This window comes from Candoia aspera, chromosome 5 (assembly GCF_035149785.1).
Source record: "Candoia aspera isolate rCanAsp1 chromosome 5, rCanAsp1.hap2, whole genome shotgun sequence".
NCBI classification, from domain to species: domain Eukaryota; kingdom Metazoa; phylum Chordata; class Lepidosauria; order Squamata; family Boidae; genus Candoia; species Candoia aspera.
Window position 1 is genome coordinate 1,098,023 of NC_086157.1, and position 141,485 is coordinate 1,239,507.

A 141,485-nucleotide genomic window follows, 5' to 3' on the forward strand; every position below is an offset into this window, starting at 1 on the left:
AAACTCTGCAAGTTATGTCATATAGTCTTAAATTGATGATCCCAGGCGTAAGACAGAGAAAGGAAGCCTTACCCGCTTTTATCAGGACCATCTGGTAAAGCCACTTTCACACTCATAAAAGCAAATAAAAACATTTACTACAGTTATTTGGCAACTGAAAAAGGACTGCAAAAACATGAGGGAATCATAGAGCTTATTCTCACTTCCTCCTCTCCAGTTGAAGGATTAGGGTCTGGGCTGTGGAGCAGGAGCACATGGCCGAATGCAGACCTGGGAGGAGGGTCCTCAGGACCCCAGGGGAGCAGGCCTCTCTCCCCACAGACGCAGGCATGCTGGCCCTCCAAGCCAATGGAAAGCCACCTCCTGCTTTATTTCGCATTGAGCAGCCTGGGATTCTCAGAGAAGCCCATCCGAAAGAAGTGGCCTTCTTGAGAAAGCACTGTAGGACGTCCGTCTCTTCCTCCTGACACGCCAAGGCAAAACAGACAGTCCGTTTTTAAAAAGAGGGTCTGTCACCAATCCACGCCATCTGGCCTGAGTATGGTAAGCTCAGAATAGAGAAAGAAGTTTTCTTCCCTGGCATTTTCGTTCTTCAGGCTCCAAAGATGGCACTTCCAGGTTGAAACTACCCCTGAGCCCGTTTCAGACCATGCAGTGGGCTGCGCCAGGGGTCCTGGAGTGTGCCCAGATTTAACAGCAGTGATTCTGTTGTTAAAGACCCAGCACTAAGGCCAGGCTGTGGACCATGGGCTGCACCTCAAGAAACACATTTAAATAACGCAGGTCCCAAAAGTGAGACAACAGCAGGTCATTTGGATGCATCGTCAGCCATGCATGACGAGATCCTTAACCAGATTTTGTTCTGAGTCTAATTTCAGGGGAATATTGTACACTGCCCAGCCAAGAGACTAGAAAATAACACTGTGTTCAGCCTGGAAAAAAAAAATTTTGGTTTTACCCGTTAGATCTATCATGTTTCTTTTTTATTTCTCTTCTCTGCCTAACAGAGGCATACCCGTGCATCTGGGTGGGTGCATGCATGCCCATGAGAGAGAGTGTCTTCTAGTTGGGTATGGAAACAGAACTGAGTGATTACTGTATGTTCAAAAAGGAGGACAGGCTATTAACAATTGCCCGATGGTTACCCACACATTTACGTTGAGCTAGACCAACATTCACCCCATCCTGTCCTTAAAACGCCACCTTTGGGGTGGCAACAGCATTAGGCCCACCTTTTTCACTTCTAAAGTTTAACTAAGATTTAGTCTGGCAAAAAGTGCTGAAGCTTATAGGCCCATTCAGAGTTTCATGACCCTTTGGTTGGCACTGGCAACATTTTTAGCACTTGGATCTGGGTTTTTTGGATCTACATTGCTACCTACAATGCGACTACTCAAAAAACTTGGAAGGACCATTTGCTTTAAAACAAGAGCTCAGGAAATAAAGTTCCAACTGGCAAAGAAAAGTTTTAAAATTAGTCCCACTTACGGAGATGCTAAGCAAATATTGGAAAGCGTCAGTTGCAACGCTGGAGCCAGATGTGTGCACACAAGCATCTTTCAGAAGTGGCTGTGTTTACAGCTAGGAATCATCTTCCTTATCAGGCATCAAATACCTTGAACTGAAGCTTGCTTAATCCCTCTGGGGCAGCAAGTGACATTCCTTCAGGAGATATATTCGGCATTTAATTAAAAACAAAATTTTGTCAGTTGTAAGAACTGAAAAAATTCTCGGAGCTGGCACAACCACGTCTATGTGAAGCCAACAACAGCAATGGTTAACTACTGAATTCTTGGCAGCCATTTCATCCCCCAGACAGAAAGGGGTTGGCAAAGACTCCTGCCTCCGCAAGGCCCCCAGGAGACTTAAGAAAGCTGGGGACCTCCAAGAGAAAGAAAGAGGGAATCCTGATTCTGACATAGGCAGTGATTCAATTGTGGGCCCAACAGAACCCCGTGCGCGTGCATACGGTCGTAAAAGAAAGGAAGCATTTACTGGGGGGGGGGGTCCCTTGCAACCTGAATGCATTTGTATTTTCTGCTCAAGATCAGAACAGGTTGGCCCCAGCTGCAAGCCAAGAAGCCAGACCACCTTCCAGAGCTGCCCAAGAGGGTGAAGCACTGTTCTGTGTTTCTCTCTCATGTCCCACATTGGTGCCTTTTCTTGAGTTGGGTCCATCCTGCCTCAGATCAAAAGAACTCTGCCAAAGAAATACGGTCAGCCCGAACAGACAACACTCAAAATGCACAAGTCAAGCCTTTAATTGCCAAGGGAGGGAGGGATGCAAGTGTCTTTAAAATGCACCCAGCTGCTGCCTATAGACATCTATTCACAGGGAAGGAAAGCCAGAATGTATTTTAAAGAAAATTATCTTGGGTTCACGTGATAGCAACTTTTTGAGATTAACTACTATTTCTGAAGACTGCTTGTTCTGGAGCGAGAGAGATATAAGCACACTACCACTTTGGTCCTGAAAATAAGGGGTGGCCTGTCCAACAAGGAATCCACATTTATGCTGACCACTCTACATAGCGGCTACTGCCGGGATGAGGATCTTAAGTTCTTCAGCCCCCTTTAGCCCTTATCTTTTCTAAGGTCAGCCCCTTTCACTCCTTTGCACAGGACCAGGGCGGTGTCAGAAAAGTACCAGATGGGCCTGATACCTCTTTTCCGCCTTCTCTGCACACCTCCAGAAACTACTTCAAGCAAGTCACTTCAGACTTTGAGAGAAGACCTGTTCATTTTCAAAATCTGCAATCAGGTGTCGTGGCTTCCCTGCCCGTGCTCAGTGGATCCGGCTGCCCCTTCCTTCGTAAGGTGAGAAGCGATGGGCAGAGAAGTACATCTCAGGGGAGGGAAGTGTGAGATAACAGACGGGGGAACACTCCTGCAGCGGGCCCAGGAGCCCCAACTAGCTCGTCTGCAACTCCTTTGAACTGGGCCACGGGACACCCCGCAGACGACTGAGGGGAAGGAAGCAGAAGTTCCACCAAGCACTGTCAAAAAAGGCAGAAGGACCAAGATTTCAAAACTAGCCCATCAACCCCAGGCAGTACTTAAATTCACACCTGCATTTAGCTCATGAATTCAAGAATTTCACTCATAAAAGCCTCCTGCAATGTTTATCTCAATTTCGCAAAGCTATTTAACAGCTGCAGGATATATACAGGTAATCCTTGACTTACGACCTGTTCATTTAGCAACTGCTTGAAATTACAGTGGTGCTGGAAAAAGCTACTTGCAACCGGTCCTCACACTTACGACCGTTGCAGTGTCCCTGCAGTCATGTGATCAAAATTCAGGAGTTTGGCGACCGGTATGTATTTATGACAGTTGCAGGGTCCTGGGATCACATGCTTGTCATTTGCAACCTTCGCAGCCAGCTTCCGACAAGCAAAGTCAATGCGGGAGGCCGGATCTGCTTAATGACCATAGCAAAAAAAGGTCGTAAAATCAGGTGTGGTTCACTTAACAACACCTCACTTAGCAACAGAAGTTCCAGTCCCAATTGCAGTCCTAAGTCAAGAACCACCAGTAAACCTTTTGAAGCCCACAACAAGCTTGGACTGAAAATGAACCAATGTTATGGCTTAACTGAACAGCCCCGGGACTTGGATAGCTCAATCTCGGAGGACCAAGAGAGAGAAAAGCGTCCACCTCCTGGAGCTATTTTTAAAGTCAGCTAATAAACCAGAATTTGGCCGCACCATTTCTGTTCAAGGTCCACTAGAGTTTCCTTTGAAGGGTGCCAGCACCCCCCAAAAAACCAACACTGGTGCACGGATCAGAGACACTTTACGTCTTCCGGCTTACTACGGAACCACAGGCCATCACTTCAGGATGGCTCGCATCTTGTCTCAGTGGATGCTGCATCTCTCAGAAGTCTTTGAGGCTTCAGTTTCCCCAGTGATGGCCACAGATAGACAGAAGACCATCTCCCACCCTAATACTAACTGGGTCCAGCCTTCGAGATCAGGGCTGTCCCCTGCTGGGTGCTCCGCTGTGCAGAAGTTAACTTTAAATGCCCTCCCCGCCAACACGAAGAGCCTGCTTTGCATGGCTTCTGGCAAGGAAGCCGACATCGGGTCTCCTGCAGATAATGCCACGGTCTAAAGCGTTTACGGTGCAAGAGGAATTTTTGCAGCAGGCGTTTATCAGGACTCAGGATTGCCACTGACCATGCTGGTTCTTCTCAGATCAACCAGAGGGAAAAAATAAAGCCCTCTCAATTCTTTTAAAAAGGCAGCCCATTTTACATGTGAGGATAAGATGTTCAGGAAGGGTAACACATTAGCCACAGTTCCATTACACCGTAAGATGGCTTGTTTCAATGTAGTGAACCAGCTTCTGCTGACTGTAGGCTTAAGTTCAACTTGACTGGGCCAAAAGAGTCCCAACCCACATTTTCCAAACTGCACTGGCTTTGGGGGGGGGGCAGCTGGATGCCCCATAACTTGCAAGTCTGAAGACCGGTTAAAAAGCAGCACTCGAAATGGAGCTTTAGCAGGTGTGAGGAACACAACAGAAGAACATACAAACAGCCTTCCCCTCTTGCCAATGCATTTCGCTGGGATTCAGGTGGCCTATAAATTTAAATCATACTCATAATTTCAGATGGAGATACTGGCTCTTCTTTGTTCATGGCCACCCTAGGCACCAAGTAGCTCTGGATTAATTGTATTGTTAAAGTCTCTTTTCAGCTGACCTTCTTTAGCAGCTCAAGACCCTGAATGTAAGGCTGCTGCTTGAACAGGAGCACCCGATCCTTGCACTGTTTTCTTGTTGGGCCCAGTGGGGCTTCATGGCTTTTATTTAAACCCTCAAGCCCAAGAGCCATGCAAAAGTTACACAACAGCCGGTGTACACAACATGCTAAGCCCTCATAGGATTTATCTTAGCTTGGTCTAGCAAGTGACTCGAATTGAGTGTGACTTCAAACCAGAGTTAAACAAATCACAGCTCTGGGTGACTTCTGAATCTGGCCAAGCCCTGCCATTTCTGAAGTCGTAGCTCTTACACCCATTGCCTTAGGTATGGCTGCAATCTTGGGCAAAGAGAACCGTTTTATGACAAGAAAGCAATTATTTGCTCCAGTGACTAACTTGGACATACTTTTGGAAATACACAGTAATTTCCAAACAGCCCCGCTCAGGATGCTGCCAAAATCCAACTTCTTTCCTGCAGCCTGACTCCGAAAGGGGGATTCCCACCCAGCCATTCCCAACCTGGAGCCCTTCAGGGATGCTGATGGATGTCCCTCACCCTCCAGGCACCTCAACTCTGCTGGCTGAGAATGCGGGGAGATGCAGTTCCTTCTCCTAGTGGGCCAAAGAATCAGAGCGAAGTTTTTCAGGGTCTGAAGATGAGACACCGGTTGCTGCTCCCTGGAGCTTTGTATGGCTCTTGAGGGACAGAGACAGAAGCCAGTTGAAAACATTTGCCATCCCAGTGCCTCTACACAGGACATGGCCATCCCACAAGCCCGTCCCTGCCTCTTCCCCAGGCCAAGCAAGCTGCCAAACTGTAGGGTCCCAATGCTCTGTGCTCCCCTAATCCTGCGCGCCTGCTCCAAGCTAAGTGAAGGCGCGGCCCACGGCCCACATTCCGCCTCTTGGCACGTGGCGTTTGCTCTGGAAGGAATGCCACCAAACTCACTGAAAGCTACTCAGCGGGAGAGAGGCCACTCAGCAAAGACTACGAGAAGGCACAGGGTTTCTAATGCAAAGAAGGCAGCACACTTTCTGTTTCGACTTCTAAAAATGTCGACCTCTGCTGCGGGCTTAATCGTTTTCTCTAAAAAAACCTGAAATGACAGCTTGCGAGGAAGGGTGGATAGCAGTAGGTTTAACAGGAATTGTCTGGAGACCGAAAACCACCAGTGGACCTCCACAGATACTACAGAACAGGTTGAGCCAGATAAGCAGGTCTGCTAAAGCCCTCGGGAGACTGGAGAGAGTATCACACAAAACTTCAACAACCTGCACAGCATTTCACGGCCTACATTTGTTAAAGCTTCCAAGTTACAGTGTTCATTAAGAACCCCTTTTTTTCCTCTGCAAGAAAAAAAAAAGTTAAGCCAAGCAAGTATGCTGAACACATTGGCATTTGGTAGAAACAACTATATCAAGTTTTAGTCTAAGAGTTCATATTATCTCCTGGAAAACATCCTTTCTGCACAATGCTTCCCCGTTCATGATATAACCCACGGGTACCTGGGGAGTTGCAGCCCACTTGGACAAACAGGTATCATTCACAGTCAAAAGCCCAAGCCGGGGAGCGCAGGACTACACAAATCACCTTTACCACGACCACACCCTTAAAACAAAAATGGTATTGCAGAGAGGCAGGATTCACACACCGCTAATCTATAATGCAGTTGGATTTGGGTGTAGCGTCAACACAGCCATAATAATTTGCAAATCAAAGTTTATGGCTCACTGTGCTAGAGGCAGAAAAAAAAAAAAAAAGACACCGTGGCTTACTTTAAAAATCCAAGCTTGAACTAAATAGCCTTTTACACAATGTGTCAGCTCAATCATAGCTTTTTTTCTGGAGCATTCCTGTTTTCTGCACGTATTGGGTTACTTCAAATCAATGCATGATCAAACACAATTGGGGGAAAATAAGGCATTTTAACATTCCAACGATTAGTCTACCGGGCTGCTAGTACACCCAACCCATCACGCTTATTTATTTTTAGCCAACTCTTTAAGCAAGTTTTTTCAGAACACATTACACAACTTCCAAGTTGAGAAAAATGTTACTACATTTTGCACCCAAGTATTTATAGTAACCACGGGCAAGGAAAAGCTTGTAGCACTTTTTATTTAATACCATGCATATTATGAAGTTGCTCCTGCCCCAACAACGTGGCCATTGGTGAGGGATGATGGGAGCTGCAGTCCAGCAAAAATGGGAGTCGTTTCCCACGCCTAACGCTGGGACCGGGGCTAGAGTCTCACTGTGGACCATGGGGCCAAACACTGAAGTTTCAGCCCCTGTAACTGCCATGGAGGGATGGGAAAAGTCTCTCCCCAACTTCTAGGAGCCCTCAGTAAGCCAAGTGGCCCTGGAGGAGCTCCTGCTCGAACAAGGCAGGTCCAACTGAAGCCGGAGGCACACTCCGCTCTCCCACTTTTTCCAGAGACGCCCATTCCTGAACTTTTACAGAAGTTGTTCATTTGGGCATAACAGGAGGAAACAGACCCCTCTCTGACAATTCATGGAAGGCAAGAATGGATGGCCCACCCAGATCAGTGAGACTGGGATTTTTAAACCATGGTTTATTGAATGCATTCAGAGTGGCCTCCTCTGCAGGTCACGCTAAGCTCAAGTAAGTAAGATAGTGCATCTTGCTGTGCAAGGAAACAAAAAGATGCCATTATGGTCTGCTGGGTGTCCCCAGAGGTCTAGGCCAAGGAGGCACGTTCACCTGAGGATGAATAATCTTAAATTTTCAACAGCAACTGAAACAACAGCAACCCCACCAAAACTACTCAGCAAAGCAAGCCCAGATTAACGAACTCCACTGTCCCGGGAAGAATCGTAAGGCAACCTTTTACGGCCCTTTGGAAAACTTGCTTTACGGCAGTTGCTTTTAACCTTTTCTCTCCCCCCACCCTGCCCCCTTTATGGTTCCTTTGAGAGATAACTGCTCTGTTTATCCAAACTTCATTTCCATAGTAACTCTTTTTGCCTGGAGATATTTCAGTCATTCAACAATGAGCAAACACTGAATGCAAGCCCTTGTTCCATGGATGGAGCAAGGCTCAGATCTTCCCCCAGTTTAAAAACCAGATTCATCTCTTTACAAGCAGGGAGAAGGGAGGCAATTTCAGCTGCAAGTCCAGCATTTATCAGCTGCAGCAACAGAGCTTTTCTGATAACTCAATATGTTTCGCCTCAGAAACAAAGATTCAATGTTATCGCTCAAATGTTTTAAAGCACTTTAAATGGTAACTTTAGGTTAAGGCCCTCAAAGCAGTTTTATATCAAGTCTGTGCCGTCATTAGCTTACGCTGGGCAGAAGTCTTCTCCTGGCTGATCTAACCCACGTTCCAGAGACTGCATCTGGTCTGTTTTCTGTGCAAAGGCATGGCCCCACAAAGCACCAGCTAAAAGCAGTCTGTTTTGAAAAGTGTTTTATGCTACAGACTGACTCAACCACCTGTGAACATATTCAGAATCGACTGGTCACATTTCCTGACATTTTGGCACAACAGGCATCTATTCTTCTACCTCCGCCAAATGAGAGCCATCCCAAGAAGGGAGCTGCGGAGCCTCCAAATCGTGTTCACAACCAGTGGGTGACGATACACTGACCGTGCATGTAATCTCAGAACAGGCTTATCAAGTTGATCACATACAAAGTGTGGTCACTCAACTTAAGAAAGAAAGCAGGGTTTATCACGAAACCCAACTTAAAGGAACGTTTATCACTTAATTTGATGCATGCCTTACCGCTGAGCAGAAAGCAGGCTGCTGGGCAGGAAAAAGCTGCTCCAAAATATATTGTTATGAAGTGACTGAGGAGAGGGGCCTTTAAGATTTGCAGCATGACCCTAAGCAGGTGTCCTCAAAAGTTCTACTATCATTCAAGTTCACAGTACAGGATCATGGCTTTAATGGAGTTAAACCAAGGTTTGATGCATGGAAGCAGATGACAGCCGCCATTAAATGACAGCATAATTCAGCTGGAAAGGGTTTGGGGGTGGGTGGGAAGGAATAGGGCTTCAAAGAGGGCATTTATTCCCTGTTCAAATTAAGCCTCTTTACTTTCCGAAGCTTAAAAGTGTCCCTTTTCATTTTATTAACAAGTGTGGCTGATTCATAACTCTCACTTTGAAGCAAACCAAGTTCAACCTTTCAAACAAAGCAGAGAAACAGGATGGCTAACTTATATTTATAGGAAATTCATAACCACCATAAAAACCACGTACCAGTGTGAGTTCGCAGGTGTGCTTTTAAATGGGAAGATTTCGTGTAGACTTTAGTGCAACCTAAGATAGAAAATCAAAAAGAGACGTAAGTGTCAAGTGAATCTACGTCTAGGAAACATTAACACTCAGCATAAAACTGAAATGCTACCGGCAGTTCTAACTGGTGGTACTAATTTATTTAAGAAAGTTATTCCAATTTCCAGTGTCTGCACAGAGCAAAAGGATAGCTACTAGTGATACACACACATCACAATCTACCACACCTAAATTTTCCGCTCAGTGTGCTCACCTTCCTAAGCATCTGAGTTGAATTAATCAATCAAGAATATATTTTCCACATTTATGCCTCCCACATTTTATCCACCTCTTCTATACGCTGTGTGTTCAACAACAGAATCAGTTATTAACAGATCAGAGAATCTGTTATCTATCTGGGAAGACACTCATTCTCTATTTTAACCTATTTCTAGTTGAAGTGCGGAAAACAGACATCAATGAGCAAAAACGCTGCCTGCAGGCAAGATGCCCTTGCTCCAAAATGTGAAGAAAAGGGTAAATGCCCTTCTCTTCGAGCAGCTGTCACAGCTAGTCTTCTCCACCTGGGTGAGTGAACTACATTTCCCATCATTCTCAGCCAACAAGCTCATGGGGACATACACGGGCTTGGATGTGGAATGCCAGCCTACACCACTGGCATAAATTTATATTTACCCCTTGCATGTGCTTAAGGTGTAATTATTTTATTAAACTTCTTTTTCGTTTTAAACATACATAAAATGCCACATTGTAGCAGATCAGATGATGTCTCCCTATATTTGTTGCACAGAAGCAGAGAAAAGAGAAAACACTTGGAAGGGTTTCCAGAGAGGCGCTCACTGCAAATGGGTCTGTTTGTCTGTCTGAGAGAAAGACAAAGTTTCTGGAGGACGGCAACCCGCTTGCTTTTCTTTTCTCAAGCTTACCGGGGTAGTCACAGTAATGAATCCGCCTCTTCTCCAAGTCTGGGTTACTCCTCCGGTTGTACCTGACCGTCGGGATGCTTGGCGAATTCACGGGGATGCTGGGGGCCAACGCCGGATTGTGCATGGCCAGCTTGGACGCGATCGTAGCGGCATACGATGGAGGAGGGGTTAAATTCTGCATCATTTCCGCCTGCCGGTCGGGGCTCCCGGGCTCCGAACTTGGGGGGGAAGGGGGGAAGTAAGTGGCCTGCTGCTGCAGAAACTGGCCGGGCATCGCATAGGTGCAGGGAGGCCCCCCGTGGAACTGCTTCATGGGCGTCTGCGGCACGGCGGACAGGCTGTTCAGGCCTGCCATGGGGGAAGACAGGGGGGCGGCGTTCAGGGAGTCCATCCCCACGGCCTGGGGGGCCGCGTTCGGCAGGTCTAAATCTGGGGCGCTGAGGAGCTGGTACAGCTGGCCCTGCTGGGGGGGTGCAGGGAGCGGGAGGCTCAGCTCCGGGGCAGAGAGCTCCTGCTTGATGAAGAGGCTGTTCACATCCGGCGGCGTCTGGTGGGGGCTGAAGATGCTCGTGAACTCGGGGAGCGCCTGGGCAGCTCCGGGGGCCGGGTCGCTCTGGTGGCTGAAGGCGGCCACTGGCTCCGTCTTGATGTGGGCCATGGGGGGTCGGTGCACCTTGTACAGGCCTGTCCGCAGCTGGGTCAGGTCCGGCAGGTAGAGGTTCATGTTGACGCTGTAAGGCACCCCATCGCCATTGGTGAAGAACTGGTCCACCACCGAGGCACTGTCCCGGCGGTATGTCTTGTGCTCTGTGCGTGGGGGCACGGAAGGGAGCTGGGGGGCCAGGTATTTCTCCATCTCACATCGGGTCTGAGTGGGAACAAAATCAGCCAACAAGAGAGACAGAGAGAGAGAGAGAGATAAGCTTACAGATGGGAACTGTTATGAACCCCAACATACTGTACTACAAATGTCGTGCCCAGGATGAGATTTCTTACAAATTATACCCTGCTCTGGAAGGGCCACCCTCAAAATTCAATCTGGGAGGCCATCTTCGTAATCCAGAGAGGCAAAGGCTCTCTGTTTGCTCAAGAATGGGGGAAATGCACCCCGACGCGAGCCAAAGACGCCCCAGTCCACTCCTCGGTTAGAAGCAGCAACACCGATTCACGTCCCCAACAGAATTCACCCGCGGGACTGGCTTTCAGGAATTGCTCAGCTCTCGAGTCCGATTTGCCAAGAATGGTCCCAAGAAAAGCAGGCTCATCATCCAGTCAAAAGGGAAAGTCTTCCTGTGGGTTATTTCAAGAAGAGTCAGCTGAGATGGAGGTAAGGGGGGCTTCCTGTTGACAAACATGCACTTTACCTCCCCACCTTAAAAATGAGTAGCACCAACAGGATGAATTATAAGAATAACCAATTAAAGCTTTTTGATGCAAGAACCTAAAGTGAAAATTAAAATACTGGATATGTTATCTTTGAAGCCTAATTATAGCAAGTGATACAACTGGGTGGCAAAGCATTTAGCTCTAAAAAAGTACAGCGTGCCATTTTATGCATTTCATCAGGGGGAATTTTAACAAGGCTTCCAAGAATGCAGACACCAGGCTGGCTCAGTCGGTTAGGCATCTTCAGGCATTCAGGGTTGGGGTTTGTTCTGTTTTTTTCAATAAATAAATAAACAGAAAATAAATCTTTATATCTGGGAAGGAAATAAAGGCAACTAGGAAACTGTAGGACTACTTTTGTGGAACTTTGGGGCGCGGGGGGTGGGGGCTTCTTGTAGAGCAGGTAGAAGCAACTTTCCTACATGGAGGATGCAAACAGCCAGGTGTGAAAATACCCGGAAACAAGTTAGTTATGACTTTCCCAACATGTTCGTTCCCTAGAACTAGAACTTAGCCCGATCTGTGCCGGAGCCAGGTTTCACTTTCAGCTTTTCACTTCCCCCAGGCTGGCCCCGGGTGCCCGGGCAAGCCCGCCGCAGCCCGCGGCCCGAACGGGTCCTCCAGCCGAAGGGGTTTCCCAGCCGCGCCACGGAAGGCACCGGCGGGACCGTCTTCCCAGGCGGCCCCCCGTCTGGCAGCGGGCCAGGCCGGCCGACCGGCCGGGGGCCAGCTTCAAAACAGGGCAGGAGCAGCCGGCGCGCGAGGTTCTGAACGCGCGGCCGATCAGCGCCCTCCCGCCAGTCGTTTCGAGGAGGGCGCAGCAAACGGAGGGCTCGAGGGCCGCTGCCGCCCGCCGCCCGCCCCAGCCACACCCTGCCCGTGGCGGAGACCCCGGCACGACCCGGAGGGAAGGGCGCTGCGCGGGGCCGGGGATTCCGGGCCGGCGGCGGGACCCATGCCCCGCACCCGGTCCCGTCGCCCGCAGCCGAGATCTTCGCCTCCGGGCAGAAGCCCCGCAGCCCCGCCGGCCGGGCGGGCTTCCTCGCGGGCCGCCAGACCAGCCCCGCCCCGCCCGCTCTCCCGCCCGCCGCGGGGAGGAGACCTGCCGCAACTTGCCGCGGACCTTCCACCGCGCTTGTTTATCGCCAGCGGAGCTGCCGCTTTTTTGGCGGGGCGGGGCGGGGCGGGGCGGGGCGGGGCGAAATCTCGCCGAACGCGGCCGGGCACCTGCCCCCCTCCGCGCGCCCCGCCCCGTGCCTTCATCTGGGGGGGGGCGGTCCCACACAAGCCGCGCGCGGACGCCCCGCTCGCTGCCCGGCCCGGGCGCCGCTCCCAGGGCCCACCTGCCTCTCCGCCGCCCGGTCCCGGCCGCTCAGTGAGGGGCGCAGGCGGCCGTCGCCCACCCGGGCAGCGCCAGCGGAGACCCCCCGGGCCAGGAGGGCCGGCGGGGCTGCCCTGCCTGCTGGCGGACCCGCCGTCCCCCGCGGGGCGCTGCCCGCCTCAGCCTCGCCAGCTGTCGCGGATCCGCTTGCAAAGGGCAGCCGCGCAGCCCCCGAGCGCGCCCCTCCGGCCCGTCTAGAATGACGGCGTGGGCGCGCGGGCCAGCGCGGCCGCTCCGCCTCCGCCCGGCCGGACAGAACACAAGGTGGCAGCTGCCGCCCGCCCGCCGCCCGCCGCCGGGAGGAGCAGCGCGCCGGGGAAGCCCTGCCCGGCCCGGCGGCGACCGCTCCCCGCGCGCCCGGCCACGTGCGGAAGAGGAGCCGGCGGCGGGCAGCCTGCAGGTCCGAAAGCGGTGGGGCGGGGGCCGGCGCCGGGGATCGCGGCTCCTCAGCCCGCCAGAGCCTTCCCGGGAGGCGAGCCGGGGAAAGGAGCGGCGCTCCCGTTCAGGCTGAAGCCCCCCTGCGCGCGCGCCTGCCCGACTTCCCGCTCCCCCCCCGCCGCCGCCGCCCCTCGCCCGCCCGGCCGGAGCGCGGCCGAGCCGGGACACGCCCAAGCCCGGCGCCGGGGCCGGAGCTGGAGCCCGCCCGAGCCGCCGCGGGGCCCCGCGCGCCGCCCCTGCCCACGCTCCCAGCCGCCCCGCCCGACCCCGCCGCCGCCGCCGCCGCCGCCTCACCTGCGCCATCTCCTCGCCGGGGATCCGGGCCGCGGCGCTGGGCTGCGGCTTGAGCTCCTCGGGAGCCGGCCCGGCGAAGAGCGGCCCTTCCCGGCCGCCCAGCACCGGCTTGAGCTGCGCGAAGACGGGCTCCTCGGGCCCAAGGCGAGCGCCCGTGCTCCGCACCCGGGTGGCCATGGGCAGCGGCACCGCTCCGCGCGAGAAAGCCGCCCGCCGTCTGCCCGCCGCGGCTCACGCCCTCCGCCGCCGCCTGCCGCCGCCGCGCATCGGGCTGCGCTACCTGGCCGAGACCTGCCTCCCCCTGGCGGACCCGGCGCGTGCCCGCCCGCCTCTATTTCAGCGCCTCCACCCCGGGGGCGGCCCGCCCGGCGCCCCGCCCCGCCCCGCCGCCGCCGCCCCGCGCCGCCGCCCTGCCCCGCGCGGGGGGCGGGATGGCGGGCGGGGCGGGGCCGGGCCCCTCCTGGCGGGCGGGCGCCCAGCGCTGGGCAGCCGCTCCTCCCTTCGGGCCGGCAGCACCGCGCGTCCGGGGACCGGCCGCCCGATCCCGGCGGGCCGGGAGCTGCGCTGGCCTCCGCCTTGGCCTGCGCGCGAGGGGAGAAGCGGGGCGGGCGGCCCCCTCCGCCCCCCCCAACCCCGCGGAGACGGCCGGGCGGTGCCGGGCAGGAGGCGGCTCGATCCCGCCGGCGGCTCCCCTCTGCCCCGCGGGCGCTCCGCCGGGGGCCTGGGTCGGGGGACGCGCTGGCCCCGCGCCGCCGCCCGGGCTCCCCCTCGGCGGCGCGGGTGCGGGACCCCTCCGCCGGGAGAGCCCCGGCCGCGGGCTGGGGCCGGAGAGAAAGAAGCCCCGCGCCCGCGGCTGAGCCGGCTGCTGCTGAGGACGGGGCTCGCGCTGCGGGGCCGAACCCGTGTACCCGTGCCCGGCATCGGGAGCTCGACCGGTGCCGGTCCGGACCCCGCGAAGCGGGTAGCGCGACCGATCGCTCTGCACAAGCTACCCTCCGAATCTGGCCCGCTAGCCATGTTTCGTGGCCTGTTCTTGGAGGAACTTGGTGTCCTCTGTCGCCCCGCGGTCTCAGTAGCTGGCAAGTACGAGTTAACTCAGTCGATATTCTTCCCCATCTGAAACAGTCTGCTCCATTATTGTTTGTGTTATTTTAATGAAACATTTTAAAAGACAGAAAAATGATGCAAAATGATACATAAAACCAAAAGTAATAATAACACATTTAAAAAGCACATTTCAGAGTGGATACCTAACAGCAGCTCCATTTCTAAGGACTGCGTTACAGAAGGGAAGAATACTCTATGCAGTCTATGCAGGGAGGGAACACCGTCCTCACTCCCAGTCTCAATTCCAGAGGGGCTGAGTGTTTCCATCCAAGCAGAACCACCTTTTCCAAAGTTCTGCATCGTTTACCCAGGCAGTTGATAGAGAAGCGGGGAGCAGACGACATTTTCCGCATTTTGTAATCCTTCAAATTGCAACAAAGACAAGACCATCCGTAGGAGAGCAGGTTTATGAGCCTAGTCAGGACACTGTGCATTCAGTAAACCATGTTATGCAAACAAGACAACAAAATGACATGGATCCAACCCAGAACCACGCGAGGGTGTTTTTTCTGGACCAGAGAAGCCACGTCTGACCCTGAGTTGGCTGGCATGTCTATTTCTGGCCAGAATGGGCCCCTGAAATTGAGTTTGTGTCTCTCCTATGCAAAGCTGAAACACACTAGCAGTAATTAATTATTAGGGGTTTGTTATGCTAATTTAACTGCTGTCTTTATGATGCTAATGTCCTCTTTTTCCTGCAAGGCCCTGGAGAGATGCAGTTAAGCATCTTGATGGTCTTATTTGGCAAGGTTGTGCCGCTGTCTGGCTTTGAACTTTCTTCCTTGAGAAACTGAAGCCTGGAGAAGTTGAGATGTTCTCCCCCCTTTGTGAATGTTTCCATTTCTGGCCTCTGATGGGCATCCAGTCCCACTTTCATGTAGAACCAGGTCTCTTTCCCCTGTCTGAACCACAGAAGGCTATTCTTTTTGTTACTGATACTGCTACTGAAGATGTTGATGAAGATTCTCAGTCATCCAGGTGGAATTGTCTGTAGGCTGAGTCATGGCAACTGGATTTCTTTCCTTTTGGTAGAACCAAAGAGAACGAAATTGTTATGGAATGTTTCAGCCCAGGGGGACGGCCAAGGCAGCTAAAAAATGGAAGAGGAAATAGCACAAAACCAGTGGCCTGCCCGGAGTGAAAAAGGCACGGCTGCAGAGAGAAGGCTCCAGTCTTCGCTCTTCCCCTCAGTGGGGGTGGGAGGGGGGGAAGTGGGTGCAACTCCCAGGAGACCACTGCCTGTTTTGGGAGCAAGTAAGAAGGGGGATCTTTCCCCTGCAGTCAACAATGGGATCCCAAGATTCCCCTGTGGTGTGGCTGAGGTGCTTGGTAGGTGCCAGGCTTTTGCCAAGTCAATACTGGGAGAGCGATGGCATCCATTATGGAGAGAGAGGAGCACCTCTGCGCTGCCTCTCTCAGATGCTCAATGTTCCCCAGCAGAGGTGTGGCTGCCACCAAACGCTGCTGCAATGCAAAGGGTGCACGGTGCTCTTGTTCAGAGTTGTGGCCAGCCACGCACTCCTGCAGTGGATGGTCTTTCTCTCCCGGCCCATCCCCCAGCAGTTGGAGGGCCTCTGGTCGGCGCCCCACCCTGCCAAGGAATGGATTTTATTATGCCCAATTCAAGCTAGAAAATCTGAACGCCCTTCCAAAACTGGCATTGGGGGATTGAAAGTTCTGGCATGAGTGGATGGAGATTCACTGGGATTGTGGTCACCACAAAGCACCTAAGTCCAGAACACAAGCAGGGAAGGGTTTGCCAGCTCTGAACAGCGCAGGGCCTGATCCTGCGAAGACACTGACCCAAGTTCAGAGTTGCCAGTGGTGTGACAAAAGGTTCCCCAGGATGCGGGAGGAGAGAGGATCGTTACCAAAGACGGATGAAACCAGACGCCCAGTTTTAAACCCTCTAACAGCTAAGTAGGAACACTGACATTTCTGACGGCATCGTTCCCCGACTGCCCAAAGTCGTTCCATTGGGCAAGACCCCCCAATCTCAGAGAAACGCCATCTCTCTCAGTCTGCACATTGGGAATTAAACGGTTTGCTACACAGAGGTGGTTTTGTACTCGGAGACGTGGTGGGAGCTGCGTGTTCGCAGCTCACAATTCACCTCCGTTGTGACTCCAGGCCTCCATCCCGAACTGCCAGGCATTGGATCTCCTTGGCAGAATGGCTGAAGGGATGACTGATGCAGCCAGCTATGTAAATTCCAGTCATTATTTTTGCGATATAAAGAAATGTCCGTTCTAAAGCATTAGCAGGGGGCTTTGCCCAAACTCTAACCAAGGAGACCAGCCATATGTGAAGGAGCCTGACGGGGCAGGATGCCTGCTCAGAGCTAGAAGTGAGTCCTATTCAGTTCAGTGGCTCTTCCTTCTAGGTAAAATAGGTATCTGGATTAATCTTAAGAGAGAGCCCTACACATACCTAGTCAACATTAACTTCTGCTGTACTTGATGAGACTAGTTTGTAAGGCAACATGTTTAAATTTATCAGTGATTTAACGACACCATGCTAGATCTAGTTTGGTGATCGGCTGAAGCCCAATTAACGTCAAGAGTAACTGATTTATTTTCATAATCTACCGAGACAGACAATCTAAAATAATTGATTAATAGGGTTGGGCAAAGCTTTCCAAAGGTGCTGTGTCATCACATCACCCTGTGAGACTTGCAACAAATGCAGGATGCCGGGTACCTCCCCTGCTCTAGGAGGGCAGAGATAGCCATGCCAGGAAGGTCTAAAACCATTTATGTTCCAGAGAGTGAATCTGAGATGCCAGCTACGTACCGTGTGACTCACTGTTTCCTTTGGGATCTTACTTACCAGAGTTCCTCCTTGTACTTGAATAATAACAGGCAATTTTAGAAGATGCTGTAATAAGAATATTCAATATGGCCTTTCTTCTATTGAGGAATGGTTTATTAAATTTGGTAATATTGTATAACTATGTCAATATTTTCAGAGCATCCATATTGAGTATTTGGAAACCTGCCTGTAGATTTAAATTAATATGGGAGACCTTGAACTACCAGTATTTTAAAGAAAAGGTCTGTCATTGGTCATTCTATGAACATAATCCCCCCCCCCAACATTTTAAAGTTCAGAACTCAGTTTCAAGACAGTCAACATATTTATGTTCTCAAACACAGATGATTTAACCCTGTTGAACTTCTTGGATCCAAAGGAGTGAAAACACGAATGACTCCCTTTTGCAAAATCAGTTATTGGTTGGCACTTGTACTGAACATCTGTGGAGGAGAATGGAAGCAGGGGAGCAAAAAATGATCCAAAGAGATTACAAAAATTGATTGTAGGGATATACAGATGTGCATCTGGAGCAGCCTTTGCAAGACAGCACCACTGGGAGAGTCATTCACAGATCACAGGCATTGAAAAGTCCAAAAGAGGCATCAGGCCAACCCAAAACTACATTTTCCTTCATCAGCGCTATGCAATGAAAGTTGTGTGTGGTACCGTTAGTTTCTATCAACAGCAAACTGTTCGAGGGGGAATGGTGAAAGGGGGAAGCAGAACCATACAGCAAGCTCCTTTAATTGGAAAACTCGCAGGCGTCCTCACGCACACGCTTTTCCTAACCAATGTTTCCCTCCATGGGTATGTCTGGTTCCTTCTGAGAGAGATCCAAGTTGTACCCATTTCACACCATTCTTTTTCTGGACCCCAAATTTCTCCCTGTCCAGCTACATGGATTTTAATACATTGAAACTCTCTCTGTCAACTGTCTCCTTGCAGGCATAATTTAAAAGCTGGCTGTATATCCCTTACTCACAGTTTTTCTGAGTTCAAAAGCTCCCAGCGTCTATTACTTTTTCCTTGATCTTTTCCTGCTCTAGAATATCCTCTCTGAGATGCAATGAGACGCTGTTCCAAGCAAGGTCACCCCATTCATCTGTAGACAAATATTATGAGGTTGGCAGTTTTTATTTCACGTACCTTCTACCACGAACTGTGGTGTTGAAGGAAAATTCTGAGAGTGCCTTGGACTGCAAGAAGATCCAACCAGTCCATCCTCCAGGAAATAAAGCCAGACTGCTCACGTGAGGGAATGGTATTAAAGGCAAAACTGAAATACTTTGGCCACATCATGAGAAGGCAGGACACCCCGGAGAAGATGCTGATGCTAGGGAGAGTGGAGGGCACAAGGAAGAGGGGCCGCCCAAGGGCAAGGTGGATGGATGATATTCTAGAGGTGATGGACTCGTCCCTGGGGGAGCTGGGGGTGTTGACGACCGACAGGAAGCTCTGGCATGGGCTTGTCCATGAAGTCACGAAGAGTCGGAAACGACTAAATGAATAACAACAACAACAACCTTCTCCCACATGGAAGTTGCATTTTTTTTTTCCTGTTCCCCAGATTGGGGGGGGGGGGGCGCAATGTTTTCACAGTTATCTGCCATGCTTCAGGGCCATTTTATAGCCAGTCTCCACAAGCAAAGCCCCTATCAGAACATTGATCCAATGTTCCTCATCTCAATCATTTTTTATATTGAGCTTCTTTTCCCATTTTAATGCCAATTTATTCAGTTTGGAGAGGCCCAGACAAAGGTCTTTGCTGTCTTCTTTTTTAGAATCTACTGAATAACCTGTCATCCTCCAACTTAGCCAACTCACACAAGATCAGTTTTGAACAGCTTAAAAGTGTAGTTTCAAATGCTTCCAATTTTCCCAACAAGTCCTCCCTGTTGAGACCAATCAATTTATTCCTCTTCCCGGTTTTGTGTTGAAAAGATCAGGACAAATCCAACCACCAGTTCTGTCCCAACATCTACTGAAATGCTATTAAAAGCAAAAAAGGCACAGTATCAGAGGCTCAGGCTTTTGCTGGTCTGTAAATATGGCACCTGCTCTCATCTGCTACGATAGATACCATCTTGCATTTTCCCTAAAATGAACAGGCAGGAGAGGATGAATGCAGGAAAACTTACAGTACATGAGCATTCAGAAGCGAAGAGGACAACTTTTCAAGCAATCAGTTCCATCTAGGATGGATCTTAAGTGGCCAATTAAAGCAAACTCTAGAGCAGTGATTCTCAACCTTGGCAACTTTAAGATGTGTGGACTTCAACTCCCAGAATTCCCCAGCCAGCCATGAAGTCCACACATCTTAAAGTTGCCAAGGTTGAGAATCACTGCTCTGGGCATCAGTCTGGGGAAGCTGCAGATTATCAAGATACTCAGTTGCATTCATGTGGGTCTGAATGGAAACAATGTTTGACTATCCCACCCCTCTTTCTTCCTAATCTTCCCAGTTTTCCCATTTTACATCCAGGTTACAGAGAAGACATGGGCTAAGAGGTCCTGCTTTTAATCAAAACACAAGCCACACATAGGATCTGGGCTCCCAGGGGAAGGCGCAGGATTTTCAAATTAGGTACCTCTCATGCTTTGAAAAGGAAAATATAGGGACCCCATTTTCTTCCCGTTCTTAAAAAGAAGCTCACACATACAGCGGCATGTCTGAACTGTCTGAGCACCAGGTGATGATGGTCAACAAACAGATCCTCTGTTCCTGCACAGGGTCAGACAGTTCATTCTGTGTTCTATGATCAGCCCTTATCAGCCCAATTCTGACCACATTTGTCCAAGACCCATCAAACTTGCAATGAGTGAGCAGGTGATCCGCATGAACATGTGAGTCGGGTCTGACCAATTTCGCTTTCAGAAGATCTTTTGTTTTCACTCCTGTGGCAAACCAATTTGTCTTACATAAATGGTCCTTTCCCGAAGCACCACCCAAACCCAGCTGGATGCCAGTTACGAAGTGCAAAACAGAATGTGGTTCTCATACACAAGCAACTTCTTAATATTCCTTTTCAGAAGCAGGTAAAAATTGGCCTGACTCAAGCCAAAAAATCCTCAAAGGGTACAGCTTGCACTGTACTTGACCCAGTTATAGACTATTTGCAAAAACTTGCCTTTGCAGAGGTCTCTGCATGTATTTTCTGTCATAAATTCAAGTTGAGTTTGAGAGCACAGCCCCACATAGTTCTTCCCCCTTTTCTGTGACTCAAAGGCAGTAGGTGGGATGATTCAATCACACTTCCAGCTTATCCCAAAAGTTCACCCATATTCAGACCTTGGCACTGGTTTGGACAGACTAAATTCCACATTCTGGAGGTCTAAGCAACTTTGGTCAAGTCAATTTGAATGCGTTGTTCTGCGGTCCTTCCAGCTGGATTCCCTGACCTGGGACTGTCCTTTAGATTTCTGGGTTATAACTCCAGTGGTTTCCCAACTGGTATTTTCTGTGGGAGTTTTGGTTTTGGTCGTGATCTAACCCATTAGGAGCACATCAGCCTGGAGCAGAATTCCTTTTCTGGAAAATATTAAAGAAAAGGAGAAGAGGTGAACATTACTCAGATGTGGTCAAGACAGCATCAATGGGGATTTTTATGCCTGAAAAAGGGCTACTGCCAAGACAAATGCTGAAGTCTTGGAAATCTATAGACCAGGAAGGAGAAGGGGAAAAAAACCTCTACATGTACAGTATACTGACATTGACCAGATTAGATAATAAAATAAGAAAAGAAAAGAAAAAAGAAAAGAAGGATGGGGGGGGGGGAGGTGAAGAACCCCAGTCAGATTCACTTGGCATCTGTCCTGACTTGCTCCTCACCACTTTTCCAACAGTTTCTTCTGGTCAAGCTTGACTCCCGGTGATGACATTAAAACATCCATGTAGTTTTTTTGGCTGCAGTAGGAAAGTGGTTTGCCATTGTCTTCTTCTGAGCTTTGTTAAGGGCACAATTGTTTCCCACTCTGCCTTACTCCCTTGGGAATTCTTGGTGGTCTGCCATCTAAGGACTAACCAGGTTTGATTCTGCTGAGCTTGGGATCATCCAAGGTTGTCCAGGGGCCTCCCCCTCACCTGGTGAAAAGAGGCTGCCACCCCTTCGCCTAACATTTCCTTCTGCTTCCCTTCTCGTCAAGAAATAGTTTGGGCCACACGGCTCATTCCTTTGCAGGCTTCCAAAGAACAAAGTAATCATTGCTCCCAAATGCCACCCCTGACATTCCAGATGCATTAATCCCCTGGAATTATCAGCATGGAAGAAGTTAATGCTTGAATTTATGAGCTGCCTCACTGTCGGTCCGCCGGACGATCCGTTCGCATGTTTCTCGCAAAGGACAAAAATAGCGTAAGGTTATCGGCTCACGCAGGGCAGCGTCCTAGCAAGTCCGTCTGCAAAATCCATTTTTCTCTGGACCACCCTGGCTTTCCTCTGGAGTGAAGCTGATTAAACCAGAAGCTCCCGGTAGCCAAATTTAACTAATTGCTCTCATCCTTTGCAAAAATGAGCCAAGGTGACCCAAGGTGATGAGGAAGGAGCCGTTTTTCTACAAAGCTTCTCTGCCTGGGTGCAGGATAATGTCCGGGCAACAAGGAGAGAGAGAGCTTTTGTTTTTTTTGGGGGGGGGGCAATGAATTATGTTGACTCCTGGTGATGAGAGTAAACCATCCATGTGGTTTTCTTGGCTGCAATAGGAAAGTGGTACTTTCACCAGGAGGTAACGGCATTTGTTGCAAGGAAGCAGTTTGTTAGAAACAGTTAGAGCGTCATTTCCAGAATCTGGTAGGAGGAGATGAAGCTGTTTAAAAGTGGGAAGTAGCAGCTGGATGGAAATTTTACTAGATACTAATAAAATGTGTGGGGTGATGGGTGAGGAGAAAGAACTTTGTCTTTAACCAGCGCAGCATTGTTTCCCCGAAAGATGACAAATGGCTATTACAAAGCAGACTTTTGGTCTGCTCAAGGGGGGAAACCGGGTTCAGTCCCTGCATTTTAATAGGAATAACCAGCCCTCCCTAACAGAAGAAAGCAGTATTCGTTACATCTGATTTTCTTTCCACTGCTGAGTCTCTTGGTGTGGTAGACGCAAGAAGAGCTGGCCTTGCAGATTACAGTAAAGGGTTAGCAGTAACTCAAGACACTCGTCAAATTTTACCCACATTAATGAAAAACCACATTAATGGCAATTTGCAACTGAATATGATTTTCACACACTGATAAATAAGAGCATCCAGCCTTCTAAAGCGATTTAGGGCCTTGGCCCAATATCTTAGGCATCTGTAGGTAATCCTGAAGAAGAAATGATGACACGTGTGCAGTGATTTCACATCACAAATCTCACCTTTCTGGAGTTGCATCCAAATGGGGTTTGTGCTGGGATGTCACTCCCCGCTGCCCTCTTTCTCTCCCTACAAGGAAGCCATGGCACAACATGAACGTGCCCAGGGACCCTTTTTTTCAGCCATGTCATCATGATGTTGTAGTTCCAACCCAGTCCTGAGGGAGCCTTCAGTCCTCCTGAGGTGTGCCGGTGGCAAGGTCCTGTTTGCCCTTAATCCTGGCCCAAGGGTTGCTACGAGTACTGTTAGTCTGTATGACACTTGCATAAGACTGCAACAGACGGGATATCCCAGAGCCAGGATAGTGCACCTCCTGGGGGAGAAATAGGCCCTGTGATAAGTAAAAAGTAGTAAGACCCCATGATTTGGATGCTGACTGTTGTAAGGCTTCTAGATCTAACCTGCAAAATTGCAGAAAACCCCGAGATGTTAGCAAAGGTTTTAATTTCCTGCATTTCTCTGCTGCCATGTTTTTGCCACCTGAAATTTGCAGCCCAGATATGGTAGCCCCAGGTATTCCTGCAGTGAACATGCTATCGAGAAACAGGAGTTGCCATTCTTCTGTGAGGACCAGCCAAAAAGGAGGGGCCAGGATCAGTCCTCCTTGAATGCAAAATGGGTCCTCTGTTCCAGATGATGTATCCTGAGGCACCACAAGTCTCACCAGACTAAGAATGAGGTCTTCATTCAACGTGACCTAGCTTGACATCCTGAGGTGTGATGATGAGCCTTGCCTATGTTAAAAAAAAAACAAAAAAAAAAACATTGCTTAACCCTGATGGATCGGCTTCTTCTGGTGGGATAGAAGATGGACCATCTTCTCCTCTGCTTCAGACCATCAAAGTCTGGGGCTGCCTGCATCTGAAGCAGGCTGGTCAGGTGTCAAGATCTCACAGCTGCCTGTCACCATCTCCTGAAGCGACTCGGGATCTCTTGGGCCCAGCCTTCTCACCCAGGAGGCGAGATTAGGGAGCTGTAATGGTTGCCAAGGTCTCCCAGCAGCTCCCTCCCAACAGCAACATGCGTCGGCGCTGTGGCATGTGAAACGTTACGATGTACAGTGCACGTTGAAACAGTAAACATGACAGGAGCCTTCTGATCTCTGGGTGAGCAAAGAGGTAGGAAGTGGAAAGTGGAAGAATCAAAGAAGTGGTAGCTGTTAGAAAACTGACAAGGGAAGGCAGGATCCCCATCAGTTGTTGAACAGTTGATGTGCTACAGTATTGTAATGATTTCCAGCTCACAAGATGGAAGAAGAAACATCTGGGATCTGTTTTGCTTCAAATAGCCCCCAATTTTCTGTTCTGTCTTCTGCAGCTAATGTGTCATATGCAGGTATTAACAACACCTCTGTCAGTAAAGATTATAAATATCTGCAGAGAAGCATACATTTCCATACAACAAGGTTTCCCAACTTTGGTGACTTTAAGATGTGTGGACTTCAACTTGGGGTATTTCCTCCTGACACACCCAAGGGCATGAAGTCTGTTTCCTTGGAGGGGAGTTGAGGAAGAATCAGTCCCCAATGTCCCTCCAAGCCAACCCAGCAAAGAATCAATAATCAATCAATCAATCAATCACTCTTTCTACTGACTCAAGTGATGGAGTTTTTAAAGGTCAATAAAAGAACTCCAAGCAGCTAACAGCAATCTTGCAGAGTAGAAGCGTGAACCGAAAGAGAACTTGCACATTAAGCTTAATTATGTTCAGAAATAAATTCAGTCTTCACACTGTCGTTAAATGAAGAAAAATAGAGTTAGCTTACTTTTATTCAATAGATCTGGATACAAGTAGATTCATAGTAGAAAGCACTTAATCATCACTGGTTCTTTGTAGACACTTTCTATGTGGAATAGAAAGTCTGTGAGCAGGCGAGATGGTAGTGGGAGGAGCTGCACGCAGCATCTCCTGCTTGCAGGTCTGCCAGAAAGGTAATGGAAATTGTTAATCCCCAAGCCCAAGAAGAAGGAGGAAGTGGAAATCGGGTGACCCATGTGACATCCCACAAGCACAATAGAGATGTGTTTACTAAAGAGACCTGCATATGCTTATGAGACAATGCTGAGTTGACCCCTGATAATTCCAACATCAAGGAGGGGTGGAGAGCATTTCAGTTCAGCCGTGGAGAAAGGACCTCAGTTTCCCCTGTCTCATGCCATGGGGGAAGGGGGCTGATGCAACTCTCCCAATAAGTGAATCAGAAATCTCCAACCAGTATGTAAGATGTCTCTCAGTGAGAATGCTCAGGAGATGTGCCAGAATTTATTTTTTATTTTTTTATTTCTTTTGAGGGGGATTGTCAATAACAGTACTATAATTCTGGATCATTAAGCACCTAGCCAAACTTGACTGATCTTGAAAAACTAAGCAGGGTGGGGCCTGGTTAGTAGTTGCATGGGAGACCACCAGAAATGCCAGGGTTCTAGGTTGGAATGTGGCAGTGGGAAGTCATGTCCATATGGTAGCCACAAAAACAACGTGGATGGACCATGAAGCTCCTGAGGGAATTCAGCTCAAAGGAGATGTCCCTCTTGAGCAACATCTACAGCTGTGCATGTCTGTAGACCAGGATGTCTCCCAACCTCACCCGCCACCCTGTGCGTTCTGATGTCAACTCCCTTGGCGAGACTTACCCAAGGTTGTGTCTTTAGACACTCCATGGAGTACTGGAAGGATTCATCTCCATTGAACAAACTATGCAGCAACTATCCCAGTTGCTGGAAAACAAGGGGCACCCTGTTGGCCTGTGTTTTTAGTAGCTTCCTTCCCGCAAGGAATGACCTGATGCCGAAATTCACAGGCTGCTGCTGCTGCTAAACAAAAGAAGATAAAAGCTTGGCTTGGAAAGGAAGATTGCTTTGTGCATATGGAGAAACAAGGGGAGGGGGGAATTCTTGAGCGAGTCCAACAAACTTGTTTCTCTACATGCACAAAGTTATCAAAACAGGGAGTGAATGTTGTTAATTTTTTCTTTTGTTTTTTTAAATTCATTCGCTAAAATCATCTCCGTTACTCACCCTTGGGTTTCCAATGGCAGGGACTGCCCATCCTTCAGGCAGGCGCTTCATTCTCCTAAACTGGTGTTTCTCAACCTTGGCAAGTTGAAGACTTGCAGCCTTCAACTCCCAGAATTTACCAGCCAGCCCAGTTGCTGAGGCTGAGAAACACTGTCCTAAACAGAGCAATCTTTTGTGCAATGAAAGCCAACTTTGGAATTCATTTTCTCCTAGTCTTTTGAACCAAGCGGGTCTTGAAATGATGTAGACTTGGGCTGCGGTGGGTTTGTCAGCAAGCCATTCTTAAACCACCAAAGCCATATACAACTGAGCTCTCCTCTGGAAGATGGATGGATGTTTGGAGGGCAAGACAAGGCCTTTCTGGTGGTGGCTCCCTACCCATGGCTTATCCGCTCCTGATACTCCACTGTCAGGCACCTTTGTAGCTGCCAAGTGGGTTGGGTTGGCTTCTTCCCTACTGCTGGAAATTGTAGAACAGCCTGGCCGATGTTTTAATCTGTTGTGTACTAATCCCTTTTTGATTCTTGGACGCTTGCTTGAAGAACTCTTTAGAAAGGAGGGTGCTGGGCAAGGTGGAATTTAAGGGTGTGAAACCTGGGGCATTATAAGCGCCTCACTAATGAACAAAATAGGTCTCCCCAACCTGGTGCCCTCCAGTTGTGTTAAAAAGGGAAGCCAGGATGAAAAGCAATTCCCCTTGGCTGGAATTCTGCGAGTGCTCTCAAAACATCTGGAGGGCAACCGGTGGAGGAAGGCTGCTGGAGACAGCAAGTTGCATGCTTTGAAAGTACTCTAGTCCTGGAGCAACCCAACAGTTGCATCCATTGCCCTGAGTACTGGGGAAGGAAGTAGTTATGCCTATGGATTGCCCTGTGGGGCAGAAGGCCGAATTAGATGCTCTTTGGCCCGTCTTGCAGTATCTTAAAAGCGGCCAGGCTTTGGGATGCTTTTGAACAGGGAACCCTTGAGGTTGACTGGGACTTTATGCGTACGGGTGTCTTTTAACTCTCATGAATTTACCATGCCAGCTAGTTCCCTTGCAGTGGAAAGTACGCTGCTACCAGGAAAACAACGTGGTATAAAAGCATAGCAAGTAAACGCTGATAGGATTTGGGATGGAGAACTGGTTACAGCTGCAGCACGGAAGGATTTCAGATGAATTCCTTCTTGTCTAGTGCACGGGGAAGTAAAATGAAATGCGTCCCAGATTCTGTCCCAGACTATTGCTGCCATCACGTCCTGTTCCCTGATCCAGCAAGTCTTGGAGCAAAGCGTAGATGCAGTGTTCGATTATTCCCACCCAAAACAGATTCTTCAGTTTGAAAATCAAAGCATCCTCCTTACAGGGGCCCTTGTGAGCTCCAGTGGTCTGGTTTCTCTCTGTTCAAGCATGTGTTCAACGTTTATAGTGCATGTTTGCATGTTTATTCTGAAGAAACTCCTGCTGAATTCCATGATCCTGACTGCTGGATAGCTGGATACAGGATTGCAGCCATCCTAAATGTTTCTTTTCACCTCCCCTATTTTATTTTCTGCCACGTAATAGTTTTAAACTGTGTACACTCAGCTTTACCCTTCCTCCTGTACTGGCCTTCAGTGCTTGTTGGAACACTTGATTCTGGCCCTACATGCAAAATTAGTTCAGCAACTCAAAGATCAGAGCCTTTGCCATGATCTAAGGAGCCGAGAAACTGATTCCATAAGTCCGTCTGACCTCGAGACTAGTTCCACATTGGGCGGCATCGCCCATATCCGGGATAGCGGCTTCCGCTAGAAATTCGGTGGTGATATTGATGCTTTCAAAAGGACTTTGGGATTTGGGAGTTCTACTCTTCAGAGAAAAAAATTCCACTGGTTTAGCCAGGCCACGAAGAGATTAAGGAGCTATGTGATAGCACTGTCAAGCTTTAGGACTAAGAACCACGCTGAGATCAGATGCTTAGCTTAGTGTTCATTGTTCTGCCCTATAGTACAGAATCCTGCTAAACTGAGGAAGTATCAGCGATTCCTACCAGAGAAGCTCAGAAAATTAAGGCGTTTCTCTTCGGGATTTCTTGGAAGGAAGCTGAAGAGAATCAGAACTACGCATGTGCTTCTCCCCCTGGAGTGGGGCCCCTCCCTCTCCATCAGCAGGGTCCATAACAAGCACACTGCAAATGCACAAACAGCTATCACACAGAAGAAGGAAAAGACAGTTGAAGGAACGTTGACCTCAGCTGAGCATTACAATGTCTCCTTGAAAAGGACACACGTAGGGCGGCATTGGAAGCCATCTTGCTGAGACACAGAAAGGCCGGCTGGACCTGCCTTGGCCAGTGTCCTCTCTGGGCTTTCTGGAATAAAGCCAGGGACCCCTCCCGCTTCAGGAACCCTGGCCTCTTGCATTGACCAGAGCAATGCTCTGGACTCTGGTTTCTACACTCTGAAGTTCCATTTCTTTCCTCACTACATGACGGGGGGATCCATTTTCAAGGGGGAGACATTATGCAACATGGCATGAACAAGGGGATTGGTGAGTGATACCTGTGCAAGGGTGGGGGTGGGGGAGGGCTCCAGTTAGTCTTCATCTTCGGGTGGCGTTAAAAAAGAAGACACAGAAGGAACAGTCCCTCAGCAGATCTGCTTTTCTAACTGCTGTCCCGCATTTTGCATGATCTGTTGTGGCATCATCCAGAGATTAGAAGATTGCCAATACTAGGTGCTAAGGTGACCTTAGAGCTAAGAGCAAGTTAATAATTAGCCTGCAATTTTCTGACTGCATGGCTAACGGCATAAACTCATAGCTTGTTTCCAAACCTACTGCTTCTTCCCAAATGAGTTTTAATATCTGAGATACCATTTTTAATGGTAATAGTTTCGGGTTCATGTTAGTGCTACCAATGTTCTATTCCTTTTATGGAGGGCCCTTCAGGGCATTACCCTTAAAGGTGGCTTACAAACGTTTTCAATAAACAGCTAACACTCTGGAGAGCATTGGGAGATTGTGTTTGTTGCGCAAGCTCGCTATGTGTTGCCAGATCCTTCCGGAGGCTCTCTCAGAAACAGGGAGAAACGTGGTTGACAGCAAACAGCCTATCACCCACTGCAGTGCTCTGTAGATTGTCCCTATGCTCAGCATAACTTCTTTGCATATTCTGCGGTAAAGACCCTCAATCCAGCATTTTATTTTCTTTCCTTTTAGCAAAAGAAGGATTCTGTCTTGCCTTAAAAATGTGGAATGAGAGCAGTGAGCTAAGCAGCATGTGAATTTGGTATGCGTTATCTGTGCCTTCAGAGGTTGGGCGTTGATGCTCCCAACTGCTTTGATAGAGAGAAACTGATCAGCATACGGCTTTATAATGTAAATCAGGTTAGCAGATGGAGGTATGCAAACTGGGCTCCTGAAAACAACATTGCCAATAAGGTGAGATGGAAGGGAGACCAGACCGCTCAGGAGTAGTTGGTCATTTCCTTTGTTCTCAGGGGGATGGTGAAGTCAAGAATGGTGCTGGGTGACCTTAAACACTATGGAAGTTATGTGGTTTAATCTCCAGAGATATGGGGCCATTGTTTTGTTGTTGACAAATTCCTCTGCTTTCCAGAGCGGGATAGTTACCTATTGGGAAGAAGGCTCTGCCAAATTTAGAAGTCCTGACTTAACTGTGTAGGATAAAGCAAAGTCAGATTCAAATTTTACTTAGCCGTGGATACAAATCCTTCAGGCCTGGCTGCTGGAAACGTTGTTGCTTTCAGGGCAACGGGACAATGTCTGGTCTGCCATTCCTTCCTTCTGGAACCTTTTCAGCTTCCTAGGCTAGCCATAAATGTCCGGCATTGGGATAATTAGTAAATAGCCATCTTGTGCAAAATTAAGCCACTGACCAATCAAGTCCTGCAGCTCTGTTCTTTGGGGGTCACTTTTAGTCCATTCTGATAATTGTGCTATGAACTGATTCCGGAGTCAGAATAACTTTTTCAGCAGCAATTAAGAGTGAAAGTAACATAAACCTCCATCACACCTCTTCTTTTCAATTAATTAAAAGATACAGAAGAGAGCCTGATTGGTCTAGTGGTGAAGGCACCAGGCTAGAGACTGGGAGACTGTGAGTTCTAGTCCTGCCTTGGGCACAAAGCCAGCTGGGCGACCTTGGGCCAGTCACTCTCTCTCAGCCCCAGGAAGGAGGCAGTGGCAAACCACTTCTGAAAAAACCTTGCCAAGAAGACTGCAGGGACTTGTCCAGGCTGCCTCTGAGAATCAGACATGATTGAATGGATTAAAAGAAAAAGAAAAAGATACAGCCCCCCAGCCCCAAGTGCTGCTGTGCTGTCTCATTGTGATGAATAGTGAAATTCAAGTTTCAATTCTTCATTTGTGTTCCAAAAGCAGGCAATTGTAACCAATCATTATAAAACATTGACAAAGGCACCTGGTATGCAGCAAGCTTTTTGTGCTGATCTATGACTGTAATAAGCCATTCCAAAATCAAATTTACTGAGCTTTTATTGTTGATTTATCAACTGCATTTTTAGAGGATTGGAAATTGATTTCACATTGTTCAGAATGACCCTTCATTGGTTTAGCAGGGCAGGAACATTCAAAAGTGTTGTTCCAGAAGAATCAATAACTAGTATCAATGTTATCTACTTGTTTCAGCATGCTAAAATGACTGAAAGCAATAATACCGCAGACAGCCTTGTTTACTCAAAAGCTAAGTTTAGAGGCAACTTTAAGCTAGGGTTCTGTCCTAACATACTGTAAGCATTTTGTGGATCAAAATGTCTATGTGTGACCAAATTTTTGCCACGTGTGTCTTGCAGCATGAAGTCAGACATGGAAAATGGATCTTGCATGGAGGTCCCAATTTAATTTTTCTTTAGAATTAAATTAATCTTAATCACACTTATCTTACCCCCAAAGACTCAAAGGGATTTTAGACCACCTGTTTAGATTTTCATTTGCATCAACGCAGGAAGTAGGTTCAAATTTACCCTGTGATGTAACAGTTCCAAAAAACGGTTATATCAAGAGATGCAAAGACTCCTGGACAAAACTTAAGATGCAGCCGTTTCATTTTGCTAGATTTCTCCATTCTTAAGAATCCTCTCATCTGCAAACACCAGGAAGATGAAAAACAGAGAAAAAAATGTGCCACCCTATAGAAATGGTGAGGTGGCTGCTGCCTTAGGCAGTTGACTTTGGGTGCTGTCAGTGAAGAAGAATTGAGCTGATCACCTTTTGGAAAATTATCTTATGCAAATGGATGTGCTCTGAAGTTCTCCTGCCCAACACCCTGTTCTATGCAAGCCTGTCTTGCATAGAATTGTCTAGTTGATTGTGCTCCATTTTTGGAGGTGGGAAAATGCCATTTGGATCTCCAGCCTGAGGTCCTAAATGTCTTGGGATGCCTTTGAAGATGATCAAAAGGAACAGGATGAGGGCTGACCTGGAGTCCCCTAGATGGGCCAGGATTACATCGCCCAGAACCTACAACCCGTAGGGTCAGCTAATACATTTGAAAGGCAAGATGCAGAAGGACTTTACTGAGGAACATGCTTGGGGTTGACCTGTAGTTGAACAACCCTGAGTAGACTGTCTGGCCCACATAGTCTCCCACTTTCTCTGTGTTGTTCACCAAGTAGAGATTGGTTATTCTTTTAGCAAACCACCTCAACACATTACAGCTTTCTTATTGCAATAAGTGAGCTCGAAAGACTCTCTAACCATGAAGGAAACTTAGAAATATTTTCATTTTTCAAAGGAAGTTCTATTTCCACATCACTGTTGAATTTGCCTTATTCGCCTAATTATTGTGAAGGCGCCTATAGCCAGGCACTAATGAATTGTCAGGGTCTATAAAATATTATCTATATCCTCTGATGGCTGGAAATCTTTTCCCTTTGTCTCTAAACACAATGTTTTTCAGTAGTATAGTGGTTATACTGAGGTACAATATATTTGGATCAATGCCTTTGCTATCTACCTTGCATTTTAATAAAAAAGGTGTTACATGCTCATCTTAAAGACCCTTATAGAAAGGGCATCACAGTCATTTATGTTCCCCAGGATGAATTTCTCCAGCTTCTCACAAATGCATTCAGAATTAGGGGTGTTGCTTATTTTTTTTCCAGGAATGCGAAGTAAAACTTTTAAATGTTTCAAAGACCAAAAAACAAACAAACAAACCAACCACCTTCTGTGGTTTGTGTGAAAAATATCAAACAACAAATTGGCCAGAACAGTCCCTCAACTTGGGACTGGTGGGAGGCAAGCTACTTTTAAAAAATTGATTTAAAAACCGATTTCCATTTTTCTCCTGTACTTCTAGCTCTCTCGCATGCCATAGAAATCAGCACCGATGGTGGTCATCTTCTAGTTTTCTTCCAGGATGACTTAAAGCTATCCTACATGCATAATCATTTGTATGAAGAATTCAGACATTAATTTGAGACCCCAGCTGAGGAGATAAATTCATGCTTGAGCCTCAAAGTGCTAGAAATATTCTGGGCAACCAGGAAATGACCCTTTGATCATCTGGATCGGCTGCCCTCAAAGATCAACCATCTTGATAAGCACAAATCTGTATTGGAATATTTAGGCAGTGACCTCAGCTTTCCGTTCAGCTCTCTCAGCTACTGATTTGAGGTGGGTATGCTGTGCACCAGGCAAATATCAATGCAGAATATGGGCCTCATTAAAGCACTTATTATTTTCCAGTTAGTCAGAGGACTCCATTGACAACAGTGTAGTTGGGCTCGTCAGAGGTCTGGAGAATGCTACGAAGAGGAAAAGTATGTTAATTAACTGCAAAAACTGTGAAACTGAATTAGAATATAATTTGCAGTACGACCATAAAGCATCCGTGTTAAAATTCAACCAGAATAAATCTCCTTAATTGGCAGAACCCACCAACATCTCCTCAGCAGCCTCAGAGATTCTTTTTTTTTTATAAGAACTTTATTCAATTTCAAAATACATAGTTAAAATACAATATAAGAAATATAGGAAAGCAAGAAAATAGAGCCAAAGATGAGGATCGAGGCCAAATCACCTGATGTGAATGTTGCAGGCGCTGTGCCTAAATCGGCTGCAGCAGGGATGTGCCCGGCACACGTTTTCAAACTGGCGATTTAGGCCCGATTCCACCAGACCAGGGCTGTGGAAGGAAGTCTGCCCACCTCTCCACACACACCCCGCCCCCACCCCCCGGTCTTTTCGATGCCGAACAGGGTTTTGCCTTTCCCTAGACTTTTTCATCTTAAATCCTCCTTTTATTGTTCCTTTGGATCCTGCCATTTCACAGATCTTACAATTATTTTTGGTAACTTTGTTTAGTTCTTGGTGTTCCATTGCTGCTTACTGTTTTCTTTAGGTTTCAAGGCGTAATTTTTGTGTTCGATTCAGATTCTCAGTCCACTGGAATGGAGAATCTGATCTGATGTGATCTATGGGACATCAGCCATGGCTCGGTGGCCGTTCTGAACTAAATCCACTGTTCCTGTGGATTTTTTACTTACAACTCAGCTATTAAAAATGTTCATGAGACGTGTTCAAATGTGATGGTTCTTTTCATTTCTTATAACTGTTATGCTGCAAGGCTATTTCTCCATTCCCAGAAACTGTGCCCACACTGTTCAGCATGTTTCCTGCCATGCTGAAGGAGGCCTTTCAGGACAGTGATGCTGGAATCAGCCTCAAGTTCAGAGTGGATGGGAAGCTCTTCAACCTGAGGAGACTTCAAGCTATTACCAAAGTGAAGGAGACTGTTCTGAGGGACTTCCTCTTTGCTAATGAGTGGTCCCTGAATGCTGGCTGAGCCAGAGATGCAAGTCAGGATGGACCAGTTCCCTACAGCCTGTGACTCACCATCAATAGTCAAAAGACCAAAGTCATGCACCAGCCTGCTCCTCATGCATCGTACGCAGAATTCAAAACCGCAATCAGAAGGCAGAAACCACAGGCAGTGGACCAGTTCAATTACCTTGGCACCACCCTCTCCTGAGTAGCGACTATTGACATAGAAGTTAACGGCAGAGTAACAAAGGCAAGTTCTGCTTTCAGCAGACTGCACTCCACTGTATGAGAATGTTGAGGAATTAGTCCTGCAACAGAATTGAAGGTCTACAGAGCCGTGGCACTCACCACCCTTCTGCATGCCTGTGAAACGTGGACTGCGTATCGAAGGCATGCAAGACAGACCAACCATTTCCCCATGACTTGTCTTCATGGACTCTTAGGCATCGGATGGCTAGATAAAGTACCAGACACTGAAGTGCTCTCTAGAGCAAGTCTACCATCAATCCACCCACTGCTGGTTGAGAGCACAGACCTGGTGGGCAGGTCACGTCATCCATGTGCCAGACGAGCGCATCCCCAAGCAGTTCCTGCTGGAAAACGCTTGCAAGGAGGGCAGAAGAAATGTTACAAAGATGCATTAAAGCCTCCCTGAAGTCGCTCGACATAGACATGACCTCCTGGGAAATGCTGGCACAAAATAGCTCTGCCTGGCATGGCCTCATCTGCCAAGCTTACAAAGTAAGGCACACTGCGGAAGCACAACGTAAGTGCGAGTGTCCAAATCTCCTGCAGTGTCTACACGTTTGCCCATGTGCCAGGACATTTTCTGTCCGAATTGACTTGACCGGTCATCTCTGGACACACCACATCTAGTTTTAGTGTGACTCACGGTCTTGAGGTCTTTATCGACGACAATGGACAAACAACAGTTCCTGTAACCATTATTATTTCTCCATTCCCAGAAATCAGAAAAACCAGAGAAAAGCTTGAATTTTGCTACTTCAAAATGAATTTCTCAATAAACATCAATCTCAGCTTAATATAGTCAAAGGTCTTTATTAGCAGCATTTAAGATAACAGACTAGTGGCATGTATCACAAGGGTCCTTTTTGGTGTAACAGTGATATTAAAATAAAGGGAGTTCAAATGTGGTTATGAAAATAGAGTTAATTAAGACTTTTAGAACATGATTGTGATCATTCTTCCTTAGAACAAAACTCTAGGATGCTTTGGTCTGTTTCCCCTTCTTCCGTCCTTGTGCTGGAGCATCATTTGTCTAGTAAAAGAAAAGACAAGACGTGAACACAGAGTGAGGCGACGTGATGGTTTGCTTACAACCATGTCACCAACACTTCACGGTCAACATGACTGAGGCAAACCATCCACGGCAAACATCCAGAAAGGAAATCCAAGATCTGTCCCAGGAAAGTGTGTTTCTGCAACCCATATAAATTATGCAACTGCAGCACATTTGAATGTATTTGCTCAATCTGTTTGATACGCTTTTGTCCAATCGACTTTGGGAAGAGCCACAGAACTATGCCAAGCAATGAGGGCCTCGCCCAGAGCCAGGTAGAGACGTTGCCTGTATGTGCCCATGCCTGTCTTTACAGTTCTTACGGTGTTTTGACTATGCCTGGTAGGAAGTTGGCCCATGGAGTAAAACTGCTGATAATCTAGGCGTCATGGATTCAAGAGGGCAGGGGGGTATCTACTCATCTTCTGACCATTAGAAGTTCACTTACACAAACAGGAAAGTGATCGGTAAGAGGGACAGTTCAGAACCTTTGCAACGAGATGTGCCTGGCTCTGCTAGCCTCCCTCTGGAAGTCAGAATACACCTTGGCTGCAATTCCATGATTCCTAGGAAGATGTGCCAAGGAAGCTGCTCTCTGTTATCTTTAAAGCTTTCAAAGTGGTTCAGCACAGGGGACAATCTGAGAGAATCGTCTGTTGGCTTATCCTGCTGTCAGGGTGTCCATTTGGCTAGTTAAATGGACGTTTGCTTCAAACAAGCTTAGGAGGTTTCTTAATTGAGAGATCCTCTGTCTTCAAGGCACTCTTGTTACACAATTATTCCTTCCCAAGCTGAACACCAGAAAACAATCCCAGTCAGTAGCATTTCTAGATTAGGGAGGGGGGGCGTCACCTGTATGATAAGGACATATTCTGCAGGCTGCCTGCTTCTTACTGGTAGGATGAAATCAATGGGTGTGAACTTACTTCATGGTTAGGAATCTGAAAATCCCCTATGCTGGGATACCAATAGTGTGGTCCCAAGGAGGCACCCCTTCTGGGGTCAGCACCCTTCTGTGCAGACTCCGGAGTGAGTGGGACCAAAATATTGCATTTCTGAGGAGTTTTAGAAATCTTGAGGAGCAAAATGGATGTCTTGAGCCTTAAAAGATGCCCAAGGCCTGAGAAACCATCCCCAGCTGGCTCTTGGTCTTGCCCACTCTGGAAGAGCCCCTTGACACGCCAACTCCGAAGGGTGCGGCCTTGAGCCCACAGAAATGGTGCAGCCCTGCTTTGTATCTTGGCATCAGCACATGCCATCTTCAAACCTATGTTTCTGTAACCGCAGGCCTGTGGTGAAAGAACACACATCTCTTTCTATTCCGCTCTTTCCTTGAGGTGCCCAGGCTTCTTCTCTACCCTCTGATGGGGGTGGATACAACTGACAAAAGCTGATGGCAAAGCTCCTAACTGAGGTGGGATCGCACACCTCCCCATTTAAAGCTCAACACTGGCATGCCGCAGTCGAAACAAGATGTGTGGATATCAAAACACTACTGAACTTACAAAGACAGTTGGTTTGGGTGCAAACGTATTTCCATCCTCAGGTGGGAAATGGAGCTGAATGGATGGACTCAAGACAGGTTTTTCTGGTGAAGTTCTTCTCTGTTTTTGAGGCAAGCTGTCCCCTTGAGGTTGACCATGAAGAGTAATCAACATCTGCTTCATCGCAGCTAGTTCCTAAAAAAACCAAAGTGCAAGATCAAATTGCTGGGCGTGAAACGGGGATGTCCTGCTGACATCTCATCTGGGCGTGCAACCAGAGCTGCTGTGGCCAACCAGAATGGCTATCTTCCCTTTCTGCTCCCTTCATTTATTTGAAGCCACCCCGTCATGGAAACAATATACGGAAAAGGTGAGTAAGAATTCTTAAAGAGTTCATCTTCTCTGAAGTACTGCCACAGAAAAAGATTACAGAGGCTACTAAGCATCCCACTGCTGCCATATCTTCTAAAACAAGAAGGGCTCGCTTGGCAAAGAAAGAGCATTGCTAAATCCACTCTACATGCTTACAAATAACAGCTGATAATCAAGAGTGATAAGATGCATGCTTTACAAAAGGCACATATTAAAAAGAAAATCCTTTATCTCTCTGAAGAAAGAAGAAAAAAAAGGGAAAGAACATATGGGGGAAAAAAAAGTACCCTTAAAAAAACTACCGGAGAAACACCAGAGGGTTGAAGCAGTCGTTCTCGAGCTTGGCACCTTTCAGACACATGGACTTCAACTGGCTGGGGAATTCTGGGAGTTGAAGTCCACCTGTCTTAAAGTTGCCAAGGTTGAGAAACACTGGGTTAGAGGGTTAAAGGATAGGAGAACTCCTATTTTGGAAACAGAACCACAGGATGGGAAGAATACAGTGCAACAGATTTCACCCGCATGGAACGGATTATAAAATCAAGAAATAGAAACTTCCATGGCTTCCTTAGCCACTGTGGCCCTTCACGGAGGGAGACAGGCAGCTTCGCCATCCATGTTTCAAGCAGCAGGACTCACTGGCTTCCTGCGAAGTTAATTTGCCCTCGTCCTTTACTGCCCACTCCAATTTTCCCAGACTGCACAAAAGGGCCCTTCAGAAGGTTTCTTGTAGCTCTATGCCTCGGGGAAAGCAGAGGTCCTCGGGCAAAGACACTGCCGAGGTGATGGGCTTGCCCAGTTCACGGTGCGTTCCTAGCTGACCTGGGCAAAACAGTGCAGTGCTTGAAGAGGAGTTGAATGTTAAAGCATCTTTAGATGCGCATGCGTGTGTAATGCCAAGTCTCCCGTGGGCATAACAGAAGGTGCCCTGCTTGGTATCCAAGCAGCATCTGAGGAAAGACGGGACCTTCATTAATCGGACAGGATGAATTCACCATCCCTCCCAGAATCACTGCGCAAGCTTGGCCTGTCTCTTTCAATTGGGGAAGTGTGCCAAAAGTGATTTGGGGAAAAAGAGGTAGGAAATCGGTTTTGTGTAAGATAGATAATGCAAACTCTTTCATCCTTGAAAAAGTGAAAAAAATTATGCCTTACATCTCCAGTGTCAGCTCAGAAAAAAATTAGCTCTTTCTTCCCAGAACTTTCCCCAAAAACAAGTTAATCAAACACTTTAAGCACAAGGGCTCTCGTGGGGGGGGAGGGGTGGTTAAGGCCAATACGCCATTTTTCTTGATAGGGCCCATTTCCCATCAGCTTGGGAGGCCAGGACGTGTTTTCAATGCTGTTGCCTAAACTAACTGTTTAAGTCTGAAGACTGCAAGCCAAGATCTCTCTGTTGGAGAAAAATATAAATTAGGAACGTATTTCTTAACTTCAACATGACTATCACATGATTCACATCATGTTACGGCTTTAATAATGAACAAGCGCCTGGAAGGGCGGAAACTACAATTCCTCATGTACTTCTGCTTAGAAGCAGTTCTAGGGTAGAAGGCAGTATGTGTCATGGTTGTTAGGACAGTATGAATTCTTTTGCTTAAAAGGTAAAAACAGGCAGGCTTTCCTAGAGCCACGACGAAATTGACTCAGTTAATGCCCCATGTTCCAGTAGGAGTCTCCCGTGCTGCAATCCCAACCCTGGAGCACTCAGAGCAGCCTTCCCATTGCTCCATTGCTTAATATCGTAGCTATTGGCATAAGGCAACCATGTGCAGTGGCATGTCAAAACAGTTCAACTGCAGAGCAGCTGTTTCCAAGGGCTGCTGCACAACTGATACGAACATGTTGCTGAAAGTTGTAAACTCTGCAAAGACGTTGCCAGAGCAATGCATAGACAACATTTCTCGAGGAAAATAACGTGGACAATTATATTACAAGTACGTGCTTCACCTTTAGCAGACTGTGATTACAGTCCAATCATAGCTACTACTTGTAAACTATGGAAGTTAGAGAACTTACAAAGACCTTTTGGACTAGGATGTAAGCAATGCTTCCATGCTAGCCAAATATGTAATGAAGATAATTTAGCTGAATCCTCTGTTGGATTCAGAACCAACTGCCCCAAACAGCTCCCCCAAAACAGCATCAAGCAATCCCTGCAGACAAAGAGTTTGTGTTACAGAGATGTTATTTGGCCATCGTATCTCCTGGAGAGAGGCCAGCCCCTGGCAGAGCATGGAGACAATGCCCTATCAGAAAATCAGGGCAAACTTCCCAGCTCTCTGCAAACCAGTAGAGTCTTGCAGGATGAGAGAGATCCAGAATCTGATGATAGAGGAGAGGTTTTCCTAGTTTTTTTTTCTCCAGTATTTCTATTAAAATATTGAAGACTGTAACCTGATCTTGCATAAAGCTTTTTAAGAGTTTCGTGCCAAGTAAAGTCCCAGCCTATGTCTAAGTGTTAACGTGATTCTAACAACAGTTGGGTGACAGAGCCAAATCATCTGAACTGGGGGTTTCTCATTAGCACCTTGTCACTCACAATGGACATGACAGATTGGAACATGAAACGAAACAAATGAAGAAAGAAAACAAGCCCACTTGTTACATACTCCAAGGATATGAAGCCCTTCAGAAGAAAAAGAGATCATCTGTAAGAAATAATACTTGTTGGTTATCTGGTTGTGAGCAGGAAGAAGGGGAAAAATTGAACGTGTTTATTTCCTTCTCACAAGTCTTATACCAGGGGAGGTTTCAGTGAAGCCTAATTCTATCAAGTTCTGCAAAGCCCAGAACTTAATCCAGTCACTCATGTGGATTCAGTCCAGAAAGGTTAGGATAGTCAAGCCACTGATCAACAAAAATACAAGGGATTGTCTCAGCAGGCAACATCTGTGTAAAGCAAAGTGCCAAGCTCCACACTGTAAGGATCCAAGCAGTCCAACTCCAAGGTTAATCAATAACTGGAGTGGTTTAAGAAACCATATTCAAGTCCTAAAATTGATCAATCGATCAAGCAAGCAAGCTTCTCAATTATTTTTAATTTGGCTATTTCAAACAGTCTCTTTTTAAAAATCTTCCTTGTTAATAAACAACTTTTAACAGAACACAAGAACAATGAAATAATTCAGTACTTTTTTCCCTGAATATTTATGATAGCAGGTCTGTGTCTACTTCCTTATTTTTGCCTAGAGATGGACTAGATTATCCTAACCTTTCTGGACAAGAGTGATTGGATTAAGTTCTGGGCTTCGCAGAACCTGATAAAATTAGGCTTCACTGAAACCTCCCCTGGTATAAGACTTGTGAGAAGGAAATATTATTGCTCAGGTTGGTTTGGACTTTGTATTACCGATGATACACTGCAATGGGTTTAACTGAGAACTTTCGTTGACAAGAGGACTTGTCTGTTGCTTATTTCTGAGGCCGGGCTTGTGAATCTATCTTTTCATTTCATGAAGAAAGAGGGAGAAGATACAGAAGTCGAAGAAGAAAGATCTCATCCACAGCCACAAAGCAGCTTTGTATGAATGGAAGAAACATGGCAGTCTAAGAAAGGCAATTCAAAATCCAGATACAGGCACAGAGCAAAACCTCTCTTCTCTGAGATGTAGCTCAGATGTCAGAGGGAGGTGAAAAAGATATCTACGTCTGGCAGGTTCATTTGGGAGAAAACAACCTTTCGGCATCACTATAAGTCGCAAGCAATTCATGGGTTTAAAGATCCAAGCTGGCGCTTCGACCTGGGCACAGAAAGACACTAGCAGCCAGGAAACAATTGCAGTAATTGAGTCACCAAGTGGCCACATGCTCCCAATGACCTGCCAGTAGCCTCTTTCCTTCTGAAGGCTCTTCAACAGCAGTCCATGCAGAATGTGGTGTGGGAGTCATCCAACTGGGATTCAACTACGGTGTGTGTCACCCCAGCCAGATCTGACATCTTCAGGGATGAGCACAGCTGTCAAACCAACCTAAAAGGGCCAAAGCCACTCCTGCTTACAGTGACCGCCTCTACAGCCAGTATCAAATCTGCATCCTGGAGCTACAAGCAGTGCTAGGTGGGGACAGCGGTGGTGGTTGTAGATGGACACATCTCAGAAATACCCTTGTGAAGAGGCTGTCAGAGGCCACTGACTGCCACAGCCCTAGGCTCTTTAATTGTCCTCTTGGAAAGGACAGCCCAAAACAATGGTATGACATCCAATGTTTGCAAGGTCCTTGAAGATGCCCTGGTTGATGGGACTGAGTTTCCGAGAGCTCCTGCAGAACCCAGAGGGATTATGAAGAAATGACACTCTTCAGCCATTCTGTGGTTATTCTGTGTTACCAAATGTTTGTTTTTGGTCAGATACAGGGCTGTCTGAGTTTGGAGACTGTCAGCCCAGGGATGTAAAGAGCAGAAATGCGTTGGGTGCATTCAGTTCCAGGCTCAATGCATGGGTTGGATCAAGCCCCCGAGACCCATGGATCTGAAAAAAACAAGTAAGATGTAGGCGGAACAGAGTTCATGGACTTACTGTGTGAAAGCCAGCCCCAGCCTTAAAAACGGTCTGGTGCCTCTGGCTCCTTCTTCCCCCCCGCCTTTTTAAGCAGGTGGTCTCACCAGAACAATCTACTGCAGCTTTGCTGTTGGACTCTCAGCACCCCTCAGACAACACAATTCGTGGACAAAACAAAATGCTCTGTTCTGCAGGTTGGGAGCAGGGACCCTACTGCAGCACTTTCGGAAAGAGCGGACAAGTCAGGTCTTGGACCGATCAAGCAGGCGCATCCTAACTTCTGGGGCGCCTTAGTGCTTTTTAGAGCAGTGATGGGGAGACCAGAGACATACAACTGATTTCTCAGGGCAACGGACATTTCTGGGACTGCCAGAGGACAAAGTGCTGCTGCAAATGAAGGACTGGACCTGCTTTACAGGGACAAAAAGCAGACACCCGTGGTCTTCTGGAATCCCAGACACTGAATACGTCCCAACGGACGTGTGTGAAGCTCCTTTCGTATCTTTCCTACAGTGAAATAGGTAATAAAAACATAAACGTCTTTCCTATCCCAAAAGGTACTGAACAAAACTCAAAAGCTTACTAATGCTTTTTAAAAAAGAAAATATCACTGGAACTCACTGGACTTTATCTGAATAGAAGAAATAGTCAGGATAAAATATTTGGTAACTATCTGTAATAAAATCACTTTCCCCACAGCTTTAATTTCTCAGCTATTAAATGTATGCCTTTCGAATGAAAGTACGTAAGAAAAGATTAAAAAAAACTGCCTCAAATTTTTCTATGTGTCTCAAGTTCAGTTAATTATCTCCTGCTGCTTTTTTTTGGGGGGGGGGTCTATAAATGTGTTTTATGAGTACTTTACTCCTTTAACTTGGGGAAAATAAAAGGCTTACATACCTGCATTGCTACAGCAGTAGGACTGAAAGAATCACCAGTAATAAATCAATCAATAAACAAATCAATAAATACATCCTACTATTTAGACGATCTTGCCAGCCGTTTTGATAAAACACACATCTCAAATAAACAAATAAATGCAGCTTGGCTCTATTCAAAATGCAGCTCTTATAATATAATTTCCAGTTCAATCTTGCAATTCAAACAAAACAACAAATTTTGCCCGTATTTCCTAGAACTTTTCCCTTATAAATCAAAATGTGAGATGCTTGCAATGCTTCTCTATAAATCTACATTACAATAAACCCTGATTATTATTGTAGCATATGCAAATTGAGTTCCCTGAAAACAGAATTATATTCTGTATGTGTTTATATAATACAATAAATATAAATATATGAGGGTTTTTTGGGGGGGAGATACTTTGAGGGACCCAGGAAATGATTCAAACCTGTCACTTCCCATCTACAAAATGTGTGCAAGAATGAGTCTATTTGTTAAAGGTTCCAGGTGTTAAAAATTCTATTGCCTTCTATACAGTATTTATGTTTAACCCTAACCAGCATTTCTGTAGATAAGAAACAATAAAAAAAGGAGAGAAAGCTGATAAAGCAGGGCAGTAGGAAGCTTAAATGTCTTGACTATCACTTAACAGTGTAATTGTGGCCTGTTGCTGATGAGAATCGCTCCAGGACGTACTTGTGGTACCAAAAAAAAAAAAGTCCCTGTAATCTCGGGTTGGGGGTTGTCCACACGGAACATTAATAGCAACCAGGAACCTGGAACATTAACGTACCAAAGAAAAATGATAACTACATCGTGGCTGGATGTTTAAAAGGACAAAGCATTATTCATCAGCAATTTTGTTTTTAGAAGACCGAAAGAGGTTTTAACACATGTGCAAAAAGAAAGAAGACTTTCTTAAGCACAGAGACACATGTACAGAAAGAGAAGAGGGAGGGAGGGAGGGACTTACTTGGTTTAACTAAGGAGCCATTTCTCAACCTTTTCTTCTGTTCCACAGAAATACATTTTCTGTTCAAGCAAAACCCAATCCTAATACTGCAATCATTTCAGGGGAGCTGCAGACAAAGCTCAGGGGAGATATGGAAGCAGAACACGATGTACACAGGAGAAAGACAGAGAAGTCACCCAAGGCAGCCTGGAATTGTGGAGATGAAGTCAGAAAGGCTGAAGTTGAAAATGAGCTGAGCTGGATGAAAGATGCTAGCAACACTACAAGCAGAGCTTCTTCAAAGACGTTTAACATAAGAAGAAGATAAGAGACACAATATGGCAGTGGCTGAATGAGGATGGCCATCTGCCGGCTGCTCAGCAACCAAAGACAGAGAGACTTGACTGTTCTGGTTTGGTCTCTCCCAAGAAGAGGACAAGGTTCCACAGGAAATAGTGAAGATCAGGACAAGGGGGCAGGGGGGAATGTAGACAGATCAACATGGAGCCAAGGATGCGTTCAAAATCCCAGGGTCACCTGGTTTCCATCCTCAGTTACTTAAGGAACTTGAACTCTGGCCTAACCCATATGCATTTTGTTTGAGAAATTTTGGAGAGGAGGAGGGCAATTTCTGCCCCTATCTTCAAAAAGAGGAGAAATAAAGATCAGGTCACCCACCATGGGAAGATTCTAGAGCAGACCATAAAGCTATTGGTCTCTGAGCAGACTGAAGACAACATGGATTTTTCAAGAACAAATTTTGCCAGACTGATCTTTTATCTTTTTTTGATCAGGTGACTGACTTTTCAAGTAAACTGCAGGAATGATGAAAATGCAAAATAGGAAGCATTTACAAGCTACTCCGTGATACTCTGATTAGCACTTAGGTGGATACCCTCCTGCACTGAAAACTGTACTCAAATCACACTCCTCAATGAAGCCTCACTCAGTTGGAATAAATTGATATGTAGGGTGCCACAAAGTTACATTCTCTCCATGATCTGCGTTGATAACTTGCATGGGGAGGTGGAGAGAATGCTTATCAAATTTGCAGATGACACCAAAATGGGTAGGGTAGCAAATAGAAGCCAGGATAAGATTCAAAATAAACTTGGTTAACTGGAAAAATTGGACAAGAATAACAGAATGAAATTTAAGAGGAGCCAATGAATGGTTATCCATTCAGGAAACAGAAATCAAGGACAGACTTGGGATGCCTGGCCTGGCAGGAGAACCTGTGAAGAGGTCTGCGAAGCAGTTGCTGATGACTGACAGCAGGAGCCAGCAGCAAGACGTGGTTGCCAAAAAGGCAGGCATGCTTCTGGAGGCATCAAGGGGTACCTTTCCAAAACAGGGGAAGCCACCTACCACCTCGTTCTGTGCTGGTCTGACCTGGCCCCTGGTCCTGTATCAGTTCTGGTCACTGAAGAGGAAGCAGGACAGGTTAGTAAGGACAACAGACGGAACGTTCCGCCTTGGGAGAAGCTGGCCGGAGGAAGTCACGGCACCACTCTTCGATACCTGGAAGGAGAATGCACAGAAGAGGACTAGAGGTGCTCTCTCGTGTTTCAGAGTGTGGAAGACAGAATGATGGGTTTAAAGGAAGGCCGACTCCTCCTGAATGTTAGAAAAAACCTTTGCAACGTAGGAGCAGTTTCACAGTGAAACCAATGAGCCAAAGCAGTGATGATGGCTTTCTTTTTCAAGATGTGCTCAAGAACAGCTCTCTGTTGGGGACCATTTAATTTGGATCCCTGCCCTGAGAGTTGGACTCCTGTCCCAAAGGTTGGCCTGAATGGTCCCTCCCAGCAGCAGAATTCTAAGATAGGAATTTTCCTTCCAACAAAACATGATTCTTGTTTTGCACGTGTGCACGTGCGCGCACACACACACACACACACAGGATCAGGATGGCCTTTTCCCAATCTTGGGAAAGGATCAGCCAGTGACATACGAAAGAGGGATGAATGCTCAAGAGTGCAGGGGAAAACCTTTGAGTTCTTGGGCTCCTTCAGAAAAAAGCCAAGGATTCAGAGCATCCCAGGCCCAGAAGCAGCTCCCCAACCCCAGGCCAACTTTGCTAACTGAACATACAGCACCGAGAAACCTGAAAGCTGCATAATGGCTCTGGACATGACTTGGCCCTCCGAGAACACATCGTCATCACGCTTTCTTTGTGTTCTTTCGAGGATTTAATAAAGGGGAAATATTTGCCTGGAAATCTATTGTAGATAGATAGAGGGAGAGGGCAAGAGCAAGAGAGAGCATGCGCAGTCTTGCATCTCACAGGCAGATGTATTTAAACTGAATTGTAATCCAACCTGAAAACTTTCTGGGAAAACAAAATGTGGCACAAGGAATCTGCCAAGCCTTCTGGGCCACGGGAGGATCTGCTGCACAGCCAGGCAGACCAGAGTTGGAAGACAGAATCGCTCTAATGGGCAGAAGGCAAAAAGGCAGCCGGGGTTTTGGAGCAGTGTTTCTCAACCGTGGCAATTTTAAACTGTGTGGACTTCAGCTCCCAGGATTCCCCAGCCAGCTAGGCTGGCTGGGAAATTCTAGAAGTTGAAGTCCACACAGCTTAAAGTTGCCAAGGTTGAGAAACACTGGTTTAGAGCTTGAGTCAGAAGATAAGGCTTTAAAAGATGGTTTAATTTGTATTTTGTACAAAGACACATTTATCTGCACCAAGTGTCTTTTTCTCTGCTTCAGCTCTTGAGCTGGTGTTCCCCAGGAAATCTAAACTACCCCAAAGGGGGCTGTCTCCAATAAAGCAAGGACTGCCCATCCAACAGTGGCCCCAAAGGGCTTCTGAGGTTGCTCCTGCTTCCCTCGCCCTTAGAACCCACCCGCCTTCCTCTCCTGACCCTTCCAAACAGAGATCTCATTGGTCCAGTTGCGACTTCTCCATCTTTCAGTGCTGCTGTGATCACACTGGGTAGGAGGAGAAGCAAGAGCCCCGTAAATGCCTGAAATTCCCTCGCTTGATGCTGGCAAAAAACTAGCAACCACAGGAACGTGGGCTCCAGGGAGGAAGAAGTGACACAGGGGAAAGACAGTCAGATCTGAACCTCCCATCTGCCAACCAGATTAATGACGTGGGGCAAGACCTATCACGCACAGTTCCCTCATCCATCAGTTTGACTCACGGAACCATATAAAAAGCATGACCTGCCACTTCATTCCTCCTACGCCTACCTGATGGAGCAGGCTCATCTGGGATCGAGGTCGAGTTGACCCAAATCAGTTCCATTTCTTGGGGTTGCTCTTATTTGTTTTGCGATTATGACAGGGCTTTAATGTGAAAAGTTAGATTGGTTTTGGCAGTTCAAGGGTTCAGCTATGCAGAACACAGATCTGGAGTCTGTAATTCCCCTGAAAATCTATGGACCAACGTACACCTTTTTCGTAGCTTAAGCTTTTCCGGTATATGTAGGAGTAGAAAAGCATATTTAAGGATTAAATTAAAAATTCACAACCTAGCTGGTGTCAATGAAATTCAGTCCCATCAATTCACTTTAATTGCAATCTTTAATGCCATTATAATGAAATCCTGAAGACCCAGAAATGAAGCTGGAGACCAATTATTCACCAGCAGGGTGCCCTTCACCCTTCAAGCATGGCCAATGCTGAGAATTCTGGGAGTTGACCTCCACACTTCTGAAGGCCCCCCATTTGCAAGTCCCATGGGCCACTGAAGAGGGTGGCTGGCAGAGTCATGCCTTAGCAGTGAAGGATTTTCACAAGTGTGGGGGCTGACCTCACTCCCTGCTCCACCGTTCCTTGTATGTTTTGCATGTAAAAACTCCTCACCGAAACCGTTTCGTGGGTGTGATGTGGCAGGGGTGGAGTAGCAACTTCCAAATGGCAGCCTCCAAGTCCTTTCTGCAAATGCAGCATGATGGTGATATCCAATCATGGCCAGCAGGAAAACTCATCAGATGGTTCAGGAGAGACAAAGAGGGGCACTGGGCTCAACCCTCGTAAGAGCTGAGGTTGCAAAGTGATTTGGAAACAAAATCCAACCAACTAAACCAACAATCCCTTCCTACTCCCAAATAATTGTACCGCAATAGTTTCCCAAGGTTATAGTGCTCCTGTTGTGGAAACCTACTTGCTTACTTATTCAATTTATATAGCCGCCCATCTCAGACCAGTGACTCTAGGTGGCTAACAATAATAAAAACAATCAAACAATTAAAACGATACAAAAAATTAAATATAAATACAGCTGTGAGATCTTAAAAACCATTGGTGTCAGTACAACCATGAAACGGGGCCTTTCCCACACTCGGGGTGCCAGGCCTGGGCACAAAGCCAGGTCTTCAAGGCCTTCTGGAAAGCCAACAGGGCCGGGGCCATCCTAATCTCAGGAGGGAGGATGTCCCAGAGGGCAGGTGCCACAGCAGAAAAGGCATGTCTCCTGGTCCCAGCCAGTCAACATTTCTTGGCTGACAGGACCCGGAGCATGCCCATCCTGCCGGACTGGGAAAGACGGTCCCTCAGGTAACCCAGTCCCATGCCACAAAGGGCTTTAAAGGTGACAACCAGCACCCTGAACTGCACCCGGAAGCACACTGGCAGCCAATGCAGCTCCTGAAGCAGCGGTGTTGTGTGTGCTGAGTAGCCGACACTATTTACAACCTGGGCAGCTGCATTCTGTACCAGCTGAAGCCTCTGAATGCTCTTCAAGGGCAGCCCCACGTAGGGCACGTTGCAGTAGTCCAAACGGGAGGTCACGAGGGACAGTGAGTAGAGCCTTCCTGTTAGCACATCAGTTAGGATAGGATCACTCTATGTGGGCTGGAAAAATGGCAGCAAAGTGTTAGGGGGCTCTCTCTCTCTCAACTGCCATGGAGTTCTCAACTGGAGTTTTGTAACCCAGACACGGTAAGCCCACCTCATGGTTAATGGAGTGCAAATATGCAGCTTGCTTGTTTATTTAGCTGATGAGTTATGAGACCGCCCAACTCGCAAATTCCGACTACCGCCCTCCCTCCCTCTTGGTACGTGGAGGGGGGGGGACTTCAACACCCCAGCCAGTACCAGCCCCTCAGTGCCCAGCCCCGAGGTCCTCCCTTCAGGCTTCCATGCCCTGCCCTAGTCAACAGCCAATGCTTCAGAGCAGGAGAAGGAAGAACTCTGGGGCGGCCAAAAGGAGATACTCTGAGTCCCACTGCAGCATGTGGAGGGCGGAATGGAGAAAGCATGGTGGCTTTACGGTGTTGCCGAGAGGTGCAACGTTTGTGCTCCTGGGTGCTCTTGAACTTCAGGAAACAGACTCCGAAGAGCGACAGAGCAGTAGCGTCTCAGAAGTATGAGAACTGAACTAATGCAGGAAACAGATTCTGAGCGTATCTCCTATCTCAGATTAATAACCAATAATTGCAGTATTAGAAAGCAGTTCCTGATGTGTAAGGTAGCAATTTTCTCTTTCCAATACAAGTCCTATATGAATAGCTGCGGAAAGGGATTTTACAATCTAACAGGAAAAAAAAATCCATCCAATAAATGAGGCATATGCCAAACAATGTTACTAATGATTTGGAAGCTATATTTGGAAAACACTTGTGGAAGTTGCGAACACCCAGAGGAGGCTACCTGCAAAATCTTATGTTTATTTTATTTTGTTAATACAAAGCTAGTGAGCTTTGAAACGTTTTGCCTTGGGAAGCAATTATTTCACAGAGGGTGAAATGAACAAGGCTCCTGTTAATGTTACATGACACCATATATTAAGGACATAATAAAAAGGAATAACCTGTCTATATTATACTTTTTAAACAGGCCATATATCACAATGCCAACTATTCATTACACACCCAGGACAATGGCATCCAATAAATGGATTAGGAGACAGTGATGGTGCTAAACGGGAATTAAGGTGCAAAGGGTTCTTGACAAGAAATCCTTTGGAATTTAACAGAGCTTTTCACTTGAGCATCTGAAAATGCCAACAATTAAAGCTAGAACATACTTGGAAAATAGGATAAAGAACAACAAAACAACGTAAAGGAAGAAATGAACTATACGTATCTTAACTGAATTGTTGAAACGTATTGTGAAATGTAAAATGTCAAATTCTATGTTTATAACAGAGGCGAAGCTCATCCCTCTAGGTTCTACCACTCAACCATGATCAAGAAAGAGGGAAAACTGTGGTGAGAAGAGCAGGGCAGGAATCCCGTGGTCTTCCAGGTGTTGTGAGACCACAGCTCCCAGCTCCCTCACTACAGCTGGGCAGGATGCCCGGAGCAGCTGAGGATGGTCTCAGGCAGTGAGAGACACCTGGTGGCCTCCTACTCCCACCCTTTCCTCCCGAGAATCGGCAGAGCCTGGTGTGGCTGCATGTGCTTGCTGGGATGGGAAGGAAGCCCTTTTTCTGCTTGGCCAACCTCGGGGCACTGGCATTTGGAAAAGGAGGGAACTGATGGAGCAGGAGCTCAGGCCCTTTGCTCCCTTCTGCTGCTTGGCAAAGAGCCTGGTTTCTGCCTGGACATGCGGGGGCAGTGGTGGGGAGCAATTCAGGGAGACTGGTTTTCCAAGTAGAAGATGAACCTTCCGCAGTAGCCTGGCCATGGGATTAACAGGGCTGGGATTAAGGAGGTTCTGAGGCTGATGGAAGCTGGTGGCCGGGAGATGGTCTGAGCTTGAGTTTAAAGTGGAGGGTTTGGGGCAGCAGTTCACAGCAGCCATGGGGAGGACTGCAAGGAAAGAGGGTGGACACGCGGGGCAAGCAGAGCTGTGCTGGGCGTTTGAAGAATTATTCTGGAAAAACTAGGAACGTGGAAACAAAACACCCTATGAGTAGCACGAAGAGGGCGGTGAGGGGAAACCATTTATGGTAATAGCCAGGCTAAAACAAGACGATTACCTCACGGTGATTTAGAAGCCTTTCCAAATCTGCTGCCATCTGATTCTTGACCCGCAGCAAAGCTTTCTTCTCTTGATTTAAAAGACTGGTGGGGAGAAGGAAATGGGTTATGAAATGTAGCAATACTGTATTCTAGTTGCAATGTGAGCTTTTAAAATAAATTGCTGGGACTTAAGCACACACAGATCCTTTTTGAAAAGGAAAACATGAGTATCCTCTTCAGGCTATGAACCATACAGACAACTCAACATAGCACCCACAGCCTCTAAGCAGTAGCACAAGGACTGTGTAGGTGTTTAACATATTGGCCCAAGCAGTCCACACTATGTTGTGTCTTCCAAACCGGAGGCGGTCCACCGAGCAGAGGCCCAGAATCCCCTATGCTACGACGAGACTGCTCATGATCAGTGTTGAGTGCTTTGCCGTGACAAGGATCAGGCAAGAAGCCAACAGGGGCCATACCCAATAGGTGCATAGTGAAGCGCTGCTCTGTCGATGTACGCTAACTGTGGTTGTAACATTAAATTTGGGGGATTAAACCACAGCTTTGTCCATATCAGTGATGGAGGTTTTCTGTGGCTGCAGAAGGTGTTGCTTCAATTCGCAACAGCTGCTTTGAGAGAGATGTGAAGTAAAACAGAGACAGTGTAAGCTCTTGCGTACATCACGCGATCCCAGAGAGACACCAGGAAGGCCCATCCGTTTGAGGCACTAGTTCCTAAGTGAATGCCCCAATGCCTCTCCCTCGCGCTCACTGGGGAAAAGGCAGAGTGCCTGGCACGAGACACGGAGCTTGTTACCCAGAGGCACCAGCGCCCTGAGCAGGGAGATCCAAGCGCCACGTGGGCTGGCACCGTCGCAAAGGGGTAACACAAATTATACAGGCTCTTGGCTTTCAGGACGAGGAAGAAGCCATGTATGCAATTAAGGTGACAGTCCTGCTTTCAAATGACTGAGCTCTGAAATGGCTATTCAGCCGAGAACGGCAGTGCTTTGGGAAAAAAGCTTGCTGAACAGGAAAAGTAAAGTTGTGGAATTCATGGTGTGCAATCAACCAACAGAATGCAGTGAGGTGCAAACAAAGAAACAACAACAAAGAATGTTATCCTGGGAGACAATAAAAACATTCAGCTAAATCTTCCAGTGTGAAAGAGGTCTGCTTGCAAGATGTTCATTCAGCTCGCTACAGAACAGAACCGTACAATAAAGAAAAAAGGATTCTAGAGTCCAGGTGAAACTCAAAATCGCATTTGGAATCTTTACCTAATATCCTTTTCATATTGTGCAATACGTTCTTTCTGCGCCAGGATCTGAGAATCTCTCTGCTGCACAGACTCAATAAGGTACTTGTAGGGTTGCTGCACTTGGTTCAACAGGGAATTGGCTTTGTCTCGCTGGAAAAAAGAGAGGAAAAATCTGTGAACATTTAAAATATGGAGGGCAGCTCCATACCTGTGTGTTCTTTCTGCCTCCTCCCCTCTCTTGCAATGTCACTGTGATACCCTGTGTAAAGACCATTTTAAAAAGCTGTAGGGTGGAGCTAAATGCTCATTAAATATTATTTGCAACTGACTGTAAGGGAATCTCAGTTGTTTTGTCTTTTCAGTTTTTCTTGCATTACAGCAGCACTTCAAAATTATATAACTGCACATCACTTCAAAGAAATTGCAAGCAGATACAGATTTAGGGCAACTGATCCTAACCCAGAAGTTTTAAATGCAAGTGTTGCTTTCAAAGAAAGAATTATAGAGAAAAGTATGTTCTATTGGACTGCACCCTTTCCAGAGGAGATAGCCCAGGCAAACATATACTTCTACTTCATACTTTCACTGTGCAGAGGACAGCAGAGGACAATGCCTTCTGACAGTTCACAAGGGGTCAGGGAGAACATTTAAGACTGTTCTGAAAATCTGTTTGCGCTTGCTGGGGACTCCAATGGATTCTCAGTATAGCTAAAGGGATGTAATCAAGCTTTACCTTGGAAAATTTGCCAAAGTCATCTGTCCCCATTTTGTTACTCACAACCCAGATTAGAAGTTTTATCTTCTGATTGAAAAACTTTATTTGAAAACCTTGTTACAATTCGGAATATGCCAGTAATCAATTCCATCAAACATTTTAAAAGCAATGGGTGGTTGATACTCATGGCCAGCTTTTAGATAGGTTAAACCATGGTTTTATTTGCAGAAGCAAGGCATTTAATTTGGTCTGTTTAAAGCTTAAGCTTCAAAGAAAAATGCAGTCAAATAAAAAAATCAACCGGACTTACTTCTACCTGGTGTCTCTAAGTTGTTAGTGACATTTTTGTACTTGGGAAAGTGGTTATTAAAGGGCATTTACTGGGAAGTGAATGACAATTCTGCTTCATCCTTCTGGAATTCCAACAGCTCCAGTACAAAATAAAATAAAAGACACTAGCTATTTATTTGCTCAGATAATGACTTATAACCACGAGGAATTTTCAAATTCTCAGTATCTTCAAAGAATCACAGCATTTATTCTGGGAAAGTACTGCCATTAAGGGGAAATTGTGCATTTTCCTCATCCTCCAGTTGCAAGGCTTTGTTTCCATCTTGTTTCTGCTCATAAGGATTTCTGGGTGAGAATGTGATGTGTTCAGTTGCCACAGGTGAGGGATATGGGGCTGAGGAAGACAGCTCAGCAAAATCATCTGCACAATGAGTGGCTGCTGTGGAAAAGATTATTCCATGTTGGGAATCATTAGGAAAGGAACTAAAAATACATCACCCTGCCTTTATTCAAATCTACGGCATGAGCCTCCTGGCAGAATGGCTAAGGGTCTCCTCCATCTTCAAATACCGACAGCTGAGGAATGTATCAGAAGACAGTTACTGGCATCTGGCTGGACCTTGTGTGAACCAGCCCAGGTCCCGATTGAGTTCAAAGGTAGAACCCTTCAGGAAAAGCAGCCAGCTGAAGGTGAGCACAGGCCAGCCGATCCAGAATCCGAAAGCACGATATACCATAGATGAGTTGGGAAAGGAGAGCGGGGGCCCCTGGTTGTGTGCGATGGTGTCCATTCAGGGATGGATGGGGGTTGTTTCACTTTTCTGCACTATTGCCGTTGGCTGCCCGAGGTTATATTGTCTGAGGTGGGCAGCCATATGGCACGCATGCATAAATAAATGAATAGATAGATAGATAGATAGATAGATAGATAGATAGATAGATAGATAGATAGATAGGTATTGCATTAAAAAAAAACCCTTAAGAAAGCTAAACCAGTTTTCCTCGTTTTTCCCTGCTCAGAGAAGAGGCTTATCTGTCTAGTCTGTGTTTTGTTTAGTCTGCAGAGTAATCTGTCTTTTCATCTCTGCTTTAATGCAACATATATTGAACTGAAAAGGACTAGATTGTGTGCATTGTCCACAACTGTCCACACGTTCAAAATTGTTTTATTTTGAAATTCTAGTTCAATATATAGTGGTCTCTCTCAGTGTGTATGAATGAATGAATGAATGAATGAATGAATACACACACACACACACACACACATACACACTCACACTGTATATATGTATACGCAGACACACACATGAATTGTACCTCTTGTGAAATGTGGGCAACCTCTTCCTTCCGGTGCTCCAAGTCTCTTGTAAGCAGCGTGTTTTGCTTCTCTAGCTGCAGCAACCTTCTTGCCAAATGCACGCTGTGCCAAGACAAAAAAAAAAAGTTTTTTAAACTGGATGTCTTTTGAAGTAGAATTTATACTTACTTTTCCTCAGCACATTAACACATACACGAGTTTATAAACTGTGATGGACAGGGGAGCTTTATTAAAGTTATTCTGGAGCCACTACGGATGCAACGTCCAATCTTTCCATGCGTGCCTTCCCGTAAGATCACAACTGCTGTTTTTGCAAAATGTGTGATTTATCCTGTTCTTAGGCGAGTAGCTTGTGGAAGCAGACCAGTTCAAAGACATGTTTTCTGGCTAATAATTTTGATGGATTTTTCTTTAATGGTGTTAGGGTTTATTTTTTTGCAAACCCATTCCAAAGGAAAAATAACAGATTTTGATATCTTTTTTCATATGGTTTGGGAAAATATATTATTTGCAGTATATCTTTCAGGCACTGTACAATGTGTAACATATGAAACGTGTTTATCATCCTACTTTGTCCCTTGATGCATAAATATACGTAATTTGTCAGTGCAGTCAGTTATCTTGGGACCATGTAATTGAGTCTGGTTTTGGAGACATAGCATCCTGGATTCGTCTACCATGTGGTTGGGAGCCTCCCTCCCTCCCTCCTATACAAATTCAGAGTGTATTAGATCTTTGGGCTTGCCCTGGACAACAAAGTTCCTACTTTCCAGAAGGCGCCTGTCCAAAGGATGGACTGTTTCGAGACTTCTGAAAGACAGGCTAGCAGTACAAATACAGTTGTTGTGTAGGGGCTGAATTGTATCGTTTCCTAATGCTACAGTCTGAAGCCCAAAGCCAGCACCTGCAGCGTTAACTGGATTGGAACAATATCCCCCTCACTCTCACTCCGTAATTAAACGGCCCGGTTTATGGCAGTGACCGGCTCTAGAGGTTGCGTTTCAGATGGCTATCAAAAGGCATTCAAGCACCATAAAATTACCTTTAGGTAGGCATTACAGAGAATCCTCTTTCTTTCTCTTATCTAAATTCAAATAAATTATAACGTCACTGGAGGAAATATATGAAGCAATTTATTTTTATTAAAAAAAAAATAACTCAAAGCAAAACATTCAACAATGCAAACTGCATTCACTCAGGGCCACGTGGGCTTTGGAGAGGTGAGGGGAGGGAGAAGGGAGCATCCACAACCATGTAATTGTGGTAGGAAGGTGCAATCTTTCTGACTCTGTCAGGCTTGTACCCGGGACTTTGGTGCCCGGGCGGATTCCTGTGCAAGAAGGTTCGCTCTTCTCTTCCCAGGAAAGCCCTTTTGCTGGCTCCTGAGGAAAAGGTCTCTCAGCAGAGGCACCTTTTCCCTCCCCTTCCTGCAACCCAGCGCCCAGCCTGAGCAGGGCAAACCCCTCCCGGTACGGGGATGGAAAGGGAACGCTCTCAGACCAGGAACGCCCGGACGGCATTTAGGAGTAAGACCCTGGCAAGGCTAGGGTCGGTTTTAACTTTTATTTTATAAAAGGGCTGGGGCTTCTATAGCTTAAGGTTCAGCTTCATTTTCACAAATGCAGGATTAACTAACGACAATAAAAAGGAAAACCTGTAATGTCTAAAAATAATTTACAGGTACTCAACTTACAACCATTTGTTTAACGATGGTCCAAAGTTATGATGGCCTCAGAATGGGTGCTTTGCGGCACCTCCACCCCGTGGTCACACGATCACATTGGGGCGCTTGGCAACTGGCTTGTGTTTATGACCAGTTGCAGCATCCCATGGTCATGTGATTGCCTTTTGTGGCTTTTTTGCTGTTTTCCGGCAAAAATGCCCCTTGGGGAAGCTGGATTTGCTTAAAGACTGCTGTAAAAATGGTCTTAAAATTGGGTCCAGTCACATGGTGACTCAACTTACGAGTAGAATGACTTACATTGGAAATTCGGGTCCCAACTGTGATTGTAATTCGAGGACTGCCCCTGTATTATCCAATAACGTGGTTTTAAAAATAATAGGCTTCTGAAGCTGTCTTTCTACAGTAGCACCAAGTAAAACTTCAGTTCTGTCACAATGCCATCTTATTTGGTATACTGAACCCTCCTTTTGGATGTATTTAATGTGAACCTCGCATTCCGCACAAAAGACAACGAGAAAGGGTCCTGAAAAAAACCCACGCCAGGTTTCCAACTTTTTTCCCCCTCATGCTGACTCAGATGCTGTAAACTCCATTTTAAATGCAAACGGGTAAGAAGAGGGGTTTTTTTGCTTTCTTTAGCTGTAAGTTACACACAAAACAACCACAATGCACAGCCAGAAAAATTCCTGCTGTTTTCAGACCAAATTTCATAAAATGAACTCATTATATGCTCAAGTTCAGTCAAGCAGAGGTAAATGGTTTTCTGTTTTCAATAAGTCCCTTGGAATGGGCACAATGCTCAAGTGTGTTCAGGAAAAAGAGCATTTATACCAGCATTTATACCGCTTTGGGATCTGTTTACTTGTACTTAGAGCAAAAAAGGCCCAACACAAGGAAGTCATGGGCTTGTACTGCAGCACGGCCCAGAAGTGAAGTGTTCTGTGTGAGACACGAAAGAAAAAAATAGACAACTGACTGTAGACAAACATGAGGGAAAGTGTGTTACTGGTTTCATTTTCCCTGGACAAGCAGAGCTTTCAACAGTTTGAAAAATGTGATTTGTCAGAGTGGCACAGATATGGTTTTATTTTTCTGCACTGAATCCAGTACAGGAAAAAATAAATGCCGGACACATCCAGCCAAATAAATCAACTTGCCATATGCCAGATTTATTTTCTATCAAACTTAATTAATTAGAATGACAAGATTGCTTATACACTTGGGGAATTAAAAGCAATCCCCCCCCCCTTTTAAAGTTAATCCTAAATTAGGTCTAATTGGAATTCTACCTTATAACATGATGTGAGTGAGGATAAATCTTGCTGGGTGGGAAGTCTGAGAAAGGGCTGTTGGGAGGAGAACAAACCCTAAGGCTAACAGCAGGAACTACAAACCAGGTACCAAATTCACTGCAGGCCAGGAGGGGGTAGATTTTCAAATGGAAAAGTTGGGGGAATCTGGACTATGGGCTAATGCATCCATGTCCCTCCTAGCTGATAAGAAATGGGCAATATTATGCTGACTTGCTAGTCAGTCTTAGATCAGATATATTACCTTACCAAGAATAGTGTGAACATCCTAAGATAAAACTGGGTTGTGGTTGTGTATCTGGCATTCTGGCCAAAATGCTGCCCTGACTTTAACAGGGAAAGTTGCATATGGCATGGGTATGACTCAGACTGAAGTCTTCGCTCACTCTTTCTACAAAGGGTTGTGTGAAAGCCTTGATTGACCAAAGCTAGGATGGGCAGTGCAGCTCTATGGGCCTATCTGGTCACCCCAATGACATACGCAAGGCCACAACCTGGACTGCAGGAGGCATAAACGGGAAAAGGCATGAATTAGAGGAGGAGATGGAAGGAAAACAGATCCATCCTATGTCTGTGGAAATAACAGAAAGGTGAAACATGAAACAGATCTGAGTGAAGGAGGACTGATCTTCTGGAGCGATGCTGATGAATACGTGCAGGGAAGTGAACACGTAGGTTTAATTATGAATGGAAAATGTATGCCAGAAAATATAAATTGGGTGGTGACAAGAGAATTCAAAAAAGCAACTGGGCTGTTTGGAGACCCATAAATGAACAAGGCTAATGACTTGTTATTATATTGTATGTGCTTAGAAGGATGCCTGTTTGTTTTCAATACTTGGTTGATGCATAAATCTATTTATACATCCATATTGCAAACCAAAAAGGGTGACCAGTTAGACTGTTTATGATGAAAGGCTGAGATAATCTGAAAGATAAAGGGTGATGAGAGGTTCTGTGTGAGACAAACCACTATTTGCAGTGTCAAGCCTGGATTTTTAGAGAAAAATGAATGTGGAAGGAAAGAAGTGGAAAAAATATGAAAGTAAAATGACTGCAGGAAGAGAAAGCACATGTTCTCTAGGAAAAAGTCTTAGAAGACAGATTAGTTTTCAAAATAATGAGTAGTCATAAGGATAGAGGAAGCTGCTTAATAGAGTGAAAAGAATTATGTTATAATGTGCCGTAGAGGTGGAGATATATGAGCGAGAAGTATGAAAAAGGATACTTGGAAGAAGTAAAAACAGCTTTGTATAAGGCTGTGCTTCTGCTCATTTTATTCTGTGGGAATTGGGTGGGTCAGGAGAGACATAAAAATAAGTTGCATGCAGCATGGATGGGACCTTCAGGAAAGCTGTGCGGTAAAACATGAAGAGATCAGGTAAAAAATGATAAACGAAGATGGACTGAAGAAAGAAATTACCCATATGAAAGAAGTACGTCAGGGTGGTTTGTTCATATTGAGAGAATAAATGAGTGGATCCCAAAACAATTGTAAAGGAAGAGTGAATGGGTTGAGAGCAAGGGGAAGTTGAAGAAAGTCTGGTTGGACGGAGATGATGAGATGCTTAAAAGAGAGAAGTGACAAGAACAAAAGGCAAAACATGAATCAGAAGCAAGGAGTTTGCGAGGATGAAAAGATACCGTGTGGAGGTATGGAGAATCATGTTGGTGTAGGTTAGACTTAGTCCTGATCACTTCCCCACCCATCCCCTTATCTCTTGCCTTTTAATTTCTTTCACTTCCTATTTCTTACTCATTTTCTACATTCTGCATAACCCTGATTATCCAAAAAGGAATAGTCTGACAGGTAATTATGCAAGAAAAAACCAGAGGATGCAAAAATGTTGGCCAGGAACGCCCCATTAGCTGAAGCACAAACACTTGAGCATCTCCCTCACCTCCTGTCTGTGTGAACATTCATTCCTGTTTCATTCCACAACTACAGGCCAGGTGGGGCTGATGGGATCTGTAGTCCAATACATATGAATTTGTCCAATCAGGAAGGCTGGGAGCACCGACAGCTACATAATCAACGTCACTATCATCACCCTAACCTCTGAAAGTACCTACCAAGCTCTGGAACACACAATTGTAAAGAGCAGGGCAAAGTTCATCCTGCAGCTCTGAACACAGACTTTAACGTCCCATCTCTGGCATGAGGCTTAGATTGCGCATAATGCCAGCCACTGTTCCAGAAAAGAGAAGGGAGGAATAATTTACAGGAAAAAAGGAACATGCAAATCCAGTGGGGACTTCGTGTACTCACTGGGATGCCAGGTGGTTTCACTTGAGCACCAGGCTGGTGTGTTAAAGCTTAGAGGGAACCGTAGCAGGGTATCCATATAAGATAAGGCAAGCCGTTTGCTGTGATACAAACTGATCTTCTGCTGCTCTACGGAAAGACAATTGCAGCCGAAATAAGAGACACAATTCCTTTACTTTTAAAATGGCTCTTTAACGCCGTCGCTTCGTTCGACAGGCAGGGGTAGGGATGCGTACCTGAAGCGTGGCGCTCAAACCAAATTGTCCAACTCACACAGAAATTCTGGATTTTATGCGAGCTACATAAGGAAGGGGTGACATCTAGATTGTATTCTACTGCGGTGATTTACTGTGTCACCTATACTGCATATTTTCGGATTTAAAAACTATTTATTTTAAAAATAAAAATATTTTCTGCATATTTTCAGATTTTTAATGATTACTTTGAAGCTCCAAAAATTTACATTTTTAGAATGTGTCTTTAAGCCTGACATTTCCCCATCAGGCCATCTTATTTTCTGTTTTTTTTCCCTGTTCCTTTTCTTTCCCATAGCTTGTCCAACCATATATAATGCACCTGCTGAATTGTTGTTGTTGTTTTTAACAAAGATTTTAAACTATGGTACTGATTTTTTTTAAATAAATATTTTCTTGCAGTAACCAGTTCTGGCAGTAACTTTTACACTGATGCTTAACAAACATAGTTGAGACACGGAGTTCAAGGTGAGAAAATGGGAATGAGAACCGGGAGTCTGGGATGGAAGGGAGTTGTGAAGCGCCCATTCTTCGTGCTGAGGATGCCTGCACTCGGCTTCCTGCTGCCGTGGAAGGTCCCCGCTGGCGGCTTTTTGCGACGCTGCAGGAAGAACCGAAAGCGCCCACAGATGGCCCGCTGAATCCTCACCGACGCAGAGACCGCACAGAGAGGAAGAGAATTTAGGAAGCATCGTGCTGGGCGAACTGCATCCAATTAAAAGATGAATCTAACCCTATCCTAAAACTCCTCCTCCGGTGGAGTAGGAGCTTCCTCAGGCCCTCCACAACCACTGCAGCATCCCGCACAGACTGTTCTCCCCCCCACGGGGTAGCTGCAGACCTGGCAAGCGACGTAAGCACATTGCAGCAAACCCCTGAAGGCCGGGAAAAGGGTTAAAGGCCCCACTGATCCTCTTCCAAATCGTAGGAGATCAGCGGAGTTTTGTGCACGTGTTTACCTAATTCAGCTTTAGGGTTCCATTATTCTTCCAAAAAGGCAGCAGCGCTCGCTTTACCTGCAATCAGCGTTATATAAACGAACTGCTACAGATTTTCAGAGGCTGGACGCTCCGGCATGCAGACCTCCTCGTAATCAGCGGAAGTCAGCATGGCCCCGCATTAGTCAGACTAGCGCTTCTCATCTGTTTGTTGATCAGCACCTTTCGTGACAGAACGCTGAGGCTGCAGACAAACCGCGCTGGGTCTTCAGCAAAGCATTTGACCAAGTGCCCCGTGACACGCTTATCAGAAAGCCAGTTAAGTGTGGGCTGGACAACATTAATGTGCACGCACAGCTGGCTCCAAAGTGGTACTCAAAGAGAGCTCATCAAGGGCTCCTCATCGAACCAGGGAGGGGCATCAAGGCTGCCACAAAACTCACTTCTGGGCCATCTTTTCTTCAATTTTTGCATTAACGTCTTGGATGAAGAAGCGGAAAGAAGGCTTATGAGATTTAAGAAGACTCCAAATTTGGATAGGACAGCTAATGCCCTAGGAGACAGAAATGCAATTCCAAATGAGGTAAGAGAAATGGGCTGAAATTGACAGAATGAAATTTAACTTCCTCACTTAGAAAGCAAAATTCAAAAGCACAGTGGAAGGATGGGGGATACCTGACTTAGCAACAGTGAAAAAAAACTTGGAATAGTTTTTGATTGCAAACCAAGTACCAGCCAACAGTGAGATGTGCACAAATGGAAATATAGTTCCAGTTTCTGCATCAACAGAAATACAATTTCCAAATCCCTGGAAGTATTCATTCCGCTTTATTGTGTTTCGGTCGTATCTTTCCTCAACATTACTCTTTAAGAAGGATGCAGAGAAACTGGAAGATGTTCATAAAAGGGCAACAGGGATGACCCAGGAATAAGAAATGTAGTCCCATGGACAGAAATGGAAGACACTGGATATGCTTAGCCCAGAAGACAGGAGTGGGACTGGAAGGCCCTCTTCAAAGATCTGGAAGGAGATCACACAGCAGGTGAAGACTCAAGACTCGCTACTTCCAGGGTGCAGGGCCTGAGCAACTCCTCCTCGCTGGATGGCCACTGGTTTGGGGTGCCTATTTCAGATTCCTGCGCAGAGCAGGAGGCTGGACTCTTTGCCCCAAAGACCCTTCTATCGCTAGGATTCACAGATTCCAGTTCACACAAAACCTATGCCATAATGTGGCTTCTGCAGACTCTTTGGAAGGCCACAAAAGGGAATATGGCATTTTCAGACAGGAAAACACAAATAATTTCATATTCTAAAAACACTAACATTATCCATAAACTGTGAAGCAATGTTTTTGCTACAAAGGGAATAAACTTTTGTATTTGGGAACAGAACAAACTGCGTTCTATTTAGAAAAATATAAACAATGTAACCCTTTCACCTTAATTAAAATCAGGGAATCATTCCTGACTTTTAGAACGGAAGAAGCAGTTTAATAGGTTCTTTTATGGTAACTGAACCACAGCCTAGACAAAAACAGCATACCGGTAATGAGAGAAAAACAATTCCTTCTTCCTAGTGTCTCAGTGTGCACCTCCCTTCAGATCTCAATCTCACAGCCACATTTTGTGTTTAATTTTGAGTGGGCAGGGAGATGGCTTTGGGACTGATGAATTATTGAGGTAGTTGTTTCAGAATATGCACCACAACTTCAGGTGTGGACGACCACATATTCCCTGCACTACTACTGCACCATCTGGAAACGTACAGTTTCACACCTAAGTTAGTTTTCCACTGGTGGAAACACCACCACAAGGAAAAAACAGCACACTGCTAGTATAGAAACACAAGTCAGACAGGCTTTCCACTGAAAGTAGAAAAATATTTATTCTTCAATATTTGTAATAGGGATAGAAGTACTGAAGAATAAAGGAATGACAAATACTTCTGACTTTTGTTGAAAATGCTATCATACAGATTGCACTGTGTAACGTTCTCTCTAGCTCCGTCTCTCAGTTTCTCTTGCATGCCTCCTTCGTCCTCTTGTTTTTCCCATCTTGTCACGCCTAAGCCCCAACTCACAGTGCCAGGATGATTCTGAAAGGGCAGGATATGTTTTGTAACTTAGGTTTCTTCCCTTGTTGAAAAGGAGGTAGATATTGAGTTCATCTGCTTTAAGTGTCAAGGTAACTTGACTATGGGTGGTCACAGGATGCACCTTGATTTCAGGGGGGGCATGCAAGGGAAGAAAGGCATACCCCGCCCTTTAAAACAATCTCCAAATCCCTTGGTTTGGAGGAAAACTGGTGTGAAAGCTGACACTGTCTTTACCTTTGCTTCAACCGTCTCTTGGCTGTGGTAGGAACGTTTGCGCCGTATCCATAGGAAAACAGAACTCTTTCTGCCTCCTCTTCATTCTCAACTAGAAAAATACAAAATAGGCCATCAAAAAACAATCTAAGAACAAGGACTCTAGCATCTCTGGATAATGTTATAATATGAGAGGGCTGTGTAGATCAACAGACTTCATTTAACATCAGTGGAACTGATTAGCTACGACGATCAGTTTGCTTAGTTTTATTTTCATATGAGACTCTAAGCAGTGGCTAGAAAGGGAAGTTAAAGAATATCAAAGCAGTAAAAGGAACTCAGTAAAAGGAGGAAGACCTGGAACAAAGACAATATTGAATCAAGTCTTACTATTGGCAGCCCACCAATCCATAATCAATAGGAAGTCATTGAGGTATGATGGTTTGATTGCCCTCTCTTCATACCTTAATTACCTCCTTGAGGCATTTTTATAAACCACTTGTCCTTCATGAATTTCACGATGGCTTAGAATGAGCAATAAAAGGCACAAAACCTGCGTTGCTCCTGTTCCCTCATTCTCTGTTATACTCACTTCGCTGGACCTAGTTCACCCTCCTTAGAAATTCTTCAAGCTACAACTCCAGCTTTACTTTGTGAAAACAACAGACACACTGAACAGTAACACAAGGACTTCCATGCCAATGAAAAATGTTGTGCCTCTTCCTCGTCCCACTTCATATTTATTTAGGGAACCTCATGCGCCCAGAGACAGACACACACTCTTAAGCACAGACGTATGTGAACCAGAGGGCCAGAGCAGGCCGGGAAAGGATCTAGATTTATTTGTTCTTCCAGGATGGATAGATGGTTTGGGTGCCATACAGATCTCAGTGTTCCTCATTCAGCAGCAGCTTCTTTCCTTGAAATAAGTTCCTCAAGGGAGGATTCTGCAACTAGCGAAGTGTGTTCTTCGAAGGCAGTTAGCGTGAGGGAAATCTGGCTCACCCCCAAGGTACTGAAGAGTGAACTACCGAGAAGGATCCGGGACCAGAAGAAAAGCTGGAGGAATCAGTGTTGATTCAGGGGAACGTCTGGAAGGAAAGGGTGACTTTCTCAGCCTACAGGTAAGAAGTCAACTTATCCCCTAAAATAATCGCCTGAATGAATCGTAAAGCAACTATTTGTGGTTGGAATCGTGGGCTCGTTAATCAGTTTTTGTCATGCATCACTCTCATGTCCTTCCACTGCATCCGGCCTCTTTTTGTCAAAGGCTGCTTTGCTTTCCAGGCAAAATAATGACACCCCCCTGCCCCCGCCTTGGAACTGAAGCCGCAGCAAAGATCAGTCTGTTGGATGGCTCTTCCAGGCCAGAGCAATGTGAAGAAGACAGAGCATTTCTTTTAGGCTTTGATATCCCTGCTTATACGTTTTACACGGAGAGGGGCATATTTGCCTGTTAACTATATTAAGCCAGGATCTGAGCTATGTGCTCACCCGTTCTAACGACGGGCTTCTTTGCCCTCCAGATGTGGGAACACAAAGCACAAAGCCATCCATACGTGGCCTCTCTCTCAACTGAAGTCCACGTTTTGGGCAGAGGAAACCCGAGGATGTCAGAAGCTGAGAGAAGGCAGGGGCAGCTCAGAGAAAATTGGGAGAGGGGCACCAGCCTTGCCCCACTTGCCCCATCCCAATTTTGTTTCACCCAAAGTGTGCAAAAACCACAGCATTCTGGGTTTCAGTTCTGCTAAACTGTGGCTGATCCCAAACCAGGCTGAATCTCTGGAACATGGTGGTTTATTCCTGTTTCACACACATCTTTAGTTAATAATAATGTACTGAAAATGTAACAATAAAGTAAACATTTTGCATATGTACTCTGATATATGGAGATTTATTTTAAATGTGGGATATTCATTGCAAATAAAAAGGTTGGCCTAAAACCCAATCACACCGTTTTTATTACCAGATGTGCCCCTGCCTCCTGGCAAATGCCCTGTCCCCTGTCCCCAACAGGGCAGGTGGGAGGGCAGCCTCTCTGCCAGGGAGCAGGATGCCATGCCCAGTCAGTTTCCACATTCTGCTCTCCAGTGGAGGCTCATCATGCCTTTACAGCAGAATGTGAAAGATGAACAGGCTGAATTAATGTGTGGTTTCAGAAGATGGTGAGCACTGTTCATCGGTGTGCGTGACAGAGAGATGCATTACGATGGCGCAGACCAGCATCATTTTGCCCTGGAAGTGAGTGTTCTTTTTCTTCCTGGCAGCGTATGCAATAGCATAATTATACCCAGTAAAGAGGGTAATCATCACAAGTACAAAATGTACAGGACAAAATATTTTTGGCAGCAGCCTCTCCGATTTGAAGGCATGCATAGAAATATGGGACCCATATAGAAGAACATAAATACAGCTGATTCTGATAAGCTTTTTGATAAATAAAAAAGCCAGTAGTATGAATATTGAACACATTTACCTATTATTTAGGAATATTTTCAATCTGAAACGTTGTTATTCTCACACAGGCACACACAGTAATCCAACATGTGCTGTAATAATATGAAAAGAAATGACTGCCTTGGTGGAGTCTAATCTTGCAGAGTGGAGGAAGTAAATAGACGTTTTGAAGCAATTAAGGAGCCTCTTGGTACTGGACCGCATTCAAACAATTGCCCAGTGAGATTAATTAGTTTCCCCATTTTATAAACGAGGGCTGGGCCTGTTGAAGTGATTTTCCCAAAGCCAGACAGTTAAGTCACAGTTTTGTCAGAACCTTTGTTTAGACATTTTATGTCCAGCTGCTGTGCTCTAGTCACTGAAGTGTCTACATTTTCGGAGAGTTCGCTGGAATTAAAATAAAATTTAATTGCTGGTTTGAAATCCAAGCAGGGCTGCTGACTGGGAAGAGCCAAACATGGCCCAGCACAAGCGTTGCCTACAAGAGGTCTCATGTTCAGTTCTGTGGGTCTCTACCTGAAGCCCCCAAGAGCTGCTGCTGCCTGTCTGAGGACCAGATCAGGGATGGGCAAAGTTTGCCTTCTGGGGAGCTACAACTGGGCTTCCTGGCCTCCCGGAGGTCTCTGAGGTCACCAGATGTGGGTGGGCCAGACCTTGGCAGTCCACTTTGGAACAGTGGTGGAGGCATTCTCTGGCTCAGAATGTCTGGGACACTTCCCTCCAAATGCCTTACACAGCCTCAATATTTAAAAGTAACGCTAAAAACAGAAATTTATCTTAAAAACTGGCCATTTTGCATTTTATGGCAGGATAATTTCTTCATTTTTTGTCAAAGCTCATGGTATGCAATTTCCCCCCCCCAAGTTACATTATATATTTTCTTCGTAGATTTACTTTTAAAAGAGCTTTTCTTCACACAAATTTTTCACCTGGTGTTTAAGCGAATTTGTTAAAGTTCTAGAAGGTAAAAATGAAGGATAAGACATGAGTGTGGAAATTCAGGATGGGAAAATTGGAGAGAGACTGTAAACAACCCAAGTTATTTTGTTGTAAATAGTAACAACAATCACAGGTGAGGTCTAATGGTGGCAAGGTAATCTGACAGGCACCCTGGTCCCACGTTGTTTAGGATCTTGAATGCGTAACTGGAACCTTAACCTGCCTCTCTACCCAGTACTAAAACTTGTGTAGGCAAAGGTTTATGTTTGTCACTTTTGCTGATTTAGTTTATATTACTATTATTATTCCTTTATCAGTGACCCCAAAGAAAATACAGCAATTATGAAAAGTTTCCTAAAAAGCCAGGCACATGCCCAAAACTAAATGCTTGAGAATACTGTATAAAAAAGCCTCTTAAAACAAGAAAACTGACATACACATCAATTTTAGGGTTTTCTGTTTGTTGACTATGCAGATAGCACAGGAACCTTCCATTAGCTGACTGCAGAAATGGTGAAAGAATTACAAGTATGCAATCTGAATTTTACATTCCATGAATACCCTTTCCATGATTTATTTGTTGGCAAGCAAACAATCCCTATGGATGATCAGGGAGAATACACAATGCAGCCACCGAGTGCCATTAAGACAGAGGCCTCTGTCATCAATCCCTGCAGCAGGTAAGATGCTGCTTGGAACCACCTACTTCCGGGCATGACCAAAGGCTGGCAGGCAACTGAGGCTTGCTCATTTTCCCAGTTCTGCAGGCCCATATGAGAAAACTCAGGGCTGAGCTTAGTACCAAGTGCACCCAAGAAAAAATAATGCACCCAAGGCAGGCTGAAACCTTCTAGCCACCAGGCATTGTTCCTGGTACTGAGAGGCACTGTAGGTAGCTAGGGTGGATCCTATTCGAATTCCAGGTGGTTGAAATGAATCATTTGGAAACTCAGTAGAGAAGTCATTCTCAAATCCAGATGGTCTGGAAATGGAATCCCAAACTGGGAGTCTTTCAGGACATCTGGTCAACTAGACATGATCAAAACCAGACGGGCCCCACTCGAGGAGTCCCTCTACGAGCCCTTCGATTTGACACTGGACAGATAAAACTAGATTTGGGCTGGCCAACACTGTCATTCTGAAGGACACAGACAGGCGTCCCTGGTCTTCCAGGTTCTTTGGGGTGCCTTTCTGATGTGCCCATAACTCCCTCCCCCTTTCCCAGGATCTGCCAAGTCTTACCCGTGAAAGACGAATGATGTTCATGTCAATGACCATATCCAAAAAAAGCGTATATCACCTTGTATCTAACTTTGAGATAACTAAGAAGGATGGCTCAATCTTTATGCCTTCCTTCTTTGCTCTCTCTTTTTATTCTAGGTAATGAAACAACATGGCTGCTGCTTCGTTGGTTGAAGCAGAACTGAGTGAGAAGGTAGAAATTAAATCTTTTTAGACATGTTCGTGGAATTTGAGGTGAAGTTCCTGCCAAAGTTCCAGCTTAGGTTTAGGTAGCTTCTCGAGCAAAACCCTGTGCAGAGGCAGGACACATATATCAGTCTGCGCTGAGGCAACCAAAATTGCGAGTTTCTGGAAGGAATTTGAGTATTTAAATGTCCGACCAATTATGTTGTACCTAGATTTCAATCACAGAAAGGCTTGAAGTAAAAGGCAAAACCATGAATGTGTATATTAGAACAGAAGGGAGAGAAGATAGAATGAAATGTTTACTTTTGTCTAATCTTATTAGTAACCATTATAACCTGCTTCGAGTTTATGGAATTCATTCGAAAACATCCATCCATCCATCCTTATTGATCTCTTGCTGCCATTTTAGAACAACCTGAGACTTTAGAATAAATTATCAGAACCTCAGAGTTCTGATAAGTCTAAGAACCAGACAGCAGAAGGGAAACAAAGTTGGTGCCTAGACCAAAAGTGAAGATTCCCCAGAATATCTATCTTTCTATCCTATTCAAGTGGGGCTGTGAGGAATTCCATGCGTAACACACACACACACTCACACACACCCCAGTCCGTGCCGGCTCTGCTCTCAGCAACAGGCATTTCTGCTGCTGATAGAGAAAATCCTTTAGCCAAAATTTACTGCCATCAGAAACACTGTTGTAGAATTCAGGCACTTCTTGTTTTTTACTGCAACAACTTTCACAGTAAACTTTGCAAAAGATGTCATGGAGAAAGATAAACTGAATAAAAGAGCAAGATCTGACATGCCTGAGGGATCAGTTTTTTAAAATGCGAGAGAGAGAGAGAGAAAAAAAACACTGAGTAATTTTAGGAGATATTCAGAAGGCGACAGATATTCAGGCTGCTAATTAAGGTGTAATAAAATACATATTTATGTTAATTCATATTATACTGCTGTATGTTGAACATGTATTAAACATTCCTGGATTTATAATGATACAAATCTCATTAACAGCCATTAGATTGTAAATATATTCCAAGACAGAATCATAAAGGGTAATTTAGAAGGACTTACATTCTGCAGTCTGCATTATCATCTCATCCAGTTCTTTTTCCAGTTTCTCATAAGTGTCAAGCCTTGCCTGGTACTCAGAATTTTGTGCCTGAAGTTCTGAGATCCTTTTCTCGCTCAGTGTTTGAAGACTATAAAATTCTTTCGTTAATACCTACAAAAATTAAAAAGAAAGTTAGCTAAGAGAGCTATAAATAAATATATGTGCAATTCAAATATTTGTAAGCTTAGTTCAACTCCCATTTAACTTTAGATTAAGTGTCTTAGGCTCTGTTAAAAAGCATTATTAAGGATGAATCCCAGCTCTCTGTGAACATAGTAAAGTTGAACAAGTGGTCTACTTTCTCCCCTACAACCCCCCCCCCCCGTTTATTTCCTAGGGCTGCAAAAGTAAAATGTGCTAGAAATAAGAAAGCGGCCATTCATGTTATGGGTGCAGGGTCCAAATGTGGCATGAAAAACAATCACACGAAGATCTAGATAGGTAAAGAGACCAAGATCTGACCCAGAAAGATGGGTGGCTTTATTAACTGAATTAGCAACCCCGTGGAGAGATGGAGAGATGCAAGCAAATGTTCTGAAGTGGCTTATTGTTCCACAGAGGCCTGTTCGACTATGCCAGGGAAAAGAGAAGTTTCATAAAAGATGGAATATCCTGTTTGGTGTTCAAGTGAAGTATCTGTGTGGGATGTTGGCTCATCAGAGCTGCTACCGGCTGCAATGTAACTGTTACAAAGTTCAGACTAAAAGCGCGTCCAAACTTTTGCACCTGTCATATTTACGTTCACATCTCAGGCATCTCAAGGTACCCCTACGCAGTGTTTCTCAGCCTTGGCAACTCTCAGACATGTGGACTTTAAGGCTGGCAGGGGAATTCTGGGCGTGGAAGTCCACACATCTTCAAGTGGCCAAGACTGGGAAACACTGCCCTAGAGGTTCAGTGGCCACGCACGCTGACCAGGAGTGCCCAATCTTCTGCATGCCGTTGTGACTCCTTTGAGCTAATGCCTACAAGCAAAATCTAGAGTCCCTCATCGGATTTTTCATCTATTGCTAGCAATTGCCCCCCCGCATCATGTTATTTAGGAATCTCCCACCTACTTTACAAGCCGGAAGACAAAGCACACCCTTGGTCCTGTCCACCTAATGGCATGACCAGGTGACCTGTGGGATAGTCCACCAAAACCACTTTCTCACATACTTCTAGTTTCCGCTGGTGTTTTTCACACTCCAGCTGACACTGCGAAAGGTTCCTGGAGGTCTCCTCTTGAATCAGCTGCACTCGTTCACTTTCAAAAGATTTCAGCTTACTCTGGTGGAGGAGTTCAGCCACTTTGTTTTCCGTGCTGAGCTGCAGTTGCCTGTATCTAAAAGCAAAGCAAAGCACAGCACAGCAAAGCACAGCAGACAAAACCCAAACCCAAAGGTCAAGACATTTCTCCCGTGCTGTTAGATGATCTTCAGCACAGAAAAAGTGGTAGAAGCCACCAGGCCGTTTATGCCTGCCTTCCTGCTCGCGAGGTTTCCGCAGTGGTGCGTATTTCTGAATAAAGTTGCAAATGGCCAGTTCCTTGCTGAAGGACTCTAAGAAGAAATCATCACCATGGACATCATCATCATACAAGCACAGAGTACAGTTGATATACAGGCAGTCCTTGACTTACGACTGTTTAATGGCAGTTCAAAGTTACAGCGGCCCCTGAAAAAGTGCTTTATGACCCGCACTTACAACTGTTGCACCACCCCCGTGGTCACGTGGTTGCAATTCGGGTGCTTGGCAACCGGCTTGCATTTATGACCGGTTGCAGCGTCCTGAGGTCATGCGATCATGATTTACGACCTGTTGTGCTGGTTTCCAGCAAAAAAAGGTCCATTACGGAAGCTGGATTTGCTTAACAACTGTGGTGATTCGCTTAATGACCGCCATAAAAATGGTCATAAAATCGGATCCAGTCACATGGTGACTGCAATGACTTATGACAGAAATTCTGATCCCAATTGTGTTTGTAAGTCGAGGACTACCTGTACTTCTTAAAAGAGGGAAATAGATACCTGTGCCTAAATCTGTATATGTGTAAACACCGTACAATTGTTAAATAAAGTTTAAAAATAAAGTCAAAGAAAAAAAGAAAGCATATACCAGTGAATATAGGCACCCATCGGGCAACTGTTTATAGTACCCAACAAGCTACTGGGTCATATCTACTTAGCATAAGAACAGTCTCTTAGTAACTGAACTCTGTACTGGAGATTCTGGTACAACATTGGTTCCTGTGTAAGTCACAGCTTTCCAAACTTTTCTGTTGGTGACACGCTTTTTAGACATGCATCATTTCGTGACACAGTAATTCAGTTTTACTAGCAAACCGGAGGTTAAGCTAACCCCTTATAAGAGATACAGACACATACATAAACCAGCGGTTAGAAGCCAATTGGGCCTCCCGTTGTTCGGCCCGCCTTCCTGCTCTTTGATCTCTCGTGCTGATTGGTGGCGGTGATGGCAACTCACGCCCCTGACCAATCAGCTGCTTTTCTTCTTCCCACGCTAGGCTCTTCTCAATTTTTGCGCCTTCCCCATCGCTTCCCGTCAATTGATCTAACGGTCCTAACGGACCTTCTTTGTCTTCCTCTGACAGCCTCCATCCTAACACACTGCAGGTGTGGCCGCGTCACCAGAAGTCACGCGGAATCAGCTGTTTCGACCCGATCACGCATACTGTGTGTGCGCAGCACCTATATTAAAATTCAACTGCGCGACACACCTACACACTGCAGCCAACACACTAGCGTGTCACGACACACAGTTCGGAAAGTTCTGGTATAAGTGGTTGCAATGGCACAGTGATTTCCGTGTGAGTGTACAAGTGATAACAGAGGACTCCAATACTCCCTGCTCTTCCCCTGGCAACTTTTCCCAAATGATGGCCAACCCTTAATGCTTGTTATTTTCTTTTAAGCAGTATTTCTGCCGGACAAAACAGGGAAAGTGACTGAAGTTCTTGCCAGATGTTTTATTTGCTTTCTGTCTAGTAATGAGGCATATGCAGCATTTTGCATCTGGCCTTAGTGGAATCTCTTTTTCTGAGTGATGCAAAGCTTACAGCTCTGTTTGAAGCTGCTTACTTTGAAGGAGATTTTTCCTCTACTCTGCAGCAATATTTTATTCATGGCAATCACTGCTACCCTGAAAAAAATGCTCCTTTCCAATATATTCTGCTAATTTAGCAACACCACCAATATTTAAAACTGAAAGAGCAGCCAAAGTAGAAACTAACTCATTTCCATCAAAATGGCAAAAGAGGAATGTAATTTGAAATCCTATTAACAGAGCGACTCCTAATCTATAATAGTGCAAGCCCCACTGAAAGAAATGCAAATAATTTAGAGTGTGCAAAATTGCAGTCATAAACTAAAATATTATTATGGTTCATTAAAATAAAAACAGAATATTGATTAAAATCAGTAAAATACAATTCGTTAATGTTTGGCAGGGGCAAAATATATCTAGAGAGTCCACCAACAAACAGGAGCAAAAATAACGCAACTTCTTTTTCTTAAGGAATGCCTTGTTTTCTGGGGCACTCCCCCACAGACCCAGGAAGTTTTCTGCTGGCTGTTGAGCACACGTGGATGGGGTCCTGGGGTGGTAGTGGTGGTTTAAGGAATGAATTAGTGCATTAAGGCCCAAACGGGTGTCTTTAACTTATTTCTACTCCTGCCCCAGGATTTAGGTGCAAAAGAAAGATCAACCAGTAAGATGAGAGATCCAGGCTGTTAGAAATATAGAAGCTAAATATTAAAATGCACAATAAAAAGTAAGTTTCTCTCTAAAATAGAATATTCCGACAGAGTAGATAACTGTATTTTAATCTACACATTTCATAGATCTACTTGCTATTTATGAACGGTATTTCTCTTTACAGGTTGTACTTCACATCTGCTGAAAAGGGATCCCCCCCCACCACCACCACTGGTACCAAAGATTACAACAGAGGCATGAGACTTCTGGGAAACTGGCCAATTTACTTGAAACCTCCCGAGGGACTGGAAACGCTTCTCTGCCACCGTTTGGTCCCCATTTGACAACAGGCGCTTGCTTGCTTAGATGGATGGAAGGATGTTGCAGGAGGAGGAAGGTGGGAAATACGGGAGGATAAATACAGAAATACAGAACTTATTAACAGATATAGAAGCGCTCACACCTCTTAAGAGCGACAATGGACAGTATGTCCCCCAGTGAACGGACCTCTTTTAAAGCAAGGACAAAATCTTACAGGAGCTGAAGCTGATATGGGTTCCTGGGGGGAGGGAAGGGGAAAGAGCAGTAAGTAACTGAGTTCCCTGCCTTGTGATCACCCTGTGGCAGCTCTCCCACCAGCACCAGCACCAGCACCAGCACCAGCACCAGCACCAGCACCAGCACCAGCACCAGCACCAGCACCAGCACCTTTCAGTTCTTCTCATCCCAGGACAGCATCAGCTACAACCAGGAAAAAACTGATCTTATTTCTTGCTCCGTATAAAATCTGCATGGTGGGTAGGAGTCTCCTTGGCTTATAAGTACGGGAAAAGCCACCAAAAAAAGAAAGGGGAAGGGACCCCTTCCCCAAGATGAAGAAAGCTGAATTTCTCTTGCCGAAATTAAGGACCTCTTATTATGATTTTCACTGTAACAGTCTCTGGTGAGCTTTGGCTGGGAAACTAATTGCTGAATTAAGATTTTTATTTTTCAGCTAGGCTGAAGATATCTTACACGCTCAGCAATTCTACCAGAGCTCTGCAGGAATCCCAAATATGCATTTCAAGAAATTCAGTTCAGCTCTCCCATTATTCTAACAATGGAATGCAACGTGAGCAGTAAAATAAATGGGTATAGCTTAGCAATTAGTCATTTATTAAGACAAAAGCAAATAAAGCACCACTGCTACTATATAAAGCTTATGTGAATATGTACTTTATATATATTTATGGGTTTCATAAAATATATTTAAGCGTTTCAGCTTATTGCATTTCAGAGGCTGCGTACAGAAAGAGGAGTTTCAAAAAAATCACACCCACTTTGTCAAAGGATTTACAGCTACCTAGGCAAAAGCCATCATCACCCCAGATCTTCATCTTCTTCCTAGAAAAGCCCACCCAGGTGCTGTATATCCCATATTCCTTCCTTAAAGACACCTATCGTTTCATTGTCAAGGCTTCCTCCGTGGCAGACATCACTTTCCCTCTGATGCCTCGATCAGCAACTCCCATCGCACTCAGAGGACAGTGGGTGGCTGACATGCCTGGTCAACATGCAAGCCATGATTGCATGTATGCCTAAGAGCTGGGAAGGCTCAGGACCAGCTCCCTACAACTCATCGTCTCCACCTAGTTCTACTGCTAGGTATCACAGGAGAACCACTATTCAAGGAATGCAAATCCTCACGTGCACGAGGAACTCCCTACACAATCCTAGCTCTGGCTTTTCTTCAATTCTGTTAATTTATTTGAGTAAGAATCCTTGATCCCTCTTGACAGACAAGAAGATGGAGGGAGCTGGCCAGCTATACAACTACTCAGGTAAGTTCTCTGCAGCAACAACCCCCCTAGTAAGGTCTGAGGCCACCTATATTACAGGCAGTGGTTCAAGCAGACAAAAGGGACTACCCTGATCATGAAAATGCCTCCCATCAACTGTCCCTCCTTCCAAAATGTCCAGTAAAGTTCATAGATGAAGATTTCAGTGTAATCCCAGACCTGAGTGGAAGGAAGGAAGGAAGGAAGGAAGGAAGGAAGGAAGGAAGGAAGGAAGGAAGGAAGGAAGGAAGGAAGGAAGGAAGATCCCACCTGAAGATGGAAGGCTATGTGTGGTCTCAACTGTTCACTTCACAGTTTGGATACAGCAAGAAGCAGTGGGTGATTCTACATCTGCCCTTCCCTGGAGTCCACACCCCCACAAGAACCAGAGACCTTAGACAGGTCGGAAGCATCAGAGAACACAAAGGTGGCTCATGGCTTCATAAAAAGTGGCCCGGGAGACAGGCTTCCCCTGCCAAAGACAACGGTGGAGGACAACGGCTGTCGAGAAAGCAGGTCTAAAGCGTGTAGGTTCTTGTCTATCCCCGAGTAGATGTGGAAGAGTTCTGTACATTCAACACTGATAGCTATGAACAGCAGAATGCAAGTTTTCATGTGTATAGCGAACTTCTAATTGACCAAGAAAAGACATACAAGTTACATCTAGCCTTATAATTTTAACTAGTTAATCACTGGTGATGGAAGTCTGACCAACAGAAGAACCATCCAGCTTTTGTCGTCAGAGTCCCATGTTTCGCAGTCTTTATCTGACAGAGTAAAATTCAATTGTTGCTGAGACTCTTTGATTCCAGGCTGCACAAGGCGGTTACTCAACACAATGGACGCTGCTGGATGCCCCAAATGCCTCCCACCATGAACCCAGATCCCGACTGCCCTGAGCAGCGACCACTGCAACCCTCACATCTGCAATGGTTTTGCTCAACCTTGCATGTACCAAGCCTCGTGTTGCTTTTCTCCTGGAGTTCCTTTGGATGTGTCCTTTCTTTTTAAGCAAAGCCCCTCCTGCTCAGAGATGAGATAAAGACCAACTTTTGGTAGCCCTGTAGGAACATATCCTGGCCTAGAAACCTAAAGTAACCTGGGAAGATAGTGAAAAAGGACGAACGAATTAGGCAGCCTAAGTACACATATATCCATATCTAAGAGTTGCATCTCTGCTACTCCAGTAACTGGGAATCTGACTCAGCGCCTAGGTATCCCTGAATCCAAGCCATGTGCAAGTGGTAGCTGTGATTCATTCCTTTAATATGTGGGCAGAAAACCTGATGACCGTCCAATGTTTGAACCACAATTCCCTTAATGGGCTACAGTGAATGGTTCAAATACCTGGAGGACACTGTGCTGCCTCCTCTTGGATTTGAGGCTGCTGATTGTATTTGGAGCATGATAAGCCTGGAGCACATGCTAGATGACGGAGAGTCATTTAGAAAGTAAATAGAAAATACTTTTTGTGAAAACCCCTTAAACTCACATGAACTGAGTATCAGTAATCAGAAGTGGTATTCACTGGCAATTCCTAATAAAAACCAAGAGTTGCTTAAACATGTTGATGGCGCCCAGATGTTGGAGCACACTGCGGGCAATAGAACAGAACATCTGGATCATGACTGTATCTACAGTACATCAATCAATAAAAGAATGCAGAATTCTGAAACCTGAACAGAACGTACCGCGCATTTCCATTTAATGAGAGCAGTGTTGCAGTTAAAGCCAGTAAGGCTCGGCCGCGTCCATTCCATAAAAATGGTTGTATTTAATCCTCATCCAATTTTTAAGTTTAGCTGCACCTTTTTAAACTGGGTGTGGATTGGAAGGATAAAAAATAATTTCCGAAGGAAGTTCTGTGCTGCGTAAGTCAGTTGGGACAGAAAACGCACTGCACAAGCCCTCTCATGTTCTTTCCTACTGATTAAGATCATTTCCAGTCTTTTACATGAAATGACCGTGTTTCGGCATATTCCTCCCCTTTCCTTAAGGAACCCTCACAGCCAAACTCGCCAGCTACTACAGTTCGGACTGCAACCCCAGGACGGGCTTTCCCGTTAACGCTGCTTCGAGCCCCCCAGAACCCAGCGCAGGGTTAAGGCGCACCGAGAGCCGCTGTTAAGACAGCAACGGGTTCTGGGGTGGGCGGTGGCATGAGGAAGATGTGGGTTAAGCCTTCCTGGAAGAAGCATCATCCTGCACAAGAGAGGGGTTTGGAGGGCTGGGAGAAAGACGGAGCAAAAGCAAAGAATGAATCGCTGGCATGAAAGCCAGCTGGGTGACCTTGGGCCAGCCCCCCTCTCAGCCCAACCCACCTCGCAGGGTGGTTGTTGTGGGGAAAAGAGGAGGAGGGAGGAGGATAAGGTATGTTTGCTTGGCTTGAGTTATTCATAGAAATAATAAAGGCAGGATAGAAAATAAATAAATAAATAGTTACTGCTGCTTTCAGCACATTAATGCTAGGCTAAGCCACATGCTGCTTGCATGATCAGGCTCCTCTTGAAGAAATCTTCCTCCTCTCCCCATGAACCAAGGGACCAGCTATCCCCCAGTGCCACCCAAGGCACTTTCTCCTACTCACAGTACAAATGAACTGGCATGACCCTGAGTACAGATTCGGATGCTCCCCCTGGGGAACGCTGCCTGAGAGGAACAATGTCCTTCCCAGAAAAAATACTGTGCAAAACTAGTAATTAAGTAAAAACTACTATAAATGAATCATGATCATTACTGAGCAATGTATAAGCCCACCCCCCCGCTTCCCATTTAAAAGAGAAATAACCTTATGCCTATATTTGCATAGGAAATACATCACTGGGATTCTACACACTGAGCTGGAATTGTGTTCAGTTGCAGTTGAGCATGCTGAGAAAGGTGTTGGTCGAAAAACCACTAACTGTAGACCCGCGTGGTAATTTATCATTGGCTTGGTCTCGAACCACTGTTATAACCTCACTGGAAAACTATCTCCTGCCATCTAGCCTTTATTTGTGAATATCCTATGAAATTACTTAGCATATTTCCTTGATGTCTTTATGAGTTCATAATGTCAGGAGCAAAAGTCACCACTGGGTTAAGACTTATATGGCAAAGCACTTAACGACAAATCTATTGTCTTTTTAATAATCTCTAGCCATAAACTGGAATAGACAACAGCAATAGATGCACATAACATAAATTTGTAAATTATTCTGAGTATAAAGTCTTCAAAGAGTGCCAGGATTTAAATCTTTTTTGAGGGAGAAAGTAAAACATGCAAAACAATGACTCATTGGGGCAGCAGAATGAGTCTTGTAGGAAATAAGAACTCAGTTAGAAGTTGGAGGAACAAACTCACAACTGACGCAGTAATTCATGGCACTTCCACTGCAGCGAACATCCTATTTAATGTAATTCTGGAAAATATGCCATTTTTTTAACTGATGCTTTTATCCATATATCTAGGCTGTCGTTACAAAATAGATCTGATGGTTTTAACTTTTATTTTGAAGCTTGTCTGAAAAACTGCCAAAAGTTGTCATTTGGTGTTTTCCTGAACTCTATGCTTTTGATTAAGATCAAATCAACGTGCGGGAATGGCTTGTCAAAGTGAGGGGCCGTATTTTCCTAAGGTAATATAAGTTAGGCAGACTTTGATAAAAACGAAGGCAAAGAGGGCCTGCATGTTTTCTTTTTAAATTAGCACATCAGTGGTATCCGACTGGTTTTAGATTTCTCTCTCAGGTGATGGGCAAGGGCCTTTTCAGCTAGCAGACCCAGCCCCTTTTCAGGGAGGTCCACGGCTTTGTCTTCTGCTGAGACAGAAAGCCAATGAAGTCGTAGGGCAAAGGAAAAACAGAGGGAGAGGTGGAAGGAAGAATAAAGCAGGAAAAAAAAGTGTGTGTGTGGGGGGGGGAGATTCCTGTTTGGCCTCCAAAATAGGCTGGAAAGAAATCAAGATTAAAATGTAATGGGAAACAGTGAAAGTGCTATTTGAAAATCTTCATTCTCCCACAGAGTTGGAAAGGAAGAACTGCCAACCCTTTCTGCAAATGCAGAAATCAACCTCTGACCTCTCATCCACTGCACCCATCATGACGGTGGCCGTTTTGAGAGACCAACGTAGCCAGAGCTGCTAAGCCCAAATGAGAATTAATGGCGTGGCTGCATTACAGCGATGCATTTACAAGATGCTTCCAGCTTCACACTCTGAAAAGCTTCCAAAGGCTGCAGAGACAGCATGTAAAATGAGTCCTACCTTGTACGATCCTGACCTAAGCATTCAATGAGGAAAAATATATGAAGGCACAGTCTATCTAAGTGCACCAGAAAAAAAGCTTGCGTGGAAAAAATGACAGGTCTGGAAGATAACTATAGGGTCTGTACAAACAAGACATAAAGAAAATGTTTCGTAACGTTAAACAAAGAAAAGAACAATTGAGGGGACTATCCCAAATGTAGACTCACATGGAAATAAATTTCACAGAAAGCACTTGACTTTTAGGATTGGGAGGCAAAGTTTATTACTGTATGCAAAACAGAACCCACCCCGCCCCCTAAGGAAAACTGCCTATGAGCCAAAGTCCTTAGGATCTGTCTTTTTGTAATTCATTTCAATTTACTGCTTATGACACAAATCTCACAATGAACAGAGGAATTTTATTCCGGCGATTTTATTATCTGATCATGATGTTATCATTTTATCATGTTATGTGTACTAACATACCCTCCAAAAGTAAACAATACCAACCCTTGCTTTGCACATTTGTTATTTTGGCAAACATAAGGTTGCCGTATTATGCTAAACTGCCTAACTCCCCTCTCACTTTGCTATGTGGAAACTGTAGGAACCATCAGAGATCCCAAGAGGTAACTCCAGCAGATAGTAGGAATCACCGCCTACTACCCCTGGCAGTCATTCTGCTTTCTTTCCGATGGGAAATTTTTTGAAGTTGCAAACATGATCATGTTTGGAAAGGTCTGTTCGTGGATGCTGAAATAGGCACCTTAAAAGGGAAACAGAACAATTCACATGGCAATGGGGGCTTTGACTTCATTCAGAGGAAAAGAGCAATTAAGAAAGATGCCAGCCTGCAGTAATTATCCCGGACCAGGAACGCTTAACTCAAGCATTTTGCATTAAAATGCAGGCTGTTGCTAATCCCTCCCTGCTTCTTCCTCCCCATGGTCCACCTGCTTGGAGGGAGAGCTCCCACAACTGGTCGGGGAGGGGGTGCGTTTCTTGACTCATGGTGCTGAATGTTACCCATTTTCAGGCTGGGCTCTGGGGTGCTTTCAGTTTAGGAGATATTTTATAGATCCAGAGTTTCGAGACCGGAAAGTCACCCATGGTACGGATACCAGTTTCCCTTCCCAGCACAAATCTTCCTGGATGTTCCCAACTCAGCAGTACCAGGCAGACATGAGTGTTTCCAACAGGGCTTCGGCAATCTTTTCTCAGCAAACACTGCATGTGCCTGGGAAAGGTAGCCATGCTTGCAGAAAAACTGTAAAGGGAGAGCCATTCCAGGGCCAAATTTCCTCAATGCCAGAGGGCTTTGCATTGCAGTTTGCAGAAGAGCTAACAGATATAGGCCAAAAATTCGTATCTGTAAGCCAATCTTTAAGTAGGGAACATCTGGGACCCTTTTCATGTAGAAAGTCTGATGCATTGACATTCAAGGCATCTTCATTTTTGAAGACAGGGCAACGAAGCACCTATTCAGAGTCAGGAATGGGTGTGAAAAAAGCTTATTCCTGCTGCTCTGTGTGAAAAACCCAGTACAGGCTAGAGTACTTGGTGGAGAACTTAGCGGCAGTGAAATTTTCTAGGTCCCTCCTGAAAGACTTCATATTCATCCCCAAGTGAAACCAAGCACTTATGCAGAAAATTTCTCACAACACTTTTCCCTTACTGGTGTAGGACACAGACATTTTCCCCAGTTGTCTCCAAGGGAAAAACACTTACAGGATTTTCTGTTTTTCCAAGATGCAGGGTGTTCCTTGGGAATATGGTTCCTTGGGGTCAAGACAATTCTAGGGCTTACATACCTTTCAAAATGACAGGGAAAATGTAATCCTGGCTTTCATCAACTGGTCTGCCAGGTGTGGGTGGCTCCAAAAAGGGAGAAGGATCTGGGGACTGCCCCATCCCTCTTCTATCGCTTACAGAAAAATGAAAAGAAGCTCTCCTTGTGCTTCTACAAAGTACTTTTCATGCTGCTGGATCTTTCAGTGCAAAAGACAGAGTCTCTTCAGGTCAGAATAGAGGCCAGACAGAACAGCATGTTTAGGTGACCCTTAGCCATGGCTACTTCACTGAGGTGGCAAGCCCCCTAAAAGACAGATGCCTGCACAAGCTCAACAGGGTGGGCCAACTTCCGCTGACCAAAAAAAGAGAAGTTCTTAAAACTCAAAAGCTATGTAATGGTGGTCACCACTCTGGGACATGGTCATAATTTATACCTGCTAGCATTACATGGTGTCCTCATTACTTAGCCAATGTGATTACTCACAGGTTACGTTACGTAACATATTCCAGTCAATGGCTGGGATCCAAACAGTGTTTAAAGGAAGTGGAAAAACTTTTCTGCTTGGCCTGTGAAAAAAGAATTCTGTGATTTTCACTAATGACCTGCTCAGTCTCCATCTCTCTCAGGACAGCCTCTTGGGAGGGTAGCTGGGCTTAAATTTTTTCAGTTAAAAAGATGCAGGCAGTTCATTGCTGTTTCATCTTTCTGGTAAGGAGTTCCAGGCAGCCTGCTTGCAGTTCATCACCATCACCACCACCTTCACCACAACCACCATTTTGGAAGGTAGGCTGGGTTGAGAGAGACAGACAGACAGGCAGGCAGGCAGGCCCAAAGCCATCCAGGGAGTTTTCCTGGTTGAAAACAGGTAAGAATCTGGGTGTCCCAGGCTCCAAGAACCACATCATTCATTCATTCATTCATTCATTCATTCATTCATTCATTCATTCATTCATTCATATATATATATATATATATATATATATATATATTTGCTGTACATGGTTTTCAGCACACTTCTTTAGCTGGCACTTATAAGTCACCTTAGGCAGTGATTGCTGGAACTGCAGAAGCACACAGAAAGCAATGTTTCAGACTGATGGAAGGTGTTCATTCCTTCCCAGAGAGAAAAAGGCAGACAATGTAACTGAAAACAGACTCTTGAACCTTTAAGTTTGAAATATCCAGGGTTGTTATTCTATATTCAGCACAAACCTTGTTTGCATTTAATAGACAAAGAAATTCACTTACCAACCACTGGTAAGAATAAAGTTATAATAATTGTACTTGACTAGAAAATTGGGTGTTAGTTACACTCTTCATCACAAGATTTGCCAGAGGCATTTCTCTACAATTCAAGCTAGGCAGCATTCCATAGACTTTGTATAAACAAATATGTTCAAGGGTTTCGGATCCTACCAACATTGGTTACTAGGGTCTGTTGGATACAATGCACTTTTTGTCTTTGGGAACACTTTTGAGCATCACAAATATGACCTCATGCAGACAAATGTTATTTATTAATGTGAATGCAAACGCTACATTATTTTGTTGGTTCAGGATGACCTAAAATAATTTAACACTTGCTTCCCTAGGTTTCTGCTGCTTCCAGTGACAACAGAAGTAATTTTACACCACCATTCTACCCTCTTATGCTTAAATAATAAGGGAAATTATTCTCTCAAATATTAGAACTTGCTAAAAAAGAAAGCTGAAAAGTAAACTGAACTGTGCCAAATTCCTCCATACTGTAAAGCCTGGAGGTTATTGAAATTGCAACAGAAATTCAACTTGAAAACATACCAGTGAACTGTAAAATGTGTCAAATATACCAAAACATACCACTTGCAAAAGTACGCCAAATCAATGAAGGTATAAATATGAAAAGGTTTCCTTCAATAAACAAACAAATGAAATGTTTGCTCAAGTGAGAACAAAGAACATACATTTGTTTCACCTGCTCAATAATAAATATCTGAGGAAAAGGACACTAAAATCATCAGGACCAACAATAAACAATTATTTAAATACGTCAGAAGCAGGCACCAATGCAGGGAGGTGACTGATCCCTAGATGACAACAGAGTAAAGGGAGGATAAAGAAACTTTGGAAAAGTTGAATAAATGATTTGCATCTGTTTTCAGAAATGCTAAGCAAATCCCTATCCTTGTCTAGAGGTAAACAGAAACCAAAACAAAAAACAAAAAAACAAAACCCAGATACAAGCAACATGTGACAAGAGAGTATCAAAGGAAAAAAAAAGCATCAATAGCCAATTTGGGAAGGTATCCATTGTTTTTCTTTTTCTTTTTTTTTTTTAAGAAAAGCTCAAAGGTAAAACTGTTGATCTGTCAAAAAATAAGCAGTTAGTTACCTTACCAAACTATAAATGTAACCCCAATTAAAAAAAGAGATAGAGATGCAGAGAAATTCAGGAAAGTACAAACCCATTAGGCTAACCTTTATTCCAGGTAAGTGGGTGGTGAGCATGATTACATATCAAGTGATAAGGCCTACGAAAGCAGAAATGTTGCGAAGGACCATTTAGGTGCCTTTGGGCAACTGGGTTTCGATAGCATCAGGCTGCAACTTCACAGGTGCCTCCCAAGCTCCCTTCCCTGTGGGAAGTAACCCTGATCAGTTAACAGGGAATCGCAAGAGTCCTTTCCATCTTTTGGATATGGCACCATCTCATGTTTACTCTGCTGGGCCAGTGACTTCAACAGACCAAAAAATCACCAGGAGAAAAAGCAAACTCAGCAAGGCCATGCACTTATTTTTCAGACCATTTGACAGGATTTACGTATTGCTTGTATAAAATACCAATAATTTGGAAGCGTTAGTGTAAAACTGATCAGCGTTAACAGAAACATAGATTGGCACGGTGCAGAAGACACTGATTTGTAAAAAGCTGCTGGCAATGTCTCCCCGATGTCTCCTGCCACGGGACAAGAGAGGGGGTCCTCTCACCTATCGCTTGAAGAGCAGGAACAGGAGAATCGGGAGACGGGCGGAAAGCGGGCTTCCCCCGAAGACGGGCATCAGCACCGGGGCTTTTTAATGGTTTTGTACCAGCAGCAGCTGGTCTGGTTGGCTGGTGGCATCCGACTGTTCAGTCAGGTTAAGACTAAACAAGGCTATGGCAATTTCTGAGGTAGCAGCACCACACTGCATGGCCCAGCAGAACTCCCATGCTCTAAATAGGGGAACCACTTGTGGCCTTTGCGCTGATTTTAAGCAATCTTCAGCCTTTTTCCCAAAGCACCCATCCTTGCAGTCCTCTGCAAGTCTCAGTGGGAGCAGGGGGGAGGAGGAGGAGGAGGGCAAAAGATCCTGCCCACCTTGACCCTGTGGGCAACGAGTGCTTGCCTGAGATCCTAGAGGAAAAGTGGACACGATGGAGAAATGGATCCTATCCTAGACCACAGAAAGAGAATCGTAGGGGTTTTTTTTTTTTAATAAATGCACATTTCACAAAGCACATGTTAGAATTTTTTAAATGGATAATCTGAATATTGTTTAAAAAGCGCTCTCTGCCAATGTTTTGTACTGCGTGCCATTTTGGCTGCCGCGATACGAAGAGGACACTGCAGAACTGGAACGAGGGCAGAAAAAACCAGCGAAGATGGGGAGGGGCTCGGAGGCTAAATCCTATGAAGAGCGGTTAAAGAACCCGGTCAGCTTAGCCTTGAAGGGTGCCACGGGGAAGACGGTGTGGACTCCTGAAGCTGTGCCCGAGATTAAGGCAAGAGCCAATGGCAGAAGCTTCACCGAGAGCGCACCAACCTGAGATCAGGAGGAAGTTAGGGCTTCCCAACTCCCAACTCCTGGAGTCATCACTGGACATTTTCAAGCAAAGGCCGGACAGATGTGTGTCCAGGATGGTCTGAGAATTCCTACCCTGGGCAGGGGGTTGGGACTGACAGACCTCCATGGTCCTTTTGATCCTGTACTGTTTATTGGTATACGCTCAAAATAAAGCCAACATTTAAAATATGATCTCTCGGGAAAAGGTAAGAGATCTTTCCCTCTGTTTTCTCAGTGTATAAAATTACTGTATTTTTAAAACGTTCATATGCACGTTAAATGGACACATAATTTCCACAGGCATGAAAGCCAGCCGGGTGACCTCGGGCCTCTCTCTCAGCCCAGCTCACCTCACAGGGTTGTTGCTGTGCAAAAACAGGAGGAGGAAGGAGCATTAGGTATGTTCCCCGCCTTGAGTCGTTTGTAGAAATAATAAGGGCGGGACAGAAAATAAATAAAAATAAAAAACAAATATGGATCTACGCTCCCACCCAATGCCACTCGTCTCTAATAAAGTTGCTTCACTTTTACGCTGCCACAAATAACCCCATGAAAATCTCATGACAGGCATGAAAGGGACTAACGCACCCTCAGCCCTCACCAACTCCTTTCTCAAGGGAAAAGGCCTGCTTACGAGTGGGCCCGCTGTTACATTCCCAAAGCTGCGGCACGTATTCTGGTTTAGCACTGCTTGAACAGGGCTGGAACAGCAACGGACTCTGGACCTTCTCCCCGCAACGGTTTCCACCGGGAAGCCGGGACTGAAGAGGGGCACGAAGAACAGGGACCTTGGTGGCTGAGCAGTGTGCAGAGAGCCAGCAGTTAGCACCTGGGAAACCGGGCGTGATCCCGGAAAATTCAAGGCTGTAATGCCCACCCAGGACCTTCCACGTGTGCTGGGCTGCAACTCCAGGGGCCCGGCAAGGGAGAATGGAATTTGCAGTCGAAGAACCAGCTTAGGAAAACCTGATTTAGGCAGGAGAAGTGAATTTGTTCCACTGCCTTGTAGAATCCTTTATTAGGAACTTCGTTTTTATTTCTCATCCCCAACACCATCTTGTACCGGGCCTGTCTTCTTAACAGCTCACGATAAGCAGTACGAAGACGGACAGGTCTCTGGAAAGCCCCAGGCTTAACTTTATTGGTACAAGCCTTCCTCTTTTTGAAGTCATGCTCAAGGAATGGCAAAGGTACTTACTGTTCTAAAAGCTGGTCATATTTGCTTAATGCATCTTTTTCAGCTACAACAGCTCTTTCTTTTTCGGTCACCGCATTATCTCTTGCTTCTCTCAAGTTTCTGAAATTTAAAAGTATTGCACAATGAACATTCTTCTTTTTCTGAAGTATTTGCTCAAAAGTGATGATGCTGGTTTTGTGTTTCTGGTTCCAACATGCCATAATCTGATCCTGAAACAGACTTTGTTTTTCCTCCCACCGCCCCCACCCTGCTAGCTCTCGGTTCAATGTTTGGTCCACATCCAGGGTCCTCTTCTCAAAATATGCCTACCAATTCAGTCTTTCTCTCACAATGCATGCGTGCACAGGAGGAGGGAGAAAGGAAGAAATCAGCTAAAGCCCCAACATTTATTTGCCCAGCTAGAAAAACTGGGGAGGACTTTGGTGTTTGGAATATTAATCTGGTCTATCACCTGCATTTTGAAGTCCTGGGGATGGCTGGCTGGGCTGCCAGCACGGGGCTGGGCCGAGGGTGCCTTAAAGTTTCTGTGGCCGATGGTGGGCTTGAACTGGGATGCCCTGGCCTGCCCCAGCCCCGTAGCGGCTTTCCCTAAATGCTGCAGAACAGGCTGCACACAACAGCATATGGGGAAAACGCCCACTTCTGATTCCAAGAATGGGGTTTGAGAGGGATAAAACAGCCAGCAGCACCACCGTTCTTCTGCTCACTAGCTCAGGGCTTTTCCGAGGCTGTTGGCCAAGTTGGCCCCGGCCACAGCTGCCCAGATGACAGGATCAAAGGCCAAGAAATCTAATCCAGCAAAATAATACAGGCATTATCCGGCTCTGGATGAGCCACAGTTCCCCTGGGTGACGTTGTCATGCAGGCAAATCGGAGGCTGTTGCAGAGGGAAAAACTGCCCAAACCGATCAAGCCTGGTGAACAGAATTAAGGTAAGCAAGAGGACAGGGGATTTCTAGAGACTCTTCCAAATCCCCTTTGTGCTAAAAATACCAGTTTCCCAGCCACCGCCTTTGCCACTGCTGCCGCCGCCTCCTCTTCCTCCTCCCCCCCCCACCATTGCCTAGTTTGAGACTTCAATTAAATTAACTGGACTGCATTTGTGGAAGGGCATTGCCTGCATTAAATTTGTGACTCCCAGTTTCTATTCATTTAAAGAAAATGCACTTTAATATGGTTGGTGTGCAGAGATTCCACATTCAAAATTTCACTGCTTTTGATCAACAAAAAATGGGTTGCTTGAAAAACTAGTATTTTTAACCAAAACAGGGACTTCCTTTAGATACAAGGCTTCTACTGTACGCTTGACAACTTTAGGCTCAAAATCACAGTATTTTTTGACGTGAATCCTTCCCCTCCTGGATCCTCTGTTTCACGTCATGGGGCTCCTGGGGTGGGCACGGAGCAACTGAGCTGATGTCTCCACGGTCTTTGTTCTTACTTCAGCCCTGAACAGCCTCCCTTGCCCAACACCACCTGATGAGAAGAGCTCCAAAAACCCAAACTTTGGCTGCTTTGGGCAGGGACCTACAGTAGTTTTTCACCCATTTGTGGAGTTGCCCTTCTAGCTGTGGCCCTTTTTAGGCAAACAGAACGGAGATGTTTGGGGTCTAGTCACAAATGCCAACTAAATCTGACCAACCCGTCTTAACTTTATTTGGAACAGGGCCCCCTTTTTATTTATCTTGATCTTTTTCTCGGGTGTCCCCCTGTTGATTTCCAACCTTCCTATCTGTCAACTAATAGTAGGAAAATTAGTACCCCAAATGAAACCAGTGGTGGCAGACTCTGGAAAGAAGGCACAAGGAGCAAAATCAATTGTCATTTACGTATGTCCTCCCCGTGCCCCAAATAGCACAAGTGATGAAATGCACAACCAGAAATGTATAGCCGGTGCCATTTCAGATGTCCAGATGTAGTTTTGCTTGTTTCAAGGTCCATCTAATTTAATTCGTGATCTTTTTAGAGCTTATTCATACCGTACGTTACATCAGTGTCTGCCTAAGACAGGGGCTGGCAACTCTAACGTGTGAATCGGAGAAGAAAGTGGTCCTGAGAAGCGCATGTTTGCATTTCCACTGAGAGGGGTCTAACTTGGTGGCAAGCCTACATTTTGTGCTACAACGTCAGGCCAAAGGAGGTTCTGTTATCCTGGAAGAGACAGCAGCCCTCACTCTGCTCAAGGACAGAGAAAGGGGAAGCTGTGTGGCCCTTAAGGCAGGGATGAGGAGTGGTAATTATTCTTACTGAGAAATGGGTTGCCCTCACCCGTTAGGCATTATGCTGCTAAGCCAGCTAAGCCTTCGCTACAACCATCCTCAGATGATGACAGCAAGCCATGTGTCCCTACGTACTGTATCTGCTCAGGAAACAACCAGCTCAATTTCCCCCTTTTGGTTTTTTCCCCGTTTATGCTGTTCCTTCTTCAGAAGCAGCACCACATTATTGAGTTCTCCTGAACAGACAAAAATGGCCCTCTGTGGAAGTAGCCCCTCTCCCCCCAGCGTCAGTGGCTTTTCAGCCGATGGGCTAGGATTTCGCAAGCAAGACGATTAAGCCGGATGGGCCAGCTGCACGCAAATCAGAGCTTCTCTCTTCGTGCCTCATATGCATACCACACGGGATATTAAAGGCCCACGATCTCACGGCCGAGCCGCCCCGAGTCAGATTTAAAGGCCATCACAGACTCGTCACAAAAACCTTACCCGATTTTTGTCTATGTGATCAAAGTGTTCTTTTGCTGGAATTGGTGTTGGCTCAAGTGTGCTATTATTCTCACTCGTACCTGCCTAAGCCCATCCCTCCCTTGGCAGAACAGAACCGCTGGCAAACGGGTCCTTGCAGAGGGCAGAAGGGAGGTGGGGAGCCCTGCACTCCAGGGTTAACATGCGAATGAGGCTGAGGAGCAAAATACGCATGTGGGAGTCCTGCTGGAGAACTTGCTTCCTTTTTCGTAACAGAACGTTGCTCAGACTCCTCAGGGATACCAAAGTGGAAGCTACTGATTTAAGTGTTGTAACTCGGTACAAGTTTGAAACACAGAAAGCATGAAATGATGCATGCAAGAAAGCACGCAAGCTTGAGGACTAATATATAGGGGAAGCAGGAATGATTCACTGGCTCACCACACCCCTTCTGTCCCAACAAGGATAAAAATAAAGCATTGTTTTTAAGATTCTTAAACGTTCTTTTAAATCACAGACATTCAGGATTTGGCAGTAGGCAATCATAACTTCAAGATGAGGAACAGAATTTCTGCCAAACATTTCCAGAATAATATTCTTAGCCATACTGCCTGCAAACATTCTTACATCTGTCAAAGCTTCATAAAGAAACAGACCTTAAGCTGTTTTATGTAATTCAATACAAGTTGGTACATGGGAAGCAAAAAATTGTTAATCTCCATGATGCAATTTGTGGTTGGCATAATTTAGCTGACTGGTGAAGGAGGAGGAGAAGGGAAAGGTAAATAAGGACTAAATACTTTCTTATTTTAGTTCTTCATCTGTCTCAGATAATTTTAAATCTGACATTTCTGTCATGTTCCTGCAAAGCCAGCTGATGCACAAGCCTGTGTTTTATGCATTGCTCTCTGTCACAATTTTTACATTTGCATTTTAATAACTCTTTAATAACTAATTTTAATAACAGTCAGGAGGACTGTTATTACTGTAGGCTTTGTGAACAAGAATGATATTCTGGATTTTTTTAAGGCCTCATTCACTGTGAAAAATAAAGTTTTTGGAAAAGGATTTATAGAAAATAACAACTAAATAACTGTGGTTTGGTAGAAATGGAATGAATAATGTATTTTTATTTACCCTGCCAATTTTGAGATTTGAGTAAAGAATTCTCCATCTCTATTTTCACTAATTAATGAAAAACAATGTTACGGGAAACTAGCGGGGCGCACTGGATTTGAAGACTAGGCTGGGCTGATTTGGAGAGTCTCAAAATGGGTCAGAATCAAAGCAGACTCAAAGTCCTCTCAATCACTCAAATGTGAAGCTGTGTCCTTTTGGCACCCCAAAATGGGATGGCCCTCTGTCTGGGAGTTCTCCATATAAGAAAAGGGGAGAGTATTTAGTTTTTCTCTCTCTGCTTGCCTTTAGTCATGTGCTTCTGGGCAGGGATGGACATAGAACTTATTGAGGCTTGTTCTGGATTTTCACCGTATTTTGTGACAATATATCTGTGGCAAGGAGAGGTGGCAGAGACGGCAGCAGCAGTTAAGACCTTCAGGCTAGAAGTTGAAGGGAGAGATGCTGCCCAGCACTGTTTGTTGTACGGTGGCTGGTCCTGCCACCTGTGCTCCAGGTGTGTGTGTGGAATGCCACAGAAAGAAGCCTCCCCAGCACGACACACACAAGCTCTGAGCGACCTCGTTTCCTTCTGAGTAAGTTAAAGCAAGACCTTCAAAGCAAGGAAAGGGAGGCCAAGGCAGGAGCGCTCTGAAACCTAGATCCGCGAGGAAAGGTGGACGGCTATAGACGATGCATCCAACACATGTGGACATGTGTAAGCATGTGCAGAAAGAGTTAGGTGATAGTGGACACTTGAACTGCCCAGATTTGAAATGTTCTGCTCCAGCTGATAGTGTGCACCACGTCTACACTGTCAGACCGGGTCTCAATAAATCAGCTCCACCCACCCCACCAACATGAGGCGCAAAATGTGAATGACCCTGGAGCTGTCAACGGAGCATACAACAAAGTGAACCAACTCCGAACGCTCATTCCTCATCCCCAGTGGCATTTTCTCTTGCTTTCTTGGGAAGCAGCTCCTCTCTGCGACAGCCTCCAGAGCTGAGGCCTTTCCTGGGAACCTTTATTTCTTTATGACCACCGTCAACATGAGGACACCCATCTCGAAACGAGCTAAACCATCCATGGTAAGTTTAACAATATCAAAATCAAGCCCCATAAAAATCAAAACCACCATTCAACTCCACCTGCATCAGCCACGGAAGACAGCCGTGTGTTCCTGGGACAAAGTGTTGCAGAGCCGTTGTATTTCTGTTGCTACGCACACCGAAGCACATGTTGGAGGCTGAACCTTGAGCACTGCGCCACCCTAAGGCACGCTAGGTCCAACTGCAGTGGGCTTTTTTTGCCAACCAGTATTATAAATCCCACCCAAGAAGGAGAGGGTCAAGAACCATACAGTGACTTCTCTCTCAAGACTCAGTTTATGGAACGGCCCCCGTTCATGCTTAGCCCTCTTTTCTGAACCCAGATGCAATAACCAAGTTGGGCTCTTGACAACTCAGAACAAACAGATGCTTCAGAAACGATACTTCTGTTGAGGCAGCTGAAAACGCCAGCACATGCCTTTTTTTGTAGCCACAGTGCACGTGCATATTCAGCTTGCGAATTATTACTCCAAGATGTTTTTCACACATGCTGTAGCCAAGCCAGGTTCCCAGGCTATTGTTTCTTTTTTAGATTTCAGTTTCCTAAATTGTTTTCAATTGTATTTCTTGTACAAGGTATTAGCTATCCCATCTGATTTTGTATCTTTTGCAAACGTATTAAGTATTCCATCTTTCTCCCCATTAAGCTGTCAATAAAATGTCGAAGAGTTCAGGACCCACTTGATCTATCTCATCCTATTCAATGAGCACTCCTTGCTTGCTAGTTTGAAGACAGGTGTGCCCCCCCCATGCTTAATGAGTCTGTGAATCAGAACGGTGGGTGGTAGTTCATCAAATGCTTTGCCAAGATGAGTAGCATAAGCCCCTTCCTTTGAACCCAGAATGGGTGCCCCATATCCAGTTTGGTGTGATGGTTAAGGCACTGGGCTAGAAAGCGGGAGACAGGGAGCTCTAGTCCCACCTTGGGCACAAAGCCATCTGGGTGACCCTGGGCCAGTCACTTTCTCTCAGCCCCAGGAAGCAGGCAATGGCAAACCAGTTCTGAAAAACCTTGCCAAGAACACTGCAGGGACTTGTCCAGGCAGTCTCCAAGAATTGGACACGACTGAACGGATTAAAAAGAAAAATTCAGGATTACCCCACATAGCAGGATCACCCCCTAGTTAGTTTACACGCCCCACCCTAACACTGTATTTTGCTCGCTTTTGTTCCTGGGCAGCAAGGCATCTTCCTTGTCTTTTTCCACATGTTGGTGGGTGCTTGAGAAGGAAAAAGGGGGCCGGAGACAGAGAATAGAAAGGGTATTAGGATTCCTGAATGGGGAGCACTCCACCCTGCAACCCTGTGGAGAAGACGCGTTCATTAGTTTGTATATAGCCTTATGCCTAAAAACATCTTTACCAACCTGTTTTCCCGCTCATACATTTCCTTTGTAGCTGTTCGAAGCTGTTCGATTTCTTGGGATGTTTTCTGCCTTAATTGTTCCAATTCATCGTGCAGTTTGTTTTCATACTCCATTTTATAGTGATCTCTTAAAAATAAATTTTAAAATGTTGAGATAAAACATGTTATCAACATTCATTAACGTTCCTACAATAACCCTTTCTGACTTCGATAAAACTTGCTGAATGGTTGATATTTGTTTTTTCTTGGTTTCTGTTTTATTGTTTGTGATTTTATCACTGTTGTTAGCCACCCAGAGTTGTGTTCCACAAGATGGGCAGCCATATAAATCTTTTAAATAAATAAATGAATAAATAAATCTGCTTTGCCTCTATTCTTCCTGAAATGATGTCAGCCCCCCGAGCTTAGTATCAGTTAAAATGGCAGAAGAACTTAAAGTTTCCTTAAATCAACAACAACAAATGACAAACTTGTTTCTAGATTGTTACAAGCTGAGCCAGTACTACTGCTGTTTAAATCCAGCACACATTCCTTCTCAGGTAAATGAGTATGGCTGGCTAGGGCATTCTGGGAGTTGAAGTCCACCCATCTTAAAGTTGCCAAGGTTGAGAATCACTGCTGTAGATCATCCCATACTGGTTCACTACTACTGAAATAAAGCAATGACAGGGTCAGTGCATTTTAAACTACGCATTTTTAAAATCAGGTTTGGTTACCTTACCCAGTTTTTAAGATGTGGCAATAAACTACCTTGGATAATATAAGTTCCAGCCTAATTAACCGGCTTAATCCCTGCACGTGTGCTTCCTCTACCAAGAACAGAAAAATGATTGTTAGATCAGTCAGTTCTTGGACATAAAAACGGAAACCTAGGGACTCAGTCGGAAGCCAATCGTAATTTGCACATTTCCGCTACCTCTGAATAACCGAACGCTGCCGTTGCTTCCTCTTCTGTGGCCCTCCCCAGCCTCGCGCCTTCCGAAGAAGCGGGTCCCGTGGCCCACCACCAGTCACCTTGAGAGTGACAGCCCCAGACGCCTGGGAGCAAAACAGCCGGGGAAGGTTGGTCGGAGAGTAGTTCCTCCTAAGACACCCTGACGGAGTCACCCCCGGTGAAGGAAACTACGTGCCTGGACGTGACGTATTTCTCGTACATCTCTTCTCTGGCTTTCTTGGCATCTTCCAGCTGAACGTGGAGCCTCTCAAGACGGTCCTCCTCATGGGCGCAGCGGACACTCAGCTCCATGTTCTGTCGGTTGAGGTAATCCTTATCCTTTTGCAGCAAAGTAACGGACTGCTGCAAAACGGCAGCCTTTTTGTTAGGGGGAAAAAAAGCAGCAAGAATGCCGCAAATCAGACATTCTGTTCCCATAAACCAGTGGCAGGTTGTTTTTCAAAAAAGGCAGTTAGCATAATTTGAGCTTCAAATGCAGCCGACTTGACGGTGTTTCTTTGTTTATACTGGACACAACAAAGTGTGGAGGGGAATAATTGGAACGTGCGGTTTATGCCATTGGCCTGTCCTGCTACCCGCCCCATTTTAATCTGAAATTCATTGGACTGGCAACTTGGCCTAATTGGGACTGCTCCTGATCGAAGGCTGTGTATCTCCAAGATCTGGAATTTCAGAACTAGGGACACCTGATGCACGGGGGAGGGAGCCCAAAGGCTTATTTATTTTCTATCCCGCCTTTATTATTTTTACAAATAACTCAAGGTGGTGAACATCCCTAATTGTTCCTCCTCCTCTTTTCCCTGCAACAGCAACCCTGTGAGGTGTGTTGGGCTGAGAGAGAGGGGCTGGCCCGAGGTGGGACTAGAACTCTCCGTCTCCTGGGGAAGGCTACATCTGCATGTGATATGTAGCAGAGGCTTGGCAACATCTAAATTAGATCCTTTATTTTGACAACAGGGGACGAAAGAGGACATTTGAGTAGCCTCGTCAAATTTGCATGACTTACTAGTTGATGATACAAATTTCCAGGCATTTGTTTCCCCCTTTCCTTTATCTGTGGACCTAATTACTCTTTGAATTCCTTACTCAGATGATAGTTTTTAAACATACGACTGACATCTATGAAATGTATACATCTTCTTCACTGTTAGCATTGCCACCATTATTTCTGTTAGTATAACAAAGAACAAGTAAGACAGACACATTGTAGATAAAAGAGGGATATCAAGATGGGATAATCAGCTGGTCAGTCACCTTCCACTAGAGCAGGGTTTCTCAACCTGGGCTGTTTTACGACGTGTGAACTTCAACTTCCAGAATTCCCCAGCCAGCTATTTTAAGAAGTTCACACATCTTAAAACGGCCAAGGTTGAGAAACCCTGCTCTAGAGCTTAAACTGGAAATGAGGGACAGAGAAGGCGGGTATGATTCACAAGTTCCTGCCCGACAAACAGCACTCTCTCCCATGAAGAGCCAACCAAACGGATGGCTCTAGTTGTACTCCAAAACCCAACTGTAATAAACAATCTGCACGGACATTTAAAAAGAAAAAAACGTAAATAAAAGCCTTCTTCTGCCGCCTTCGGTATCTTTCCCAATGAACATTTAAGGAAATGCTAAGTGAGCTGTGAACATCTCACCTCTTTGGATAAGTCATTCCTTTCTGCAGTTACGGCTTTATGTGAAACCTCTAGTATTTCGTATTTTCTTCGGAGCTCTGAAAATTCATGTTCAAACGTATCACGCTCACTGTTGAGAGAAAAATACACAACTGTATAATCAGAAGACTGCAAAACCTGAGCTTTCAACTTTTCAGTTCTTGTGCAACCTCCTCTTCATGTGCAAATTTAACACTCACTGCTTTTCAGATATTCTTGTTACCAACGGAGGATATATTAGGAGTATCACCCCTCTTCAGTCCAAGGATAACATCCAAAATTTGCTCTACTTGCAGTACTTGAGTTTTTTTCAAAATACTTTCTGAAAGTCTGAGCTAACTAGAATCAAGATGACAAAATTTCCCAAGATCATCCACACATTGTTTAAATTTTTGTTTCAGCACAATTTCATAGTGGTAATATTTATGCTTATTGCAATCCTACACAAAAATACAGCAGGGAAAATTTTCTGTTGACCTGCTCCTTGTCATAAGAGAAGGTTCTGGCATGAATCAGACAAGTCTTCAAACATCCACTTTTTAAAATGCTTGATTCAAAATACAAGTATAAATGTAACAGGGAAAATAAAGGAAGTGGACAGTTATGGAGCTCAACCCATCTTGTAATGGAAATTTCCTCCAACAACATTCTCAGCTGGTGGCTGTGAAACCTCTGCTCAAAAGCCACGAAGAAAAGGAAGAGCCCATCATGCTGTGAGGCAACCTGTTCCATCATTCAGCAACTCATAAGACCCGGAAGGTCTTTTTAACCTTAGTTGTTATCAAGGAATCAAGAAACTGCAGTTTTAATCGGTTAAAAGGCAGATACCTGGTCAAATGAAGTTACAGTAGATAGTTTTGGATCTGAAAAGGGTAACAGCTCTGTCAGATGCTGCACAGAGCATGAAAGTTCTGTCTGTGGTGACAGGGGATCCAACTTACCTTTTTATTTTATCGTAGTTCTCCTGTCTATAGTCACCCTGCTGAACCATTTGTTTTGTATCAGCTAGTTCAATTGTTAAGCGCTGGCATCTCACTTCAAACTCTGACCGATTTTTTCTTTCCGTTTCATAACTCTGGGGAAAAAAAGGCCTTCACATTTAAAGCCCCAAACTGTTTAGAGAAGCGTGCCTTGCTTTTTTTCTTGAGAAAACTGGGCAATAAATCTATATATTACCAAAACTCTCAGTGTTTCTCTGTTTGTAACCTTCACCTGGGCGAAATGGTGCATCATAGGGCAACAATTTTTGAATCAACGTACCTCAGATGGGCAAACTTAAAGAGCACGTCTCAAATCTGGGACCCAAGACTCCAGCGGGATTGAAATTTGGCAAAGTTGTGGCTGCTTCAGTGACACCGCACCTTCCAACTACACTTCCCAGAAACCTGTAGGTTGCATGGTGCAAGGGAGGATGAGAGAGGTGTATCCCTGCCTACTTTCCCACCTCTCTCTGGCCCTGTGACCAATCGGCTGGTGGCAAGGCCTGACAGGCGAGCGGCGATTGGCTGCTTTGGAACCGAGGCCGAAATTTGAAATCTCTTAAAGGCGGTGAGCAGCAAGGGAAGGAGGAGGGAGCAACTTGGATGCTGCTGGCGAGGAAGGGCTGGCTGGGGGGCGCCGGTGGACGACAGGTGAGCCCTCTTCCTCCCTGGAGGGAGGGGGTCCCTGGGGACACACCAGGATGGGGATCAGGGGTGCAGTTTTCCTTGCAGTCTGAGGCTCCCTTTGTTCCCTCTCCCCCAGCAAAGTGGCAGGCAGTTCCACAGGTCAGCCGAGGAGGAGGAGGAGCAGCGATTCCTGACGCTCCCTGCCAGCTTCCCACAAGCAAAGTCAAAGGGGAAACCGGCAGGAAGTTGCTCCCACTCCCACTGCTTTTTTGCCTGCCCACAGTCATTCTGTTTCTCTGTTTAGGCAAGGAAATGTCTCTGGAAGGATGACCCAACGGGTCACAGGTTGTCTAGTGTGAGCCTAAAACCGTTCTAATCTTCAGAATAGAGTAGGAAGTATGAAGGTAAAAACCTGATTAGCAAGTTCGAAGTAAGCAAATTAGCACTTCGAAGTACAGGAGGTTATTTTAAGGATGGTGGGAAAGAGCTTCCAGTCCCACAAAGAGCAGCGAGGGAGAACCACCTCAGCTCCATGAAGAAGGACTTCCGTTCGTCAGACCTGAAGGCAGCATGGACCTGTCCAGGAAGTCACAGTCAGCTCACTTTATTTCAGTCATTGACCAGACTGGAGTAATGTAGCAGAGTGAAATTAATCCGATAGGATGAATGAGATGTAATTGGGTTAAAAGTAGAGTATGTCAGATAAAGAGAAATTTAAAAATATAATCATATCAAACTGATGGATCTCACCAGCTATTAAACACAACTTGGCAACATTTTAAGAGAGCCCATCACTCTGAATAGCCAGGAGGTCACTGAGGTAAAGAGAGTCGGTGCAACCTGAAACCAAAGTCAGGCGGGCCTTGAGAGCATCTTTACCTTTACCTTTACCTTCACTCAGGAGGGTTAAAAAGGATGGCCTTTGAGGAACCCTGAGTTATTCCCAAGAGTTCCGCAACCTGAGCCTTTGACTTTACACCTGAGTCCCCCTAAAAAAGCATCTCCTCAGCTGCTCTCCACATTACCCTCTATCTGTGTCAACGGGAGAGACAAGAATCTTCCCTGAAGCCCGCTGACCTGTTACGACCTACACTTGTTCAGTCAGAGAGAGCCTACTGAGGAAATTCGCACTGTGCTGCCAAGTTTCTTTACAGTAGAATCTGGTTATATTGGAAGGGCAAGGCAAACATGCAGCACTTAGCAATAGGAAGCACCCTGTTCAATCGTCCTCTTCCAAAAACTGGCCTAGGCTTCTCCTTTTGACGTGCAATTCTGGCCTCTGCTAGTTAAAACCCTTTTAGCAAGCATCTAGTAGAATTAGTAAAAACCGCACATAAGCTTTTCCAAAAGCAGCAGCAGCCCAAAATATACATAAGCAAAATACATCCAGCAGAACACATGAAACACCCAGCAAGTATTTATAATAATTATAGCTATTTCAACTTCGTTAAGAATTAAACGCCAGATTCTTTCTCAGCAAGACTGCCAGAGAACAGAGTTCCTGTTTCAGTTGTGGACGGGGTGAAGATACCCTGCAGAGAAACACTGAACTTTGGTCCTGCAGTTCTTTTAACAGGTTCAGAGAAGACCCCCCACCCCAGCTGAGCAAAAGAAGCTGGTCTGAGGTAACTCTCAGCCTTCACACAACCAGAATTAGGAGCAATCCCACTAACATCCTGGCAAGGGACATGAGGTGGAAGGCTGTCCTTTGGCTAGAAACCAAAATAGTTTGAATGTTTTGTGGACTAAGGGGTGAGGCTCATCCCTATCTTTGATCCTCCTTAATCTCTGGAGTCAAGACGATCTTCTCTAGAGCCCGGAGACCATGAGACCGATGAGGAGATACTGACACCAAGTGGTAAAAGAAGGCAAAGGGGCCAACAGAGGAATCTCAGCACTGTGTTCTAAAGTGCTTCTTAAGTGCTCTTAAGATGGGTGGACTTCAACTCCCAGAATTCCCAGAATGGCTGGCTGGGGAAGTCCACACCTCTTAAAGTTGCCAAGGTTGAGAAACACTGGCTCGGAATCATCCATTGTTTCAGAACACAGCTTCTATGCTAACTAGAGATTAAGCAAAAACTCATTTCCCCAAGTTTGCATTTTCCTCCTCTGGCCAATGAATGAAAACGGGAGGGGGCCGTGTGTAACTTGACAGTTGCTTCTTGGTTGGAACCGGAAGGGACACGGGGTGTGATATAAAAATGGAAAAGCTAGCAGTCCAATGAAACAGAGCTTCACCGCCATGGCCACCATCTTAATTTTCTGCCCACGCCCTGTGGACACTCCTGGTAGCAGTAACCCAACATTCCAATACGTGTCTGGGACCGCAGCCCACAAGCAGCCCCTCAGGCTGACCATGACCCCAGAAATCACATCAGCAGACTAAGCGGCCAGCTGGGAAAAAGGGCCCTGGAAGGGGTGCTGCCCGGGAGCCGCAGCCGCCTCCTCCTCCTCCTCCCCGAGGGTGTCTGGAAGGGAAGATGGAGACACGCACCTCCAGCAAGTGCTTCAGCTGAGACTTGTAATCGCTCAGTTCCTCGCAGGCCGCGTCCTTCCTGGCTTGCAGTTCACGCAGCTCGTTTCTTAAGGGATGCACTGCTTCATAAAATCTAATCTGGAGGCACAAGGCAATTGCACACCATTATCTTTCAACCTAAGTGGAAGAATGATGAATGTTTTATACCTCTCCGTTCCCCAAACTGACTTCATTTCAGTGCTGAGCAGCCAGGCAGGGATTTGACTTTTAGAATTCCGCGCAAAGCACTTAAAATAAACACATCAACGTTCCAAGAACGGGAAACTATTTTTCTGTCAAGACCTACATCCCCTTGAGGGCCATCTGCTGGAAGCTGTGCCATCCAGGCCTTAGCCCCTCTTCAGGGGGAGGAAGGGAGGTGGGAACCCACAGCTTGCAAAGGCTTTGGATATCAGACACAGCCACAGGTTGCCCACCTTTGTAAATCTAAAGGAAAAAAAAAGTCCTGCTCAGAAGCAACAGTCCGTACAATAGTGATGCTAGCATAACAAAAAACAATTATCTTGCAGGTGTTATATACACAGGTTGCAGGTAATCTCCAGAACGCATTTGGTGCTTAACTGGCTATTTTGTTTGCCCAACCCCACCGTTTCTGAACATGAAACTCTGCCGAAGCCAGCCATGCGCAGCCCTGTATGGAAAGCACCCTGGAGCTAAAGCGGCCCACGCCTGACTCTGACTGGCAGCAAGACTGCAGATGGTAACGCTAGCAGCCCCTGAAGCCAGCAGAGAAATCCCTGGTCTGCCTTGTCCGGAAGGGCCCTTTCATGGGCCAGGCCTAACGCTGCACCATCTGTGGTGCCAGAAGGCAGGTGCGACAACACCCACTAGGAGACGCCTCTGCCCGGTCAGTTCTGCCTTCTTTCCTGCAGTGCCTGCCCTCGTCTGGGCACTCTGTTAACAGGTCAGCTCAGGAAACCCCTGGCCTTCTGCCGGCAGGCTTTTCTTCGGAAACGATATGGAAGGTTGCTAAATTTGGTTCCACGTACAAAGACCCTGGGTTTAATGCCCGAGCGGTGAACTCAGAATTTATATTGCCCTTTGATTAGGTAGTCACTCTATTAATTGTTGCATCGTTCAATCATTAGCATTCTTTTACATTTATTTTTACCTTTTAATGGTTTGGGTCTCTGGCTGTAAATAAGTTTTAAACAGCCTGAAACGCACATTTAGATTGAGAGAGAGAATCCGTTACATGTTATCGGTAAGAACAGGAATCGCTGTAAGCACCAGAGCCATGCCAACGGCTAGGATCAAATATAAGCATCGTCCTGGCGGGGCCTTAACAAGGAAGGCGCGGGCTGCCGCCCTGTCTTCCCTTACACGACGAGGGCAAGCAGTCCCAAGCTTCCTCTTGGGCAGGCAGCCCTTGAGATTAAAGACAAAAGCCCCTGAATCACCCAGACTTTGGCCCCCAACCCCTCGTGAACAACTCTGACTGCTCGCTGGGTTATGGGCAGGATGTGAGAAATCGCCTATCAACGGAAACGAGGGGCAGAAATCTCAGGGCTGAAAATCTGCCCCAGCAGGGCACTGTGATGTCAGCAGCATAGCTGGTAAAACGGCCAGATGAATCCAGAGTGTTCTGTAGTCCAGACAAAAAATTCACACAAAGTTGTAGGCATCTGCTACGAATAAAGAGATGAACATGACCTGGTGAAGTGCTACCAAGAAGAGGTGCGTAGCAGGAAAGGCTGGACAATGTGATTTTCAGGCTTCGGAGCAAGGAGACAGAAGTAAACAGCTTGGCCAGACCCACACCAAAAATAGGGCAGACTTTTTAAAAATGCAAATACCCGTCACAGCGCTGCTTATTCCTGAATTTATCAACAATTATACAACTATATTAGAAATTTTGCATTTTTCCTTTGCTTGCTGTATTTAAGCACTCACAGACACATATTCAGGAATAGAAAGTTCATCTTCTGGAAGAGATTTGAGTTTGGCGTAGCATTCTTCACTCAGTTCAAGGTCACGCAGGCTACGACGGATATCGCCGGAGCGTTCCCGTAACTGATGGTTGTTCTTTTCCAGTTGCTTCTGGCGCAGCAAGATGGTTTCCATTTCCTGTTTCATTAGTTCTTGATGTTTTCTAGGAAAAGAGCTGTTTGTGACTTATCCAAAGGAACTTATCCTACAAAGGCAGTACCTTTAATTCTTCTCAACTGAACAAAAGTCTACTCCCATTCATAGAGCAACAATTATTTTAATTACATTTAAATAATAGAGAATATGTAAGCCTGAATTGTTTATGCTGTTTTACCAAAATAAAGGGAAACATACTTTTTTTTTTTTTGCTTTTAACTGTAAAAAAATCATGGAAACATAGAACCATAGAGTTGGGATGGACCTTGGAGGTCTTCTAGTCCAACCCTTGCCCAAGGCAGGAATCCTCAGACCATCTCGACAGAAAAAACTCGGCATGATTTGAAAACTCAGTGCTTATATTTTCAGCTTAGCTGATCCAATGAGAGTGGGGTGCCTGAGTTTCAGACAATCAAGGCTGCTACGATTCCTGCAGAACAGAAGCGTGTAACACAATTCTACGTGTGCTTTTTCCAAAACAAGTCCTACGGCCTGTTCTGCAGAAAGCAGGCACAGGAGCAGTGGGCAATCCACATTGTCAGGACGTGTAACACTCACACCTCCTGAAAGCCACTGCCCAGGTGAAAACATCACAAGTTCCACTTTCGTGAAATGTGTCTGTTTTTCCAACAGGTTCTTCTACTGTCCTACCCCAACCCTAACCTGGCTACATCTTAGCATCAACTCACTGTCTGAATAGCTGAGAAACTGAACACGCGGAATGGTTCAGAAAAACACCAAAGCGCCTTTTAACTCGCCGTTCCTTCTTTTTCTCCTCCTCAGATACAGCAACAGCCATGCATGCTTCTTTGCCCAGGAAAGCGACTGGCAGTTTGCCCTTAACTGGAAAGCCAGAATCTGGAAGCTGGTCCTGGCTTCCAAGCCTAGTTGGTTGGCCCAAGACAAGCCACAGCTTTCTGGTCTGGGAATATGGTTTGCCCAAATGAGGAAGAGGGAGGGGGCAAAAATCTCCAGGATAGCAAGGGAGGGGGCATATCAATTTATGTCCCCACCCGGGTTCCGAACGAGTTCCTCTTCAAAGATTGGGAATGCAAGCATGTAACGTAAAATCGGAACAGCCCATTTAGATTTAGCTCCCGTTTCTAAATTTGATTTCTTCCTTTTCATACCTAGCATCTTCTTGCTGTAATGCCAGCTGGTTATCTAGTCGTAAAGACAGCAGTTGTTTCTCATGGACTGCATCATTGAGTTTCTCTTCTAGTTCTTCAATCTGAAGCAGTAAGTCAGTAAGAGACAAGAAGTGATGATTTATTAAAGTGAGCCAAATTTAGATTTGTACAAGGTCCCACATTATTGGAAAATGAGAGAAGATAAAGACTTTATCGTAATTCCTTAAATGTTTTGCTCTTCCACACAACATTAATAAGAGATGAATTATTTAGCCAGCCTCTAGTTTTGCAAGCACTGCAAAATAAGTTAATTTAATATTTATATATTAGTCAAACTTGTGTGCTACCACAACCACAGGACTTTCAGTGGCTCGCAACACAAAGAAATACAATACAATAAAACAGAATAAAGACAAGGCAAATAAAGCCCAAACACAACATATGGCATTAGCCCCCGCAACCCCAAACCCTCTGGAAAAGCTCCATCCTCAGTTCTTTCCGGAAGGTACATGGTGCTGGTGGCAGATGAATCTCCAGCAGGAGGCTGGTCTGGAGGGCTGGCCCCACCACTGGAAACAACACTTCTGGGACACGGCCCTCTGGACCTCAAGGACACAGGGAACCAGCTGCCTCTCCTGGCAAGATCAAAGTGGCCATGCCGATTCTAGTAGGATGTACAGTTGGGCATTGTCACATATCGATGACACGTGTCCTAACAGCCGGGAACCACGCTGAGACGAGGAGCAGGTCTCTAGTGTTTATCGCTGCTACATTAGACAGAATCCTAACAAACTGAAGAAGCGTGGGAAAAACCCAGACAGATAAACCCCAAAAGTCAAGGCGGGTCTGATCTGTGTCTCTTTGAATGGCTGCTCAACTCCTCAGTACTACACATGTGTTTTCCCCCCTGGACAGGGGCCCCCTCCTGCTCGCCATCAGCGCTCATGACACACTGGGCCCAAACTGCCAGGTCACCTCCCCAGCAGCATAATCAGGTGTTAAATGGCAAGGAGGAGAGAACTGATCCCTGCGATACCCCGCAAGAGAACAATCACAGTGCCAATCTCTCCCACCCAGCTGCCACCATGTGGAGGCAAAACAGTGCCTCCATTCCGCACAGCTGGTCCAGAGGGATACCGCGGTCTATGGTACTGAAGGTCACTGAAAGGTCCAAGAAGAGCAGGACCACATCCTATCCATAGCTTGACACAGGTCATCAACCAGAGTGAACAAAGCTGCCCCTCTCTCATGCCCGTGCCTGAACCCTGACTGGTATGGGCCCGGATAAATCATGCTGCAAGCGTGGTCAAGGTGTTGGATCGGGACCCAAGAGACGCAGCCCTCAAGCCTGGAAGCCCACTAGGTGACTTTGCTGTCACTCCCACTTTCTCTGGGAGGGGGGAGCAACATGTATGCTGCCTTTTGCTCCTCAACAAATAGCAGGATGTAACGCTAAGGCATACATAAATACGGTATCCACCTGATTAGAAAGGTCGTGTACCAAGAAAATTACGTTGAGAAACAATTTTTTTCTAGAGCAAGAACAGACAACAAGAGCTACCCATAACCAGCATTTTCAGTCCTAAAACACTGAATGTGGCAATACGTTAAATAAAAAACCCCCATCCTCTTACCTTTGTCAAGTACTCCACCTTTAAATTATCTAACATCAAGTTCTTCTGAGAAAGCTCGATTTTCAGTAACTGGACATTATGCAGCAGTTCTTTCCTCTCAATAAGCTGTCTGGTAATTTTGATGGTACCTTCCCGATCTTCTGACGAGGACACGTCATCTGTGGGTAAGGTCGTTTCCAGACTAATATCTTCTGATTCCAAAGAGCTGGAAACATTTGCTTTCTTAGGATCCCTGGAGCTCTTCCTTGACATCTTCTAGCAGCAGGTAAAAACCTTCTCCTAAGTATTCAAACAGCTTAAAAAATAAATGGGAAAAAATGTTTTTTAAACAGCTTCACTGTGCAATAATTAGAACAGGGCAAGTATAAAATTCTGCCTAAAACTAGAATCCATTTCTGGGGCTCCCAAGTTGGCACTCTGGGGCTGCCACACACCTACATCCACATTCCTTGGCACCTAACAGTCTCCTTTCTCCACTTGACATCTGCTTAATTAAAAAATTAAGAAACTGGCATCTTGCAGGCAGAATGCCTGTCTCCACCTCAACTTCATCCTTTTTTCCCAGAATGCCTCTGGGCCTCCAAGCAACTCCACAATTTTCTCAGTAAATAGCAATGATAGGCAGCTGCAATCCAATATGGACTTTAGGAGGAACATACCTACCTTTCTTTATTGAGGGGTGAACTTACTCAATGGTCCCTTTTGCTACGCTTTGGATTAACCGAGCTTCTTCTCATGTTGCACAAATTTAACAAACTTTGAAACAAACCCAGTTCCAACAAGCACCATGTTCTGAGGGGTTCCTATGAACACTGCCCTCTGATCCCCCCTTTTTAATCCTGTTAGTGACTGACCCAGCCTGTTACCCAAACCTGGTTCAAGTTATAGTGAATTTTACTTATTAACCCACATCTGTATGCTGTCTATTCCTTGAGACTATAAGCAGTTTGCGGTATATAAAAACCACAACCTGTAGAAAACACAATAAACCCCCCCAATTTGATAGCTTTGCTGCTTAAATGCTGTACGTGTAAGCCACCTTCCAACCCAACTCACAGAGTTTAGGGTTAAATGTGACATTGTAGGTGAAGGAATTACCATTAAAACCCGCAAATCAAATCAATCTTTATCACAGCCACAAGCCAGTGCCGAATGTCCGTGTTGTGGACCCCCCCACCGCCCCCTTCAGCAGAGCTCAGACACAATGGGTAAACTCGCAGCTTCCAAATCAATCCGACCGTTGGCGAAGTTAGGTCAGATTGAGGCGATTTGTCAATGTCACCATTGGCCTAAAGACAGAGAGGGGCACCAAGCACGTCCCTTACACCAACTCCGGATGCAACGGACACCCCCGTCCGTTAAATGGGGCTCTTGCGGCCCAGCGGAGTCACGGAGGCAGCCCGGGAGCCTTTCCTTTCCGGTCCGGCCTGGGCTTACCTGCTTGATTTCTGAGCCCGGCCGGTGAGGGGCAACCCCGCTGATCGGCCCGGTCCGCGAGAGGCGTCCGCCGAACACCCCTCCACTCGCCCTGGAAGGGAAAGGAAAAGCGCTCCGCTCCCCTGGAGGCACCCGGCGCGTGGACTGCGCAGGCGCGGCAGCAGGCACCGCCTCCCCCTCCGTCCGCGCGCCTCCCGCAGCCATGGCAACGCAACGCCCGCGCCGGCCGACCACCGAGGCGGAGGCCAGAGCGGCGGGAGCGGAAGTGCCGTCCTCCCTTCCGGCTGGGCTGCGGGCCGAGAGGCGGCGGCGGCGGCGGGGACGGCGGGGCGATGCTGACCTCGCGCGCCTTCCTGAAGCGCACGCGCGGCGGCGCCGTCCTCAAGGTGGTCCGCGAGCACTACCTGCGCGACGACGTGGCCTGCGGGGTGGCGGCCTGCGCGCTCTGCGGCGGGGAGGATCCCCAGCGCGGCCTCGAGGCCCGGCCGCGCGCCCCCGCCAGCGCGCTCGCCGCGCGCCCGCACTACTTGCTGCTGGACGCCAACGTGGTGCTGCACCAGGTGCGTCCGACGCCGGAGAGGGAGGGTCCCCCGCCGGGCGCTTCTCCGCGTGGCCTCCTTTCCCAGGCTGACCTCTTCCTCCCCCTCTCTCCCTCCCCCTGCGCAGATCGACGTGCTGGAGGACGCCGCCATCGGGAACGCCATCATCCCGCAGACCGTCCTGCAGGAGGTGCGGAGGCGCAGCGCGGCGGTGTACGGGCGCATCAAGGACGCCATCGCCGCCCCCGAGAAGCACTTCTATGCCTTCGCCAACGAGCACCACAAGTACGCCTCTCGGGCCTGATGCTGCCCGACCGTTCCTCTTACTCTGCAGCGAGGTTTCTCAGCCTGCGCGCCTTGAAGAGGGTGCACGCCAACTCGCAGGACCCCCCGGCCGGCTGTTGGCGTCCGTCCCTCTTAAGGGTGCGGAGGTTGAGAAACCCTGGCCTCAAGGCAGGCTGAGGCCTTCCTGGGGGGCTGGATTTCTTACATGCTCAGGACCTTTTGCTGCAATGAAGCTGCTGGGTCATGGTGTGACGACAGAGTTGTGAGGCCTGCACGGACCCCTCTCTGGTGCCTTTGAATAATTTTGTTCGCATTATTCCATATGTACAGCCTTACCACCTTTATGTGATGAAGGCTATCTTGCTATTTGGTTGGGAATTAGGAGGATCGTCTTTCTTTTCATCCTAGTCCCTTTTTATTCTGATGAAATGTAACACCGTTGCCCACCTGATGCCCGGTTTCTGCAATGGAGCTAAGGCAGTGCTTGATTTGCACTCCCTGGCACTGATATTTCGGCAGGGTAATGAACCTCTTCCTGCCTCTTTTGTTGCTGGTCCACAAATCTGTGGTTAATGAAGTCCACTGTTGGGTGGAAAATGAGGAACGCTGTGGATTAGGACCCAGCAGTTTCTTCTACAGTGCATACATTCGACTCCAATTAGGAGTTTCTGGCTCCCAGAGTTATTTCAACGTTTGGACGCTGTTAGAAATGGTGCTAGGCTTTCATGAAAGTTGTGCAAAGGCTTTGTGCGCATCAAAGCAATGAGAATCTTCGCCATATCTCACTGTGGTGCTGAAGCAGCTTGATTCTCTTGATGGGCTGGTGCAACGTTACATTAAATTCCAATTTTGAGTTCCATTTCACCCCTGGAGGGCTTTCTCACAATTTATTAGCATTCTTAAAGCCATCTTAAAATTTTCAGTAGCATTGGTTGAGCAAGGTAGGGGCAGAGGGGATTGATCTTACTGAAATTGGTATAAAACGAAATCACGGTATGGTTTTCATTTCTAAAACGAAACTCTGGGTTTTTGTTTGCAGAGAGACCTATGTAGAACAAGAACGAGGAGAAAGTGCGAATGACCGGAATGACCGGGCCATTCGGGTCGCAGCAAAGTGGTATCAGGAACACCTGAGTAAATTGCAAGGGGAAGAAAGTGTCACGGTCATCTTGCTCACGAATGACCGGAAAAACAAAGAGAAAGCTGTGGAAGAGGGAATCACTACGTATACCTGTGAGTCCAGCCTTCTGGCCTTCCTGGCTGCAGTTTGTCTCCTAAAAGCGTCAGAAGGGCCATGCTGGATCTGGCCCGGCCTGCCTTAGTCTGGCGTTTTGCTTCTTGGGAGTGGCAGACCAGTCGCTTCCTTTTAGGCTTAAAGCCCGTCAAGAATTCTGGGAATCCCAACATCCCCGGAAGGTTGTCCTGGACTGCCGACCTACCAGTCCCCTTTGGCCTCTCTTCCTGGTCATTGTGATCGTGCATCTTATTGTTTGAAGCCTTTCCATGTAATCTCTCTGTGGAGTGACAAATGTGTGCTCATGCCTCATTTGTTACCCACAGCTCTCCATTCTCCCTCAAGAACGTTTTCTGCTGCGTACATGATTGATCTTGATCTCGTAACATGTAAATTACGGGGGTTTTGTAGGCGAAGAATACGTAAGGAGCCTCACAGACAACCCCGAGCTTGTGGACCAGCTTGCTTGCTTGGATGATGAAGAGGTGTGTTTCCAACTGCCAGTGGTATTTCTTGTCCTTAATTGTAAGAGCTGGAAGCTTAACTGATCAGTCAGATTAATTGATTAAAAGGAGGTCAGCATCTGAGTATTTAATAAACATTTTATTGTGCAGGGCAGATGACAAGCATTACCTCAGGGATAAGACCATGGAAATATTATCTTGATTTGTTCACTAAGCTTTACTGTATCATGTTTAGCATGCTGGGGCTTATTAGGCATTTTAATTGCTATATACTTTTGCTTCTGTATTTATTGTTCTTTGCATTCTCTCAGAAGCAGAGTTGGGTATACGTTGTGTTGATGAGAGTATTTGGTGTTAGGCAAAGATGTAAGATGGTTGCTACGCTTGTCCCATTTCCGTTTTAACCACTTATCTCGGTACTGTTGTGTGGTATTTTTCTGCTAAAAGAGGCTCACAGTCATTCTTACTTTTTTTTTTTTGGCCAAGGACCACAGACACATTGTAGTGAATAATTGGAAAGGCTGAATGTTTCTCTCCTTTTTTTCCTGAATTCTTTTGGAAATCGGGGCAAGCAATTGCACAATTGGGAGCCTTCCTCCCTTGAGGCAAGGGTGGCTACTGGTGACGGCATCCCTGCCATTTTCTTGATGCTGCAGCGGAAGGGGTTTCCCGTTGCCTTTGCCAAGGATTTTTTTTTTTTTAAGTTCCCAGGCCAGCCAGCAGAACTAACCAGAGTCACCCTGGTTGGCAGATGCTGCTTCCCACTGGCTTGTGGGGAGGGGGTGAAACAGGCCATTGTCCCCCAGCGGCTTGCTCCTGAATCCTGGCAGCAGGGTCGATAAGCAGATGTTCCCTTCCCCTGGTTTAAAGATGGCAGCTGAATCCTGGCTCCGATCTGAGGGGCTGAAATTTAGTCCCGAAGTTCATTATCAGTCGCAACAGCGCAAGGGACCTTTAGCGTGCAACTATCTCTTGCAGAATGAAATTGAAAGCAGCAAGATCATTTTCCCGGAGCACCTCCCTCTCAGCAAACTGCAGCAGGGCATTAAGTCTGGCCTTTACCTACAAGGCACCTTCCGAGCTAACAGGGACAACTACCTGGAAGCCACGGTTTGGATTCACGGGAACGACGGAGGGAGAGAGGTGGGTTTGGTGTGCTGATTGGCCGTGGAATTCTTTATTAGGAAACGCGTAATTCCATCGTGGTCCGGCGATGCTCTTCTCTGAACGCTTGCGTGTCGGATTGAAGAGTAAGGTGGGGGCAGAAAATGTGCACTCGTGTGAGAGGCACCTTCTTGAAAAAATATTGATGGTTGCCCTGCCAGTTAAGGATCAGATGGACCTGCTGGCATCTTGCTAGCTCCACCTGCTGGCTTTGATTGCTGGGTTTAGGGACCTTTCAAGTTAGTAATATGGACGCAGCGCCCCTCTGGAACTCTGAAACATTTTTTTTTTAAATGTAACGGGCGATCTTTAATATTATTCTCTTGGAGGTGGGTCACTATGGGTTCCTTCCCAGGACTCTTGGAACACACCTGTCTTCTCTTGGATGTCGTCTCCAAGTATGGCTTTTGGTACCTAAATCTGATTATTTACTTCCTGTTCAGGTGATGATTCAAGGCCTTAGAAACTTAAACCGTGCAGTGCATGAGGATATCGTAGCGGTGGAACTCTTGTCCAAGGATGCCTGGGCTGCCCCATCCTCTGTGGTCCTGCTTGACGACGAGACCAAGAGCGAGGAGGAGGATCCTGAAAAAGAAGAGGAGAATCAAAGCAACGTATGACATGAAAACAGCAAGGTCTTTGCGTCTGTGCTTGCCCTTCACAGTCTTGCAATGAAGCCTGTCCCCTGGTGGTTCTGTTCGATGGCCAGGAAATTGCACGTTTCCTGTGAAGCTCAGAAGAAAAGCAGGATTTTGTGAACTGGGCCAGAATGCTGCCTCATGAGCATTTCTTCCTCAAAAGCAAATTTCTAGCCTTTATGGCTATGAAGCTGTGTCCAAGTTAAGAACAGGGCTTGCAGAAGCTTGATTCGTTAGAGCCTGACTTCTCTAAGTGCCAGATTAACATCCTGCCCTCCCTTCAGGGGCTTCCATGGCTGAGGGAGGACTCAAACCTGATTCTTTCTAGGGTTGGTCTGATTCCCAGGGTGCGAGGCTGGACCTGTCCTGCAGGCTGGCTTGGTAACTTGTGCATGCCAAGATGATGACAGCAGATCAGAAGGCCCGGTGGAAGCTTATTCACTTCCATAGTTCGACTGTCATGGACTTTCCTTGGAAAGAATTTGATTTGGCATGCAGAATTTTACTCTTTTGACACTCTTGGGATTTCCTCAAGCTGCTGAAGTCTTGACCCCTTGAAGTCCAACTCATGCTACAGATAGTCCAGTTAGTTTTGCAACTAAAGGCTGGAAACCGTTTGGATGTTAATTCTTTTTCTGGCAGCAGCAGGCATTCCCAGTGAATTCCTGGGATTGCCTAGTGTTCAATCCACCCAGCCAGCCTTTTTGCAGGCTCCGGAGGGCCCACATTCTGAAGGAGATGCGTGTAGATGAAGCAGGTGATGTCATAGTGATCTGGTGGTGTGGAATTCTTGCCTCTGCTGCTAAGGCAGCTGGAAGGTCTGCTCAGAGGAAGGCAGATTGGTCGGTTCCTCAGTGGCTGAAGGGATCACCAAATCCAGGCTTAAGGTGGCTGCTGTGAAATGTCCCGTGAGGCCTTTCCCTCGTTCCGGGCTGCGGCTGAAGCCTGTCTGGCAGGAGACACCAGAGAGAGGGGCTTTTCAGTGATGTAGCCTTTTCCTCGACCGTCCTTCACCAGCTGCTCCCACAAGCAACAGCACTAATGAAATGTGTCGTCTGCTGTACCTTCCTGCTTTTCCTCAAAAACCTTTTTCATAAGTGTTTTCCTTTCCTCTGTAGTGTTCTATTTGCACCTTTTTAAACTGTTGTCGCCCACCCTGACTGAGGTGCAGATGTCACAAGGGCAGGGCACACCGTGTCTTCCAAATACAGACCGTAACCTGGATATAGAGGTTCTGCCTTTAGCTGATTGGTCTACCTGTTTGTCAACCTCAGGCTTAATTGCAGCTATATATTCTTAAATCCTAAGCTGAAGACTTCTGTGAATAAGGCAATGCTACGACCAACAGGCAGAGTTGTGGGAATTATACGAAGAAACTGGAGACCTTTTTGTGGCATGCTTTCTAAGTCGCACATAAAGGAGGTAGGAACAACGATGGCTGGACGCTTGATTTGGCAACAGCATTCTTGATCGTAATAAAAGCCATTGTCTTTGCTCCCTGTCAGGCAAGGCGGCACTTATTTACGCCAGCTGATCGGAGAATTCCTCGAATCCGGATAGAAACAAGGCAGGCTTCGATCCTCGAAGGGCAAAGAATTATTGTTGCTATCGATGGGTGGCCTAAAACATCAAGATATCCTAACGTAAGTCGGAAATAAAATGTAATTATGCTTAGTAGTTGCTGAAGATTAACTGATCGTTGGACTGTTACAAGAAAAAAGGGTTCAGTCAACCCTTGCTGATAACTAAAATTCCAGAGTAAGGTTACACCAGATAATTGTCTTTAATGGGAGACTGCCAGGAGATGCCAGAGTTGTAGAGTGGACTAGTTAATTGTGTGTGAATATATACTGTATATACAGAACTGTCCCACTTTTGGCTAGAGCCGAGATCTCCATCAGATGTAGGGCGGCCTCTTAAAATACTGTTCTCCCAACTGTCTTCCTTATTCTTTTTTTTTTACCCAAATCTGCTCTTTCTCATAGTATTGGTTAAATTGTATCTTGGTTTAGGGACATTTTGTAAAGAATTTGGGAGCAGCCGGTGATAAGGAAACGGAGACGGAAGTCCTGCTACTTGAACATGATGTTCCTCATCAACCCTTTTCCCAAGCCGTTCTGAGTTTCCTGCCACAGATGCCCTGGAGCATCACTGACCAGGTAGAGCCACAGCATCAATTGCAAGCAAGCCCCCCCACACTCGGCATCACACACACTTTATTCCATCGCAGTTCACGTTACATTGCCGAGAAATGAAGTCTGTAAAATGAAGAAATTGGGTTTTTTTCTACCTTGGCTCATAGGTTTTCCTCATTTACTGTAGCTGTGGGATAAAGCTTTTCTTCCAGTTTTATGTAGAATAAAGTAAAATTCAACATTAAGTGATGTTCAGTGACATGATTTTTAGTTTACCTTTCTTCTGCTGATAGCATGAAATAGGTGTCTGCTTAGCATCTCCCTCTTATAGTCGGCAGTTGTATGTTGTGAGTAATTGCAGAACATCCTTAAGACTTCTTTTGGTATCCTTTTAATTCAATCTGGTCTTTGTTGCATTTTGCATGGGAATTGTTTGTTTTTCTTTAAGTTGCACTTTTCTCTCTGCCTATGATTCACATAACTACTTTAATTTTCTTTAAGCTCCTGGAAGAATTTTGCAGCTTCCAAAGCATATATGAAAATGTCTTTGCTAGACTTTAAGGTGCCACAAAATTATTTCGTTTGCTTGAGACAGAACTGGCATTCAGCAGAATCTAATCTGAATTAGCCAGCCTTATAACTTGGTGGTTTTGACAGTACTTTTGACAATGGCATAAAATTCTTTTTGAAAAACAAAATTTCAGGATATGAAGCAGAGAGAGGACCTGAGGCATTTGTCCGTGTGCAGCGTGGATCCTCCTGGATGTACCGATATTGACGATGCGCTGCACTGCAGAGAACTGGAAAATGGAAATCTGGAGGCAAGTTCTTTTGAACGTCTCTGAAAGGCCGGTGTGCATTTTCATCTTTTTATGGAGTCCTCCTTGAGCATCCTGATTTCTGTCTGCAGGGAGGGGCAAAAGCATCGAGGGTGGATTAACTCCAGTTGCCCCACAACAACCAAATAGGTGGAAGGGTTTTTCTTTGGGTGAGAATTGTTAATGGTGATATACCTGGATTTAGGGTCTCTGCTGTGGCTTCTTTTCACCTGCAGTTCTTCAAACAGTTCTGTGCACCCCTCAGTTGAGGAGGCTACATAAAATGCATTCTTTGGTTAGCGTAGGATCTTTTCTGCACCCTGGCTGGATGTCTTACAGTTCTGTGGGAAGCCCTGAAAATGGGATAGGCCTGGAAGGAGAAGATATTGAGGGGAGATAACTTCACACGGTGCTCTTGAGGCGGGCAGAAATTCAGGAAAAGATGGACTTTCCTAAACGCTAAAGAGTCTCTCTGTTTTCCAGGTTGGGGTGCACATTGCAGATGTCAGCCACTTCATCCGCCCAGGGAGTGCTCTAGACCAAGAATCGGCAAAAAGGGGCACCACTGTGTATCTGTGCGAAAAAGTAAATTTTGGAGACATGTTTTCTTCTCTTGCTTATAGCTTGGGCTCCCCCCACCCCCCCAAAAAGTATATTCCAACTTTGAGTACGATGGAACTCAAAGCGGCTGTTGCCCTTGTGCGTTTGAGTTGCGCGGGGGCGTTGGCATGCGTGGGGAAGAGCCCTGCTTGGAGCCTGGCGAGCCTTTTGTGGTTGTCCGAATAGCTATTATCGGCTCGCTTTCCACAACACCATCTATTTCTTGCAGAGGATCGACATGGTTCCAGACCTGCTGAGCTCCAACTTATGTTCACTGAGATCCAACGTGGACAGGTAATTGTAAGAGGCCAACATTTCAGTCTTGACTATTCTGCCTGTTGTGGGTGGGCAGCTGGGCTGTTAATGGCGTAGCCCGTCCAGCTGACTGCTTTCCCTCCCGAGGCCCAAACCCATTGTTTGAGGGTTGGGGGGCCTCTGTGGCAGGGAGGGTTGTGGGGCAGGGGCTTGTGGGTTAGGGTCAGGGTCACTGAGATAAAATGAGGAAAGGGTCCTCTGCTGACCGGTGAACACCTAGTGGTGTGCTTTCCTTTTCTGTCAGTAACTCTCTTCCTTTCCTTAGGCTTGCCTTTTCGTGTATATGGGAAATGAATCAGAATGCTGAAGTCCTGGGAACCAGATTTACAAAGAGTGTCATAAATTCCAAGGTAGGGTTAAAGTGTATGTGGCTTTGAAAATCAATGCCAAGTCATTGATTTTGGACTTCGGTTAACTCTGAAAAGAGCTTGCATGCACTGAAGTTGATACGGAAAAATAACTCTGAATGTTCTGTGTTCAGGTCTAGATTGCAAACACTGAAAATACTCTCCACAAATTGAAATTATTTACTCAAGAGGAAATCCTTCAGTAAAATATGGAAGATGAGGGACTTGGACAAGGAGCGTGAAGTTATTTCTTCCATGCACTGCTCTCTAAAACTCAAGCTCCTTTAATTTGCTTTTGTATAAAAACCAGTAAGTTTCTCTTCCACAGAGAAGCTGCTTATTCTGGTGGATATAAAAGCAACCTCTGCACGTGTAACACAAAATTCATACACACACTATCATAAACACGGAGATGCAGGATGACAGAATGAAAGCACGCTAAAAACAAATTGTTGTGTTTTCCCCAACCGCCCAGTCACAGCCTTGGACTACGAGGCCTCAAGCAGATACCAGAAATTTCGTGTTTGACTTTTGTCACGTTTAAGTCGGTTGCCTGTATCCTCCTCCTCGCTCACAGTTCTTGTCCTTTGAAGGCTTCGCTGACATACGCTGAGGCACAGATGAAAATAGACTCTGCTGCTTTGAACGATGACATCACCACCAGTCTGCGTGGGCTGAACGGGTTGGCCAAAATCCTTAAGAAGCGCCGGCGAGAAAACGGGTAGGTTGTTCAGGCTGCGTGTGGCACAGAGCAGTTTCTCCTCGAGTGGTTGCAGTCCTCGGCTCCTGACTGGTATCGGCCAGCAAGATGCAGGTTGCCAGCTGGAAGGAAGGAATGTCATGAGTACTGATGGCGAGCAGGATGGGGCCCCTATCCAGGGGGGAAAACACATGTGTAGCACTGAGGAATTAAGCAGCCATTCAAAGAGACACAGATCAGACCCGCCTTAACTTTCGGGGTTTATCTGTCTGGGTTTTTCCCACGCTTCTTCAGTTTGTTAGGATTCCGTTTTATGTAGCAGTAATAAACACTAGAGACCTACTCCTCGTCTCAGTTGATTTCTGACTGTTAGGACAAGGAAGGATTTCAGTCTCTGTACTGAATTTCCTCAGAGCTCTCTTTGGGCAGTTCTAATGCGATCAGATCGGTGGACGTAAGTTCATTTCTCTGAAAGGCATCCTGGGCCCGGCCACCAACGATCTCCTGCGATGCGCCACCGAAAGGAGAACGCGTGTGCGACACACGAAGCCAGAGGTCCGGCCTTAAGGGGGCCGCTGGAGGGACCAAGAAGCCAGCCAAGAGCTCTTCCCTAGGACTTGCGTCAGCCTTTGGCCCGCTCTGGGTTTCAGCACAAATGCGTGGGGGGGGTGTCACTTGGGCACAAGTCCACGTGAAATGGGTCTCTGAACGCAGGATGGCCGGAAAGTGCTGGTCGCATTCCCCGTCTCTCTCAGAGTGGATCTCCTTTCCCTGTGGAATGGGGTGGTGGGCACAAGTCACTTCAGGGTTATTGTAAAGATCTGTAGTTTGGTGCAAAACACTCGCTTTATTCCCCTTGCTTCCCAGGGCTTTAACTCTTTCTTCACCTGAAGTTCGATTCCACATCGATAGCGAAACCCACGATCCGATTGATTTGCAGACCAAGGAGCTGAAGTAAGCGCCTGCCGTTTCTTTCGCGGGCCCATCTGCCAGGTCCAGGGGTGCCTCCGTCCTAAACCTTTAGGGTGCCGCCTCTCCCGACGATGTTCAGGTTGGCGGGGTTGGCCCAGTGGGCTGGAGCTGTAGTGTGGCTTGGAGTTGCGCATGAGCCAGGTCGTTGTGAAGTTTAACTCCAATTGTAGCTTGGTTCCACACGTGAGCCTGGCCGTCGGGTGGAGTTATTCGGGACTGGAACGGCAGCCACGTTGCAGCAGTTACTGTTGCATTCTTGCTTATTGTCCAAGGAGCCCCTTTACGTTTCTGCGAACGACCGTTGTGCTGTTCTGGGATTGATACTGCCGGAGTCGGTCCCAAGTCAGCTGGAAAAGCTTTGAACGGGGCCCCTGTGAAGCTGCTCAGTCGCGGCTGTACTTCGCCGTGCCTTACTCTTTCCCTGCCCTGCAGATGGAGTGGGACCCGTCCCCTTGCAAGGACGGCCGCTCCCAAGCTGGGTGCTGCCCTGAACCATCAGCGAATGCCCGAGGCTGCTCGCATGGGCGCCTGTGCAGCCGGAAGGCCTGGGCACCCATGGGTGGCACCCTGAGATTGGCATGGCATTGAGTCACCGAGGTCCTGGGTTAGTGGGTTGCTTAGTGCCGCTGATAGGGCCTGGACATCCCCCTGCTGCTGTGCGCTGTCCAGGGCGCATAAAAGGAGTGGCGTTCGGTTGTAGGGCCGAGGTGATCCGGACATGGTGCTCCTGCTGTTCTGCCCTTCGGGAAAACGCAGGGGCCAGGTCGAGGCGGGCTCTTTTCCTGGACTCTCAGGAGCATCCACTTCCCTTTTTGCAGAGACACCAACTCCATGGTTGAAGAGTTTATGCTGCTTGCAAACATCTCCGTTGCCCGAAAGATCAACGAGGAATTTTCGGAGCATGCCTTGCTGAGAAAGCACCCCGCCCCGCCCCTGTCCAATTATGACATCCTGGTGAAGGCTGCGAAGGCTAAGGCAAGGCCTCCTGGGGGTGGGCTCCGCATGGAAGGCCCTGCAGCTGGGGATGGCCCTCCCTGGATTCGTGCCTACCTTTCCTGCCAAGTCGAATAGGCTCCAGGAATTTTGTGCCACCTGGCACGACTCTCCCTTAACTCTGGCGTTGAACCAGCTTTAGAGGTGCAGCACAGTTAAATCCGCGAGGAGTCTGTTCGATGCCGGTTGTCTTGAAGTGCGCTGCGTTTCACAGTCTTCCTTGGCATCGCTGCCTTCCTCCAATTGGTGTCAGGAACAGAGCCTCATGTTCCTGGACGGCATCATCAGTCTGCAATATACTGTTTTGAAACCCTGTCTTGTGTCTCCATTTTAGGGCTTAGAAATCAAGACTGATTCTGCCAAAGCTCTGGCTGATTCCCTGGACAGGGCAGAGTGTGCTTCTTTTCCCTATCTGAACACCCTGCTGCGGATCTTAGCCACGCGCTGCATGATGCAGGCCGTTTATTTTTGCTCTGGAATGGACAGCGATTTTCACCACTATGGCTTAGCGTCGCCCATATACACCCACTTCACTTCTCCAATCAGAAGGTATTGCTGCTTGGGACCTCTCTGCAGAGCAGATTTGAAGTGAGGCTGGTACTGATCACGGCTGCCCGATTTGATAGGAACGTTGTCCCACCGAAGGCCATGAAGCCAGCCAGCACCCTGCCGTGGCTTCGGTGGTCTGATACTCTGAAGCTGTGCTAAAATGGGAAAGGGAAATTGTTATTTCCCCCAGCCCCTCCCAACAGCTATTCCAATATGAACCCCCCCCCCCCGAAAAAAAGGCATCCTGCAGTCTCTTTTTGATAGCAGATCCCCACCTTGCCCACCTCTCTGGATCTCCGGGAGTTTAGCACTGATCATAGTTCCTATTTGTGGAGTTTTAAATGCTGTGGAAGATCGTTACAAAACCTCAACCTTTAATTTGGGGATGACGCACCCTAAAAAAAATGCCCGTGGGCTCTCCTCAGTGAAAAATCTTTGTTGGTCTTGTTGCAGATACGCTGATATTATAGTGCACCGACTGCTGGCGGTGGCCATAGGGGTGGACGATACTTACCCGGACCTCACTGACAAACATAAATTGGCGGATTTGTGCAAAAATCTCAACTATCGGCACAAAATGGCCCAGTACGCCCAGAGAGCTTCCGTCGCGTTCCACACCCAGGTGAGCAGCCCCTGAATGCTGAGGAAAGGTGGGATGTTAAAAGGGGGGTCCCGAGGCCACCCAGAGGCTCAAGATCTGTTGCCTTGCAACCGTTGTGCGTTCAGCTGGACCGTCCTGAAGCCTCTTCGCGACGCCACTCCTGGTCTGGGGTCAGGCGGCAGATGGCAACTGGTCTGGGGGGATGGCCCTGTTGTAATTCAACACGTCCAGCAACTGGGGCAGCACTTCCAAGTGTCTGGAGTAGGGCTGGATGCATATTGTACATCGGTGATTTTATGAACAAAAAGGCTTCTTTTTTTCTTTCAGTGGTGTCAACCAGGGTTGTGTGTTGACAGCTAAAACTTCCTTTTCCTTCCAGCTGTTTTTCAAAAACAAGGTTGCGGTCAGCGAAGAGGCCTACGTTCTGTTTGTTAGGAAGAACGCAATCGTAGTTCTGATCCCCAAATACGGTTTAGAAGGCACCGTTTTCTTTGAAGACAAGGCTAGGCCAAAAGCAGGACTCGTATACAACGAGGAGGTACGGCTTCCTTTTGCAAAGAAGAAACGGCTTCTTTTTGCTTAAGTGCATGAAGTGCAATAGAGGATCGCAGGGGTCTCTATGACAGTTGCGCAGAGCTTCCTAAACGGAAAATAATTAAATGTGTCCTTTCTATAGATTCCTTCTCTTACTGTGGAAGGCACAACTTTCTGTACATTTGACAAGGTTAAAGTCAGCATCGTGCTGGATTCGTCCAACATTCAGCACCAGAAAATCCGTATGACGCTAGTAGAGCCTGAGGTAGGTTGATGGCAATTGTGGGTGAAGGTGATGGCAGAACACCTGCCCGATGGGATGGGAAGTCCCAAAAATGGAAAGAAGCCCCGGGAAGCCACCTGCACGATGTGGCCTTTTTGGAGGAGACTGAGATTTTGAACAGAGGCTTCAGAGGTAGCTTCCGCTTACAAACTGAGGCTCGTCAAAGGGTCTTTTCACCTGAGATTTTAAAACTTGTACTAAAGTTGGTTGGTAAACTAGCTTTAAAAAACCCTGAATATCTCTGATGTTTCCTCAATTTCATCTAACGTGATTTACCTATTTTTCAGATTTTAGGCTCTAGCCATCCCAGAGATGCCACGCAGCTAAGCGGTAATGAAGAACCAGAGACGAAAAAGAAGAAACTGGGAAAATAGGTTCATTTTAGAAATGAATCAGTTGCTAGATTGGGAGGTAAATTTTATCTGGGAAAAAAAAGGATAATCTTTTACACTCGTAGAAAAGACTGTTAAAGGAATCGGGTAACATTTGCCCGTTTTTAAAATCTCCCCTGATAATAATGTAATTACATACTCCATGAATTTTATTGAAGACTCCAACGTGAACAGGAACTTCTGGGAAACTTCTGGGTCTGTCTATACAGACAGGAAAGGACACTATATTTTAACATTTCCATGACAAAGGAAAGTAGATACATAGGTTTGTACATTTACAGCTTTGGCAGCCTGAGTTGGCACATTTCAGCTTTTTCATTTGGATCCACTTTTAATTTGTTAGCAAAATAAAACCGATTTCTAAAATCTTTTAAACTGTCAATCCCTCGGCCCTTTTTTCTAAAAAAGAAAATGCGGTAAAAGGAGATAAACAATAGGATTGGTAGGATCACCACAGATCAGAATCGTAGGCCAGCCAGGAAAGGCCGTGTCAGCGTCCATGTTTTTCGGCTCAGATGTTTTGCTTTCATGGTGTGGAGATACTTGGTGAAAGCATTTGTGATGTCCTGCTCCTGTCACGTGAACCTGTTTTAAGGAGCAGAGCACCTGCTTCCATTTGCCAAAAGAAAACCAGCGGAGCTTGAGAGGGTGAATTGGAAGGGGCAAAATCAAAGTTCTAAGCTTGGTTCTCAGTTGGTGCTTCTGTTTTTCTTATCTGCAACTCTCTTGTTATAGGTGAAATTACCGAACCCCAGTAATTTAATTAACATATTTAACGAGTGCTGTAAAGAAAATCCAGTTTGTAGCTACTTAGGAGGGATGACCTGAATAGCCAAGGAAGAAAAGTTACGGTGAAGTAAAACAGGAAGGTGTCTTCTGCATTAGTGAGCATCCCAGCAACCTTACCATGCAGCCTCTGAGCTTTTTCATAGCAGGGCTGAAATACAGCCAAAGATGTTACAGCCATTTTTTAATTTCTTTAAAAGAATACATGATTCAGTATTTTACACACGTCTTCCATAGTTCCTATAAGGGCAGAAAAATAAAGCAGAGCTGGTGCTGGAGAGTCTCTGCTTCTATCTTGCCACTTGCCTATCAAAATTAGGCATGCCCCCCCCCCCATTAGCTGATCTAAGATGACCATTTAACTGGCAGGGGCGGGAGTTGCCTTTTGCATAGCCAGGGTCCTTAAACATTTGTAAAACTGAGCACCCTGATCCACTGCACTGCTCATTTTCCAAGCATAGCAAATTGCACAGGGAGACCTCCGTCACCTTAAAAGTACAAGGCCTTTGTTCTGGTCCTTCAGCGTGATTTCAGTCCAGTATTTTTAAAACATGCGTAGGTAGGACATCGTGTTTTTGTGCAAAAAGATTTATTTATTCTAACAGGAATGCTTTCCAGGCTTCTATTGAAAGAAACATTGCTTTGTTTTGCTTTGGTAATAAAATTTTAAAAGACAGGAAAGAACAACTACTTTATTAAAAATTCATTGGTCTCACCATAGATAGGATTAGCATAGTCAGCCAAGTGCGAAAGAGCATTCTTTTAAACAAATACTACTTATTTTCATAGAAAACAAGGTAAGTACTCCTCCTCCTCCGCAGCATCCTTCTGCAGGTTGGTGATGCCTGGTTCCACACAGGGAACTTCCACCGCGAGGCCAGCGCACCTGCTTGTACGGCAGCAATGCTCGCATAGGGAGGTGCCCGTCTGGGGGTGGACCCCACGATTTGCACATTAAGAAATGGCCGGCTGTAACTGGGTCGACCCGGGGGCGTTTCCAGCCACATCTGAGGGCCGCGAGCCGAGCCTGCAGCATCCTGCCAGTTTGGTGCTGCAGCCAGGCAGGGCGTCTTCGTGTTCTGTTTCCCTTCAGTGGCAGGAGGGCGACTGGGCCAGTCCACTCTTTGACCGGCTCTCTCAGGTCAGACCTCCAGCTCTGCAGCGGACGGTCTCTCTGCAGATCCCAGTGAAAGCAGATCTGCGCCGGCTTGGATCATTTTGGCAAAGGCACCTCTGGTAGGAGGGCGCTGCCGGGTTGACAAGCGTTTTCAGCCCAGTATCCAGTTTTGGATTTTCCCTGCTCAGGGTGGGGGAGGGGAAGAGAAGACCCAAAAGATTTTGGGCGTGAGCTGCATCGACTTTTGCAAGAGTGCCCCAGACTCCACCCCTCGGTCCAGGAGTTTTGGGTTGCGGCAATAATTACTTGGACTTCCAGCAAGGTAAAGATGGCTCAGATGGGGGGGTTTGAGAGATTTCAACATCCCTGCCTACCTAGATTTCTTCCCAAAGCGAGTGCTTAGAAAACTGAAGATACTGTCTAGTGTGACTCCAGCTTTTGAACATAAGCCTTGATCCCCTTACCTTCATTCTGAAAATGTGATTCTTTTTCCGAGCCTCACGTGCACCCTGTTCTCTGCAGCTGAGTTCGGCTCCACCTGCATCCATAAGACTACTGGTATAGGCCTGGGTATTGTAACCACTGTCCGTCTGTCAAGAAAAAATCGGAGCGTATAAGTAGTTACTCCTGCGCTACGCAGGGGGCTAGGCTAGAAGACCTTCAAGGTCCCTTCCAACCCTACAATTCTATGGTTCTCAGTGGTGCTGGATGAAGTGATGGGTCAGCAACCTAGAACTCCAGGAAAACGCTCTCCCCCTCCTTAAAGCCCCGGAGGTGCCTAGAGAGCACGCGCACTGGGATCTCCCACCAGTCCCTGCAGCCTAGTGCCAAAATCCACGTGGGTTGTGTGCCTGCCGGAAGGGACCACTGGGAACTGGGCAACGTCCCTGAAGAGGGATCTTCTTTCCACCGTGGCATACGTGACGCCCCCTGCGTGGGACAATTCATTTCAGGGAGCGGCGGTGGGATCATACAGGGTATTCCTCTGTTCCCCCCAAGTAGGCTTGGAAGCACCTTCCTCCCAGAGATTACGTGGCCATGGGAGCTTTGCTGGACTCGTACCTGCGGGCTCCAGGGACCTTCCTTTCTGTTCTCCCTGGGGCTGAAAGTGCTCGTGATGGAAAAGGCTTGGCTGGGCTGCAACCGGCCTGCGCTCGCCGTCTCCTTTGGGAACTCTTCCACCCTCCCTGCTCAGCTGCCTTGCGAAGCCTGGGGCCAGGCCCCGTGGGCGGGGGCACAGAGCCAGAGCACCTTGGATGCCCCCTCACCTGCAGGCTGCTGCTCTCGCAGGGGGAGGTGCTGCTTTCGGCCAGAGGAGCCAGGCAGATACAGGAGCCCTCCATGCTCAGGCCAGCCACGGGCACCGCCTGGCTCTCAGCCGATCCCTGCACCAGGTTCTCGTCCAGCACCTCGGGGTCCACCATATCCACCGTCCGGTTCTCCCTGGAACAGTCCAAGCTGGACCTTGGCGTTGACCCTTCTGGGCCGGTCTCGGGGGGATCTGACGGGAGAGACACCGCGGCCACCGCCAAGAGGGGCCCACTGGAGGAGACCTCCCCGCTCGGAGGGGGTGGGTGCACCCTGGGGCTCCCCGTGGACGAGTCCTCGGCCCCTTCTGCCAGCTCTTCCTGGAGGCTCTCCGGGGTGCAGGGGAGGCGAAGGAAGGCGCTCTGGTACAGCGCGGCTCCCCGGCAGGAGAGCAGCCTCACCGGAGAGTGGCCTCTCAGCGGGGAGCATTCCACGTGGGGGCTCCTGGAGCTGGCGAGAGCTGGACGGCAGGCGCTTGAAGCAGAAGGAAGATCCGGAGAGCGAAAAGTAAACTGTCTTTGGTCTGCATCGGGGAAAGGAGAACCGCATCACAGAGCGAACGCACCAAGTGTGCCTGAGCAAAGGCCCCGCCAATTGGGTCACTGCGCCCTCAGGACAGCCACCTGTTTTCCTGGGACCATGTGAGCCCAGGAACGGGCTGCTGCTTTAAGGCGGCCTGAGAACTGCCCCCAGTGCCCCCCCACCCTGTGGATCTAACAGCCTTAGGAAGTAGGAAGGGGAACGGAACCAGCAGGAGGCGCTTTGGACGTCCAGAAGATTAAAAGGTGCCCTCCAGACCGATCTGATCGGGTCCTTCCCAGCCGCCCGGGGCCACGATCCTCATCCCGGTGCCACCAAGAGGCTGCTGGAAACCCAAAGGCGTACCGGCCAGCGGCGTCTTCCTCAGCTGGATGCCGACCGGAGAGAAAGCCGGGGAAGCAAGGCCCGCTGGACTTCTGTTTGCAAAGGAAGGGCTCGGCAGGCTGCCCAGGCTGAATGCCCTCACGTTCCCCTGGATGGGGCTAGAAGAAAGCTGGCCCTTCCAAGCACAAGAAAAATCCCCGTCAAGGCCAAACCCCAGAACGCGCCTCAATCAGTGCCGGGGAACCCAGCCCTGTCCCCGGAGCCATGACCAGCCTTGTCGTTCCGAGTCCCGTGTTCAAAATAAGGTATGTTGCCTCAGCTGACAGCGTGCCCTCAATGTTCAGGGGGACATTCCTGGGAGGACAGATGGCAACATGTGCAGCTCCGAATGAACACCCACCCACTGGATACCCTGAGCTGGTCTCGGCTGAGTCACGTTCAACAGCAAATCCACAGAAAGCAATGGGATTTTGGTTCCCTGTGACTGATTTCTTCAGCTCTTCAGCCAAAAACCAGCCAGGCTCACCACAGCGGCCATTTCTTGACCGCTGAAAGAGCCCCACTTGGATCGGCATCTCCAGGGCGAGCTACTCACTGAGCTGGACGAACTCAGAGGGCTTCTGCAGCGCACTGGAGAGAGGTCGATGGAGCAGAGGACCCCGAGTGAGACCGGGGCATTGCGCGGGCTCGGAGAAGTGGACGGGTCCTCCGAGGAGAGGCTGCCGTTCTCGTCTAGGAAGAGCTTTCTCCTCAGGGAGGAAGTGCTCAAGCTCTCCTGAGACTGGTTGGCCAGTTCATCGGCTTTGAAATAGTCCCCTGAAGAACAGGACAGAAAGGACATGGGCGTGACCATCATGGTTGAGGGCTCTGCCTTCCTGCGCTGGCAAGTCGAACCTGACCATTTGGCCTGGCAGGATGCAAAAGGACAAGCAAGCACAAAACACAGAAACTCGTTTGGCCTCGCCCTTTTGAGGGTTAGGGGAATTTTAATGGGAATTTTGCAGCCCATGGGTGGGAATGCTGCCAGCTCAGGGTGGAGACGTTTCCTTATCTTCTGCATCGCTCAATTTCTGCCCAGAAAGAAAAACGGCAGAGAGATGACAAACGAGGGGAGCTGCAAATCACGTGAAGTTATCGTGCGCCCTTACGCGACCTCTGACTCGCCCTATCTTGTCTGTCCGTCCGTCCTTCCCAGGCACCAGGCTTTTTATGTCCTATTACGAGGATGACGTCTCTGTTCCAGTCACAGCCGTTTTAGACTGCTACAGATGCCTAATTTTACAAGCTACGTACCCAGTATTTTCTCCATGTCAAAATCCACAGGTAGAGATAATACAGTCTGGCAAGCAGCTGGGAAAAAAAGAAAGAAAATACAGCGTCAGGCCTGCATCACCAGGATCAAGGCAGTCCAGACACACTCTGGTTAACGACTCTTTCCAGATGTCACAATGAACCACAGTCCCTCCAAGGCTGCAAGAAGGTTGGAACAAACTGAGAATAACTCAGCTTGTCAGAAGCCAGGTCGGGTCAGCCTGGTAAGTACCTGAAGGGGAACTCCCCAAGAATTCCAAGGCTGCAGGCAAGACAGGAAACAGCCTCTCACAAAGATTGCAGAGGCTCCTGTTCCTGGCCACAATGCCAGAAAGATGAAGCAGCACAAGCTCCCCTCTTTACATGCCTCACCCTGTTGAAATGCATGTTTTCTCTCTCCCAGCCACGTGCTCCCCTCCCCAGATGTCCCCTGTACTGAGTTTGCTCCCTCCCTCCAACTGCATCATACAAACCGTTATTTTTCCCAGGCTGCACGATTATCTCTCGGCTGACCGGTGAAGCGTCGTTTAGATCAACACCTGCAGTTTATTGTAAGGTCTTAGTGAACAGCTCAGATATTAACACAGAAGATGTAAAAAACATTGCATTATGTTCAGTGACCACGCAAAACGCTCCCTCCCTCCGCATTTTGGCAGTCAGGTCTGGCCCAATAATTCCGCTCAGAGAAATAAGAACCACGCAATCTGGGAGGAAACGGCCTTCCATAAGCGATACGCACAAACAACTTCAACAGCTCAGAATCGGCAGCTCCAGTTATCGCACCTCAAGCAAGAAGCAACAGCCCGTAGTTGGCGTTGTGTGAGATAGAGATTGAAATGAGAAAACTCATCTTCTTCCTTCGTTTTTTTTTTTTTTCCGCTTAACAAGGATGGCTTGAGAAGCAAACAGAGCAGACTTTTTTTTGGCCTGTCAAGCTTCGCCAGTTGGAGCTCCCTGAAACTAGCCATTTAGGCCACCTCAACCATCTGCACCCCAACTCTCAGTGATGCGGTTTGAAGGGAGCCTCCCCACTGCCAACGCGGAAGGCGCAACTCACACCGGGTTGAATTCAGCTGAGAAGCCTGTTTCCCGACAGGATCGGTCCAGGGGGACGGAACAATGATGCTTTTGGTGAAAAACTAGGAAGAAAGGACAGGATGCGCATTAATGACACGGACGCCCTTCGCAGGGGACAAGCAACGTGTGGGCAGGGAGAAAGCTGCCCGGGTTTCAAGAAGAGAAAGGTGTGTGATTTTCCTGCATAAACCGACGGTGGTTCCAGCACTGGAGTTTGCGCAGGGACCGTGCTCCTCTCTCTGCAGCTGGCTGGGCACCGGGCAAAGGTCTTCCCCTTTTTTTGCCTCGGGCAGGGGAAGACCCTGCGGACCCTCCCGCTGGCCAGAGCTGAGGACGCAGGTGGTGGGTTACCTCTTCGATCGCCCTCTGCCTCCGCTCCTCGACCTCCCCGTCGACCCTGCGAGGGAGGAAAGAAGGGTGGGTGGGTGGGAGGGGGGAGAGAAAGAGAGGCCGGCCCCCCAACAGCCTCAGCCGCCCGCTGCCCTGGCCCACCTGGCCTGGCTGAGGTAGAAGGCCTGGCGGCGGATGTCCTCGGAGTCGATCTCCACCGGGTCGATCAGCGCCAGCTCATCAATGGACCACCCGAACCGCCCCGGGCTCTGCGGAGGGCGGCGGTCAGGGGAGCTTTCAGGGACCCCAGCGCCCCGGCCCCCTCCCCTCCCCTCCCCTCCCCTCCCCTCCCTGCCCCAGCGGCCCTTCCCCGGCGCCCCCCCCTCCCCCCGTCTGCATCTTCGGCCCCCTCCCCCGCTCACCCCCGCGGGCGGGGCGGCGCGGAAGGCGGAGGGGCTGCCCACGGTCTGCTCCTGCAGGCGGCGGACGTCGCCGGGGCTCTCGAAGGGGTTCTGCACGCGCCGGGGCGTCTCGGGCGGCGCACGCCGCTGCATCCCGGTTCCTGGGCGGCCCCCCGGCACGGCACGGCACGGCACGGCACGGCACGGCACGGCACCAGACGCTTCCTGCCGCGGCGCCGGCGCCGGCTCTTTAACTCCCCGGCGCGGCCGGCCAATCGGCGCGCGCGGAGCGCGCTTTCCCCGCCCCCCCGTTCGAAGCAGCCTCTCCGCGGAGGGGCGGCGCCGCATTCAAAGGGGAGCGCGCCGCCATTGGGCGGGAGGCGCCCGGCGCCGCTCTCTCTCCGCTCCGCTCTATGGCGGCGGCTGCCGGCTTCCGGCCCTCCCCGTCCGGCTTCCGGGGGAGAGGCCGCGGCGGGCTTTCCGCGCGCCGCCCGCCATGGCGAGCTCCGCCGGCAACCTGAGCGCCGTGAGGGAGACGATGGACGGTGCGTCCTCTCGGGGGGGGGCGGGGGGCGCTGCCGTCCCGGAGGGTCCCCCACTTCCCGGGGGCTGCTCCGCGCTCCCGCCGGGGCCCGCGAGGGCATCCGGGCGGGCCCGGCGAGAGCTGACCCCCTCCCCGCCCTGCCTTGCAGCGCTGCTGGAGATCTCGCGCCTGCTGAACACCGGCCTGGACGCGGAGACGCTCTCCATCTGCGTGCGGCTGTGCGAGCAGGGCATCAACCCCGAGGCCCTGGCCCTCGTCATCCGGGAGCTGCGCAAGGCCGCGGAGGCGCTGAAGGTGCGCAAAGCTGCGCGCGGCCCTTCCCCGCCGCGCGCCCCCGCAGCCGGGTTGGCGTTAGCTGGGGAGGGTTTCCCGGCCTGGCCGCTTAAGCTGGCTGGGCTGCAACTCCCAGAATTCCCCAGCCAGCGTGGGTGAAGGGCTGAGGCTGAGAAACCTCAAGGTCCTTGCCTTACCGTCGCAATGGGGACCAGAGCTTCCGCTGCCAAGCGAGGCGGTCAGTAAGTGAATCACACCCGATTTTATAACCCTTTTTGCCGCAGCCATTGAGCGAATCAGCACAATCGTTAAGTGAATCTCGTGGTCATTAAAGCGAATCCAGCTTCCCCCGTTGACTTTGCTTGTCAGAAGCCGGCTGGGAAGGTTGAAGATGGCAGTCACGTGGCCCCGGGATGCTGCAACCCTCGTAAATATGTGCTGGTTGCCGAGCGCCTGGATTTTGAACACAGGGACACCACGACGGTCATAAGTGTGAGGACTGGTCGCAAGTCACTTTTTCTGGCACCGTCTTAACTTCAAATGGTCCCTAAAGGAATGGCTGTAAGTTGAGGGCTACCTGTAGACAGTAAGCCCCGCTTCTAAAGTGAGATGCAGCTGCTCGCCACTTACCGACAGAGCTGCTAACGCTGCGACAAAAACTTTCTCTCCAGCTCAATCCCAGTCGTGATCAATATAACAATATAACTAACGAGAGGGAGAATTAAGTCTGTGCTAAGGGTCATCAGTCTTTCTTAGCACCACTGCACAATAAAAAAACCTGTCCAAATCTTGTGCAGGAGCTGAGAAATCTTGAAAGATTGTGGCATTCTAACCCAGATTTCAAATCAGTAAATCATTGATTTCCACCGGCATTTTAGATAGGCAGAAGAGTTGCAATAAATGTTCAGCGTGTTGCTATTAATTTGCAATATCTTATGAACCCGGTATAATCAAAATTCTTTTTCCTAGGCCTCTGACAATATGACGGGTTAACTCAAGGAGAAGATCTTTTCACTGATACGAGCCTTCTGGGAAATAGAAGATTTTTGTTTGAGATGTTGGTTATTGGTTGTCTAAGTTTCACACAGGTGTAGAAATACAGTCCTTTTTTTAATGCTTGTTAACCAATAATCCTTCAAAATGCATTTTTATCTTTATTGTATATGACTTAAAAGTCTTGAAATTATGTATTTAACAAACCTGGAAATTCGTTTTATTGTCAGATTTGAAAGACGTGCTTCATATTTGATAAAATGTTGACTGCATAGTTCAGATGTAGCCAATGGACTTAACATTAGAAAACAGCCTTTTGTGTGAAGGAGTTCACTGCAGTGGATTAACTTTTGAAGGTTCATTTCCTGTACATTTCCAATTTGATGGCTGTTTTACTGAATTTAAAAATTAATTTGCTATACTGTGAAAAAAGCTGCTGGTTATGAAAAATATATTTCAGTTTCAAATTTTTTCCAATTGCACCATCATCATGTTTAGCCTCTGGGTTGAAAAGGAGGTTTCCCACATTGCAGTTCTGAGAATCGAGCTGGAATGAAGCCATGCCTTTTGGGCTAAACAATATTGTCCCTCTTCCAAAAACATTATTAGCAACTGAAACTTCCTAAGTATGGATCCAGCTTTGTGACACTGATCCTTGTGTCAGCTGTCCAAATTGCTGTTGCACACTATGGAAACAGTGAGAGCATGTTAGAATACGTCCGCTGCAAAAGTTACCTCCCTTCAAAAGATCAAGATACTTTTTTTAATGGATAGGATTGGCTTGATTCCTCAGTTTCACAGAGAAGTGTGCATCTAGTGAAAATGGAAAGATTGCACGTAAATCAGGTGTAGAAAAAAATGTACATTATGAAAATATAATCTTATTAACCTTTTAATGCGTTCATGAAAAAAATGTTTCCTCTAAGGACTGCCTGAACGTTTTATTTATTTGGCTTCTTTTTTTTCCTCTTTGATATTTTTTTAAATAATTTTTGTGTTTTTCTTATCTGTTTAAAAAGCTAAATAAGCTTTTAATGTCAGTCCTGGCATTAAATTAATCTCATTGGATTTTATGCAATTAATAAGAGCAAACCTCTGAATTATCTTTCAAATTAAATAATGCCTGAAAGAAAACAGCCTTGTTTTGTTCAGTATGATGCATTTTCATGACATAGTTCTTGGAACTTAAATTGCTAATAATTTATTGTTAAATGTTTCAAGGACTGCCCTGTGTTGCTTTGTGGTAAATAAAACCAGTCGTTGTACAGCTACAAGTTCTGCAGGCTTGTACTTAGTGGTTGGCGCAACTGTCATTTTAATGAGATTTTTGTAAAGTGCAGGCCCGCGACCGTCCTTTCTATCTTGCTTTGCCTGGCGTGTGTGAAGCTTCTGACTGGAATGGGCTGATTGGCCTGATGAAAAATGGAAGATGCAGGAGACTAAATAGCTTGCAAGTCAGCTTTGGTGAGCCAAGGGGTTGCCTGGTTTGTGTGGGTGTGTGTCTTGATAAAGACAACTGCAGAAGAGGGAGATGCTAAAGAAGGAAGTAAGGAATTCGACAGGAAAATGCAGAACAGACGGGTTGCAAGGAAGAAAAACTAAGCAAAAGATTAGAGAAAAGTTGGAGAAGGAGTAGTGGAGATTGGAAACTCAAGCAAAAAAAAACTTGAATTGCAACCATAAAAAAATAGCCAAGTAGGGCATTAAAAAAATGGGTTCCTAAGAAGGGAGGAAGCAGGCAGAGAAGTCGGCAACAATAGAATAGTTTTCCACAAACGCTTCCATCAACTTTTCACTTGGGAAAAAAAAAGATTTCGGTGAAAGATTTGCCTCTGAAGAAGTAGGCCCAGCTGTCAAGCCTCCCCCCCCTCCCCCCACATCTTGTTTGATACTTCAATGTTTTTAAAATCAAAAGCTGGCAAATTCATCCAAAGTATCTCCATCGTATTTGATACAAGCGTCTGAAGAACATAGTTGGATTGTGAATTTGCTAAACATTTTTTGAGGCCCTAGAAAGTGTTCCCAGCACTTCCCACCAGATGGCAGCCAACCCTTGTCACCCAAGCTGACGAAGGGCTTCATAACAGTATTTCGCAGCACTGACAGTTTTTTTTTAGCACAGAATCTAATCAGTTAAAGAAAACCTTTCAGTGGCTCATCATGTGAAGGGCACCACAATAGAGGACATGAAGGGGATCAAGTAATTTGAAGTGCTGCTGAAGAAAATAATCCTGCAAGGATGGATGCTGGGTCTTCCTTTCATTAGGACTAAGCAAAACTTTGCCAAAAGGGGGGCTTCCTCCTCCAAGTGGTTGGTGTTTTGATGTGGTCCATGGTGCTAATGACCTTTAAAGTCCTGAAGGAGGTTCTCCTGGTGGCCTGAGAGATGATCTCTCCTTAGGCCATCTTGCCTACTCTCTAGATATGTTAGAGCAGTGTTTCTCAACCTCAGGAACTTTAAGATGAAGTGTGGACTTCAACTCCCAGAATGCCCCAGCCAGCATGTTCCTGGCTGACGCATGGTTCCTTGGAACACCGTCTTCTCAGGAGTGGTGTCCACCTTTAAACGTGCTAGAAACACAACAAATAAGAGCAGTCAGATTAAAATGCCATGCAAAGGAGAAGCAGGGATCACCCCAAAGGGCTTCCACAAGAGCCAGATCTTGATCAGCTTCTGGAACCAAACGAGGATGGGAATTCCTTGCCCCTCTTCTAGAGGAGAGGAGCCACTGACGAGAAGGTTCACCCTTGAGGTCTTCCAATGGACCCCTAGGAGTTGAGACCCACCACAAGACCTCCATACCAGGCCTGGCTGGACAGGCAGATGCTACCGAGGAGGGGTGGTCTTGCAGGTGTTCAGGTCCTGAGCCACAAGCGGTGCTAAAAGGGGATAACCAGCCCCCACATCGTGTCTACAGAATGACTGGCAACCAGTGAAATGTCTCTGGGAGTGGTCAAGGAACTTGGAGCCGACCTTAGGGAAGGTTTGTGAAAGCCATTTGTGAGAGATTTGGAGAAGTGTTTGCGCAGTCCAGAGATAAAGCAAATGTGGGAATTTTGTTTAAGATAAGATGGGACAGGGATTCTGCTCCCTTACCCTGCGACAACAGTGGCATTCCTGGGATCCTTGTGTGTTTCCTGACCTCGAGGGGCTGACGTTAATGGGCACCATCCCTGCTTTCTCCCGTCCTCCGCAACCTTCCCTCTTCGCAATAATGACTATTCCTCCAATGCAAATTGTATTTTTAACTCTGTTCACTTTATTGAAATCTCCTTGTTTAATACTCCTCACCAATTTCCGAAACAATTTTTTATTTTCATCAAAATAGAAAGCCACTCGCTGGCTTTTAATAGCATTTTCCTCTATCACCACACCCTCAGTGCACACAAGATGACCTGTTCCAATGAACAGGAAATGTGTATGGGGGAACTCCCATCTTCCTTTAGAAAACGGGTTCCCTTGTCTGGGATAGCCAAGCTTAGCTAGGCATTGTGGCTTCACGTTCCTAGTGAGAATTAAAAGAACCGCTGTATCTCCATCCAGCTGCACCCAAGACTGTCCCCTGTCTCTTTTGGCTAGTCTCCATGCTGAGCTCATCTCATGACCCCCTTCTTCAAGGCTGACCTGCAGAAAAAGGGCCCCCATGCTGTCAGCTTTCAGGGAAAGTCGTCATTTTAAGGCTGAGGTTTCCCTGTGGTTCCCGGGCTGCTGGTTGCCCACCTGACCAGCATTTCTCCTCCATGATGACTGGGACCCCTTTGGTTTTGACTGGGAGGTAAAGAAAGAATGTGTCGAGTAGGACTGGGTTATGCCCAGTGAAATGGAAGCAACCTTTTGTGCTGGTAAGAGAATGAAACTCTTGGATTTCTACCAAAACAATTAGTAAAATGATTGTATTAACTTGCAAAGGGCTTTTAATAACATACTGAAAAGTTTGTGGTATGCAAGAAATGTTTGCCCAAAGCTGTAATTAATGCTTCTCCATTAAATTTTCAGAAAATGAGCTTCCTTCCTTCCTTCCTTCCTTCCTTCCTTCCTTCCTTCCTTCCTTCCTTCCTTCCCTCCCTCCCTCCCTCCCTCCCTCCCTCCCTCCCTCCCTCCCTCCCTGCATTTTATCCTTTAATTAATATGGGAATGTTTCATCTGCCCTTTGCCAACCAGCACAAGCAGGAATCTATATTTACCTAAAGTGGTTTACATGCAGTCATTCCAATCATTCCCTGCTCAGAATCTGCCAGTTTTAGAAGAGATGGGGAGCAACCCTTTTTCCTGCTATTTCAGATGGCAGCACAAAGAACTGAGTCTCCCCCTGTGGATAGAGAACTAGCATATCAGGAGAAATGCATAAATAAAGCAGAAAGATATGCATGGTGAGGTTTTTTCAATAAGGGCATGTTCTGTTTTGTTTTTTTTTACCTGAACATTCTTTAATTATTTCATTCCCTCACTTGCAGTCCAGAAACTTTACAAGTTTAACTGTTACGCATTTTGTTGTTTATTGTTTTAGTGACAAAGACCTCACTTATAGGAAGCACATTCATCAGGCGCACTTGCACCCAGCATTTCTGCTTGGGGGTATGAGGGACCAAGTCCTGGTTGTAATTAGGGCAGCTCTGCTTTTTGTTTCTTAGGCTGGCCAGGTTTCCTGTGTTACCGTAGCTGGTTTGGGGAGGAATCACAGGGATTTGTGAATTGAACATCCACGGTCCTTGGCTGGACCACAAAGTAAGTCTGTAGTTGGAAGCAGCGTTAGGCACCTAGGGACTGCTTTCCTGGAGTAAGCACAGCTGTACGTTACATCCTAGAGCTTAAAACTGTCCCATGCAAATGGAGTCAGGGATTTTGAGGGCCCTGCATGGTGGGAAGTTGCGTAACCATTCCAAAGACCTGCCCTGGTCTCTACGAGGGCCACTCTTGCATTTTCCTCTTCCACAGGCTGACATGCAAAAGCTTTGTCCAGACCATTTAATTTAAGTGTTCAACAAGATGATAAAAATTCCCTTTTCTGCTCCCGGTGCAGCATCTGGCCCTCTGTTATCGGATAGTCTTTGAAGGCCTGTTGATAGTGCAAGACCTCCAGCCATGTCATAAACAACGTATTAATCCCCTTGATTGAATTCCATTAGGCTGCGGACCAGATGAAGTTTAGGCCAGCTGAGCAGGCCGTTGCAATAAAACATAATTTGGGCTAATCTTCGAGAGGAATATCTCAAGGCTCAAAGCGGACCGTCTGCTAATGCCAGCAGAAGTAATTGCTGGTAGCCTGCATGGGGGATGTTTTCAATCCCCGCCTTCGTAAGAGTTGCATCTTTCGGCAGGTGTTCCTTCTAGCAGACAGTCTGCTCCTTTGTTGCCAGGCGAGGGGGAGATGTCGGTAGCACGGATAATGAAATCGATGGCTGGGGTGGGGAGAGGGGATTTTAATGAACGGGACAGATCCGGGCTGGAATTGGTAGACCCCCAAGACAAGGGGCGACGGGAAGACAACAAGGAAGCACAAAGGATCCCATCAGTGGATCCTATTTCTTAAGCCAGGCCAGATCGAATGGCCACCTCTGCCTCTTCTTCAGGAGTGAATTTTGACAGTTACATCAAAAGTGACGAGGGCAGTGGAATCTTGAGTAACACCACTCAGCATTAGATGGGGCACCAAATTTGGGACCTCTGCCCCAAACGGCAGTCTGCTGGAACTTCTCCATCTTCTCCCTAAGAGTCTGTGAAGCCTTTGACGGGAACATCTCCCGGTCTTCCCTCCTTCCTACCTTCTTATTGTAGGACATTTTTATTCTTATCCATGGGAGAACTTCACAAAAACCTGCAATGGGATAATGTTACAGTATGTGGTACCTTTCTGGAACAAAATATTATGGAGAGAAGACCATGGGATTCCATACCACAAGAGACTTGACCTCTTTCAGGCATTTTTAGCCAAGGGCTAGAGATATAAAAGTGGCAGATGGAGCCAATTAAAAAAAAAATACAGTGCCAAAAATGGAAGGAAGACACAATGTTGGCATGAGACTACCTTTTCATCCATCCATAGACATTCCAAGTTTTCTTTCTAAGTAGTTTGTTTTCATTCTTCTTCCACTTTGCTTAATTAAAAATCTGTTTCTGGATGAGTGAACAATAGGTGGAGCTGTTATTCTGGGTTAGTGAACAACGTGGAGCTGCTAAATAGAGGGAGTAACAAATCTTGGAACTTTTTATCATGCTGGGCCTCTACCTTAACCACCCTTTATCAACATAATTGCCTTTTCACAAAGCTCTGGCTCTAATCAGCAAAAATTTCTGCCCCAAAACAGGACGGACCCATTTGGGCATCAAAGCTTCACTGCCCTTCCATGGACTCTCCTCTCTGTCCTCCACCTGTTATCCCTCAAAGGGGACGTGGTGACAATTCCTGTCCCTCCCTGAAGAGGTTCAGATCTTTGGGAGAAGACTTCTAAGTTCCAAAGAAAGGAGGACCCTCTACTTGGTCCCTGTAATCCAGATGCAGAGCAGACCCCCTGGATTAGTGTGATGTCCACAAACGTCAAATCTGTAAATCTCCCCCCTTCCCTCCCTCCCTCCTTCTCATTGCTGATGTTCAAGTGCAAGACTCATTAATTTTGATTTTGATCTAGGAGAACACAAAAGTTATCTTTTGGCCCTGGGAAAGGAGTTTTCATGCAGTGCTAGTACTGCTGCCCTGAGAGGGATATCAAGGGAATATTTTGATGGTAGTAATAAAAATGTTTTATGACCATCAAGGGGAGGGGGTCTGAAGGGGGTCTCTAGGAAACATGCTGCATAAGAGCCATCAGATGAATCCTTTCCTGCAATTCACAGCCGTTATCAATATCAGCTGACTAGAGAAGAGCGTTTTTTTGTAAAGAATGATCCCATAATCAATGGTTTCTTTTAAAAGTAACTACAAAATCAATCCGAATTGTTTTATAAATATGCCTTGTATGCACATGTCCGGGGTGAGGGTGGGGGGACGTTGTCTTAGCACCCCCCCCCCTTTGTTTCTCTTTTAAGAAGGAGACAAGTAAGCAAAATGAATTTTCATTTGAGTTATTTTATTAGTGTCATATGAAATTATGGCATATTATTGACTTCTCCCAGAATATTTTTACCCAAGGAACCACAGTTTAACATGTACAAATCAAGATCAATAATGGTTATTTTGCAAAAATGCCACGAGGCAATTTTCTGTACGAATCCCACAGCTATATTTATGTGGTGTTGGTAGCAGTGTTTTTAATTCTCATTGCAACCAAATTATGGTCGAGCTGAGAGTTAATTACAAGAAGAATGGATTCTTATTTGCATTGTTGGTTCCCATCCCAGGTGTCCTTTGTGGAGAAAATGTAATTTATTTACCCACCCTTTTGGAACGGGAAGGTGGAAGCTCAGTGTGTTTCTGCTGACCGAGGGGCTCTGCTTGTTTTAAACCGTTTTTTCCCATTAGAGATCTCCCTGAGTTTGAGCACTGCAGTCTGAAACCTGATGCTTTCATGGGCACTTAAGAGGAGTCACTGATACACTTTTAAAGGCAAGGGGCATGAGCAGCATTAGGGACATCAGCATCCAGGCATTAGGATCACTTATCCAGGCACTAAATTAAATCAAGAGTCCCTGGCAATGTCTGTCGGCCCCTCGGGGTTTTCATGCCCAGCATCCTTGTTCCATGCGCTACAAAGCTAGAGAGGAGATCTCTTCAAATATTTAGGAGGGAGAGAGATACATACATGTGTGTGTGTGTGTTTGTTGAGAGAGAGAGATGGGAGGAGAGGGAGAGTTGGAAAGAGATTTGAAAGTGTTGTGACCACCTTTGGCAGGAGACAGCATCCTGCAGCCCTCCAGGCACCCACATTCCAGGCCCTACAGCACCCCCAGATGTTACTACTGAAACCAGATGGCAACTTTCCTCTCCATTTTTTTGGAAGCATTTTCTCCTATTTTATTTTTTAAAAATTGAGGGAGGGGTTTTGCCTCCTTCCTCCAAGGCATGGGGTCCATGTTTGCCCATTTTTAATCTCAGAAAGAAGGGGGAGATGGGTGCCTTACATCTATTTCATTGGTAATCTCCAGTTGCTCCAAAATGCCAAAACAGCTTGAAAGTGTTGTCCCCCTTCCTCAGATGGCTGTGGGGAGTCACCTTGGGAGCACAGGCCCAAGCTCTTGGGCATTTATGGTATTTCCCTATCTTGCTGGTAGAACTGTTTCCATGATCCCCCTCTTTGTTCAGAAAAGGAAGGTGGGTTCCATCCAGGATTCATCATTCATGGCAGCAACCTCAGGCAGGCTCTCCTCCATCTCTCCATGAAGCTCCCAGAACATGGTGGGCTCCAGGCAAGTATCTTGGAGAACGTCCACAAGTGACTTGATGCTGAGATATCATAGCTTCGTGCTTAACTTTTTAAAAATCTTTTGATACTGTGAGTCAAGCTGCTTCCTACCCACGAGAGCTGTGCCAACCTTAGAAGGCAGGCTTCGATTCAACAAAGCTTTGACGGAATCAGCCCATTGGAGCATATTTGCAAACGGATGTGGGGGCCCTTCATAATTTTCCATAGCAGTTTGCACATCCAATGGCTTTTTTGCCCCTTTGGTGGACTTTAAAGATGATGCACAGTGTTGAACCTCACTTCCATCCATGGAAAATGCCTGGGAGGGGGTTGAGTGTGTGACTTGAGATTGATGTGAATAGCCCAGCCAGTGAGTTTGATCACGAGCTTGTTGAGAGTGGTCAGGAGAATGTGACTTGGCCTTCCTTTACTTTCTCAGCAGTTCTTCTACGATGCTGAAACTGCAAGGCCAGCAGGATACCCTTGGGGTCAAGGCCCTGCACTGTAGGAGTGGGCCAGTCTCTTGACAAGATATCAGATTAACCCTTGCAGAGGCTCACTGACATGCTTATTCTCTTGAAGGAAAGGGGATGCCACATGTTTTGTGTCAGCCTCTCTCTGTGCATGTTATCTCCCAGTGCCAGTCTGCTAATTAACCAGTATGGTGTTTTGGTAAAGGTGTCGGACTAAGAGGAAGAAGCCTTATCAGCTGTGGTTTCCAGGAGGACTATAGGCCGATCACTCTCTCTCAGCCCAACCTCCCCCAGAGTTGTTGTGGGGAAACACTGGAGGAAGGAATGATATCTAAAAAAACAAACATACAACACAACACAACACAACACAGCATAACATAAGGGCAAATGCAAAATGCTGCTAGGACAAGGATTTGAAGAAAGAGAGTAGATGAGGGCAGTCTTCCTAAGGCGTAAGAAGATACAACTAAATCTGCTGTTGACTTAGAGGTTCTGCCCAGTGGCAGCCAACCTTGCCAGGTAGCCTCATGTCCCTCAGAAAACTCAGTGAAAATGCCATCACCCCCACAAAGGTAATTGATGGTGATTCTTCTGAGTCCTACCCCGAACAGGTCCAGCTTTGCCAAACAGGTCCTGCCTGTATTTGGAAGTTCATCTGTGGCACCCTTGGGACATTTGTATCCAGGTTAAAGCCCAAGTTCCAAGGTTGGAATGGACCATAGTTGGAACAGTTGACCTTGAAGCATTTGACCTTCAAAGACTCTGCACATCTGTGGTCCACAGAAACACCAGGCAGGAGAGGTTGGTCCTTAACAATGGTTCTTCTTCCTGCTGTGATTGCATCTTTTATTTACAGTTATAAAGCAAAATGAAGACATAAACACCATGGGAACTTTAGATTCAATGCTAAGCTATCCATTGATAGCTATAGATACTTCTGCCTTGGTGGGTTTGGGGGTCATCTTGATTAGGTGGACAGAAATGTGTGGCACAGCATCTAGGGGAACAAGTTGAGGTAGGTTGTGAGAATCCTTCACAACTAGTTCAGGCCCATCAAAAAACAGAGCTGGCAGTTCCACCCTGGTTCTTTTTTTAATGTCACAGTTCATTTGCAGAACCATAACTGGAATCAAAAATTAAAAAGCACTGTATAAAAGTCAGTAACATTAAACCTTTAAGACTCGTGCTTCAAGTGTCATAAAAAGCCCATGAACGGATTTTATATTCTGTATAGTGTTTTAGCACTTTCAATCATTTTTTTTCCCAACATAACTTTTGTGAACACTTTAATAGCCTCTAAATGAAAAACTAAACTATGTGTCATTCAAAAAGAAAAAAAAAAGTTTTATGGATCACAGAATTTAATACAAGTTCTGGACCATAACTGATAAACCTATAACTTGAAATTAATTCTAAATGTTGCAAAAATATTTAAGGAGTATTTGTGTTCCATGTTGGACCAACGTAGGAGTGAAAGTGTTTGCAATATAGAGATTTTGTACGAGAGGTGAGGGTAGATTAGAATGGTCATTCCCATTAACTCCAGCTTGTTCTTCTTTACGGTCCATCTATTCCACTTCCTGACCTTGCCTTTTATGTTCCAACGTTTCAGCCGTCCACGGCCTGACTGGTAACTTACCCATTTCTTGCTGCTCAAAGATGTTTTTCCCCCAGTAGAATTATGTAGACTCTCATAAACAACAATAGCAACAAACTCTAAAGAGTGCTTAGCTAAATGTGTGTGTGTTGGGATGTGTGTGTGTGTATGTATTAATGAGCAACCCTAACTCTGCATGGACCCCGATTTCAGTGAATGGAATCCAACAAATTTTGCTTTTTCTCACTCTGTTGAGAATTCCAAAGGTCATGGGTGTCATGCTCTGCAATTAACACCCTCGTCTTGCATTTGGATATGAATCGATACCATAATCCCAGCATTCTCTGCAATATTAGTCCAACCTATGATGTTTAGTAGACTTTTTTAGGGCTTTGCTGCACTCCACGAGTGAGAACTGCCCTCATCCCTAACCCCAAGTTCATCAGTATCAAGGAACAATATTCTGTTGGGGTGGGAAGGGGGTGGTCAATCCTGGGGGTGGCTAGTGCCTTAAAGTGGTTCCCGTGTACTTATGAATTTAAATCAGAACTTTTAATATTGCCATCCTGGATGCTATTTTATATTTATACTTACATTTTTATTTAAGATATCTTGTTTTTATTGTATTTTAATCTCTTTTTACCTTTACTGTAAACCGCCCAGAGTCCCTCTTTTGAAGGAGATGGGTAGTGACAAAATTTGATAGACAAATAAACAAACATACAAACAAACAATATTATACTTCAGTATTTTTCCTTGTTTAGTGAGCTTTTTGCTATTTATTTATTTATTTATTTATTTATCCATCCATCCATCCATCCATCCATCCATCCATCCATCCATCCATCCATTCAATTTCTATAGCCGCCCATCTCAGCAAGTGACTCTGGGTGGCTTACAATGATCAAAACCATAAAACAATTAAACAATTACAATTAAAACAGTTACAATACAAAATAAATATACATGGCTGCCAAGTAAGCTATGTAAGATGTTAATATAGCCAAGAAACAGGACCATTACTGCGCTTGGGGCCCTGGGCACAAAGCCAGGTCTTCATGGCCTTACGAAAGGCCAGCAGGGTTGGGGACATCCTAATCTCTGAGGAGAGAATATTCCAGAGGGCAGGTGCTATGGCAGAGAAGGCACGCCTTCTAGTCCCTGCCAACTGACATTCTTTGGCTGCCAGGATCTGTAGCGTGCCCAATCTACCAGATCAAATTGGACAGGTAGAGACAACTGGGAGAAGGCGGTCCCTCAGATAACCTGGTCCCATACCATGAAGGGCTTTAAAGGTGACAACCAGCACCTTGAATTGCACCCAGAAGCACACTGGCAACCAATGCAGCAGTGTTATGTGTATCAAATATCCAACTCCACTTACTACCCATGAAGCTGTATTCTGCACCAGCTGAAGCTTCCGAATGCTCTTCAAAGGCAGCCCCATGTAAAGCGTGTTGCAGTAATCCAGACGGGAGGTCACAAGAACATGAGTGATAGTGAGTAGTGCCTCCACGTCCAGGAATGGGCACAACTGGCGCACAACCCGAAGGTGTGCAAAGGCCCTCCTAGCCATGGCTGCCACCTGCTCTTCCATCAGGAGCCGTGAGTCTATGAGGACCCCCAGATTGCGCACTGGGTCCGTCTGGGGCAGTGCCACCCCATCCAGGGTTATTATCACCTTTTCCTCCCCATATCTGTAACCAGAAGATTTTATTCCCAATTATTGTACCGAAGGGTGCTGACAAATTTGGTGGCCTTGCCGAAATCTCACTTGTGGATGAGAAAAAGGTTATTATTCCTTATCTTACTATATATAGTATTTCATTTTGATGGCTGCCATGTGTTGTAAATCCAACTGCCTTTGAAATTTATTCAGTAATTAGTACAGTACATTATAGGTAGATTATTTACAGGGATCCTTTGCTCAGATAAAACTGGACCATCTTGGAAAATCACTGCCTTTCTCTTCATTTTCTAGATGCCAATCAAAGGGCTGCTTTTAAGTTTTAGCTCCCAGTATGGCTTAGAAGCTGAGTACCATCCTTCCCCCATGAACCTTCTCAGATTTGAGATGGATTTTCTTCTGCTGGCTTTGGAGACCTCCATCATCCGAGATAAGGCAAGTGATGTCCAAAGAGGAGGGTCCTTTCAAGAGCGAAGTCCGTTGTAGAATCCTCCTTCTCAGTCTTTATCAGTTCTCACCCACCCAGAAGTGTCAGAAGTTCTGATATTATTTTGTCTAATTTGTGTATTTTAATTTTTTTTAAGCAGTCACTGTTATTGCTGCTGTTCTTTTATTCCTTAATGAGATGATGGTTAAAATTGAGAGCCTACAAGATGCTCTTTGAAAGTAGAGGAAGGGGGTAAGCCAAAAGTCCAACAGATATTTTTCAGATTGCTTGACAGCTCCATAACTTTTCTTCTTTATTTATATAGATTTGCAGTTGAGTAACACAGAAAATCTGCCATCTGCTACCAATCCAAGATTTCTTTTCAAGGTAAACGCTTACCACAAATTGGTTAAAGCCCCTTTAAAAACTCATGAAATACCTGGGCTAATATAATCAGAAGTGAACTTTGTCTGAGATATTGACTCTCTGATACAAATTCTCCTCCTCAGGAGGAAATGCCGTGCCTCCCTGCTTCATTCACATTTATGAATTACGGTTCCTTTATGAAATAGCAAAGTGATCATTTTCCACCACAAACCTGGTATGATTACACATCTTCAGAGAGCTCATCTTTTCTTCGATGCAGACCTATAATGTTCATGGCTTCAGAGAGAAAAGCACAAAAGGAACAGCAAGTGTATCTCATCCGTAGTAAATGCTCTGCCAACGTTACACAAATCTATTGTGAGGGAGGGGAGTGTGGCTGTTACCTGAGAATGGGCTGCACTTGTCTTTGTTGCTTCTGGTAGGTCATAGATGAAAATAGGGGCAGGTTGCTAACACCCCCCATTCTCACACCAAAGAACTACCACATTTTTATCTCCAGAATGACTGGCATGAAATGCCAGCCTTTTCCTCAAATCATATGGGTGAATGGGTTAGCCAATGGGTTCAAACTACCAGGAAGGAAGGGATGAAGGAACGTAGACTTGGCCTTGGGAACAGGGAAGGAATGAGTGAACTGTTAAGCGGGACTTTGTGAGAAGGTTGAGGAGGAGGAAGCGTGAGAAAGACCCTTAAAATACCCCCTCCCCAATTTTGTTTTGAATCAGTTGGGGCAGAGACAAACCCTGACAAGCTTTCGAGACTCTGTTTTTCTGCCTTACGACAATAAAGAGCATTCCTGGAACCCCCACCGTGCCCGTTTCTTGGCCTTGGAGGGCTGACGGAGGCTCAGGAGAGGCATCAGGAGAAAATTCCTGACCACACAGTCTGTCAGCCAGAGGACCAGGCTGCTGCCTGAAGAGGTAGGTTTTCCTTCACGGAAGGCCTTCCGTGAGAAGCTGGATGGTCATCTTTTGGGGCAGTGGATTGGAGTAGATGACATCTATGGTCAGAATAAAGAACAAAACTTTGGCAAATGATTGACCGAAAAAAAGAAAAATATTCACCGTTGGTTTTGTATCTCCATGGAAATTTCCTGTATTCCTTGAGGACAGGGACTGGCTTCATTAGGAGTTTACCAGAACCCTTACACGCATCGTCTAGATAAGGAGGAAAATAGCCGCTTTCTTCCAGTGTTGGTCTGTGATCCAATTTGCTGCAAGAGAGAGGGAAGACACCTGCCCCCCTGCAGAAGATGGCAGCTGTGGGCTCCAGTGCCCAGCTCTGAAGCCCTGGCAAGAGGACTCTGGTTGCTGGGCAGGTACAGCTTATCAATATCATTGGAGGACCACCCAGCAAACATAGTAGCATCCCACACGTCTGCTGTGTCCTGGAGGTGTGTAGTAGAAGTGAAGGTGGGGTGGGTCCTCCCCCTTGGTCCCCAAATGGAGGTCTGGGCCTGCAGCCCCAGCTCTCTTCTCACGCCTTAGAGAGACCCTTCTCTTTCTTCAGACCCTTGTCCTAACAGCATTTTGCATTTGCCGTTGGGAAAAGGCAATTCCCGGGCTTTGGAGGGAGGCTTTGCTCTGACTCAGCCCAGCGCATCACCCAGGGGCTATCCAGTGCTTGCTGCTGCTGCTGCTGCTTCCCCGCCATTCAAGGGTAAACTGAGCCAGCCCTAACCTTAGCCAGACCAACTTTCAGAGTTTCTTGTGCGCCTGCCCGTTTTCCCTGCAAGTTTTGACAAATGAGATATCCCCACTGGTGCTTCCTTGTGGGTAACAGTGTGTGCGGAGATGTTGTGGCAGCAGCCACAAAATTTATTACAGTTATTTTGTAGTTTGATATTAAAGAAAATGATGTATTATATCAGGTGCCTGACCTTTATGGATCTTAGGACCCAATTCATTACAACATAAAATTTACATATTATTCAACATTCCTGAAGACCTTTTAGGAAGAAATTGTGGTGCAGACGTGCGCAAGATTTAAGACAGAAACAGAAGCTCTGCATACAATGAAAAGGGAGTGAAAAGCAAGACATGGGGCAGGGATCTT

General features: G+C 46.4%; 5 protein-coding genes across 5 annotated transcripts in view; 2 read left to right on the plus strand and 3 right to left on the minus strand.

Moving 5' to 3' along the window:
* KLF5 (KLF transcription factor 5) overlaps window positions 1-13,595 on the minus strand; it is a 22,523-nt gene extending 8,928 nt beyond the window's left edge. Inside the window, exons 1-3 of the mRNA XM_063304527.1 lie at window positions 13,401-13,595; window positions 9,902-10,769; window positions 8,940-8,999 (exon numbers count right to left, since the gene is read on the minus strand). Of these exons, the coding sequence (XP_063160597.1) occupies window positions 8,940-8,999; window positions 9,902-10,769; window positions 13,401-13,577 (1,105 nt within the window). The 5' untranslated portion in view covers window positions 13,578-13,595. The remainder of the gene's footprint in view (window positions 1-8,939; window positions 9,000-9,901; window positions 10,770-13,400) is intronic.
* A 20,917-nt stretch (window positions 13,596-34,512) lies between these two features.
* PIBF1 (progesterone immunomodulatory binding factor 1) lies at window positions 34,513-102,809 on the minus strand. The gene is made up of 17 exons (XM_063304532.1): window positions 102,519-102,809; window positions 100,885-100,985; window positions 99,563-99,761; window positions 97,628-97,747; window positions 94,468-94,601; window positions 93,509-93,617; window positions 92,044-92,225; window positions 90,915-91,040; window positions 84,637-84,735; window positions 69,263-69,428; window positions 68,065-68,215; window positions 62,187-62,277; window positions 53,405-53,507; window positions 51,101-51,231; window positions 49,838-49,922; window positions 36,259-36,432; window positions 34,513-34,732 (listed from the first exon to the last, which is right to left on the minus strand). Exons 1-17 carry the CDS (start codon window positions 102,768-102,770, stop codon window positions 34,676-34,678), a joined length of 2,280 nt encoding a protein of 759 aa, XP_063160602.1. The 5' UTR covers window positions 102,771-102,809; the 3' UTR covers window positions 34,513-34,675.
* A 1,446-nt stretch (window positions 102,810-104,255) lies between these two features.
* On the plus strand, window positions 104,256-117,900 carry DIS3 (DIS3 homolog, exosome endoribonuclease and 3'-5' exoribonuclease). Its single transcript, XM_063304533.1, has 21 exons — window positions 104,256-104,515; window positions 104,622-104,779; window positions 105,819-106,012; window positions 106,425-106,498; window positions 107,456-107,620; window positions 108,085-108,255; window positions 109,588-109,701; window positions 109,785-109,922; window positions 110,292-110,438; window positions 111,119-111,235; window positions 111,716-111,817; window positions 112,062-112,126; window positions 112,413-112,497; window positions 113,088-113,215; window positions 114,062-114,148; window positions 114,985-115,141; window positions 115,494-115,708; window positions 116,162-116,330; window positions 116,689-116,847; window positions 116,986-117,108; window positions 117,414-117,900. Exons 1-21 carry the CDS (start codon window positions 104,288-104,290, stop codon window positions 117,498-117,500), a joined length of 2,883 nt encoding a protein of 960 aa, XP_063160603.1. The 5' UTR covers window positions 104,256-104,287; the 3' UTR covers window positions 117,501-117,900.
* A 1,504-nt stretch (window positions 117,901-119,404) lies between these two features.
* BORA (BORA aurora kinase A activator) lies at window positions 119,405-124,882 on the minus strand. The gene is made up of 11 exons (XM_063304535.1): window positions 124,734-124,882; window positions 124,474-124,580; window positions 124,333-124,378; window positions 123,962-124,043; window positions 123,378-123,443; window positions 122,887-122,943; window positions 122,189-122,409; window positions 121,615-121,768; window positions 120,690-121,252; window positions 119,886-120,011; window positions 119,405-119,601 (listed from the first exon to the last, which is right to left on the minus strand). The coding sequence occupies exons 1-11, from the start codon at window positions 124,863-124,865 to the stop codon at window positions 119,518-119,520; spliced, it is 1,638 nt and encodes a 545-aa protein (XP_063160605.1). The 5' UTR covers window positions 124,866-124,882; the 3' UTR covers window positions 119,405-119,517.
* A 290-nt stretch (window positions 124,883-125,172) lies between these two features.
* On the plus strand, window positions 125,173-127,462 carry MZT1 (mitotic spindle organizing protein 1). The gene is made up of 3 exons (XM_063304534.1): window positions 125,173-125,257; window positions 125,405-125,550; window positions 126,499-127,462. Exons 1-3 carry the CDS (start codon window positions 125,209-125,211, stop codon window positions 126,520-126,522), a joined length of 219 nt encoding a protein of 72 aa, XP_063160604.1. The 5' UTR covers window positions 125,173-125,208; the 3' UTR covers window positions 126,523-127,462.
* Window positions 127,463-141,485: the final 14,023 nt, after the last annotated feature.

What these genes read in the sequence shown, in the direction of transcription:
- PIBF1 (XM_063304532.1), bottom strand. Translation starts at nt 102,770, where the DNA reads ATGTCAAGGAAGAGCTCCAGGGATCCTAAGAAAGCAAATGTTTCCAGC. An exon ending in CTATTCCTGAATATGTGTCT is followed by an intron (nt 97,748 to 99,562) that starts GTGAGTGCTTAA and finishes TTGTGCCTCCAG; the next exon opens with ATTAGATTTTATGAAGCAGT. An exon ending in GATAATGCAGACTGCAGAAT is followed by an intron (nt 62,278 to 68,064) that starts GTAAGTCCTTCT and finishes GTATTTTTCTAG; the next exon opens with TTGAGAATGAAGAGGAGGCA.
- DIS3 (XM_063304533.1), top strand. Translation starts at nt 104,288, where the DNA reads ATGCTGACCTCGCGCGCCTTCCTGAAGCGCACGCGCGGCGGCGCCGTC. An exon ending in CCTGGAGCATCACTGACCAG is followed by an intron (nt 110,439 to 111,118) that starts GTAGAGCCACAG and finishes ACAAAATTTCAG; the next exon opens with GATATGAAGCAGAGAGAGGA. An exon ending in AGAGTGTCATAAATTCCAAG is followed by an intron (nt 112,498 to 113,087) that starts GTAGGGTTAAAG and finishes TGTCCTTTGAAG; the next exon opens with GCTTCGCTGACATACGCTGA.
- BORA (XM_063304535.1), bottom strand. Translation starts at nt 124,865, where the DNA reads ATGCAGCGGCGTGCGCCGCCCGAGACGCCCCGGCGCGTGCAGAACCCC. An exon ending in TGACATGGAGAAAATACTGG is followed by an intron (nt 122,410 to 122,886) that starts GTACGTAGCTTG and finishes CCTGTTCTTCAG; the next exon opens with GGGACTATTTCAAAGCCGAT. An exon ending in CTCTGAGTTCGTCCAGCTCA is followed by an intron (nt 121,769 to 122,188) that starts GTGAGTAGCTCG and finishes TGTGCTTGGAAG; the next exon opens with GGCCAGCTTTCTTCTAGCCC.
- MZT1 (XM_063304534.1), top strand. Translation starts at nt 125,209, where the DNA reads ATGGCGAGCTCCGCCGGCAACCTGAGCGCCGTGAGGGAGACGATGGAC. An exon ending in CGTGAGGGAGACGATGGACG is followed by an intron (nt 125,258 to 125,404) that starts GTGCGTCCTCTC and finishes CCTGCCTTGCAG; the next exon opens with CGCTGCTGGAGATCTCGCGC. An exon ending in AGGCCGCGGAGGCGCTGAAG is followed by an intron (nt 125,551 to 126,498) that starts GTGCGCAAAGCT and finishes TCTTTTTCCTAG; the next exon opens with GCCTCTGACAATATGACGGG.